Genomic DNA, 144179 nt, shown 5'->3' on the forward strand with positions numbered 1-144179 from the left:
AATTAAGCATGAAGCATTCAAATAGGAAACACACCTGGAATTCTGCATGCTTTAAATTGAAATATATTGTGTTAAAGAGGTACCAGATATATATCCATGAGATCAGTGCAGAAAAAAGACCTATAGATTTTTTTATAAGCAGTAAATAATCAAGAAAAATATCCTTCGTGTCTTTCATGTTTAATTTTTCTACTCTTTAAATATTACACTGTAGAGGATGAGAAAGGCAGTTCCGCGAACAACTCATTATGTCAGTCATCACTTAAAGTCTGATATGGGGCATAAACTCTGTTAGAACATGGAACAAAGTTAAATCATTTTCCAAGCTGCTGACAGCTAGCTTCACAACAGTGTAAGATATTTTCTTGACCTGAGATATTTTCTTGACTTGATGTAAGTCCTATGGAGTGACATTTTTATGCATCTTTAGAAGAAATTATGAGGCTATTATTTTATGTTTCTTTACTGCTACATTTTGCTATAGTATAAAGAACTTACCCATAAATGTCTCAAAATTATCTTCTATAAAAAGAAATGATTCATTGCAATAACCATAAAAGGTGTTACTTTATTTTTACATTATTTAAACATTTACACATATAATGCTCCCCGAAAAGGCATTAACTTCAACTGGTAAATTAAAACTAAAAACAGATGTCTAATAAAAGTTCCTACACTAAGCAGACTACTGATAAAAAAAAGCTAATAACCAAGTTAAATAAAATTTTAAGAAAAACTTCAATTGAATTATGAATTTGAATGACAGATACTTAATCATTCTCTTTATAATATATATGAAAATTCACAAAACTTACGTTAAGTGCGCAAGGTGGTGCAGGTGGAGGAGATGGAGGAGGAGGTGGAGGAGGAGGTGGAGGAGGAGGTGGAGGTGGGACAGTTGATGCCACATTCTGTAAAAGCAAAACAAACATACTTAGAAACTGTCAATACTTAGTACACATATTCCAAGTATTCCTTAAAATTTACAATCGGATGTCAAACATCTTGAAAAAGCAATATGAGAGTTTTTATGAAATACTGAAATCAAGTAAAAACTAATATAAATTATCAAACAGTTCCGTTTTGCCGGATGTGAATTTTCAAGCTTTCACAGACCTTTTTTTTTTTACAACTGCAGCTACATCTTGCTGGTGCTGTTTTCCATTCCACACAGGAGGTCAAAATGAAGTTGATATGTTTTTGGACTCGCAGTCATCAAGTTTCTGGGCCAAAGGTTTTGAAAAACTACCAAAACATTGGCATAAAATAATGGATTTAGGTGGTGGTTACTATCTGCACTAAAGACACCGCTGTCATGTTTTTTTAATGCAATTAAGAACGTTTTTTTGATGGAAAACTTTCTTTAAGATCAGGCACATTTCAACAATATAATTCCATGACAATACTATAAGAAATGAAATTCTGAAATACTGTACGAAACATATATTATATGACATTTGAAACATTTACTATATAACTGAGAAAATATAATTGCTATTGCAACACTGAAATAAGAGCAAGAAAACAATACTTAAAAGAACAGCAGCAATCATTTAACATAGTACCAGACATTTCCAAATATAAGCCGACCTGCATACAATCCAGACTTTGCAAAAATTCAGTCAAAATTGAAGACACATATGTGCAAATTTTAAATCTTTCAGATGCATTCCTTATTAAAAATAATATGATGTGAACACGACTCTCTTGTATGGAGTATTTATACACACTTTTAATGCATTTCAATTTATACTTAATTCCTCAAATTTGAGATATATTTTCATTCATTTAATTCAGTTCGCACTCCGTGACAAGAGAAAAATATGTAAAAACTCAAAATTCCTTCATTAAAAATTGAAAAATATGAAAAAACATAAATTTCATTTGTCTTACCCGAAATGGCATCCCTGTCCCACAAGCTCTCGTCATCGACCTCGTGACTGGGCAGTGCTGAAACAAAAATTTTTAATTAGAAATATAATCTTTGGAAATTCAAGCAAAAAGTTTCATTCATAAACAATAAAAAATTTGGCAGCATACAATAAATAAAACTGGACATAGTTTGTCAGCTCTTTGGTTACCCAGGTAACCAACCCTTTGAGAATTAAAATTGAGGCATTGAGAATTAAAATTAGACGGCAATTCATTCACAAGCTGGCAAAAGTTTTCACTATTTACTAATATTTTATTAACTTTTTTCTATTATTAGCAAGCAGATTATTATATCTTAACTAAGTAAGCTTTTGTTTGTGGGAAAGAAGCATAAAAACATAAAGGGGGGGGGAAACTTGATCAAAGCCACAGATTTCATAACCCTCCAATGTCACAGTATTTGCTTATAAAGGATAATTTTAAGTTTTAATGTTTTGGCAACAATGATATTTTTTCTTAGATTGTAAAAGATTGAGTTAACAAATGTGTCTGGCATCTAGAGAGATTGTTATGATTTTGATAAACAGTGTAAGGCTTGTTGTGATTAATCTCATAAAGTGTTCTCTTTATGTATTAGTATAATGTGTTTTTTTATGAGAAGTACATAATTCTTAGAAAATATAATCTACATGCCAACTTCACACCAACACGACAACAATAGAAAACGTAACTATTTTATGACAGTTATAGCATACATATAGAATTATAAATATCAGGTTTTTAAGAAAAGTTTCCCGCCATTGCAAATATCATCTGTGCCATCAGTTTGCATTGGCATATTTAATCATATTTTGTCGTACAATTTTTCGCATTTGAATGAAAGAGACTTGCTTTAGTATACTGTGTTGTGAAATACGTAAAAAAATATCGTTATCATTAAATACAAGGAGCCTAAAATGCTACCGGATTAGAACCATCATTTACGTTCAATTCTGTTGAAAAAACTTACTTGAGGCACTGGGCTCAAAGACTCCACCCTCTTCCTCTTCTTCCTGTTGCCCTATAAAAGTAACAAATATATTTAGACACAACTATAAGAATACTTAACGCACATATTACAAATATTTCTTACATTTATAATTACATATGAAAACCTTGAGATTACAGCATGTCATTTATGTTTATGCTGCTATATTAAGATTCTGTTTGAAAGTAAATGAAATTTCAAAATTTTATTAAATTTACTTTCTCAATTTTCGAAAAGCATTTTGATGTCATAATGGTAACTGCCTACAAATCATAAAATCACACATTTGTACTGCCATTTCAAAACTGAGTTTCTTTTACTAAGAGAATGGCATGCAAAATACATACCTGAATCACAAAACTAAATAAAACAAATGAATTCATAATTTTAAATAAATAATGTTAAACTATTAGAATCTATAAAAGCAACATTTTGAAAACTCCCACCACATAGAATTATGCAGTTTTTAATTACAGTTAAAAACATGATTCCATAATCTTCGAGATAAGTATGTTCAAGATATGATGGAAATTGTTAAGATTTAGTTTCGTATAGCCAACATTATTTTTCAAAATATGTTGTGAAATACAATATATGTAAACTTTTACAATGGAAATATAAACAGAATAAATATTGTGGAAAAATAATTACTTCTTAAGGATCTGCATACATTTGCAGAACCTTACTACATATTAACATACTGTAGAAATGCACTTATTTTGGATAAAATGAGATGCTGTATGGATTCTAAAGAAAAAAATTTAGCATCTAGCAGTTTAGACACACAAATTTGTAGAAATCCCCATTAATGATGCTTCAGGTTTCTAAACAACATGTACAGTTAAACTCTACTTTTGTGGTCACACAGAGAGATATTTATACAAAAAATGGAATAGTATTGAAGATTAATGCAGTTTTAGTGTCAAAAATTCAAATTCACATTGGTGTGTTTAATATATTTTGTCAAACAATTTTGGGCATTAAGAGTGTGTTGTGAAATATGTAAAAAAAAAAATATCGTTCTCATTAAATAAAAGGTGTCTAAAATGCTGCCAGATTAGAACCACCATTTACTTCCAATTCTGCTGCAAAAAATAACTTACTTGAGGCATTGGGACAGGAGACTCTGTCCTCTTCCGCTTCTTCCTATTGTCCTATAAAAGTAGGAAATATATTTAGAAACAACTAACAGAATAGTTACTGCACATATTATAAACATTTCTAACATTTGCAATCACATATCAAAACCTGGAGATATTTAATCATTCTTTTTTAAATATATATAAAGATACACAAAACTTACTTCAGGCAGGCAAGGAGGTGAAGGAGGGGATGCAGAAGTTGGGGATGCCACACACTGTAAAAGTAACAAATATATTTAGAAACTTTCAATAGTTAGTGCACATATTACAACTATTTCTCACATTTACAAATTATAAAAAATATGATGTGTACACCACATGACTTCCTTGTACGGAATCTTAAATTATACGCATTTTTTCTTACATTTCATTTAAACTTACTAGATTGAATTAAACTTACTTCGCCGACAGCGCATGAACCACAATAGAATAAATGCATTCTTTAAAATTCACTTTGTTTACCATAGCAACACTCTGGCGCTAGATTTACTTAACAGTATTATATTTCGTTCATAGTATAACTCAGAATGCACAAAATTTATATCATTTAAAGAATTATCTAATCGTTGCCACATGTTCTATTCAAATACTATAGTAAAGCTAGAATGACGTATAAAATAAATTAAGCAAACAAAACAAAAAAGAAACAGTTTTTCACAGACGATTGAGTATTTCTCATTCAATTAATTCAGTTCTCACTTCACGAGAAGGCAAAAATACATAAAAACTCAAAATATCTATATTAAAAATTACGAAGTAAATCTTAAAAACTTATTTCCTCGAAAAAATTATAGAAAGGATTAAGCATGATTTAATTCGCAATAATAAATGAAGGCGTTATCTTTGTTGTTGCGAAGCTAAGTTTCTCTAGATTGGCAACAAATCCACTAACCTGCTGTTTCAAATGTAAACAAGCAATGGCACTTAAACAATTTTAAAATTGTTGATAATTCTAAAAATATTGCATGCAGATTTACTCAAGGCATAAAAACTTTAACCGGAAGATAAGAACAACATAATTCAATCATTTTTAAAGCAAATAATGTATAATTTACAAACATATAAGAGTAAAGAAACTGAGATCACTGAGCCGGGTAACAGAGTGGATATATATATAAATATATTTATATACATTTGTTGCGGCTGATTGCAACCAAAATACGAGATGCACATCTACATGTTATAGCAGTCCTATATACAAAATTTCAACGTTCTGAGGCTACTCGTTTTTGAGTTATGCGAGATACATATGTACGTACAGAAGCAACGAAAAATTCTCTTCAGAATTCATTTTAAAGCAGTTTTATAATTTTTTTGAAGGAAAAGAGTGTTTTATTCTGTCCTTACATACAGATATCACGGAAATACATTGTTAAATTGCATTTGAAAGAGGTCAAAATGGGATATTTTCGTTGAAATATGTTGCCTGAAAATTTTCGTGATTACTTCCTTTTTACTTCGTACAGGGAAGTAAAAACCTTGAGATAACTGTATGACAGCCACGGGCAACTGGGTGCCTGCGAATCATTTAACATGTGCCACCTCTTTGCGATCACAATAAAAATGTTTTAGTTTTCAATAAAATTCTACATGAAAGTGTTCTTAATTTTAATGAAATAGGAATTGCACAGATACCAGCACAAAGCGAAATGTGACCGATCTCTTTTTCTATGTGCATATATCCAAATCCTTCTAAACTTTTCAAGTTGCAATGTCTAAAATCCTAAAGAAATATTACCCTTGCCAATTCTGTAACATTAAAAAGGCAGAAATATTTTGAAAAAAAAAAATCAGAGGGAAAAAGTATAAAATCAATTTTATAGAGAAAACTGGACTACATGGGTTCTAAAGCGGAAAGCATTTATTGTCTTGTTAATTTTTCAGATTCAAAATATTGCATAATAAGTTGCTATAATCAAAAGTATTGTCACTTTATATGATAGCAAAAAATACAAATGTTTCATTTTAATGTTATTTTTTAAATACAATTTCAATATATTAGCATTATTTCAATGAAATTCATCAATGATATATTTTAAAAAAATATCGTCGAAAAATTACCAAATTTCCGAATTAAAAGTTTTCTACAGAAAATAATCTTAAAATCGACAAAATGTTCATAAGTCGCCAAACTTGGAACCGTTCAATTAAGAATTCACATTCCCAAACATAAAAAGTTGTTTAGAGCTCTTCATTAGAAAAAATGAAATAATTTCAAAAAGCATGCGTTTCACTTCTTGCTTAGAAACTTGAGTATCCCACCGTTTATATTAGAAATAGGAACAAATTATAATCCATGAACCTATTCACCCATTCAAAAGATAACTATATATCTCAGTGAAAGGCCAAAATATTTATTCAAAGTACTATTTCACATTCAAAATGGCAGTCCTGAAAACCGACAAATTTCAGATGATTAAAATTAAAGACTTCTTGCCAAATTTGGTTGAAATTAAGAACTTTTAAGGACTCTTAAGGACCGTACAAACCCTGGAGAAACATTCGTGTGCACATATGCAAAATAATATATTTCCCTCCTAACTTTATTAAGAACGTTTTTTTAATGGAAAACTCCTTACAACCAGACACAATTCAGCAATTCCATGACAATACTAGAAGAAATGAAATTATGAAATATTGTACGAAATACAGATTATATGATATATGAAATAGTTACTAAGCAAAAATAAATGACAACAGAAAGTAGAATTGCTATTGCAACAGTGAAATGAGAGCAAGAAAACAATACATAAAGCAACAGCAGTAACCATTTAACAGACTACCAAACATTTCCAAATACACTGGTTTATCATAAATAAGGAAAAATTAAAAAAATCATGATTACTGAAAATGTTACATGTAGAATTTAATGAAACTTACTCACAATATACAATACATAGTAAGGTATCAAATAACATAAAAAGAAATTATCAGACAAATATGGTAGTATAGAAATTAGTACACATATAAAATGAACAAATCGAAGATGTCAGTTTGCTATGCCTTCAGTATGGAATATGATCGCCTCTAGAAGCAATACAGCGATGTGTGATGCTTTCAATTATGTGGTCTATCATTTCCATAGGAAGCGAGAGCCATTGCTCTTACAAAGCAGTTGCAAGCGCGACAAGAGTCTGAGGGGGCAGATTGAGAGCAGCTAGATGTCTCCCTAAAGCATCACATATGTGCTCGATAGGATTCAAGCCCGGGGATTGAGCTGGCCAATCCATGCGCATAATTGTTTCCTGTTGAAGATAATCATCTATGATGTGAGCCCTGTGTGGTCTTGCGTTGTCGTCCTGCAACAGGAAAGCATCACCTATTGCCTCAGAATATGGGCGCACATAATCATCAAGGTTTCATCTCTATAAATCTGAGCATTCACGGTTCCCCTTGTAAAGACATGGAAGTCTGTGTGTCCACCCAAAAAGATGCCATCCCAAACATAGACACTGCCCCTTCCGTATGCATCTCTTTCACTGACGTTTGACAGATAATGGGTTCTAGGTTCTCTCCATATCAAATAACGCCTACTATCCCTTTCCAGACTAAACCTGGACTCATCCGTAAAGAAAACCGCCCTCCATTGATCAAGCTTCCAGTGGACATGTTGTAGTGACCACTGAAAACGGTTCCTCCTATGGCAAGACGTGAGCGGCACGCAAATAGTTGTTCGCCTCGCATACAGACCACCTTCGTGAAGCCTTCTACGCACAGTTGACGTTGACGCCAACCTTCCGGTGTCTGCAGCAAGGGAGGATCTAAGAAGAGTCGGAGTAGCGGTTCTATTCCTGCTTGCACATAATGTCGAATATCGGTCATCGGCGCTCGTCGTAGCAGTTGGCCGTCCTTGGCTGAACCTCCTAGATGCCGAATCTGTGGTTTGAAATTGCCTCCAAAGTCTATGAACCACAGAAGGACTCACATTTAACCATCTGGCCACTTTTGTTTGACTTTGTCCTGCCTCTAGTCTCCCAATGGCTCTCCATCGCAGTTCTGCAGGCAGACGATGCCTGGAGGTCATTGTTACGAATTGGCTATCTCAGATTTCTGATGTCACTGTCACAGTGAAATATGTGGGCTTGCTCTCAAACATGGACTTTTATGCTCCTCGCAGATGAGGTATTCCGAAAGCAGCACCACTAATTTGCATATCGCAGTTTTACTCGGCAACACATTCAAATTTTACATGGTTTGGCTTATTTTTGCAAATTTTACACGGTTTGGCTTATTTTTGAGGGAGTTATCGCTATTTTTGTGATTTTTCCTTAATTTATGATAACCAGTGTATAAGCCAACCTGTAGATAGGCCAAGATTTTTTGTAAAAACACAATCAAAACTGAAGACACATATGTGCAAATTGCATCATAAATCAAGTTACATGACAAAAACAGCAAAATTCCTTCCCTGGCCTTTACCTGCACAACGTTTACCACAGATATACATACTTCCAGTTACAAAAATATTTTGACCCAAATATTCATGTTTTGGCCTTTTTAAATATAAAACATTATAACTTACAAAATATAACATTCTATACATTTTTCTGCCTTTTCTATTTAAGGAAAATCCCCATAAGAAATTCTGATGTGGACACCAAATGACTTTCTCATATAGCATATTACAGTATACACATTTTTTGCTACATATCATTTAAACTGAATTCCTTCAATTTGAGATATATTTCTCATTCAATTCAATTCTCACTTCGCGGCAACGCAAAAGTACATAAAAACTCGAAATGTTTCCATTAAAAATTGAAAAATATGAAGCAAATTAAATTACATAAAATTAAATTTAATTAAATTTGTCTTAAAATTAATGATGCCCTCGTCCCAGGGACCTAACTTTGTGCCCTGGTCACTGGGACCTCAACTGGGACCTCATCACTGCCCTGATGACTCGCTGTAACAAAGCTTTTAAATAAGAAATAAAATCTTTTATATAAGTTATCTGGAATGGAACTATCATGACTAAAACAATTATTTAATTCTAGTTCTGTTGTAAACAATATATATGAAGATGTACAAAACTTACTTGGGACGGGAATGATGGCAGTGGTGTAGCGAGCGGGGAGCAAGGGGGTGTAGCGAGCGGGGAGTATGCTGCCTCGGGCGCTCCTCACACAGGGATGCCAAATGATCCCCAAACAAAAACCTCATAACATCACTTTGTTCGGGGGGATGCCAAAAAGGCATTTTGCTTGCTTCTCCACCGAATGATGGACCCGGATATGAGGAGGTGGATGGTGTGGAGAAAATCCTGCTTTTCTTTTTGTTGCCCTATAAAAGTAACAAATGTATTTAGAAACAACTATTAGAATAGCTAGTGCACATATTACAAATATTTCTCACATTTACAATCACATATCAAAACCTTGAGATTACAGCATGTCATTTATATTTATGCTGCTATGTTGAGATTCTATTTGAAAGTAAATGAAATTTAAAAAATTTATTAAATTTAATTTCTCTCAAAGTTTAGAAAAGCATTTTGATGTCATAATGGTAACTGCCCATAAATCATAAAATCACACATTTGTATGGCCATTTCAAAAACTGAGTTTCTTTTACTAAAAGAATGGTATGCAAAACACATGTCTGGATCACAAAACTAAATAACAGAAATGAATTCAAAATTTTAAATAAATATCGGTAAACTATTACAATCTATAAAAGCAACATTTTGAAATCTCCCACCACATAGAATTCTGCAGTTTTTAATTGCAGTTAAAAACATGATTGCATAAACTTCGAGATAAGCATGTTCAAGGTATGATGGAAATTCTTAAGATTTAGTTTTGTATAGTCAACAATATTTTTCAAAATATGCTGTGTCCAATATATAGAAACATTTACAATGTAAAAAATATAAGCAGAATAAATATTGTGGAAAAATAATTACTTCTTAAGGATCTGCCTTACTACATATTAACATACTGTAGAAATGCACTTATTTTGGATAAAATGAGATGCTGTATGGATTCTAAAGAAAAAAATTTAGCATCTAGCAGTTTAGACTCAAATGCACAGATTTGTAGAAATCCCTATTAATGATGCTTCAGGTTTATAAACAACATTTACAGTTAAACTCTACTTTTGTGGTCACCCAGAGAGATATTTATATAAAAAATGGAATAGTATTGAAGATTAATGCAGTTTTAGTGTCAAAAATTCAAATTCACATTGGTGTGTTTAATATATTTTGTCAAACAATTTTTGGCATTAAGAGTGTGTTATGAAATATGTAAAAAAATATCGTTCTCATTAAATACAAGGTGTCTAAAATGCTACCATATTAGAACCATCATTTACTTCCAATTCTGCTGCAAAAAATAACTTACTTGAGGCATTGGGACAGGAGACTCTGCCCTCTTCCGCTTCTTCCTATTGCCCTATAAAAGTAACAAATATACTTAGAAACAACTAACAGAATAAATAGTGCACATATTAAAAACTTTTATTACATTTACAATCACATATCAAAATCTAGAGATTGCTGCATGCAAGTTTTATGAGTATATTGACCTGACGTAAAACTAACATAAAGTATGAATAAATTAGTAGTTGCTGGAAGTGAATTTTTCGAGTTCAAAAGTTTTGTGTGCATTTACGTTGAGCCATGCATGTCAAATTTTGTTATACTATACTATATTATGTAGAACTTAAGACCCCAAAATAATGAATTAAATAGAATTGACTAAAGATTTATTACTTTTGAAATTTATCTGCTAAAATTTCAGATTCCACACAAAAATGATACTCTATGTGTCATTTACATCAATGTTGTTATATTGGGATTCTATTCAAAAGTAAATTAAATTAATTTCAAAATTTTTAGCAAATATATTTTCTCTCAAATTCTAAACAAAGTATTTTGATACTTTTTTAATTCAATTTTGTGCTTAATCTTTCTCGTCTTCAGTTATTAAAGCTGTAGAGGATGAGAAAGTCAGTTCCACGGATGACTCATTATGTCCATAAAAGGAATGATTCCTTGCAAAACCATAAAAAGAGTTACTGTACTTTACAATATTTAAACATTAACCTAACAAAATAATACTTCCAATAAACAAGACTTAATTTCAGATGGGAAATTAAAACTAAGCACAGATGTCTACTAAAAGCTCGTACGCTAAGCTGACTACTAATAAAAAATCTCTACTGATAAGTTATATCAAATCTTAAGAACTTTAGTTATATTATCAATTAAAAACATTCAAAACCTTAATTGACAGATACTTAATCGTACTTCTTATAATATATATGAAGATGAACAAAACTTACCTTAGGTGGACAAGGTGGTGTACGTGGAGGTGGACAAGGTGGTTGGAAAACGGATGCCCCTCGCTGTAAAAGTAACAAACATATTGAGAAACTTTCAATAGTTAGTGCACATATTACAAACATTTCATACAATTACACTCAGATGGCAAAAATATTGAGAAAGCAGTACGCGATATTCACATACAAAGTAAAAGTATACAAATACAAGTAAAAACGAATATAAATTACAAAAACATTCTATGTTGCTGGATGTGAATTTTTGAGTTTTTTAAACAGCTTTGTGTGCATTTGTCCTGAGCAATGTCCATTGGATTTTGAAAGGAGAATGAGAAATGAAGTCTGATGAATGACACATTGCTTTTGATACTATTTTGTTGTTCTGTGTTTAAGCATTCAAATAGCATTACACATCTGGAATTCTGCATGCATTCTGCATTCGAAAAACGTGCTAAATAACATGCGGAATCAAATTAAGAACTATCAGACATGCATCTATGAGATCAGTGCAGCAATAATAAGTGTCAATAAGGTATTACAATAAAAGACCTACAAAGATCTTTTTATTAACACTAAGTAATCTGGAAAGATACCCTTCATGTCTTTCGTGAAGACTTCCTTTCTGTCTTTTGAGAAAGATACCCTTTAGATCATAATTGTTCTTTATTTCATAAATTACAGTTTCATATTTTTAATTTTATAATATCTGCATGCCATCTTACCAGATTTAAACTGATGATTTATAATCCGGAATGGCCGAAGTCCCGACGAGTCCGGATTAACAACTTTTGACTGTATTATTTCATCAATCAAATCAGCAAGCATTTTCAAAGCTTCTCTACGGCTCAACCATCGTACTTCAGAGCAATAAATGAGATCACTATGTGATGCATCTGTGTGTTCTAGGATTTCCTTAAATTGATTGTGGTTTAAAAAGCATATGAGGGAATAAAATTGATTACATCGCTCACTACTTTCATTAGGCGGTCAAATCCTAGTTCTTTCGCACATAGCTGTTCTTGGTGTATGATACAATGATACCCAAGCAAATGTTTTCCTCTATCATCCTCTCACAGTAGACTCCCCTAAGTTTATTCCCTAAGATTTCAGATTCCAAACAAAAATGGTACCCTATGTGTCATTTATGTGCATATTGTGCTTCTATTCAAAAGTAAACAAAATTTATTTCAAAATTTTTATTATTTTTTCAAAAATTTTAAAAAAGCATTTTCATGTCATAAGGATAACTAGCCATCGATCATAAAACCACACATCTGTATTGTCATTTCCCAAAACTGAGCTACTTTTTCTAAAAGAATGGCATGGAAAAAATGTTTCTAAATGACAAAAGAAAATAAAACAAGAGTAAAATTCAATATTTTACCTATATTTATTTAAACTCATAATTTTTAATAAATATCGGTAAAATATTAAAGTCCACAATAACACAAGAAATGAAATTATGAAATATAGAGTATTCGATGTATGAAATATTTACTAGATGAAAATACATGACAACAGAAAATAGAATTGTTATTATTGCAACACTGGAAAAAGTGCAAGAAAACAATACTTAAAGGAACAGCAGCAATCATTTAACAGAGTACCAAAATTTCCAAATATAAGCCAACCTGCACATAAGATTCTGTTGTAAAAATTCTATCAAAAAATCTAGCAAAACTTCTTCCCTGGTCTTTGCTTGCACAACTGCTTGTCTGTTTATCACAGATATAGATACTTCCACTTAAAAAAATGTTGTAAATAACCCAAATATTCCTCTTTTGTCATTTTTAAATGTAAAAGACTATATATTTAAAAATGTAAATTTTTTTTCACATATTTCTATTTAGGAAAATTATGCATTCCTTATAAAAAAAAGAAATAAGAGGAAATTTCTAGGCTATTATTTTATATTTTTTACTGCTACATTTTGCTAAACTATGCAACACTATAAAGAACTCATGCAACACTATAAAGAACACACCTCAAAATTACCTTCTATTAAAAAGAAATGATTCCTTGCAATAACCATAAAGAACGTTACATTGTTTAAACATTAACATAACAATATAATGCTTCCAATAAACGAGACTTATCTTCAGCTTGGAAATTATGACTAAGCACTGATGTCTACTAAAAGCTCTTACACTAAGCTGACTACTGATAAAAAAGCTAAGTCAAATCTTGAGGAAAACATTAGTTAAATTATGAATTAAAAACATCAATCAGATTCTGAATTTATGAATATTTAATTGTTCTTCTTATAATATATATATCTGACGATGCAGAAAACTTACTTCGGACCATAGAGCAGGAGGTAGAAGATTCAGAGGCCATGCTATAACCTGCAAAAGTAACAAATATATTTAGAAATTTTCAACAGTTATTGCACATATTAAAAATGTTTTTTACATTTACAATTGGATGTCAAAAATCTTGAGAAAGCAGTATGCCAACTTTTATGAGATACTGACATTAAGTAAAAACTAATATAAATTATGAAAAGTTCTGCATTGCTGGATGTGAATTTTTGAGTTTTTTTAAACAGCTTTGTGTGCATTTGTCCTGAGCTATGTCCATCGGACTTTGAAAGGAGAATGAAAACAGGAGTCTGATGAATGGGATGTACTTTTGATACAGTTTTTTTGTTCTATATTTCCTGACCTCACAATAGCTTCATTAAGCATTCAAACAGCATTACACATTTGGAATTCTGCGTGCTTAAAATCGAAAAACATTGTGCAGAATCAAATTAAAAGGCATCAGATATGTATCTATAAGATCAGTGCAGCAATAACAAATGTCAAATAAGATATTACAACAGAATACCTACAAACATCTTTTTATTAACACTAAATAATAAAAAAATACCCTTCATATCTTTCATGAAGTCTTTTGAGAAAGGCAGTTCCACATACGACTCATTGTGTCAGTCATTACAAATTAATAATTAAAGTATTCAGGTGTGGCATAGACTTCATTAGGATTGACTTATTTACACATCTTTAGGGCTAAGTTCTTAGACTACATAAACCACTGCATTGTGTTATACTATGCTACATTATGAAGAACTTATCCACACGAAAGACCTCAGAATTTTAATTAAATGGAACTGACAATGATACATTTGATTCTGAAATATATTCCCTAAAAGTTCAGATACATAAATAACTGATTTCTTCAAAAAGATGTAGTTTTACAGTTATGCTTATGTAAATACATAATACATTACAGTATTAGAACAGTACATATGTATTAATTTTTCTGTGTATCCTTGACGCCTCTCGTAAGTATACAAAGCACTTTTCTGTTTTCATTAACAAAATGCATTTTAGGTTAGTTTTGAGTAATATACTAAAATATTAAGCGTTAGTTAAACATTTACTGCTGTTTATTTTACATTTTACTGCACATAAAACGATTTTTCAAAGTTGGAATGACTGTTTTCTCTTTTGCTATTCCCGTTTTCAGCTTTTTTCGGATTATCCGTGGCGGCCGCGCCACCCAATTCCGCGGATAATCGGGAGTGTACTGTATATTGTACAGCATTATTACCATACCACTGAAAAGCACTATTTTCGATAAAACAAGACGTTCTATGGAGTCTATAAAACAAAGGTACCATGTAGTATTTTAGCCTCAAACTACCTGCAGCTAGGTAGAAATCCCCATTAAGGATGCTTCAGGTTTCTAAACAACATTTACAGTTACGACACTAGTTTTCTGTTCACCGAGAGAGAGATTTTTACAAAAATGAAATAGTGTTGAAGATTAATGTACTTGCCAGTACTAAAAATTTCAACTGTGCATACAACCAGCATATACAACTGTGCGTACAACCAGCATCTGACCACAAGTGCATGAGAATTGACATTAAAGCAAAATACGAGGGCCATCCAGGAAGTAGATTACGTTTCCGTCTGTGTCCGCTAGGGGCGGGGCTAGCGCGGCCATCTTGGGGTCACAGCGTTGCGCAGCTCAGTCTGCATCTAGCCGTGCTAGTGAGAGGTTCGTGCTGTGCTCCGTTCAGATACTGTGATGGTTTGAAATGTCTGCGTTAATTGAAAATCCCGCGAGCTGCAAGGTGCGCTCAGTAATAAGGTTTCTGACTGCAAAAAACTGTAAACTGATAGAAATCTATCGGCAGCTTCGTGAAGTGTATGGGGACAACATTATCACTGAAGGTGGAGTGCGTCAGTGGGTCATAAGATTTCAAAATGGCCGAACCAATGTTCACGACGAAGATCGAAGTGGGAGACCCAGCATAGTGACCGCCGAACTTCTCGAAAAAGTCGATGCTAAAGTCCGTGAAAATCGAAATTTCACAATAATGGAACTTTCTTTGAGTTTTCCACAAATTTCGCGAAGTTTGTTGCATGAAATCATCAGCGAAAAGCTTGGTTACCACAAGTTTTGTGCAAGATGGAAGGCAAGAAGAGGTAACGAAGTGGTTGAAGGCGCAGGCGGCCGAATTTTTCGACGAAGGAATTTCCAAGCTCGTACATCGCTACGATAAATGCCTTAATTTGTATGGTGACTATGTAGAAAAGTAGTATTTGAGTGTGGCTTTCATCTGTATATAATAAAATTTGTTTCCTATACTTTGTTTATTTTTTTATTCCAAAACGTAATCTACTTTCTGGATAGCCCTCGTATATGCTGCTAAAGCCTTAAAATCATGAGAAATGTAAGCTAAATTTTCTTTAAAATTTGAAAAGAGAAACTGCTTAGGTAAGATTATGGTATTTAAGAACTACTAATATTCCTGTTTTATAAAAATAGAAATTTTTTTTAGTTTAAGTCTTCATAGTAAAATGAATAATAAATCTACTAAGGATTTCCTAAATACAATACTTGTAAAAAGTACCAAGTTTTTCCTTGCTAAAAATACAGCTGCAGCAATTAAAATATACTTTGAATGTTTAAAATAAGTCAAAACTCATGAATTTTTTAGATATATATGCTTTAGAAAAATATTAATTGAAAAATTACCTCATCCTCCTCTTCTGGTTCTCTTTCCTGATGATAAGGTCCCTTTCCTTTAAATAAAAAAAAAAAAAAAAAAATCAATCTTTCCTGTATGTATGACGCGTGTTTAACAAAAATGCATATTCAACAAAAAATTAACATTAACATGGAATCTAACAAAGAAATAGATTCTTGGGAAAGGCACTTCATTTAAAAAATTAATTAATTAATTAAAACCAAAATTATAAACAATTCAAAACAGAAATTTATTTTAAATTGTCAATACTTTATCTGTATCATCAGCTTTTCTGTATGATTAACAAAATATGATCAACAAAAACGCATATTAAAATGCATTCAAGATGCCAGATAGAAAACAATACACTAAATATCGAGTTAAAAAAGAAGAAAATGACACTATATTAAACATTAAATTACCACATATGCCAAAAAAAATTACTATTAATTACCTGCATCCAGCAGGGCATCTGCTTCCCTCATCAGGAAATCATCGAAATCTTTTTTAAATCCAAGCACCTTTTTCAACACCTGAAAAGGATAAAATTCCAATTAGAATGCTGTATAAATTACTCTTACATTCAACTAAAAACTTCAGTAACTTTGAAAGCATTTTATTGCACTTCATATAATCTCTAACACAGATGCACAGCATTACTCAATGCAAATAGAGCTTATAGGTAAGAAAAATTGGAAACTCATACAGTACATATGCTGGCCAACAGAAAAAAAGGTTTCAAAATATATTTTATTTCAAACCAATTCAGTAAAGTGTTGTTTACTGAACTGCTTTGAAATGAAATTCATTACTCTGGATAATGAAAAAGCAGGCACTGAAAGCTGTTTAAAATGCAAACACAATGTTTACAATTAAGACACTTTTTTAATGTGATATGAAAGTCTCTTAAAAGGAATGTTTCTTTTAAACCTATATACATGTACCATTTATTGTATAGACAGCAGATTTTTCCATCCAATTCATATCACAGTCCCCAGTCAAAAGGATTTCACATTAAAACATCCTATGATGAGCCACAGCAAGATGGAAAGCCAGACATCAACAGATATTAGCATCCAACATTCCAGTGAGCTAAGAAACAGCCACCTAATTTGGTACCAAGAGATTTTGGTCAATGTTTTTCACAAGTTACTACTTCAAAGAATGACCTTATTTGCTAATAATGGTCCCACTGAAGAGGTGACAAAATGTCACGCAACTGCAAAAAAAGCTTGCTATTAAAGTGGCTGTTAAAAGAAGCTTACACAAATAATTTACAAATGTATTTTCAGGTGCCTTGAAGTAAAGTTTGAAGAAACTGAACTTAATCACATAAGGTGGTACTATGAGCGATGAATTGAGCTGAGTGCTCTGGGTAGAGCTGGAGCACAAACTGAGAGGTGAAATTTCTAACATTTCAAAATTTTGAAATTCATATAGCACATATATATACGAAAAAACTAAACTCTGGAACTGGATGAAATGCCCAACCAAGCTTTTTACTCCAAGTAATCCAGATTTGGTCAGAGACAGCTAAATCATGACTTCTGATCTGGACAAAATGCGACACTCAATACAATTTAGTACAGCTCGTTTAGCTGAAAATAACAGGTTTGTTTCAGCATATATGGATGTACTGACTTCTACATCATTCAGAATCTGTCTCCTGACGGCTCAAATGCACAGAGAAGAAATTCTTAAAATCTTGGTAATGCCTTGTACTGCTGCCACTGGCGATTCCATCTTTTTTATACATCAAAATGGCTAAGTTCATTAACTTGAACGCATGAGGAAATAAAAGCAGAGCTTATGGAATGGTGCTCAGAACTGAATTCACTGTTGATAGACTTTTAACTTTATCTATTGTACACTCAGTAGGGAAACCTGGGGAAAATCTCCCATAACCTCATCTATCATGTAACAAATTTAGTTTCCCACAGACTCAAGATATCTACAATCTTTATTAAAATTCTGACAAAATTCCTTAGTGTGTATCTCTTTTTTCTCTGAAAGACACGTATAATAATGAATTTTTTATAATAGTTGGGTTTCCTGTAAATTTATACTTTCTCACATTTTTATTAAGTTCCCACATTCATAAATATATTTAATAGTGTACCACATATTTATCAGCAGCTGTCTGTTTATTTAAATTACCTATCCCCTTATCAACTGAGCAGAGTACATACTCAATTTACAAAGTGTTTTCTTTATATTGACGCCAGTTTTATTAAATAAAGAAACATTGAACAAGAAAGATAAGAATTGAAAAGGTTCAGATTTTAACAACTGCTCAAAAGGGATCATTTTAAATTTATTACAGTTTATCAGTTGAGATTTTCACCAGACAGTGCCCAGGTGAAATAACAAAACATTTCATGGGAAATTAGATGAACATTCATTTAGACTAACATGAGAAATTTTATGCAGTTTTCAAAAGTGGAAAAAAAATAAGTTATATAATTCTATAAAAATATTTAACATTTTAATCCGATTCATTTATATGAAAATTCATTATTTAAATGTATTTTTATTTAAATCATTTACATCAAAAATTAAAGAAACAATATTCTTAATAATCGCATCAGCTGCTTTATAGTTTAGTTCATTAATTCATAACAATATAATAATGTGGCCTGTCCTGAGCTTTTAGAGTGGCAGTCAAGTGTTGAATCTTAAATACAATACAATGTCTCATTTTGATAATCTTTTAAAACAAAGCATATTAACAAAAAGAAAAGTTTTCCAAGGCAGCTGTCTCAAACTGGTGGCCTGCTGGCTAGCAGTTTCACATGGCTTGGGAATATATTCTCAGCAACGTAATAAACATTATTATGACAAGACTTTAAAGATGAAGTTCAAGGTTTCAATGATTCATAGTCCACTTTTACATTATTTTGCTTACCCTTCAAAACAAATATGGGAATCACTCAAAAATACTCATAAATGGAAGTAGACTTTTTCAAAGATTTCAAGCTACAGATCTGACTAAATTTTATTCATTCTTATCAAAAATATAAAATACCCTCAGTTGTGAATTATTGAAAATAAGAATAATAATTTTATTTGAGCGTACATTTACGTGTGAACATTTTTTCTGAGCTGTTGAAATTTAATAAGAAAAGAATGAGACTGACTGATGGTCATATATCAGGTGTTGCAGCTCAAATCAGTAGCCAAAAATAAAGAAATTCACTTATTGATGTATAGATATATGTTTTTCAGTATAGGCTGAAGCAAAGCTTAATAAATAAAAGAAAGAGGAATAAGTTGTCATTATTTCTACTCAAGTTTTGGCCACTTGGAAATATTTTCTAAGCTGTTTATTTTTACCATAAGTAAGTTAACCATTAATTCAACATCATTAGAATTGTTGAAAATCAAGCATTTAATTGGTATTATGTGCAGTTTAAGTGGCATCATTGTTTTGTTGTATTATTATGTTTTATGCATCTGGCATCACTATTATTTTCTTCATTCTAAAAGCTGTCATGTAAACAATACGACGTACGTAAGTTCTCTTTACTTTTTTTGTTAATAAAGTCCAAAAATTAGCCATTACTCTGTTTGTTAATTTTATAACAAGAATTATTTTGAATAAGCCGGTTTTATGCATCAGGCCCACATTCAACTTATATTTGAGACAACTCCTCTCAGATGATAATGCTCACAGAAAATAAAATGGATAATATCATAGAAAAGTTTATCATAATTATACACACCTTCATCAGGTACTCCATTTCTGCCTGAAGCTCTGAAAAAAAAAAATTAAGCTATTATCTGAAAGTTAAAGACAGACATGTACTGATTTCAAGTAAAAAAATAGGCTTGTTTTCTTACTGAAAAATATCTGTATACAAATATAGTGGCCATGGTTTTAAATATCAATGGCAAAAGTGACATAATTGGTTACATATAAAATTCGAAATTGCAGAAACAATTCTTAAAAAAGTTACAAGTTACTTGTTTACACACAAGTTAAACACTGTTTTAAAATGCTAAGGGTTTTTGTTTAAAGGAATGACATCTGCTGCTTTAGAGAATTAGTTATCAATATGATTTATATAAACGAAATTTATACAGTAATCCGAACGTCAATAATCCAGAATGATCTATAATCCGGACCTCAAAGCTACAAACTTTCTGCGCATGCGTAATACCTTTACGCATGCACATGATACGCTTATGTGTGCAAGTTTAATGCATAACGGACGGTATAAGCTATGCTAAAATTATCTAATTATCTATTTCAGTTAATGTTGCAGATTCTGTTGTTCCTTAATCTTCTAATTGGATCCGGCTTATTATTTTTTGCAGCCAAATAATAGCAGTCAAAATGTTGAATCTTAAATGCAATAAGTCATCTCATTTTGATTATCTTTGAAAAGGAAGTACAGTCAAAAGTCTTTAATCCGGATGCCCTTAATCCGGAATGATCTATAATTCGGACCTCAAAGCTATAAAGTTTCTGTGCATGCGTATCTGCATAATGCGTTAAAGCATGCGCATAATGCCTTTACGCTTGCACATAATACATTTACGCATGCGCGTTTAATGTATAATGGACGGTATAAGCTAAGCTAAAATTATCTAATTATCTATTTCAGTTAATGTTGCAGATAGCGTTGTTCCTTAATCTTCTAAATGGATCCGGCTTATTATTTTTTGCAGACTGTTATAGCAATTTTATAAAAGAAAGCATGAACTTTCGATTATGTCAAAAAGAGTTTCCGATTCTGGAGCCATAAAAGGATCTACAAAGCGAAAGCACGTTTCGATGTCCATCAAACAAAAAGTGGAATTGCTGCAAAAAATGGATAAAGGCATATCCTTTGTTTCTATAACCATTCCGAAATCTGTTTATCAATTTCACACTGCTCTGTGGGGGGGGGGGGGGCAATGAACTGGAAATTTATCTGTCAGCACTTTTCTTATCTTCAGGGCAGATGCTTTTATTTTATTCGGGTTATAATTCCTTACTAAATGTAGTATTTCATCTCGATGTATTCTGCCTTTCATATGATTTAAATCAAATTCCTTGTCATTATAAATATCACGAATACACATCAAACAGTTTCCTGGTTGCAATTTTCTGATTTCGACTATGCGTAATGTATGCTTTACGCATGCGCGCATTGAAAGAAATGCTTAATAAAGTAAATAAATAAATAATAAGCTTTTTTTTGCAAATTTTGATACCCTTTAGATCATAATTGCTCTTTATTTCATAAATTACGGTTTCATATTTTTAATTTTATAATTTCTGCATGCCACCTTAAGATAATAGATTTAGATTTAAACTGATAATAGATCATAGATTTAAACTGATGACCTGCACTGGTGTGCAAAAATTAAGGACGAGATGGTTTTTTTCAATATAACTTTGTACAAAAGCTTTCGAAATCAACACATTTAATACCGTAAGATCCCCAATACGTAAAGACATGAGTAATGTAAGCAACACTTACTAAAAGAGAAATCAGAGGGATAAAAAGAAGCTTTATTGAAAACGTAGCATGGAGCGCAATGCAACTGAAGGCCAAAACATCCCTGTGATGGGTGTCCAGCAAGAAACATCCGGTCTTTAATAGGGGATATGATCTCCCCTGACTGCTAGGCAGGTTTCACAGAGTCTGCCCATGCTGAGAATGAGGGTGTCAATGAGTTGTTGAGACATTGCTGCCCATTTGTCTTGCAGGCGCCAATCGAAGCTCTGGAATCATTACTGGTGGTAAGGTACGAGCTGCCAAGCGTCTGCCTAGAAAATCCCATACATGCTCGATGGGATTGAGATCCGGAGATCGTGCCGGCCAATCCATACGTTCAATATCCTATCTCTCTAAGTGCTGTTCGGCAGCTACTGTGCGATGACATGGTGCATTGTCGTCCATGAAAAGGAACTGCGGACCCATAGCTCCTCTAAAAAGATGCACATATGGAAGAAGAATCTCATTACAATAACGGGTCCCGTTGACTGAACCTGCGTTGAAGATGTGAAGGTCTGTATGACTACCAAGCATGATGCCTCCCCAAACGAGAACACCGCCACCTCCATACCTGTCCCTTTCAATGATGTTCGAGGGATGATTGCCGCTTCCCCGCTCTTTCCAGATGAGTATCCGATGAGAATCGCTACTCAGACTGAATCTGCTCTCATCTGTAAAGAGTACTCGTCCCCATTAATTGTCTCTCCAATTCCGGTGTTCCCGGCACCACAGAGAACGCCTTCTCCGATGGGCAGGCGTTAGAGGTACACACCGTACAGGGCGTCGTGCAAACAGACCACCACCGTGCAGTCTTCTGGCCACGGTAAAACGCGATATCGGTCGTCCAGTCGCCTGTGTCTAGCGATTTCTCCCACTGTCTGCCGCCTAATTCTTCTGGCCTGTAAGGCAATATACCGGTCATCTGCGGGTGTGGTTCCTCGTGGACGACTACTACTAAACCCCCGGATAGCTGTTCCTGTAGTTTGAAATTGTCTCCAAAGTCGTTAAACGATGCTGTGAGCAATTCTGAATCTGCAGCCACACTTGTCACACTGCGGCCTTCCTTCAACTTTCCAATGATTCGACGTCGGGTAAAAGCATCCAGATGTCGTCTAACAGATTGATTATTCGGCATTTCTCGCTGAGGCAGCAACTCGGTGTGATTTTAACTGCTATAGGGCATGCAATCTCTTTGCCAGAAATACTGATCTTACACCGACAACATGCTTTATACTACTCAGACACTCCCCCATTACGTCTACCTACATATCTGCGCATGTGCTACCGTACATCACCTTACTTAATCTCCTGATTGGTTTTTCTGTCCGCTCTGCCTCTTCGTTCAGCTGATATGCTAATTTTTCGACTTTGTCCTTAATTTTTGCACACCAGTGTAGAATTCGGAAAAACCCCTAATCTGGAATAGCCGAAGTCCCATGACACGATTTACCATTACACGATTAACAAAACCCAATTGGGAAATAATATACTAACCATCGAGTTAAAAAAGAATAAAGTGACAATAAATATATATAAAAGATTCAGTTCCAGCATAAGCCAAAAAAAAAAAATCTCTTAATTACCTCCATTTACTACTCTTTCGAGAAGTAACTGGCATGTCTTGCAGAGTTTGAGGATCTGAAAAAGAGAAAATTAGAATTGAAGTGCTGTATATTTTTTTTTTAAGATTTAAATAAAAACTTCAGTAACTTTGAAAGCATCGCATATATTTCATATATATTATTATACTATATATGTGCAATATATTGCACTTCATATAATCTCTTATACACATATTCTTTGCTTTCAAATAGTTGACACCAGTTTGCTTGTACAAAAACTTCACTTGTATTTGTGTTTGCTTACTAGAAGAAATATATATATATATATATATTAAAAAAAAAAGAGAGAGAGAGAGTTTTGCTTACACCAGGGCTTCTGCACAGTATCACATGATGCAAAAAAAAAAAAAAAAAGTTATATAATTCTATTATAGAATTTATTTAACATTTTAATTAAGTATTTAACATTTTAATCCAATTCATTTAAATGAAAATTCATTAATTAAATATATTTTTATTTAAATCATTTACATTAAAAAATTAAAGAAACAATATTCTTAATAATTGCATCAACTGCTTTATACTTTAGTCATTAAATCATAACAATAGAATAAATAATGTGGCCTGTCCTGAATTTTTAGTGGGACAGTAAGTGTTGAATCTTAAACACAATAAAACGTCTCATTTTGATAATCTCTTTTAAAACAAAGTATATTAACAGAAAGAAAGGTTTTCCAAGGCAGTTGTCTCAAACTGGTGGTCTGCCGGCTGCACATGTTCCCTTGAAGCAGTTTCACATGGCTCAGGAATATATTCTCAGCAATTTAATAAGCATTATTATGACAAGACTTTGAAGAGAAAGTTCCAAATTTTAATGATTCACAGTCCACTTTTACTTTACTTTCCTTATTAAAAATACACACGAGAACTGCCCAAAAAATTTCAGAAACAGAATTAATTCATTTAATATAATTCATGTAAATATATATATTTTATTTGTATAAATTTTTTCAAACATTTCAAGCTACAGATATGACTAAATTTTATTCATACTTATCCAAAAAAAAAAAAATCCTCAGTTGTGAATTTTTGCAATAAGGAAAATTACTTTGTTTGAGTGTAGATTTATAAGTGAACATTTTTTCCGCACAGCTGAAAATCAATACAAAAAGAATTAGATTGACTGATGGTTATTAGGCATTGCAGCTCAAATCTGTAGCCAGAAAAACTTTGAAATAAATTGAAAACTGTTTATTTTTAACTTAAGTAAGTAAGTTAGTCATTAATTCAACATGCTAGAATTATTTGCAACAAGACGCTTTTAAATCTTGCATTTGGCCAAATTCAATTTATGTTTGAGACTACTCCTCTTCAATAACAAACACTTACAGAAAATCAAATGGATAATGTCTTCGAAAAGTTGCATTATATTTATACAAACCTTCTGAAAGACATGCCTTCTAGTCTCTGCATCCTCTGTAAAAAAAAAAAGAAAAAAAAGAATCAAGGTATCTGAAATTTAAAGAAATATATGTACTGATTATGAGTAAAATAGTGCTTAAATTATCTCTATGCAAATATAGCGGAAATGGTTTTAAATATCAATGACAAGAGCAATTGGTGACATACAAAATTCAAAACTGCAGAAACAACAAACACTGAAAATGCTAAGGGTTTTTGTTTAAAGGTGCTGCTGCTTTAGAGAAATAGTTACAAATAGAATTTGTTAATTTATATAAAAGAGGAAATGAAAGTTTTTTGGAGACTAACTGAAGAATAAATTATTAATATTACTGTGACTTAAAAACCAATTACAAACATGTTACATTTTTGGGGGGGGCAGAGTCAGAGAAACAAAGATGGCCTCGTATTGTGAAAAGGCAGACAATAGTCATTCTCTATATTAGAATGTACACCATACAGTATGTAAAATTCCAACAAACAGAAACATAATTTAGATATAAAATTCTAACTTCTAAATCAGCAGTTCCCAATCTATGTACTTCCCAGTGACTCTTCAAGACTAACAATTTTTGCATGTACAAATACTGCAGGAACGCATAAGTGTAAACTTTTTGATTAAAATTTCTGAAATCTGCTTGAAGCTTCTCAAAACTCGCATAAATACAGTTTTGCTGCGTGTTTTACTGCTTCCTAGGGTCAAACTAATACTGTGTGTACTTGTGAATGGTATAAATTTAGTGTATTCACCACTATTTGTTAAAAAAATTATTTACTTTTCTTTTTTGTAGCTCACGGAGTACAGCACAAAGTCCGAAATCCGGATGTCCATTATCCGGAATGATCTAAAATCTGGTCTTCAAAGCCACAAACAATTTTTTTTTTTGTACGCTTTACACATGCGCATTTGATTTTTCCTTCCATAATAAAACATGTGAAGATTTTTCACTTAAAAATTTCAATTCTTAATATCACTTAGGCACTAAATAAAAATCTCGTTATGGAAAAACAATCGTGTAAGCATAAATTTGTGAGATTAATAATTTGGCTCCATAGCTGAGTATCTGCTTGGCATACATCTCAAACCGAAACATTCACCTATTTTATATCCCTGACGCTGGCCTGGCGAGTCATTATTTATTACATTTTGCTTTCATCACCACATGTTTATCAATACATGACAGCTTCAATAATAACTCATGCTGTGATGTCTAAACTTAGCAATTGAATATTAAGAGTATGGCAACCCTTTATGCTAACATTAGGCTCGGCGATGATTATAGATTTTTAAATGTTCTAAGAAATTTTGATGAGGAAAAATTCAACAAAAATTTCTTTTCATATGCTAAAAATAGATTTTGTTAATGAAACTCACAGGCCAAAAGATTACTATGTTGGCATCGGACAGCAAAATTTAAAGAAGACGAAATTTTTGGAATTCGGGGAAGCACCGAGTGGCAAAATTAAGGGATGAGAAGTATTTGTGATTTAGAAAAAGCACTGGGATCCAAAGTTTAGGCATGCTGGAAATTTAGAACTTGGGAAGATGCTTTGTAGCAGAATTTAGGACCCCAAGAGACTGCACCGGGCGGTATCGAGCGCCGGCCCTAGATAAAGCCTTAAGTATATGTGGGAGTTTATTTATTTAGGACTTGGATTAGTTTGAAGCATGTACAAGAAATAAACATAGGTATAGTAAATAACTAATAAAATTCAGGCTTAATTCAGTACGCAGTAGGAGGAAGACAAATTTAGCGAAACAACTTGGCTTTCATTGCCAATCTTGTAATACACAGCCAATAATGTATAACAGATGCTATTAAGCTAAACTAAAATTATCTTTACTGATTCCAAAGCATTTCAGTTAATGTAATAGACTGTGTTGCTCTCTAATCGTCTAAGTTGTTGCAGCTTATTATTTTTTGCAGACTGTTATTTAAATTTTAGAAAAATAAGCTTGAATTAGTTAAATTTTAGAAAAATAAGCTTGAATTAGTTAAATTTTAGAAAAATAAGCTTGAAATTTAGATTATGTCGAAAAGAGTTTCCACTTCTGGGGCTGCCTATGGATCTACAAAGCGAAACCATCTTTCGATGTCCATTAAACAAAACAAAAAGTGGAATTGCTGCAAAAAATGGATAAAGACATATCTGTCTCAAAATTATGTATGGCATTAGAAAGTCGACTGTATATGACATAAGAAAAAAGAAAAAGGAACTTTTTGAATTTTTTGTGGAAGCAACTTAAACAACTGACACCGAAAGAAACGTTTAATAAAGTAAAAAAATAAATATTAAGCTTTTTTTTTTGTAAATTTTGATACCCTTTAGATCATAATTGTTCTTTATTTCATAAATTACGATTTCATATTTTAATTGTATAATTTCTGCATGCCATCTTACCAGATTCAAATTGATGATCTAATATCTGGAAAAATCCTAAATCCGGAATCGCCGAAGTCTCGACAAGTCCAGAATTCAGACTTTGTAGTGTATAAAATCAGATGGCGTACAAGATAATAAGAATGTCTGGGAAGAACAACTCTTATATAGGAGAACATCTTTGTTAATATTAGTTTGGATAATTCCTTTTTAACACACTGTACACAATATAGAGTGGAAGCATTTGATGGAAATCAAGGCTTCTGTAAAGCAGTATCTAGTTTCGAAAGCGGAATTGAAGGCAAATTTCAAGTGAAAAGTATGAACATCAAATAGCCTCACAAATGTTTAATTGTTCATGCCAATAATAGTTTAATTGCTCATGCCATGGGATGAAGAAAGCCTGATACAATGTTCTGTTTTGTAACCATAAAGGACCTTCAAAGGACTTCTTGGAAAAAACAAACCTAAAAGTAGGGAGAGCCATTTTGAAAGGCCATCGTTCTCCAAGGAATAAAGCTTAGAGGAAAGCATGGACGTCAACCGTCTGGATATTTTGAATGTCCCATATAAAATAACAACTCAGCAAGACTATAGTGGAGATACTGAACATCATACATAAAAGGCCATCACTTTCATAATTTATAGTCAGCAAAACATACAGACATGATTCTCTGGGCATTCTCAAAACATAAAGACATGATTGGTAAATGGAACGGAAAACAGAAGATTTGGTAGGTAAGGAAGCTGTAGAATTTTTCTATTCAATTCTTCAACATAGTCATCATGTCCTGATTTCTCCTTCTAAAGCATGTCCAACAGCAATCTTATCTCTGGTGGTGTGCAAAGAACCTCTCTTACCATCTGTTTTGTATGTTCAGTGTTCATTGCTTAGATTAGTCATTCTAAACACTATGTACATATATACAATTTGGTGTTTAATAATTCTTTATTCATTGCTTAATAATTCTTTGCAAATTGGTGTTTAATAATCAACAGAAACCAAGCTGTTAATTTGAAATCCCCCAAACAGTTGATAGATGGCAAGATATCCAGAGATATTGTCCAAAATTAGTTTTACCAACTTTACATATAGTTAGCTATTTACCTAAAAATATGATTCTCTCTTTTAAGATGTTTTAAAACAGCTTTTGGATACAAATACTTGTGGTATTACACACTTAATAAAACTAGATGCCCAGTGCCTCACAAACTGGCTGCTCCAAAAGCAGATTTTGCTTATTTAGTATGAAAAGGAATTTGTAGTCCTTCTAAAAGCTGATGGAGTAGCCCTCTGCACATGGTAAAAAAATCGGATGGGTCTTTACGACCTCGCTGCAACTACTGTAAATGAAATTCAATCACCATTCCAGATAATTGCCCAATGAGGCATCAATATGATTTTACATCTACTTTAAACAATAATGCTATTTTTTTCTACATTATACCTCAAAAAAGTGTATCACCAAGTAGCAATGAATAAAGAGGACATACCAAAAATGGCAATAGTTACTCCTTGTGGATTATTTCAGTTTAACTACATAACATTTGCCTTACATAAGGCTACGCAAACTACACAAAAGATTACTAGACCAAATTTTGTCACATTTAAATTACTGTTTACTATATAGAGAAACAATATTTTGATTCCTTCATCATCTCTCAAAGAATATATCCGTTATATCAAAGAAGTTTTTATAAGGGGAAAAAAAAAAGTATAATTTGACTGTCAACCTTCCTAAATGCAGGATGCATAAAATTCTTAGGTTACATAATTGATGAAAGTACCTGTAGAATCATTCCTTTTGAAGTTATCCAAGATTTTCTGAAGACAAAAACTATTTTTGAACTCTGACATTTTTTGAAAATTCTTAATTTCTAAAAGAAGTTTTTAAATCATATGGTGAAGTTCAACTTCCTTTAAATGGTACACTGGGAAGTTGTAAGAAAAATGACAAAATATTCTTAGATTGGTCAAAAGACACTGAAACACTTTTGAGTCTTGTAAACAGCTTATGGCACAAGTTACAAATTCTGTCCACCCAGACCAAAAAAAAAAAAAAAAAATTATATACATGGGAGCCACTAGGATACTTTTCCAGAAAATTGAGTCATAATGAAAAGAAATATAATATATTGGACAGAGAGGTTTTTACAATATTTGACACTATTAAATCCTTCAGATATCTGTTTGAAGGAAAGCGCTTTACAGTGTTTACAGAACATAAGGCACTCACAAAAGTATAACAATTTTCCCCCTTGCCAAATTAATAACACTTAATTTCATAGGTCAATTCACTACTGATATGCATCACATGTGAATGGTGCAAAAAAATTGTCCAGTCTCTTTCTCACATCAAATGGTTACTGATGTCATTCCTGTCAACTATGAACCTATTTTGCAAGCACTGGTTCAATGCAAGCATCAATTTTGCAAGCATCCAACCAGTATTGAATGAATTTAAATTCAAATGTAAACTTTCTGCTAACTGACTGCAAAGAAGCCACAGAGTTTTAAAACATGAACAGAATCATGCTTTTTTTCACCTAAAGCTTTATCAATGAAACAGTTTGCTTAATTCTTCTTGGAACTAAGTTCTTATTCTATGTCTCTAGCACAAATACTTCTTTAGAAGAAGGATGATGTAATGTAAAATTCTATGAGTTCAAATCTAAGAAGGTTCAATGCATCTGAAGCAGCTTGATTTTACTGAAACTTTTATTACCATTACAAGATTAACTAAAGCCAATTGGAAAATAATGCACTAACCATCGAGTTAAAAAGAAGAAAATAACAATAAATATACACGAAAGATTCCAGCATATGCTAAAAAGATTTTTACTCTAAATTACCTGCTTCGATGAGGGCCTCTAATTGCTCCTCCCATTCGTCAATCATGTTCAATTTCAAGTGCAGTTCTTTGCACTGAAAAGAATAAAATCAAAATTAAAGTGTTGTATAAATTATGTTTACATTTAAATGAAAACTTCAGTAAATTTTATATAAGCCCTAAATACATACAAGGTGTGGCTATTAATTTTCAGGACTGCTCTAATAAAACCAGAACAAATGATGTGAAAAACGTAACCTTTTAATATGTTTCGAAGTAATCCCCATCTGCCGTAACACACTTTTGTGCTTGGCTGTATAAATTGTGGAAACAACTTTTAAAGTCCACTTTCGGAAGCCTCTTCAATGTTGACATCAGGTTCTTCTTGATGTCTTCAACATCCACAAACCGTGTTCTTTTGATCACAGCTTTGAATTTGGGAAACAAAAAGAAGTCTGTGGGGACCAAGTCAAAAGAATATGATCGAACAATTCCCAAACTCCAAACTGTGACGAAAGAAACATGCTTTGTGGAAATTGAAGACATCAAGAACAACGTGACGACGACATTGAAGAGGCTTCCGAAAGAGGACTTTAAAAGTTGTTTCCACAACTTATACAGCCGAGCACAGAAGTGTGTTACGGCAAATGGAAATTATTTCAAAACATATTAAAAGGTTACATTTTTTCACATCATCTGTTCTGGTGTTATTAAAGCAGTCCTGGAAATTAATAGCCACACCTTGTATATTCTTTGTTTTCTAAGCTTACACTACTCTACTGTTACAAGAGACCTGCACTTGTATTTGCGTTTGCTTACCGAAAGAAATACTAAAAAGGACCTATACTCTATATATGTAGGTATGCTCTATATTAAAAAAGGTATATTATATATAAAAGAGGGTATACGCTATAAAAAGGGGGTACATTCTATATAAAGGAATACCCTTTTTTATATAGAGTATAGCTATATATATACCAGGTTGTTCAATAAGTTCGCGGAACGGAAATGAAGAAACCAATTTTTATTTGTAAAAATGACTTTTTCAACGTAGTTTCCCTCAACTTCAATACACTTATTCTATCGGTCTTCTAATTTATGGATCCCTTGACTGTATTGGTTTTTCGGCAGCTCTGCAAAATATCCCTCCACGACAGCTATTATCTCTTCGTTTGAAGGAAATTGTTTTCTACGGAGATATTGTTTGAGGTGTGGAAAGAGCCAGAAGTCGGAGGGAGCTAAATCTGGTGAATAGGCTGGATGTTGCAACAATTCGTACTTCAATTCAGTTATTTTAGCAATGGTTTTTTGAACTGTGTGTGCAGGTACGTTATCTTGGTGGAAAATGATTTTCTTCTTTTGTAATCCTGGTCTTCTTTCATGAATTTTTTCGTCTAATTGATTCAAAAGGTTACAATAATAATCCAAATTAATTGTTTTGCCAGTTTGAAGGTAATCTATGAACAAAATTCCTTTCACATCCCAAAAAACTGATGCTAAGACCTTCTTGGCTGATTTTTGCACACAAACTCGCTTCGGCGCCGAAGAGCCGGATTCACACCACTCCTTAGCCTCCTGTTTTGATTCAGGATTACGATGGTAGATCCAGGTCTCATCCATTGTGATAAATTGATGGATAAAGTTGCTTTTATTCTTCTTAAAACACTCCAAATGTCGCAAAAGTCGCATCCAAATGTGTTTTTGCTCCATCATTAGAGAATGCGGCACCCATTTTGCACAGAGTTTTTTGAAATCCAAATTAACACTCAAAATATTGCTCACTGTGCCCAATGAAATGCCTAAAGCCTCTGTTAAATCTCTTTCAGTCAATCGACGGTCTTCCAATACCATATCTTGTATTTTTCCGATGATTTCCGGTGTTGATGCAGTTTTTGGATGTCTCTCTAACGAATCGCCTTCAAGGCTGGTACGACCACTTTTGAATAAATTAATCTATCTTTATTATTTTATGAGTTATTAAACATCAAAATGGGTCAACCGGGACTTTATAAACACCTTGTATATTACTCTGTAGGGGCTGTATATATATATATATATACTCTTACACAGGGGCTTCATGTACAGTTTTACACAATGCAAGTAGAGCCTATGGGCCACAAAAACTGGAAACTTATATACTGGAGGTGCTGGTCAACAGAAGAAAATTTTTCAAAATATATTTTATTTCAAACTAGTTCACTAAAACGTTGTTTACTGAACTGCTTTGAAATAAAATTCATTACTTGCATACTGGAAAGAGAGGCCTAGAAAGCATATTAAAATGCAAATTAACAATGAAGATACTTTTTTAATGACCTGAATGTCTAAAAGGAGTGTGTCTTTTAAATCTGTATCTGTGTCTTTTAAATCTTGTATCTTTATTGTAGTAACAGCAGATTTTTGCATCCACTTCAGATCAGAATCCTGAGTCAAAATGATTTTGTGTTAAAACAACATGTGATGAGCCACAGCAAGATGGAAAGTCAGTCGCCAACAGATCCTAGCATCCAACATTTCAGTGAGCTAAGAGGTAATTACCTAACCTGGTTCCAAGAGGTAGGAAGCATTTATAGGCATATTGGTCAATGTCTTTCACAAGTTTCCACTTCAAAGAATGACCCTCATTTTCTAAAAATAATGGTGCCTCTGAACAGAAGACAAAATGCCACCCAGCTGCAAAGCAAGCTTCCACTGGCTATTACAAGAAGCTTACACAAAGAATTTACAAAGGTCTTTCCATGTGTGGGCTAGTCGTATGCATTTCTGTCTTCAGAGCAGTTTAAAGCTTGAAGAAACTGCTCTTAAAAAGTATGATATTTGACTAACGCACAGCCAAGCTTTCTTCAACAAGAAATCCAGATTTGGCCCACAGACGTCTAATCAATGACTTCTGATCTGGACAGAATGCAACACTCGAGAAATTCTTGAAATATTGGTAATTTCTTGTACTGCTGCCACTGGCAATTCCTCCCTTTTTTACACATCAAAATGGCCAAGTTCATTCAAGTTCATACATGAGGAGGAAATAACAGACCATATGGAATGGTGCTCAGAACTGAATCCACTGGAACATGACGGGGATACATTGTTGATAGACTTTTAACTTTAGCTATTGCACATTCAGTAGGGAAACCTGGGGAAAATCTCCCATAACCTCATCTATCAAGTAACAAATTTAGTTTCCCACAGACTCAAGATATCTACAGTCTTTATTAAAATTCTCACAAAATTCTTTAATGCATCTCTGTTTTTTTCTCTGAAAGACATGTGTAAAAATGAATTTTTTATAATAAATGCGTTTCCAATAAATTTAGCCTTTCTTACATTTTTATTAAGTTGTCACATTCATAAATATATTTAATAGTATACCGCATATTTAATCAGCAGCTATCTGTTTATTTAAATTGCCTATCCCCTTATCAATTGAGCGGAGTACATACTCAATATAGAGAGCATTTTCTTTATATGGACTTTAGTTTTATTAAATAACTCTGAATGAGACAGGAAAGAAAAAAAGGTGGGTCAAATGAAAGGGTTCAGATTTTAATAACTACTCAAAAGAAATATTTTTTTATGTATTACAGTTTATAGGTTAATACTGTCGACAGACACAGTCCATGTGGAAATGCAAAACATTTCACATGAAATTAGATGAATATTCATTTAGACTGGCATGAGAAATACATACATGCCAACCTTTGACACTCAAAAATCAGGAATTTTTTTAAGAAATCAGGAGATTTTTCTCAATGTTAAAAAGACTTTTTAAATGACAAAAATATAGTTTTTAATAATGAATTAACTTTAAATAGTAACTAATTCTTAAATGCAAGCAACACAAAAATACCTTACGCATAAAAAAACATTTTTATTACTTGCATCGTTTAAGGGGGGGGAAGAGGGAATTTTAGTTTAAGAAAAAAACTTCCTAATTTTGTTCACTGCAATTGCCACGTAGGCCTGCTTTCGCTAAGAAAAGTTTTCCTAATGTGTTATCACTAATATTAGATCTAAATTTAGTTCTCATTTACGCAACAACACTGAAAATCCTCTCACACTCTGCACTACTATGGGGAACTGTCAAGATGGCCAACACAATTCTAGACAGTTGACTATATTTTAAAATTCCATCAGCACCTTTCAGTTTTCCAATTAAACTCCACTGGGTGTCAACCTACCTGATTTTATAACTTCATCCCAGTTTTCTAATTATAAACTGCTGTTATGCTGCTTTTGGAACTACTTCAATTTTTCCTTCCTTTTAGAACTCCTTAGAAGATAATAATAAATATCAACAATGCATTCATCCACATTTATTGGTAAAGAAGCTACCCCTTTTTCAGCTGCTAAATCTAAGAGGTGACAGGTGCACCTCATAATCTGCAAATCTGAATTTTCCTTTCTTAAGATGCCTGCAACACCAGTCTTTTAAGCCTACCAATACTGGTGCATTATCAAATTTTAATAATTAGCTGTGCTATATTAAAACTTGTCAAATGTCCTTCTAAAGTGGGGACAGAAAATAAACTGCACTCAATTTCTGAAGACTCCAGATTAAAAAAAGAAACAACAATTGGGTACAGTTTTGAATCAGTATTATTGCTTCCATCCGTAGAGAGGCAGAACGGAGTTGTTTTAATGCAATCAATAACTGAAGATTTATTTTTCAAGCCCATTTCTTTAACAATTGCACCTGTTTTGGTTCTTACACTTGAGTATTTCTTAGCGATTTCACTATCGTGAAACATTTTTCTAAATAAAGCTGCAGTGTGATCCTATGCATTCAGTGGCAAGTTGTGCTCAAGTAAAAAGGCAGAGAACAGACATTCTGCATTAATAACTTTTTGGTCCTCTGTTTTCGAAGAAAAATTTAATTTTCCGTTTTTTTTTTCAAAACAACTCATGTTGTCCTTTTGTTTTTGTGTACGCACATGTTTGAGAACATCCGCCCTTCCACCATGCTCGATACCCACTGGAGAACTGGAGAACGATGTTTCTGGATACGTATATTCTTTCACTCACAAAGCAGAAGTTATCTGATTCGCAAGGTTTTGTTTTTTAATAATTTAGAGAAAATTCAATTGCTTTCAGACGTCCAAAATCTCTTTTTTTTTTTTTTTTTTTTTTTTTGTTTATATAAGAAAGTATTAAGCCAAGTTCCATAAAAATCGTGAGAAATTTTAAGAATAAGAAAAAGTCGGGAGAAATATATTGTAAATCGGGTTGGCCGGAGAGCGGTTGAAAATCGGGAGTCTCCCGCCTAAATCGGGAGAGTTGGCAACTCTGGAAATATTATGCACTTTCTGACCACTTAAAAAGTGAAAAAATGTGTTATGTAATTCTATAAAAATATTTTTAATGTTTTAATATGATTGCTTTTAAAAAAATTATGACTTAAATCAATATTTAATTAAATCAATTATATTAAAAAATTAAAGAAATAATATTCTTATGAACAGCATCTATTGCTTTTATATAGTTTGTCAATTCATAACGATACAATAAATAATGTCGCCTGTCAAGTACTTTTAGTGGGATAGAAATAGCAGTCAATGTGTTGAATCTGAAGTACAATAAAATATCTCATTTGAGCATCTTTGAAAATAAAGTATATTAACAAAAACGAAAACTTTTCTAAGGCAGTCGTCTCAACATGGTGGCCTACAAGCTGCACGTGAATACCTAAAGTAGTTTCACATAGCTTGCAAATATATTCCCAGCAGTTTAATTAGCATTATTATCACAAGACTTTAATGAAGAGAAAGTTCAAGACTTTAATGATTCAAGAATCCAGTTTTTCACTATTGTACTTATTAAAAATAAGTATGAAAATTGTGTAAAAAAATTCACAAAAAGAAAAATCACTTTGTTTGAATGTACATTTAGATGTAAACATTTTTTCTATACAGTTGATAATTAATAAAAAAAGAATGAGATCGACTGATGATTCAGCAGGTATTACAGTTCAAATCTGTAGCCAGAAGTACTTGGAAATAATTTGTAAATCATTTATTTATAGCTTAAGTAAGTCACTGACTCATTTGGAAGATTCTTTCAAATCGTGCATTTGGCCAAATTCAGTTTATGTTTGAGACCACAGCTCTTAGATGACAACATCTAATGAAATAGATAAGAATGAAATAGATGTCTTGGAAAAGATTCATTATAATTATACAAACCTCTTGCAAGGAGAGCTGATGTGGTATGCTCTCTATAAAGAAAAAGAAAAGAAAAAAAAAAAAAAAAAAAGAATCAATATATTATCTGCAATTTTAAAAAGATATAGACTGATTTTGAGTTTAAAAAAAAAAGAATATTTTTCCAACAGAAAATATTTTTACATAAATATAGCAGCCACGGTGGTGGCCTATTGGTGATATATAAAATTCGAAATTGCAGAAAAAACAGTAAACACGTTTTGAACATATTAGGACACTAAATACAGTCAAAAGTCGTTAATTCGGACACCCATAATCCGGAATGATCTATAATCCAGACCTGAAAGCTACAAACTGTCTGCGCATGCGTCGCGTAAGACCTTTACAGCTGCGAATTTGCGTGTGCGCATGCGCAAAATACGTTTATGAATGCACGTTTAATATATAACGGATGGGATAAGCTAAGCTAAAATTATCTAATTATCTATTTCAGTTAATGTTGCAGATTGCGTTGTTCCTTAATCTTCAAATTGGATCCGGCATATTATTTTTTGCAGACTGTTAGAGCAATTTTATAAAAGTAAGCTTGAACTTTCGATTATTTCAAATAGAATTTCCGATATATATTTACTAATATGTAAAGGATATACAAAGCGAAAGTATCTTTCGGAGTCCATTAAACAAAAAGTGGAATTGCTGCAAAAAATGGATAAAGGCATATCCTTTGTTTATCTAAACTTTAACGTTTGTTTATCTAAATTTTGTTTATCTTTAACACCACAGAGCGCAATGAATTGGAAGTTGATCTGTCAACACTATCCTTATCTTAAGGGCAGAAGTGTTTATTTTATTTGGCTTACAATTGCTTACTAAATGTGGTATTTCCTCTCGATGTACTCCATCTTTGATATGGTTTAAATCAAACGAAGAAAGTGACAGAGGTTATTGAAAACGAAAAAATTTCGATTGACAAATTAGTGGTATTCTCGACACAGCAATTATAGGACTTGAACAACGGAGCTTTGTAACTGAACAAGAAATTATGTCTGTTTATGGAATTAAAGAGAATGTATTATCACATAAAAAAAGAAGCAACTTAAACAACTTACACTGAAAGAAATGTTTAATAAAATAAACAAATAAATATTAAGCTTTTTTTTGTGTAAATTTTGATACCCTTTAGATCATAATTGTTCTTTATTTCATAAATTACGGTTTCATATTTTTAATTTTATAATTTCTGCATGCCATTTTACCAGATTTAAACTGATGATCTATAATCCGGAAAAATCGATAATCCGGAATCACCGAAGTCCCGACAAGTCCGGATTAACGACTTTTGACTGTACATACAAAAGATTCAATTCTGGCATATGCCATTTTACTCTTAATTACCTCCTGTGAGGGCTCTTTCTAAAGTCCTCTGCACTTCACTGCAGGGATCCAGGAGCCTGCAGATGTCCTGAAAAGGATAAAATCAGGATTAGAGTCTGTATAAATAATGTTTACATTTAAATAAAAACTTCAGAAAGTTTGAAAGCAGTTTATTGCACTTCATATAATCGTTAACATAGATATCCTTTGCTTTATAATAGTTTACACCACTGCACTTTTACGAAAAAATTACACTTGTATTTATGTTTGCTTACCGAAAGAAATTCTAAAAAGAGTTTCTCTTATACCAGGGCTTCTGCACAGTATTAGACAATGCAAGTAGAGCCTACAGGCGACAAAAGCTGGAAACTTATACAGTACAGATGCTGGTCAACAGAAGAGAATATTTCAAAAAAAATTTTTATTCCACGCCAATTCACTCAAGTCTCATTTGCTGAACTGCTTTGAAATAAGATTCATTACTCTTAATAACGAAAAGACAGGCATAGACAACTGTTCAAAATGGAAATTGACAAAAAAGAATTTTTTAATGTGACATGAGTACACATGCACTATTTGTTGTAGGAAAAGCAGATTTTTGCATCTATCTGAATTCAGAATGCTCAGTCAAAATTATTTTGCATTAAAACATCGTATCACGAGCCGTCCCAAGATGGAAAGCCAGTCTTTAACAGCTCCTAGCAACCAACACTCAAATAAACTAAAAGGTAACTGCCGAATTTGGTTCCAAGAGATGCTGGTGAATGTCTTTCACAAATTATCATTTCAAAGAATAGCTTTATTTGCTAATAATGGTACCTCTGAACAGGTGTCAAAATGTCCCACAGCTGCAAAGAAAACTTCCAATGGATCCAAGCTTTGATTGGACAAATGCAAAGCCAAGCTTTCTTTCCCAAGGAATCCAGATTTGGCCCATCCAAGACAGCTAATCCATAACTTTTGATCTGGACAGAATGTCACACTCAATAAAATATAATGCAGCACAATCTAAAAAAGAACTCGTTTTGCTGAAAGTAACATGTTTATTTCAACGTATGTGGATGTACTGACTTCTACGTCATTCAGACTGGATTTCCTTATGGTTCAAATGTAAGATTAAGATTTTAAGACATGCAAGAATCAGATTTTAAGAAGAAATTTTTAAAAATCTTCATAATGCCTTGTATTGCTGCCACTGGTGATTCCACCGTTTGTGTACATCAAAATTTCCAGTTTGTGAACTTGAACAGTCAGGAAACCTGACAAAAATCTAACATAGCCTGACCCATCGAGTAATCAATTTAGTGTTTCACATAAGACATCTACAACCTTTATTAAAAGTGTGATAAAATTCCTTAATGTATGCCTCTTTTGTCTCCGCTAGATATGATATAAGGTGTATTATCTATAAAATCATCCTTTCTTACATTTTTACTTAGTTCTCACTCTCATAAATATACACTGCTGGCCACTGAAATTGCAGCACCAAGAAGGAAAGCAAATACAAAAAAGATAGTATACGTAAGTGGTATGGCATTGAGACAAAATCATTAAATCTGTAGACATTTTGAGGGTTTACAAGGTAAGTAGAAACAGCTGCCAGCCTTGGCAGCAAAAACGGTCCTTACCCGGTTAGGCATGGCATCAAACTGAGCCTGGGTGAGAGAAATGGCCAACTCATTAACATCAACCATATTAAGGGGGTTGGCGGCCCATTCTCTCAGCAACCCATGACCAAGTTTTCAATGGGTGACAGATCTGCAGACCAGGACAGCAATTGAATACCCTGTGTATCAAGGTAGGTCAGAACACTACATGTAACTTGAGATCTGGCATTATCTTATTGGAAGATGGTGTTTGTGACAGACATCAAAGATACTGCACAACTACTAGACATAAGATGTCAGAAATGTATTGATCTTTGTTCAAATTATCATCAATCCAAACTAGAGATGTGCATGTTGTGTACCTAATGGCTACCCAAACTATCACAACAGGTGCAGGGCCCCTATGTGGATATTGAATGCAAGCAGGTGACGTGTGGTTGCCTCGGAACCTCCACTTATGTTTATGGCTATCAGAATACTGCACGCAGAATCTAGACTCATCAGAAAAGATGACACTGTGCCACTCCTGTATCCAGCTTCATCATTCGTCACATCAGAGTTGCCATCTCTCTCTATGCTGCATTGTCAAGAGAAGCCAAAGTAATGGTTGCCATGCTGATAGTCCATGCTTCTGCAAACGTCAGCACACCATAGCAACAGATACTACGCATGCTACAAACATGCCCACTTCTTGACTAATGGTCCGTAATATGGTTGTATGGATTCACAGGGCTGACCTCACACTATGTCTGTCCTCTCGCGCACTAGTCATGGGAGGGCGCCAAGATCATGTATGCCGTTCAATATGAACCTCAACAACTCACTGATTCTTTATTCGCATGACAGTGGTTCGATGCCAACCAGGGTGACAGACAATACCACGGAACGATAATCCACACACTAGATAGGCAACGATCCTGCCTCTACCGAATTACGACACTTGCTGGTAAGCATTTCTTATTATTATTCGAGACATAAAATGATATTCTGAGCTAACTCCGATCTTAAAAAGCACTTTCCGAATGAGAAATACACAACTTTTCTTTTATGCAGTGCTTAAGATGTATTTCTCCCTCTGTATTGTCTAAATACGCTGAAATACTAATCATTCACATATCCCAACCTCTTCTTCCTTTCATATGATTTTGATGTTCGTCATATCATACCTTTCTGGCATTGCAATTTTAATGGCCAGCAGTGTATTTAATAGTGTGCAGTGTATTTATCAGCGACTGTCTGTTCATTTAAATTGACTGTCGTTTTATAAGTTGAGAAGAGTACAAACTCAATACACAGTGCATTTTCTTTATAGTACATTGGTTTTATTAAATAATGAAACATTGAACGAGACAGAAAAGAAAAATAATATTGAAAAGGATTAAATTTAACAGTTCCTCAAAAGGGATCTTCTTAAATTTAATACAGTTTATCAGTCGAGACTGTGAACAGACATAGCCCAGGTGGAATATCAAAACATTTTATAGGAAATTAGATGAATATTCATTGAGGCATATTATGTATTTTTAGTAGATTTAAAATGTGAAAAATACTTTATATAATTCTATAAAAGTATTTAATACTTTAATCTGGTTGATTTAAATAAAAATTCATGATTAAAATGAATATTTATTTCAATCAATTATACTAAAAAATTAAGAAATAATATTCTCACGACCTGCATCTATTGCTTTTACATAGTTAATTCATAACAATATAATAAATAATGTGTCGTGTCCAGAACTTTAAGTGTGATAGAAATAGCAGTCAAAATGTTGAATCTTAAATGCATAAATCATCTCATTTTGATTATCTTTGAAAAGGAAGTACAGTCAAAAGTCTTTAATCCGGATGCCCTTAATCCGGAATGATCTATAATTCGGACTTCCAAGCTATAAAGTTTCTGTGCATGCGTATCTTCATAATGCATTAAAGCATGCGCATAATGCCTTTACGCTTGCACATAATACGTTTACGCATGCGCGTTTAATATATAATGGAAGGTATAAGCTAAGCTAAAATTATCTAATTATCTATTTCAGTTAATGTTGCAGATAGCGTTGTTCCTTAATCTTCTAAATGGATCCGGCTTATTATTTTTTGCAGACTGTTAGAGCAATTTTATAAAAGTAAGCATGAACTTTCGATTATGTCAAAAAAGAATTTATGATATTCCCGATTCTGGAGCTGCCAAAGGATCTACAAAGCGAAAGCATGTTCCAATGTCCATCAAACAAAAAGTGGAATTGCTGCAAAAAATGGATAAAGGCATATCCTTTGTTTCTCTAACATTCCGAAATCTGTTTATCAATTTCACGCTGCTCTGCCAGGAAGGAGGGGGACATTGCGGCGCACAATGAACTGTAAGTTGATCTATCAACACTATCCTTATCTTCAGGGCACATTTTTATTTTATTTGGCTTATAATTCCTTACTAAATGTAGTATTTCATCTCGATGTACTCCGGCTTTGATATGATTTAAATCAAATTCCTCGTCATTATAAATATCACGAATACCCATCATATAGTTTTCTGGTTGCAATTTTCTAATTTTGACTATGCATAATGTAAGCTTTACGCATGCGTGCATTGAAAGAAATATTTAATAAAATAAACAAATAAATATTAAGCTTTTTTTTTTTTTTTTAAATTTTTATTTTGATACTCTTTAGATCATACTTGCTCTTTATTTCATAAATTACTGTTTCATGTTTTTAATTTTATAATTCCTGCATGCCACCTTACCAGATTTAAACTGATGATCTATAATTCGGAAAAACCGATAAGCCGGAATCGCCGAAGTCCCGCCGAGTCCGGATTAAAGACTGTATATTAACAAGAAAGAAAACCTTTTCTAAGGCAGTCATCTCAAACTGGTAGCCTGCAGGCTGCAAGTAACCCCCTGAAGCAATTTCGCATAGCTTAATAATAGCTTAATAATATATACCCATCAACTGAATTAGCATTATTATGACAAGACTTTGATTCAGAGTCCTGTTTTATATCATTTTGCTTATGATTCAAAACGAGTATAAGAACTGCCCAAAAAATTCACAAACAGAACTAATTTATTTAATATAATTCATATAAATATATATTTTTAATGCATATAAATTTTTCACACATTTCAAGCTATACATACATATGACTAAGTTTTATTCATACTTCTAAAAAAAATAAAATATCCTCATATGTGAATTTTTGCAATAAGAACAATCACTTTGAGTATATATTTAGATGTGAACATTTTTTCTGTGCAGTTGATAATAATTATGAAAAAAATGAGATTGACTGATGTTTATCAGGTGGGTGCAGCTGAAATCTGTAGTCAAAAATAAAGAAATTCACTCTTTGATGAACAAATATATGGATTTTTTTTTTACATACATCAAAGGAAAACTTAATAAGTATAAGAAAGAGAATAAGTTGTCTTTATTTGCTCTCACATTTTGTCCAGCTGGAAATATTTTTTAAAATGATTATTTTTAGCTGAAGTAAGTTAGTCATTAATTCAACTTAATTAGATGGTTTGGTTGGTTTATGTGACAATGGCAATTTGTGGAGGACTTTCTAAGGAAAACCGGTTTGTACACACATTACACCTGAGGAAAACCATGAAAATGCCCATGCAGCCAACCTGTATGTGGCTTTCGAACCTGCAACTGAACTACCAGTGTTCAGCGACTTGGCCATAGGTGTGCTGAACATATTTAGAATTATTTGGAATAAGCTTTTTTCAGATCGTGCATTAGGACCACATTCAATTTATGTTTGAGACCACTGCTCTTAGATGACAACATACACAGAAAACAAATTGATAATGCCTTAGATAAGTTTAATTATAATCATACAAACCTCATCTGTCGTCATTCTCTCCTGAATCCCTATAAAAGAAAAAAACTAATATATTATCTGAAATTAAAAAAAAAAAAAAAAAAAAAAAGGATATATGTACTGAGATATATACTTGAAGGCCATAGTTTTAAATATCAATGGAAAGAGCAATTCATGACATACAAAATTCAAAGTTTATATATCAGTAAACACTTTGATTATGCTAAGGGTTTTTGTTTAAAGGAATGACAACTGCTGCTTTAAAGATTAGTTATCAATATGATTTGTTAATTTCACAGTGGGCAGATAAATGAGAAAATGACAGTTATATTCTTGGAGACTAACTGAAGTAAATATTATTAATTCTTTACTTACACATTTACTTCCAAGTGACTCTTCAAGACTAACAATTCTAGCATGCACGAATGCTGCAGGAACGCACAAGTGTAAGCTTTTCGTAATTGGGTAAAAATTTACGGCATCGAGAATTTAGATGAATAAAGATTTTCCCCACTATATATTGTGCAAATAAAAGAGCATGGATAACAGAAGCAGTAATAAATGCCTGGTTTGAAAATCATTTCACACCCAATGCTCGGCAATATTTGAATTCACTTGGTTTACTGATGATGCAAAAATTGTCCTGATTGCAGACAACAGTTTATCTCATACTTTACTTAAAGTTTAGTAAAAGATAATGTATTGTTATGAAATGTCCAGGCATGGTTAGATAGCTTCCCCACAAGGCAGGTTTAGGGTTGCCACATTTGTCAAACAAATTGGTGATATGCCACAGACGGATGGAGAACCTTCTGGAATGAATTCTTACTGGTTTAGCCCAGAATGTTCTCCAACACAAGCCAAAAGCTGTATCAGCCCTGCTGGTACGCGGAGACTCAGTTCGTCCATGCAGAGTTTGCGTCTCATCTGGCGAACTGACAGTCAGTGAGCTCGCGAATGTCTTAAAGTCTAGTGCCGAGCTGGTCATCGATAGCTTCATGAGAGTCTAGTGCATTGTCAAGTTTCATCTTAGAATATGTTAAGCTCCGGGAACAACTGGACTGAGTCGGAAGCTGTACTCTAGTGTATCATCGAGTGCACTGCAAGTTGTTGCATTGAAAGTCTCAAGAGCATGTGAAGTTCCAAGAACGACTGAACCAAGTCAAGAGCTTTACTCTGGAGCTTTGCCCTGAAGCTGTCTCCACCATTATAGCCTGAAGGCTGTGTCACTGATTGTGCCAGAGTGTTTATTGTATTCTTCGACTGTAAATGTGCTATTGGAGCTGTCTTGAATAATAATACTGGCTAATAAATTGTGTTTAGATACTTCTTTAAGTGTCATCGTTATTCACTCCAAATCTTCAAACCCATATGTGAAGAGAAAAACATGTCAGAAGTGTGATTTGCAAGTGAATGCTAGTGACCCGCCTGCAGAGGAAAGCCATGGCGGAGGAAATGAAGACTTTGATGGACTTCTTAGCCGAGATAAGAGCTGAAAGCCAAGATCAAAGCCAGACAAGACAATCTGCAAGAGCAACTGCAATGGATAGTAGTGAAGCAAAAGGAGATTAGAAGCGACATCATGGAGTTTAGAAAGAAAATTGTAGTCACAAGATTTTGAAATGACAGAAGTGGCATCCAAAAAATCAAAGGATGAAGAAATGAAGGAAGCAGCTGGTGAAGTGTCCGAGAAAGTCCAAGAAAGTTAAAAGAAATAAGGGATGAAACATCTTACAAGACTGAAGAAACAGAACTAAAAGATGAAGAAAAGGAAAGACGATTCTCAACCTCAAGAGTCTGAAGTTGAACTGGAAGAAAGTGATAATACTGTTTGTAAAGATGATGAAATAAAAGAAGTAGCTTGTAAAGCTTCTGAAAGAGGTGAAAAAATAATTCATAAAAATAAAGTTTGGATTCCAAAGTGCCTGAAGTAGTGATAGAAGAAAATGAAAATATGACTGTCAAGATTGTAGAAACTGATAGTGAAGTTACAAAGTCGCAGTTAGCAAGTATTGAACCATCTGAAAGTTCATGCGATGCTGATATGGAAGAAGCTGATGTACAACTTATGCAGAGGGCTCTAGTATTGCAAGAAAATTCACCCACTTCGCAATCTATGTGTGTGCCTCATAATGCAGGTTGTGAAGACAAGGACTTGATTCCAAACCAGGATACTCTTGCTTGTAAAGGATCGAATTCTATTCATGACCCTGGAGCAAACATCGCAACTGGCATTCAGGAAATAGAGGTAGCATGTAGCATCTGCTAAAAGTATTGAGGTGAACTTGTAAGGATCTTAAGTTTTACTAACGTTTATTTTATTTTAAATCTTTACTATCACTTCTTATTTTCTACTTCCAGCCAGAATTATAAGCGTGAAGGTTTTTATGCAAAGTTTGTCTGGCGAACGCCAAGTATTTAAGTGTGGCCTTTTTGCCAAGCAAGAGAGAGAGGAAGCAGTGAGTTGAAGCAGGCCGCTTACCTTAGAAGTTACGCAGTTGCTATTTGCCTTCCAGGCCAGAGGTTTTAATCCTCTTGATAAATTAAACGTATTGTAGTGTTCACAGTCTCTGTGCTACATACGCTTCCTGTTATTATAAGGCCAATCTTCCACGTGTATTATTCTAAAGTTAAATTAGAGTTTAGTTTTATTTTGATATCTTTTACGTTAGACGTTAGAGTGGAGGGTCATTGTATTCCGAAGTGCGGAAGTTATTGTATATAGAGAAAAATAAAGGGTTTTGTATACCCTTCGTCTGTATCCTGTCTACTTACTACAATTAGTGAACATAGCTTTTGTAAGCTCTCTGTTCCTAGTCAGGTCCTTGTATGTTCCCGAAGAAGGTTAGAAGGAACATTGAACCTGATAGTGGCGCCCAACGTAGAAGAATAACCATGGCCGAGTTTCAAGAAGAACCTGTGCTGCCTGCAGAAACGGCTCAGAATCCAGAAATGCCAGCTGCCGCCCTGGAAGGATTTGGGTACATCGTCCAGACCATGCGCGCTTCGATGAAACCAGAAGCAACGTTTAATGGAAACTCACCGGTAACCAGTTTTTTGGAAAAATTGGATGACCACTTCATGCTCTACCCCGTGCACGAGTTTCAAAAAGTTACCTTAGCTACCAACGCTTTGAGGGGCCAAGCGCTTAACTGGTTCAAATGTATCGGCAGAAGTCTCTTGGGTCAAGCAGGAAGTCCCACCTATACTTATGAAAATTTCAAGACTGCCCTACTAAAAGCCTTCCCTGTTGTATGGGATCGTGCGAAATTAGAAACGGGACTTTTTAGCATATATCAACAAAGAATCGAAAACCTCTCGAGCTTTATTTTAAGAAAAATTCATATTTTCAAGCTCTTGTATGGAAACCGTCCGGATCCTGAAATAATTCAAGTGATTTTGCCGAGGTTACTACCCCAAGTGCAAGACTTTATTGAATTGAGAAATCCGACTACACTGGAAAAATTATTTGAGCTAGCAATCCAGTTTGAAAGTAGAAGAACGGCGGACGTCGAAAGAAGACGCCAATATCAACAGCGAAACCAATTTGGTACACCAAGACTACAGCAAACTCAAGCACATGGCTACGGAGAAAAAGCGAATCAGTGGGCAAGGAAACCCGAGCATTCAAAAACAGCCGGCGAACGTCGACAGTTCAATAGCAACCCAGGAAAAAAGTCTCAAGGCCAGGGGAAAAAGAAGGAAAGCACAGAAAGGAAAAATAATTTAAACTAAAACGGATTTCTGCTGAAGAGAGGGTGCGGAAATCCGAAGGCCACGAAAACCCCTCTTCCTACAAGTTAAATACAGTAATGGTGAAAAATTTGACTCTTCCGAAGATTGAAGTCTTGGTGAATAATATCCCGGCCACTGCACTCCTGGATACCGGCGCGCAGTGTTCCTGTGTGGCAGAAGTCTTTTTTAGAAAGTATTTTCGCAAATACCACATATATAATGCGGATAATACGACAGTATTAGCGGCGCAAGGAAAAGAATGTAAGTGCGTAGGTAAAGTACCTTTATATATCCGTATCAAGGACAAAGAAGTAAAGGTGATGTTTTTTATAGTAAAGAATCTGCAAGCACATTTGATTTTAGGAATAGATTTTCTTCCAGACGCACAAGCTACACTGGATTTTAATGAAGCGTCCCTTAAGCTGACAATGAAACCAGTGCGTATAGAAAAGGTTGAACCGCCAAGGTTAAATCTTGACCACCTGCCTAATGACGAGCAAGATAGAATCCGACAAGTGGTAAGTGAATTTGCTTCCTTATTTAGTGATATTCCAGGATTTACTCAGGTTACTAACCATAGTATTGACACCGGAGATGCATTGCCAGTTCGTCAAAAACCATACCGGTATGATAAGAATAAGGAAAAAATTATAGAATGGCATATTACCGATATGCTACGTAAAAAGATCATAACGCCCATCTCAAGTAGTTATGCTAGCCCGGTGGTTTTATGTAAAAAAAATAATGATTATCCTTTGGAGCATCCAAAAAGGTGGAGATTCGCTATTGATTACCGTAAATTAAATTCCATAACGAAATATCCGGTATATCCGTTACCGATCATAGAAGAAATTTTAAGGAACATAAAATCAACCAAATTTATGACGACTTTAGACTTAACGACTGGTTATTTTCAAATAGGGGTGAGGCCTGAGGACGTGCCTAAGACTGCTTTTATAACCAAGTCTGGCACTTATGCATTTTTGCGTATGCCGTTTGGCCTTTCAGGCGCCTCAGCAACATTTCAGCGATGCATGGACATTGTGTTAAGACCTGTTCTTGGAAAGTCCACATTTATCTATTTAGACGATATCATTATTACTAGTGATAATCTCGACCAACATGTACAGGATTTAAGACAGGTGTTTTCTTTATTAAATGAGGCCGGTCTAAAAGTTAATGTCGAAAAGTGCAAATTTGCAGCCCCTGAATTAAAATATTTAGGTTACAAAATATCGCAAAAAGGGATCGAGACAGATGAATCAAAAATAATCGCTGTACAAAAGTATCCGACTCCAAACACGGCAAAGAAGCTCTCTTCTTTTCTAGGACTTTGTTCATATTATAGGTCCTTTATAAAAGATTTTGCGGCTATCGCTGAGCCATTGTTAAAATTAAAAAGGAAAAAGGCAAGATTCTCATGGACGGCCGAAACCAATAGTGCTTTCGAAAAATTAAAACAAGCATTAACGCAAGCCCCTGTGTTGAAATTTCCTGAAAAGGATGAAAATTTAGAAATTTCAGCGGATGCTTCGGATTATGCGGTAGGAGAGGTACTTTCGCATAATCAGCAGCCCGTGGCATTTTTTAGCCGAACTTTAAATCAAACACAAAGAAACTATTCCGCGACCGAGAGAGAGGCACTTGCAGTTCTGTTAGCAGTGCAAAAGTTCCGAGTCTATTTTGGAAAGGCGCCGATAACAGTATATTCTGATCATGCGGCGGTAACTAGATTGTACTCAGGGAAAAAGTTATCCCCAAGGTTAATAAGATGGGCACTCAAGCTGCAAGAATATAATCTGGTAATCAAGCATACCCCCGGAAAGGAAAATATCGTAGCAGATGCCCTATCACAAATTAAATTAGACGAACAGGGTAATACAGTAAAAGTTGCAATGCTTACAGCGTGTACAATAAATTCCCGAGAAACTGTAATAACCGAACTGGGTAAGGATCCTGAGTTTGGAAGTATTTATGAGTATTTGAAGGATCCTGAAAATTTTAGCCACCAAGATATTATGGAGATAAGAAATAGGGCGGCCCATTACGAACTAATAGATGGTCTATTATTTTATACAAAAACTACGAATTCCAACAACGAATTTCGACCTGTTATCCCAGCTAGTCTTAGATTAAATATCCTGCATGAGCTCCATGCCAGCCCTTTAGCTTCTCATGCTGGTATTCGAAAAACTATCCAACGCGTACGCGAGGCAGTCTACTTTCCTGAACTGCAAAAGTTAACAAGGGCGTATGTCCAGTCCTGCCCAACATGTCAAGCCGTTAATTATATTAATTTCCGCCCGGCCGGGTTTCTAAATAGTATTAAATCCGAATTTCCAAATGAAATAATTGGTATCGATTTATTGGGCCCTTTCCCAAAAAGTCAGTTAAATAAAAGTTGCTATCTCCTTGTTATGGTTGATCATTTTAGTAAATGGACCGAAATTGTTCCCTTAAAACGAGCCTCCACGAAATTGGCTACCGATTCTATTTTAAATAAATATATTTTAAAATACGGGGCGCCCCTAAAAGTTATATTGGATAATGGTCCTCAATTTGTAAGTAATATATTTGAAGACGTGTGCCAAAAACTGGGCATACGTCATTTAAAAATGGTCCCGTATCGGCCGCAATCAAATATAGCGGAACGGGTCAACAGAAATATAGTGAAAATTATCCGTAGTTATGTTAAAAATTTTCATAAAAGCTGGGATAACTATGTCAATGAATTTGCTTTCGCCCTTAGGACCGCAAAACATGATACAACGGGAAAAACTCCTGCTGAGTTATTTCTAGGCAGAAAGATTATAACACCATTAGATAAATTATTTTATGTGCAACAAAGAGCCCCAGAATTTAAAATGGGTGATATAGAAAAACTAATAAAAGAAGCAAAAAAGAATACGGAAGTAGCACAAAGAAAACAGAAGTTATATTATGATCTGAAACGACGGGGAGTAACTTATAAAGTAGGGGATGAAGTTTTAAAAATTAAGCATTCACTTTCTTCAGCACCAGAAGATAAAACTGCCAAATTTTTTCCACGATTTGAAGGACCATATGTTATAGAAAAAATAACTCACGCTGTTGTAGTGTTAAAGGCCAGAAATGGTGAAACCTGTTCCGCAAATATTGATCAAATCAAGCCCTACTTCGATCGTAATAAAATGCAAATCTTTTCAGATCTTTTGCAGGATCCGGCACGGCAGACACCGCAGGTACAAGTTCCAGAGGTGGGAAAACGACAAGTACAAGGGCAAGCCAATGAGAGACAGAAGCAAGTGAAAAGAAAATTGCCCCGTGGAAAAATTGTAGGTAAAAAGAAAAGAAGCCGTTCCACCGTCCAGAAAACAGAGTTCACGAACACCCCCAGAATGAAGAAGGGAGAAGGACAACGTATGTGAAGAGGACCAGGAGAAATGACGGCAACTATAACCCGGCTTTAAAACGGAAGATCGACTCATCCGACAGAACTCTCCGCAGCAAAAGTCGCCGAACTGCGGAAGGGCCATCAGTGGCGGAGGAAAAAGTACAAGAAAAATTTGAACGGCCAACAACGAGGTCCAAGCAGGATCACGACAGAAGTTTCCCGGTTCCGCCAAGACCAGCTGCCTTCAAACGGCCAAGACCACAAGCAGAGGAGAAAAGGAAGGTGTTCAAGGGTGGCCGTACTGGTGAAAAACGGAAGCTTCCAGAGGAAAGCACTGAAGGGCGAGCCCGTACAAGAAGGAGGATAAACCAGGCTACTGTCTGCAGCACCTTTAAAGACTGGGCCCAGAAAAGGATGTCCGAATATTACAAAGATAAGTAAAATTTTATGTTACTTTGCAAACTTAAGTTAATCTTTCATTCTTACTGCAAGTGGCAGATTTCAAGAAGTTTTACATCATGCGAGGTCTACCTTTATCGCCAAAAGGGCGAGAAATGAGTTGTGACCGATTTTCTTATTATGTTTTTAAATTACTCGTGCGTAAAACTAAAGTTGATGTAGAATAGCGTTGTGTAAAGACTTAAATATTGTAAAAAGTTATTGTATAAATTTTATTTAAAACATTCTAGCAAGAAAGAAGTTTTAGTCTGAAAGACTTTTTGAAATGTAGTATTATTTCAATGTAGAAAGAATTGGCACTTGCTTTGAAAAGAATAGAAGTTAACAAGGTACTACTAATGTATGTTTTCAAATGTGTAAAATTAACGGCATGTTGATATGTTCTTATATACATGTGAACTGTTATTTTAAATGTTAAGAAATACCGTGATATGGTAAAAGTGAAAGTAATGTTAAAAATTTGTTATTCGTGTGACTGTAAAGATTAAATCATGGCGAATATGTGGTAAAGGTTGAATGATGTAGTTAGGCTCTCTGACGCTACACTTTAGAGTTAGCCACTTTTAGAATAGTACCTCAGGGTTTAGAGTTGAAATTAGGGTGTGTTAAGAGGTCTCGTTATGTTGAATTTTAACACGTTAGTGTTTTGATTGTAGGAGGAAGTGTGGCACACGTAGACAGAAAACACATTCGTGTTTGGTGTTCTTTTACAACACATGTCAGAGAGCACGGGGAGAGATAATTAAAATAGTCATGAATGAAATAAGAATGTTAAGAGCAGTATATTCTATATGTTATTTGCAATGTCATTGTGTAACATTTCATTAAACTAGTTTTCCTTCCAGATCTCTAGAAGGAACCAGAATTGAATAAAAGCTCCTGGTTAGATGCAGTACAGATGAAAAAAAAGATTGTTGTATATCCTGGGAGCTGCTATTGTAACAAATTTCTTTCTTTTAAATTTTCTAGTTTCTAGAGAAGTTATGGTTGTAAAAGGTTGGCCTCGCGTTAGATTCTAGAGCTAAAAGTTTTCAACAAGGTTGTTTTAGACCTCAGTTTCAAACTAATTAACTCTGGCGGGAAGTATGTAAGGATCTTAAGTTTTACTAACGTTTATTTTATTTTAAATCTTTACTATCACTTCTTATTTTCTACTTCCGGCCAGAATTATAAGCGTGAAGGTTTTTATGCAAAGTTTGTCTGGCGAACGCCAAGTATTTAAGTGTGGCCTTTTTGCCAAGCAAGAGAGAGAGGAAGCAGTGAGTTGAAGCAGGCCGCTTACCTTAGAAGTTACGCAGTTGCTATTTGCCTTCCAGGCCAGAGGTTTTAATCCTCTTGATAAATTAAACGTATTGTAGTGTTCACAGTCTCTGTGCTACATACGCTTCCTGTTATTATAAGGCCAATCTTCCACGTGTATTATTCTAAAGTTAAATTAGAGTTTAGTTTTATTTTGATATCTTTTACGTTAGACGTTAGAGTGGAGGGTCATTGTATTCCGAAGTGCGGAAGTTATTGTATATAGAGAAAAATAAAGGGTTTTGTATACCCTTCGTCTGTATCCTGTCTACTTACTACAATTAGTGAACATAGCTTTTGTAAGCTCTCTGTTCCTAGTCAGGTCCTTGTATGTTCCCGAAGAAGGTTAGAAGGAACATTGAACCTGATAAACTGTACACATGATGACGATAAAGTACAGAGTGATGAACAAACCGTTTCAGATCTTCCCGTGGATAAAAAGTCTGAAAGGACTGAATGTTCATACTGTGATATACAAAACAGGAATACATCTGAGAACTGCAGTGAAAACGTATTTGACCCAGGTATAACTTAATGAAAATACAGATTGAAATTCATCCCGAACTTTAATTTGTATAATTTAAAATTGTTATGTGTTTGTGTATATAACTTGTACATAGAGTAAATAATTGTTCCTTTAGTTATGCTATTTGTTTGTTTCATTATGTCTTGTTTGTATCGAATTTGGCTTCTGACAAAGGGTTGTACTGCCCAGGATATGCAATCCTTGAGAGGGGCAAAGTTACGAAATTACTTATTTAAATGTTTCTTGATAGTTTGATATTAAATTAAATTCCACTGCTACTTTGAAATACATTTTTTCATCATTTTGTTCAAAACAGGGTCTTTAAAATGCCGTGCATAGTTTGTGAAATGCACACTGCAACTCATCTAAACAACTAAACTAATTCAAACGCACTTCAAACAAGCAGTGAAAATGATGTATTCCATGATATGCTGATGACCTCGCGTATTCGTATCAGGGTTCGTACACATTTCTACATATGGAAATTAAGGACTTTTAAGGACCATTAATGAAAAAATTAAGGACCTATGAGCAAATGAGAACTGAATAAATTCAATTAGAAATATTATCTATGCCTGAATTTCACTTTTGTAATACCATTCTAAAAATAAAATAGATCCCTAAGTATGACACATTATTATTAAACATGAATTAATAACCATGGAAAGTTTGAAATTAATTAAAGTTTGAGAATAAAATAAACTTTATGCAATTTACAAGTAGCATTAAATATTTTACACTTATAATAGTTGGACATTTTGAAAGAAGATAAGTGACATTTATATTTTACTAACAGTTAGATTTATGTTGATATTTTTATGTCTCATTTTGTCACATAGTTGTTCAATCTAGAGGTTTAGTAAATAGCAGGTAGGTTTTATGTAAAGCATCATAGGTTCAAATGAGAAGTAAGATCATAATCAGCATGATTCATAACAAAAGACTGAATGTTGTCACCGCTGTTGCTTGTCTAGAGAGAGACCTGCTGATTAGAACAAACCTGAAAGGCCTGTTGTAGGCACAGTTAGCGAGTTTTGAAAGTGTTGTTGTTACAAAACATTTATGTCTTATAACAACAAAACTCAACAAAATATTTATGCGTCATTTTGATTTGAAGCCTTCCCAGACATTTTTTCAAATTTTTATCGATTTCCTCCTCCTTAAGCATCTTTTCTAACAATCAAAAATTTGTCTGAATACGCAAACCAATGCTCTGACTAGTTTCTGCATGCTTTATCTGCTAACTTGTCAACCTCCCCATAATATACTTATGAGGGTTTACTTGATCTGCTAAAAGTTAAAAAGTTCCAAACCCCCCGACAGACATGAAGCAAATTATTACTATGTCTGAAAGTAATGATAATATCAGACAAAGGTTTAAATAAGCCTCTTATTTAAAAAGAAATTAGAACATAAAGACATGTTCTGATGCTAACAAAATCAATTACAGCTCACAGTGACGTTATTAAACAAGAACAGTCAAATTTAAACTTTTAGTGGTCAAAGATTATACAATTTAATTTTAATTTAAGCTGGCTCAGTAACTCTATCATATGAGGAAATAAAAACAGGAATTTCTAGTGAAGGCTGAAATCATGAACAACTGGGTAATTTACATAATAACTGTACATATCTTTGAAGAAAAATTTTCTTCATGTATTTAGTTTTTTTCTTCAACAGGTTTCATTTTCATTTTAGAATTTTTGGATTTAATTAAAAATTTTTGCTATTCCAAAAACAAATTTTAAAAACGTGCATTTAGAACCTTTAGAAAAAGCAGCTAATTTTATTACTTTAGTAATATGAACATTCAGAAGAAATGAAAAAATTTTAAAAACGACATTTTTAATTAACTACACTGGTTATCATAAATTAAGGAAAAATCGAAAAAATCACGATTACTGAAAAAGTTAAATGTAGAATTTTATGAAACTTACCCACAATATGCAACACATAGTAAGGTATCAAATAACATAAAAAGAAATTACCAGACAATTATGGTAGTATAGAAATTAGCACATGTATAAAATGAACAAATCGAAGATGTCAGTTTGCTATAGTAATAGTACCTTCAATAAGGAATATTGTTGCCTCTAGAAGCAATACAGCACATTCAGCGATGTGTGATGCTTTCAATTATGCGGTCTATCAGTTCCATAGGAAGCGAGAGCCATTGCTCTTGCAAAGCAGTTGCAAGTGCGGCAAGGGTCTAAGGGGGCGGATTGAGAGCAGCTACATGTCTCCCTAAAGCAATCCAAACGTGCTCAATATGATTCAAGCCCGGGGATATATAAAATGAACAAATCGAAGATATCAGTTTGCTATACCTTCAATATGGAATATGATCGCCTCTAGAAGCAATACAGCGATGTGTGATGCTTTCAATTACGCAGTCTATCAGTTCCATAGGAAGCGAGAGCCACTGCTCTTGCAAAGCAGTTGCAAGCGCAACAAGGGTCTGAGGGGGCAGATTGAGAGCAGCTAGACGTCTCCCTAAAGCATCCTAAACGTGCTCAATATGATTCAAGTCCAGGGATCGAGCTGGCCACTCCATGCGCAAAATTGTTTCCTGTTGAATATAATCATATACGATGCAAGCCCCGTGTGGTCTTGCTTTGTCATCCTGTAACAGGAAAGCATCACCTATTGCCCCGGCATATGGGCGCACATAATCATCAAGGATGTCATCTCTATAAAAATGAGCATTTATGGTTCCCCTTGGAAAAACATGGATGTCTGTGCGTCCACCCAAAGAGATGCCACCCCAAACACAGACACTGCTTCTTCCGTATGCATCTCTTTTCACGGATGTTTGACGGATGATAATGGGTTCCAGGTTCTCTCCATATCAAATAATGCCTACTATCGCATTCTAGACTAAACCTGGACTCATCCGTAAAGAGAATAGTCCTCCATTGCTCAAACGTCCAGTGGACATTTTGTCATGCACACTGCAAACGGTCCCTGCTATGGCGTGACTTGAGTGGCACGCAAATGATTGTTCGCCTCTCATACAGACCACCTCCGTGAAGCCTTCTACGTACAGTTGACATTGACACCAACCTTCCAGTGGCTGCAGCAAGGGAGGATCTAAGACTTGGAGCAGAGGTTCTATTCCTGAGTGCACATAATGTCAAATAGCCATGGGGTGTTGTCTTTTAACATCCCTAATGAGATCGGACAGGAGTAGACTTGCAATTTTAGATAACCCCACAACAAATAATCACAAGGATTGAGATCTGGGGACTTGAGAGGCCAAGCATGACCAAAAAAAGCAGCTCAAGGCATTACCAAGTGACTTAATATTCGAATTTAATAAAGAACTAGGAGATGAGTATTCTATTAATGATCTAATTGGCGTTTTGCACAAACAGTTAATGGCTAAAGAAAAAAACAGAAATGCACTTTCGTAACTCCCCAATACCACACCCAGATACATTTACTAATTCCAGGCTGGCTGCCGCACAATTAAAAAACAAAAAGTCCCGTCTCATGACAGCTTCCGAGTTATGGTTTATTCGGAGGAATTATGCACACAGAAAAGCACCAAAAGCATCGCATTAAACTTACAAATATAGATGGAAGCTTTAATTGTGAATTATTTTAGACGAAAAAAATGTGCTTCTGTTCTTCTGTAAGTTGAATGATTTGCACTGCTTAAACCAATTAAAAGATCTTGTTATTTTAATAAGTGATATGGTTATAAACTATAAATCTTGTCTATGCGAAAATAATTTGGATGAAATCCATTTACTCATTGGAGTTGACTGTGCGGGAGAATTATTAACGAGCAGAGCTTAAATTGAGCCAGAGCCCACCAGAGCCTGACTCCAGTACTTCTCAGTTTTTGAGATAAATCATTATTTTAGCCGGAATCTTGAAAATGGAAGGGCTGTGGCACTTCTTTTCTGCAAGTGAACCGCAATTTCAACAGAAAAATTTTATTTTAATAATAATTATGCCTTAAAAAACTATTCTAACTTCTGAATGGAAGCCTGTTTTCCCCTTGGACACAGCTTGAGACTTTTAAGGAAACAAAAGCACCCACCAACATGTCAAAAGCTAATTCTCCAGTTAGTGCGATGATTTATGAGAGCGAGAAAACTTTTCATTCCTGAAAATGCTGAAAGTATTTGGACCTTCAGCAGACTTGTCTACTGGTCTGATTCCATGGACGCACTGTACTGGATCCAAAGAGAAGGCCCTTGGCAACCGTTTATATCTAATCATGTAAATGAAATTAGAACTCTATTAGAATCCAATAAATGGAAGTTTGTTCCTGGAACTCAAAATTCTGCTGACATATCATCAAGAGGTTGCTTAGTAAAAGCCTAAAATACTAAAGTTGCTACTAAAGCAAAATGGCACGAAGGACCTCCCCGGCTTAGATATTCTAAAGATAAATGGCCATATTATGATCTGTCACCTGACGAATATATGGTAAATGCAGAAAAGAAGAAAACTGCAGTGTCTCACATGAATCAGAGTAATGGAAATTATTATAACCATATACCCTCCTATGAGAAAATAAATAGAATTACTAGCTGAATATATAGGTTTTATAGGAATTCTAAGACACCTAACAAAATTTCAGGAGAACTATCTACTGAAGAGCTTAAAGAAGCTGAAATTACAATTTTGAAAAAAGTTCAAGAAGACTGTTTCTATAGTGAGAAAACTCAGCCATCTAAAATCATTGTCGACATTTACAAACGCTGAAGGAATTTTGAGAATTAAAACAAAACTCCTTTTGAGAGACGACGATGAAAATTTCAGAGTCCCGATTGTTCTACCATCTGATCATCATGTAGTCAAGTGTCTGATTCTGTCTAAACATCAAGAACTTGGTCATCGTGGAGTACAGTCACTAATAGTAGCTTTGAGGGAAAATTATTGGATACGGAAAAGCAGACGAAGTATAAAAGCAACAATCATTGTTTGTCAAATATTTAGAGTCAAATCCCTTGATATTTCAGCAGGGATGCTTCCTGAAGATCGTGTAAAAAATGCATGCATTTTCGAAATTATTGGAGTGGACGTAACATGTCCATTACTACTGAAAGAAAGAAAGTATGGATCCTAATTTTAACCTGCGCACTTTATAGAGCAGTACATTTAGAACTTCTGACTTCTCTGTCAACAGACAATTTCTTATTGGCACTTAGAAGATTCATAGCTCGTCGTGGTCGCCCTTTAGTGATATACTCAGACAAAGCAACTAACTTTACAGGAGCTGAAAATTTATTGAAAAATGACGATCTGAAAAGATTAAAAATATCTATTTATCTTGCTACCTGGAAATTCATTCCTCCAGCAGCCCCATGGTAGGGTGGCTTTTGAAAGAGGTTGATGGGTTCTTCTCCAGCAAATTCTGAAAAAAGTTTTAAGACGAGCATCTCTAAAGAAAACGATCTGAAAAGATTAAAAATATCTATTTATCTTGCTACCTGGAAATTCATTCCTCCAGCAGCCCCATGGTAGGGTGGCTTTTGAAAGAGGTTGATGGGTTCTTCTCCAGCAAATTCTGAAAATAGTTTTAGGACGAGCATCTCTAAAGAAAATGAAATGGAAACCATTCTCTGTAACTGTGAAAACTAACGAAATGCTAGACCTCTAATCTATATAGTGAAGATCCAGAGGACTTACATCCATTAACACCTGATCTATTTTTTGGAAGAGAATCGCCTAAGTAATACAACTGATTTTGATCAAATAAAAACTACTATCGAAGAGTTGAAAAACAGATTGGTTTACAGAAAAAATCTGATGCCTGATCTTTGAGTCAGTTTTCGAAATGAATATATGGGACAATTGCACCAAAGGACAATAGCTCGAAACTGAGTTTATGTCCCTAACATAGGAGATATTGTATTAATATGGACTGATAACCTCAAAAGTTTAGGGAGGGCGTTTAGGGAGAATATTATCGATTTACACCAGCAAAGATGAAGTAAGCTACAACTGCCAAAATTAAAATTAAAGCAGGACTTGTGACTACACCCATCAAAAGACTGTCTTTAGAACTGGATGGTCGCCAATGTGGAGAATGTTATGTTAGAAGGAGAGCCTTCTGTGAACCAAAGGAATCCCAATTACCATCTTGTAACAACTAGACGTGTTGTTCAACTTCCCTCACGTTATGGACAAAAAGGTGTTAAGTCCCAGATCAATGTTCCCAAAACTCAAAAGGTGGAGTGTTAAAAGCAGGGCCTTTAAAATGTTGTTCATAGTTATCGTTTGTGAGAAGCACACTGCAACTCAACTCTTCTCTAACTAAAATGCACTTCAAACGAGTGGTGAGAATGACGTATCCCATGACATGCTAACGATGTATTCTTGAGAGACAAAATTTTAATTGTAATTTTTAATGTTGTTTTAAATATATTCTAGCGTCCGTCTACGTGTGGACTCTTAATTTAGTTATGCTGTTTTTTATTTGAATGCTGATTCATCAACATCGAAGGAGATACAGTCACCCCAGTGGAAAAAAAAAATTTGCAGAATTTTGATATTCCTAATGAAATAAAAACCTTTAAAAAAGATAAAAAATTACTAAGTTAATTTTTTAACAATTTAATGTAATCATTTGGCTAATGCTATTGAAAAAACCACGGACAAGTACGATCATATGCATCTGCAATAAAATGAGAGTTTAGCAAGTATTTTTATGAAAATAAATTTTTAGATACATATTTTCACATACATTTAAAATGCAGCTGTAGCTGCAGGATCAATAATAGTTATGAATACTATTTACAAAATATAAAATCCACTTGATGTTTAAAGATAATTAATAGTTTCAGATAACTCAAACTTTCATGATGACAGTGCATAGCATGAGTGTTTCACACCAAACAAGACTGAGTACTCTTTTATCAGATTCTCAAAACAGAAATATGCTAACCTGCTTGTTGCATGTCTTCTATGGAAGACACGCATTCTTCCTCCAACACCTCTTCTTCAGATGTGTCCTCTTCCCACGTGTCTTCCTCCTGTGCGTCTTCTTCCTGCATGTGTTCCTCCCGTGCTGTAATTACAAATTTCTTGATATAAAAGCAATTTTTTTTAACTGTGTACACTAGTAATAATGTTTTATTTCCTCAAAATATTTCTCAGACTACAAAAATCTAATAGAAAAATTAGCCCAGCATAATTTTCCACGATTTTCAAACTAAAAGCCAAGGCTCAATAAAATTTTAAAGCTAGTCCATGAAAGGAAAGTTAAGGTGAAAGGAAGCAGATAGGCAAATATGCATTGGCCACACACCAGCATCATTAAGATCCTATTAATTACGAAAAATTATTGATAAAATTCATAATTCTTTCTTGATATAAAGCTATATCGTGTAGTAAGAAAGAAATCATAAAATAAGAGGAAAAATATACGAAAATTATTTAATATATTTTACAAACCAATTATATTATTTTTAAATATATAAATCTTTATACAATAATTGCAATATACAATGGAAGACTTAAGTCAAGCTAATAATTTACATTAGTAAACAAGAAACAAGCTGAATACTTTAGAATGAAATTTGAAAGAATGAAGAATTTTAGATTAAATATTTTTAAAAATTGCATCAGCTGATTAGACCACAGCCATCACATTTTAAGTGATATCGAACTTTATGTGCGGTAAGAATCTGTGCTTCTTGAAACATGTTTATAAAATTAAAAATAACAGCAGCACAAAAAATAATAAAAGCATAAATCTAATAACAATCTTTTTTAAAAAACTTTTGCTTCTGATTATCTTAGCTATATTTACATGCAGTTGTTTGTATTATGATTATGTTGTATGCTGTATATTATGTAAAATGTAAGGAGTTCAATGAAGATCTTTCTTCTAGAAAGGGTTGAGGCAAGAAATGGGTTGGCATTACTTGCTACAAGCCCAAGGGCAAAAGCACTCGTGCCCATGACCAACTTTATACTTTGCCAATTTCAACATTTCTATAACCCACAAACCTATCACCTTCGCTTTTCAACAGCATTTAGACAAAGCCTCTCCCAGACAAGCAAGACAATAGAGTTATATTGCTCAATTTTCAACAAATATTTGCTTTGTCAATGCAGAAGGAAGTGTTGTTGCAGATGCTCTTTCCAGAATTAATACCGTCTCCAACTGATTATGCAACTAGTGCAGAATTTTAAGATGATGAAGAGTTAAAAATTTTAAGAAACAACCGGAGGCTAAGAATGGTTCAGATTCCCATTCAGGCACTGACAAATTGATTTTCTGCGATGTCTCTGCAAACAGTAACCGCCCATACATCCCCTCAAACTTTCGCAGACAAATATTTTCCTCTATTCCTACCCTTTCTCATACAGGGATTAGAAGCACAAGAATATTAATCATGAAAAGATTCATGTGGGCAAATTTCAATAAGGATTGTCAGTTGTTGTGAAATACATCATTCAAACATTAAACACAAATATCTTCATTTTGATGTACGAGACACAGATGGCGCTGGCTGTCATTGAAGTAGAAAGAAAAAAAGGGTTTTTCCCTTTCGACCTTCGTGACGTGAACTGATTAAGATGTGTAATAACTTTCGGGGCGAGAAAAATTTCCCGACAGTTGTTAAAAAATGTATATATTTTGTAGTGTAGAGAGAATATAATTAGATAAATCAACTTCTTAGAGTTTTTATTCAGATTCAACATCACACTACCCAGGTAAGGGAGCAAGTTTTGTCTTTAGTTTTTCTGGATTGCTCGGTATCTTTGATGAGTGAAGGAAGTATTTTTATTTTAATGATATTTAATGATAAGACTATGTTTTAGTAATAACAGTCAGTTATAGTGTAAGGAATGCATGGAATGCCAATGATCTAAGGTTCAAAGACATACAAAGTTGGCTGTTATGGACTTCAACATTCCACCTGAATGTTTTCAACACGTTCACATTGGTTTTGTTGGATCCTTACCTTCATGTCAAGGTTTCAGACATTTACTAACGATGATTGATAGTTTTTCAAGACGGGTTGAAGCTCTTCCTATGGCAGATCAATTAGCGGAAACAATTGCAAAGGGGATGATCTCAACCTGGATTTCTTGTTTTGGAATACCACAGCATATTACTTCTCATCAAGGATGTCAGTTTGGAAGTCAACTCTTCTCATCTTTGAGCAAATACTTCAGTTTTCAAAAATCCAAAACAGCTGCATACCATCCACAATCGTATGGATTAATTGGGTGACAACTCAAGATGGACCAACTCAAGATCATATGGACTAATTGGGCTTGAAAATCTCATTTACAACAAAGAACAATCTTGAGTAGACACTTTACCCTTGGTTCTTCTGGGATTATGCTCTGCACTGAAAGAAGATACAGGATACTCTTCAGCAGAGCTTCTTTATTCAAGTGCCCTCTGTTTACTTGGAGAATTCGTCACCATGATGCCTAATGTCACACACTCAGAGTTAGTGCAAAGTATTATTCATAACATGAAACTGTACAAAGTATAATCTGTAACATGAAATCTTCTCCAAAGACTACCCATGGATATTCAAGTGTATTCATTTCAAAATGCATTTTGAATTGCTACATGTTCGTCTACAATAACGCGGTCACTAAATCCAGTTTATCTTTGGCCTTATGTTGTCAAACACCGAGCAGTGGTGTAGCGAGCATAACTGGCACCCGGGGTAAATACCTTTTTGTCTACCCCCCAAAAAATACAGTTAAAACATAGATAATAACAAAACATTTCAGAATGAAATAGTAAGGAGTATTTGAAGTGCTACACTTTGGTTTGGAAAAACATTTTCTTCATAGATCTGTAGTGGAGTTTTAGGTTCAGTTTCTTTTCTATTACGGAATAACATCTTGCAGACATTCGCTGTTCTAAAGAATTATGGAACATTGCGAGTTCGGTATTAAACAACCATGTAATCGACAACCTTTTTAACAAAAGGAAATAGAAGATATTATAAAGGAAAATTATAACGTTTGCAAAGTTGGGAATATGCAAATTTAGTCTGTAACGTCGGAAACTATGCATTTTAGATAAGGAGCGACCTGTAGCATTCCTTTTTAGTAGGAGACTAAAAACAACCGGCACGTATTGAATGCTTTGTCCCAGTGAATATACGATCTCTCAGCAAGATGACTTAGTTGAATCGGTAACCAGGAAGACCATGAGCTGTTTCCAGAATAGTCAAATGCAATCCATTGTAGCGGAAGCTTTACGAGTTTCCCAAAATGTCATTTCCAGATTATGGAATCGGTTTTTGGAAACGGGATATGTTTGAGAAATTCGGGACAAGGTCGTGTTATTGTTTTAAAATAAAAAAACATGAGTTATATGTGCATTTCATTTTAAAAAAAGAAAAATATATCTCTTAGAGAGAAATAAAGTGGTCAGAAAGAATGTTTTGTATGTGGAAATATTTGGTTGAAGCACTGCAAACATTTTATTACACATTTTATCAGACAAATCAAGAAAATAAGTAATTAATTATATTGCAATAATTATTAATTTTAAATATATTTTCCAGAAATCGATCGAAATAAAAACTGAAATTTTCTGTAAAATAAAAACTGAAATAAAACTAAATAAAAACTGAAAATCTTGTTTGGAGACTATTTGGCGCCCCGCTGTGAGCAGCGCCCAGGGTGTCATACACCCCTTTGCCTCCCTTCGCTATGCCACTGACACCGAGCACCAAAGTATTTTGGCATTGAAATTAAAGGAACCGTTAAAAGAATTTCAGTTGATATGTTGAAAACCATGTTTTACCATAAAAGACAATGATGAGCAGCCTCTTGAAACCCACAGGGAGATGGATTATCCAGATCCGCTCACACATTGCAAACCTCCGTGTCAATCACAACCATACCACAAGCAGTGGAAGGACGTTCAGGTTTTCCCCCCATTTAAAGAATTATGTCTCCTAATCATTTTCACTGGGAAAGGAATGTGTAGTGTCCTATATGTTTCCTCTTCTTATCTTAAATGTCTGTACATTTTAATTTTCATAAGATGGCAACATAGGATTGTTGCCCAGCAACAACTGGTAGATTATGCGATATGATTTGATGGAAAAATAAACGACTTGCGTTCTTTTTCTGAAGTCATCGAATTTTATTCATTTAAAAAAGTTTATTACAGGTAATCTATCTTTGCAATGAAGTCCTAAAATGAGAAGGCTAAAATCGACACATGATACCTGTTCCATACTTGTAACTTTATCGTTTGGCTGAACGAGCACTTTCCTGCTGCACTTTTGTTATTGTGCATTTATTATGTTAATAATCCATTAGATGTAAAATCTGGCAATTGGAAACAATAATAAATTTAGTCTGTGGTAATTGGTAACTGATATATTCCACTACATGATGAATGCTTCCTCACAATATGTGCTCACTGTAATAACTGCTTCTATTCTCACTAAGAATAAATAATTAAAGGGTAGAGTTAATAAACGCATCTTATTTCTTACTATGCTAAACTACACATGCTATCTATGTATCTGTGTAGTGAGTGCCTTAAGCCACATTAGGCTCCAGAACTGCAGAAAACCAGGTCCAAGGTTTCACTGAATATAATGAACACTGCAGTGTGTGATCCACTGCTGAGCTAAAATTTCTCTGGGATATCACCTGTACCCTTCAACGAGATAATCCAACACCAGTGGCCTTACCATGCAAGAATTATAGCATTCGCCGACAATGTGGCATTTGTGATCAATGGAACAAGAGACTCCCTACAGGATAACTGCAACAAAATGCTTTCCATCTTCAGTACTCTCTGTAAACAGATCCAATTTCAAATCTCTCAAACTCTCAAGCTCTAATAATTCCTAAACCTGGCCACAATAAAACAAGAACCCCAATTATCAAAACTGACATCCACAAAATCAAATGTGTTTGCACCATAAAATATCTGGGACTCACCACTGACCACAAGTTCACATGGATTCCACACCTTTGAGAAAAGCGTACCACCACTGCAAAAACTGGAAAATCTCTCAAACCCATGGAAGGATACCAGTGGGGGCTCAACCATCATATAATGAAGCTACTCCTTAAAAACATAATTAACAAGACAGTCAACTACATGGCAGCCATATGGGCAGACTCCATGACTTCAAGAAAACAAAAATTATTAAATTCCATCTAACGCCCTATTAAATATTACAAGAGCTTTTCAAACAACATCCACAAACACACTCCAAGTCCTGGCGGAAGTGACACCACTCACAATAGAAGCAGAAATAGAAGCCACCACAACTACCATATTACAATTGAAAAAACCAGCAACCCTCCAAGACAAGGTATTCTGTCCTGATCAATATGAATACAAGCCAAAGAAATATCAAACTCACCCAGCCAAGACTCTCAAAAACTTAAGATGTAATCTGATTCAGCCACCTTCAAGACACCAATCTCGTTGCCTCACAGATGGCTGCAGCACCACCATAAGAACAAGAAATAGACCCTACTTTGAATTTCAAAGCCACCTAAGAGCTGACAATAGTGTATATCAGGCAGAACTCAATTCAGTATCAACTATCTCCTACAAGAACAAACCAATAATATCCACATAGTGACAGACAGTCGATCATCAATATATGCGATTAAAAATTCATGCACCACCTCAGGAGTTGCAGAAGAAATACAAGATACCATCACCTCCAGAAACAAAATCTTTATCATCACCTGGACAAGAGCGCACAGCAATTGTGAAGGCAATGAGAGAGCCGATTTCCTCGCCAAAGCAAGCCACAATGGAACAGCTTGGAGATGAAATAAACATGCCATGGCCACAATCGGCCCTAAAATAGAAATTAAAACAGCATGCTTAACAGAATGGAAACTATAATGGTCACAAGGAATAACAGGCAGATGCACGCACAGCCTTCTACCACAGATAGACGAGAATGGCACCATATCCAATTTTTACCTGTCACAGTATTATCTCCGGCCACAGCCCCTTCCCCACATATTTTAGCAAAAGAAATCCCTCTACATCAGATGTGTCTGTATGTGGGGAGAGGGGTGATCCAAATCATTACCTTCTATAATGCCCACTAACATCAATTCATCATGTACAACACCCCAGTCAATCAGGAGTAGAATTCCAAAGGTTCAATTAAACATCGATATTCCTATAATAACATTAAAGAACTAATTGACAAGCTACGTCAACATGATCTAGAGCTGCGCCAGCCCCTAAAAAAAAAAAAAAAAAAAAAAAAGGAACATCAAACAAGATGCACAACATTACTCAATGTGGCTCAATGCCCCAGTTTCTCAAGTTTCCACGGATCCATTGCTTCACAAACGATGCAAAGCAATGGATAATATCAAAAATCAGTAATCCACTGCTTCATGTGACATAGTACTCAGAATCCCACTGATACCATGTTCCACCAATTCAAAGAATAGTGTCCCGGCCAATGTTTCAGTGATTATCATGATTATGAACTCAAAGTATTACTAATGGTGACTAACTGCTCAGCACCACTCAGTGATTCGGTGTTTGAGTGATTAAGTGAATACAAACTCAGTTTCATCAGAGGTGACATTCATCAATGCATTATTTCCACAGCACTTCTCCATATAAGGAGTGCCTTCAATAACAATAAAAGCACAAAAATAGCATACCCATCACCAGAGACAGTGAACTATTTACTACTAATATGAACTCAATATCACCTAAATACAAATTACCATAAATATTATATTAACACAGTGCAACAATTACGAAATCATGAATAATTTTTTATACTTGTGAGCTGCTAAGTGCACTCAATATAATCCAAAACTGTGAGCTGCTAAGTGCACTCAATATAATCCAAAACTGTGAGCTGCTAAGTGCACTCAATATAATCCAAAACCGTGAGCTGCTAAGTGCACTCAATATAATCCAAAAGCCAATGTAAAAACACTGCAATACCACTACAACCACTAACCAACGTAAATATGACTTAAATCCACTATAATCAATCAATAATGTATGCAATCCAGCTCCAATGTAAAACTTCAAGTACAGCAATGTTACCATCTATTCAATGTATTCATAGATGTAAAAATATACTAAAAATGTAGCCTTTTTATAAGATCTTAAATAAATGCCTGAAAAGGGCACTTGTGTTCCCCGCAGTGGGAACGGTTCTCTAGAAAGGTTAGTGCACGGGAGGTCTATACCATTTTTGTCAATGGCGATGTCATGGTGCCTCCCCCCATACTTGTTCCTGTCCTACTGAGCTAAAATGATGAAATCCCCAAAGCAAAAACCACAATACTATCAAAGTGTTTGCGGAGATGCACGTATTCTTGTGAGGTTAGTGTGTTAACCTTTTGACAGTCATCCAATGAGTTACCTACATTCTAGTTATGCATCGTAGTAGGCAAAAACTTGCAACACAAATTTGCGACTGACAGATATGCATGCTGAGGAAGAAATAATTGCTTAATCTTACAGCTATGGAAGGTTTAATAAATAGGCTTATTTTAAATCTTAATTTAATTGCGCTTATATGGTCAAAGGACACAATACGTCATCTCAATCTTCTTCCGTTTTTTACAGTTCTATGAATTGGCATGTAAAGTAATGTACAACTGGACACATAAAAACGAAGTGCATAGTTTCAGAATTATCACCATTACATGATTTTAACATAATTGAAAGGACTCTTACAAAATGATACAATTTGAATATTTTTGTTGATTACCTGGTTCTTTCATTAATTTTGCATTCTGAAAGTAGGTTATTGTATTTAAATGCTGTAAACCTTTAACTGTTTAACATACCTATTTTATTTATTCCTTTTTTACAAACAATACACTCAAAAATTAATATACATTGCTTTTGAAGATATCATTTACAATTTTTATTTTTGTCTTTTTAATTATCATATCACAAATATGCTAACCTGCTTCCTGTGCACGTTCCTCTTCCTCTTGCTCCCTGCGCTCTTCCTCCTCTCGCTCCCTGGCGAGCTGTCGGAGCTTTGTCATGATATTGCTCCCTATAAATGAAAATTTATTCATCACCATTAACAACAAAAATTTTAACTAAATGTGCCATGAATATATAGTTGTAATTAAAACAAGATAATTACAAACTTCTTAATGTAAAAGCAGCAGTTATTTTGGGGGGAGGCGTTAGCCCAGAAGGGCCATTAATTTCATTTTGGCATTTTGTGTTGAAAACTGTTGAAAAAATGTTGGTTTACTTTTCAAACTGCTGTCACCAAATATTAAAGACTTGTACTATATTAAAAAAATTATGAAGAATCTGCATAAATGTATGCATGTTTCTTGCATTGTGATGAAACAACAGTAATTAGAGCTATCAAATTTCGAATAACGGACGTTTCCATCTGTATATGGGCATCTGGAAGGCCAAATTTGGAATTTTTTTTATTATCCATTTCATATTTTGTAAATTGTACATGCTTAAAATGTAGGTAAATTGTTAATGCTATTTAGCCCAAAAAGGGTTATTAGTCTCGAAATGAGATTTTGTGGTGATTCACTATAAATGACATATCGCGCTTCATATTGTTGCTACCAAATATTTTCACCCTGTCTCATTATTAAATATTGAAGAGTCTATATGTATGTATGCATATTCCTTGCATTGCCAAAAATATCGACGGTATTTACAGCCATCAAATTTTGAATAACCTAGTCCTCCACCCAAACGTGTACACCTGGAAGTCAGAATTTAGAATTTATTCAACTGTTTTTATTTCACATTTTATAAACGTTTAATGAATTTTTAATTAACTATGTCAACAATTTGAATACGAACAGTGGAAACGCTGTTCAAATTAAAGCATTTTTATTTTTATCTGCAGACTGTTGTCATTCAAAAAGTGGAGGATGTTTATCTTTCAATTTTAACTTCGAAACTGGGTTCTACGAAAGTAATGTGTTGCTTCTGCCTCAAATAGAAAACTTTTATCTTCCACTTGCTAGCATATTGCCATTCAGTTAAGTCTAAAATACTTTCAAATTTGATCTAGACATTTATTGCATAATAAAAAAGCAATTTAAAAGCAATAAACACAGTTATGAATACATTTTTCTACTTTTTAATGATACTGATTTATAAAAACATGCATTAAAATCATGAGATGTCTAATTAGAAATATTCATTAGAAGAGAAGTAGAATTTTTATTATCCATTTCATATTTTGTAAAATGTTAACAAATTTTTAATTAAAAAAACTCAAGGATTTCAAAGCAAGCAATGGCAGTATAGAAAAAAAATTATCTCCAGCATGTGAGACTGCATATCGGTAATTCTAAAGGATCTGCTCATTTTAAAATTATTTTGGGATATTGCTGTTGAACTCAATTTTATGGTTTAAGTGCAAAGAACATGATATTTAATAATTGAAGGTAACCCACAAAATATTTAAAAAAATGCCTCTTTGGGCATAATGTAAAATCTGAGTGTACACTAATAATAATGCTTTATTCACCCAAAATATTTCTCGAAAATAAGCCCCAGCATTATTTTACACGATTCTCAAACTAAAAGCCAAGGCTTGATGAAATTTTAAAGGCAGTCAATGAAAGGAAAGTCAGAGCTGGCTCCGGTGCTTCTTAGTTTTGGGAATAAATCCTAATTCTAGCCAGAGCACACTGGAGCTTTAAATAAGAAGGCTTTGGCACTTATTTAATGTAACAGAACAGCAATTTCAGTAGAAATTTGATCTTGAAAATTTTATTTTCAGAAATAAAATTATATTAAAAATTGATTCTAACTTCTGAATGCATAATTCTCTTTCCTTGGGAAATGAGCCCTTGTATGGAGGTGAAGATTTTTAAGGAAAGAGAAGCCCCCACCTACATGTTAAGGGGTTATTCTCCAGAAAGTACAATTAACTTATGAGAGCAGGTAAATTTTTCGTTCCTACGCTAGTGTCTTCCTGCGGAAAATAGCACATGCAGACTTTTGGAATGATGTAATCAAAGACGGGAAATGAAAATTGTCACTTGTTACTTTTTTTTTTTCAACTAACCTTCGGATTCGGTGAAAGTTTGTTCTCCTGTCATATTCTGCTTGACAGCTAGAATTATATTCAGAGGAAATCATAGTCAGAAAATGTTGGACACTTCTTTTTTTTCATCCGTTAAAATTTTCTCTATATTCTGCTGCTGGTTATAACATTCTCTATACTTTCATTCGTGACGCTTTAACTTTTTTAACAATTTTTATTGGTGTGCTGGAAGAAGAATGGTCTTTATTTCTATTAACCCTTGCAGTAGTACATTATATTCAGAGCTTAAATTAAACTGGAAACCAGTACAGCTAATTCTTATTTTTTGTGCAAAATTGTAATTCCAGCTGAAGCTCCCAAATAAGTCAAGGTCTCATACTTTATTTTAATATTTAATTATTCACCATTTATTTAATAACTTATTATGTTTATGTCTTTATATTTTATTAAATTTTAATATTAATTTTTAATTACTCTAATCATTAATTATTCAATTTTGATAATTAATTATTAATTACTTTCTACCCATTTTACTTATTTATTTCATTTTGTTTTTTTCCTGACAGTCTTCCATAGGGCTCAGGTACTTCTAATTTTAGAAATTAAGCCTTGAGGAAAGTTAAAGGTCAAAGGAAGCCGATATTCAAATATGCATTGGCAACGCACCAGCATAATTAAGGTCCTATTAAATAAAGAAAATTATTGATAAAATTCCTGTTTCTTGATATAAAGCTATATTGTTTAGCAAGAAAGAAATCATAAAATAAGAGGAAAAATATACAAACATTATTTAACACTAGAACGGCAGTAGGGGTCATTTTGACCACTGAACATTTTTTACCGTTGATTACATTTGCTTTATTGGAAGAAATCATTTGGAATTTTTTTACTTTTCCTAAATATATAACAAATATTTGTAAAACAAATTTCAGCATTCTAGGTTTGTTAGTTTTTGAAATAATGGCATGTATTCCTAGAATGGCGGACGGGAGTCATTTTGTCCCCTTTACTTTTATCCCTCTTTCTGCTGGAGGCATTGTCAAATAAGCCATGAAAAACATTCATATTATATTCAGAGCTTAAATTAAACTGGAAACCAGTACAGCTAATTCTTATTTTTTGTTCAAAATTGTAATTCCAGCTGAAGCTCCCAAATAAGTCAAGGTCTCATACTTTATTTTAATATTTAATTATTCACCATTTATTTAATAACTTATTATGTTTTTCACATAATAACTTATTATGTGAAAAACATTCTGATAAGGAATTTTCAATTGCATTCATACTATCTCCCAGAGGGATAAACCCTGGGTGGTCTCACTACTTTGTAATGTCTACATAAGTTGTTGTTCCTTTGTTTGCAATTATCTATTTATTAAGAAAATACTGCAAAGAAAGTAGATGCAGTCTTTTTCATGCTTACTTTTTTTTCAGAAATAGTTTATTTTATAGATGTATTTTACTTACTGCAGATGATAACAGTTAGGACAGATGTTTTCTTGGTAATCCCAAATCAGTATTTCAGTACATATGAATTCCGTCAAGTTCATTATCACCTTTCCCCTTTCCTTTACGCTGTGAGAATCATATGCTAAAATACATACATTCCCTATCATTTTCTGATAATCTGATATTTTTCTACTTTTTCAACTTTTACAAAATATTTCTAATAAGTAGAAAAGAGGTCTTATGGACCTCTTTACAGAATTGACAACTGGCAACGCACCAGCATAATTAAGGTCCTATTAAATACCGAAAATTATTGATAAAATTCCTAACTGTTTCTTGATATAAAGCTATATTGTTTAGTAAGAAAGAAATCATAAAATAAGAGGAAAAATATACAAACATTATTTAACACTAGAACGGCGGTAGGGGTCATTTTGACCACTGAACATCGTCTGTCTTACGACAACCCCCTCGTTTATTTCAAATGCATGGAAACTTAGTTCATACTTTTGGTAGCAGTAAAACTCACTACATCGTCCATGGTATTAGGTCCAGGAGGTCAGCCTTTGTGGGAATTGAGAGAATTTACTGCATAAAATGCAAATAAAAAAATTGGCGTTTCAATCTTTATTACTTTTGTGCAAGGTGTAACAGTATGGCTCACAAATATGTTGAGGAAGTCTTTGATTTAACCTAGGCATGAGATGATGAGGAGGAACAAGTGAACACTGTATGCATGGTTCATATATGGTTTCAGAAGGTTCAGGTATGTTCTATCACGAGAGAACTCTCCAACAATGCCATATGCCTGAAACCGGTCAAGGACGAAGATTAGCTAGTGGCAGTAACCATATCTCAGCCTACAGCCTGTAACTCATCCCTGCCCATAGACATAACAGTGTGAAGGAATGGTTTGTTTCATGCAATTTGTAAAAGCCAAGACACGAGAGGAAATGAATGCACCATTCTCCTGAAGAACTCAGCGGAGCACGCAAACGAATCTATCATATCTGCTTTGGAGTGGCAGTTCTCCATGGCCATACCTGTGAAAGGCTTTCAATACCAAAGAGGTCTGAGGCTAAAGAGTTAATGGAACTGTTCATGTCACTTTCCATCACAAAAGCTCCGAGTCGATATTATACTCCACGTTTCAACACTGATCAGAACACCCAAAGATGGGAGGTGGCCATCTCGCAGGGTGGAGGTTGCCAGATCATGAGAAGCCACATTTTAGAGCACTTCAGATTTCTGCAGTGAGTGGTGGCAAAAATGGACTTTTTATCATGGGCCACATTAATGGAGTTCTTTCCAAAATGGTGATCGATACAGGAGCAAATGTTACCCTCATTCAGAAAGATTTATCTCAACAGTTTAAAGATGAACTCATTTGGACACCATTCTGTATTTTTGGATACATCCTGATCCTCATTTAGAAGCTTTCCTATATGTGGCATCTGGTGATAAAATACACATAGATGGGAAGTTAAATGTAAACATCATGTTTGGAAATGCTGCCTACTATCACATAGTATATGTGGCGATCATTATACTCGAACTGGACTTTCTAAGGAAATGCAATTTTTCCTTTCTCTTTAAAAATAACAAACTGCATTCAGCCTTTGAGGACATAACTATCCACCATCAGAAGAAATCCTTCTGCTTAATTCGGCCACAAGACAAATTACAACATCAGCATTGGCTAATTGAGACCCATGGAGTGACAATGAAGTCAGGAAAATCCACCTAGAAAATGGCAAAATTAAACCCGACTTAAATGCAGTCTTCAAACACAAAACCTACCTGAAAGAAAAGTGTGATCTACAGTCCGAGAACAAAACAATATTCAGCACTCTGAGACTCATTCCATATTCAAAACAGTGTCTTGTACCAGAAATACAAAGTTGGATTAGTCATTTCAAGCCCCTAGACAGCCACCTAAGAAGTAAGTTCATGTTCATCATATTTCTGGATATCCAGAAGAAATCTTCTGAATAGTATTATTGCACCGATGCATTAGCTTTCTTCTATCCAGAAGATCCTAGCTATTAGTCCACGAGACTACCAGCTATTCCACATCTCAGATGCTCTTTGGTCATGACCTTCATCTGCCTTGCAATGTCTTGTTTGGTCACCACCTCAGGATGTGCCTTCAATCACCCGAGGAGTACATCCAAGATCTTGAGGCACAGCTTGAAGTGATGCACAATTTTGAGCACTAGTCAAGAGCAAGTCAACTTGGTGACGAAGAAGATGAAGATCGATGCGACACCAGAGCTACAGGACATCAATTCAACAAAAGAGACATGGTGTGGTTGTGGAATCTGATTCAATGGAAAGGACTCGGTCCTAAACTAGTCACCTTGGGATGGTCCTTACACAGTCCTAAACAGGCTGAGCGACGTCATGGTTCAGATCTGTAAGGTCATCGATCTCTGAGCCTAAAGTCGTTCATTGCGACAGGTTAGCGCCTTGCTATAGCCGTAGTACATGGTGTATATAATGTAAATAGTACAAGACCGTGGTTCCTTTTTTTGTTTCAAAATTTGAAAATTTTTACCCTCATTTATTGATTTAGTATTTGATTTGTTTTATATTACTTATTGCATTTATTGTTGATGTTGTCTGTTACTGCACTGTAATCTGTATTATTGCACCGATGCTTTAGTTATAAGCATGGCTTCCTGTTCAGGGATTGTACTGCCTAGGGCATGCAGTCCTTGGCAAGGGAGCAGTGTTACAAATTTTGTACTTAGATAGCTAATGTCAACCCCTTCACGCCAGGTAGCGCAAACGCGCGCTTATCGCGTAGGCCGGCAGTGTCTTACGCGAGCGCCTGTCCAGGGTCGGGGGCTTTTTTGCTATTAAGCCTAAATCCATGAAATTTCCGAAGTATCAATGCATTGTTTAATAATGCTCTATAGAGTATTTAAACGGCTTATGCTTTATAGATATTTTTATATATACTTTAAATACCTTATTTCTTGTTTAAATGCATATTTTACACATTTTATTTTCATTACTCACCATTTTATGACTTTTAACATTATACATCTGAAAACTAAATATATTTACTTAAAATTCTCTTTTCGTATGAAAAATTTAAAAACAGAGATGTACACACAATCCTACATTACATTCCTTGCACTCATAATAACTCATTTGCCGTTTTGAAGGATTTTTTTGGGAATGTGAACAAACGAAGCATCGTCGTCTCATTTTCAGTCTCTTCCGAACAAAGTTTTGGAAAATGTCTTTCAGTTAATCTGAGCGGATTTAATAATTGTGGGTTTCTTTATAATACTCATCAAAATTGTTGGAGCAAAGAAAACAAACATTTCTTCCACTGTAACAGGTAAATACTTCGAAGAAGGTGCTCCAGATTCATCCTCAGGATATTTGCTCCTCTGATACAGATTAGTCTCTTCAGTAATTAATTTCATTATTGTATCATCAAAATATTACCTAAAGAAATCAATTTCTTTTTCAACCGAATTATCCACTTTAATTCCAGGAACAGCTTTAAATGGTAATTCTGATAAATTTTCTATTGTGGATGACCATGGAGAAGTACTTGCTTTCGACGTACTCGGCATATAGATGTCCGAAATGTCCTCATCATCATTAGATTCACCAGATTCTTTACGATCAGAATATATCACAGTATCACTATCACTACTATCAGAATCTGTTTCAAAATCAATATCTGAAATAATTTGCATCATTTCTGCTATTTCATGCTCTGTTAAACATTTTTGATGCTTCGACATTGCAACGGTAAAAACAGAAAAGAATTCACGTCTAACAAGATCTAATTACTTTCTAAAAACTGAACTGCAAACCAAAATACCCAACGCTTTAGCAAAAATAAAACTTCTCTACTTACAATAAACAACTACCATGTGCGAGTTTAAAGAGACGTCATAAAGTATGCCATTCGGAAACATTTATTTCCCCGTTTGTTTATATAATCAAAAACACGTGTATGCGAGTCATGCTTCTCTCATTTCGAGTAGAAGGTCTAATGTACATGTATCTGAAACCATATGGACATACAGTGCCATCTTGTGGCAGAAATTATAATTTTTAAAACGTTCCAGGACACTGGCACAAATATGTGACAGTTGGGACTGAACGGGAAAACGCTCTGGCACGCCCATAGAGCTGTAATGTACTAGAGAGAGAAATGGCAACCCTGAAGGGAAACAGGAATGAGAACCACGTGACATTTGGAACATTTCCCAAATCGTATTTCCCGCGAATCTTCCTTACCATTACAGTTCTATGGAAAATTGGTGAGAAGCAAGTGTTTTGCGTGTAAGCGCATTGTTTCAGACTTCAAAAATGATACTTTCGTGCTCCGCATATGGATGTAATTCCAGATATATGAAAGATGGAAGAGTAACATTTCACAAATGAGCTTTTTCTAATGTTTTAAAACCTAATTTTATAAAATGTAGAGGTTTTTTTATCCACTCTACTTGCCTTTTTCTAATAAAAAATAGATTTTCTAATTTTATATAATATATGCATACTTGAAATAACATTTAAATAAAAGTATCTTAATATATATGTATGTTTCTAATAACTGTTTTCTGAAAAAAATGTTAAAATTTTAGTAATACAATATAATTTTAATTAGTCTAGTATTCTGCTTTGGCGACATTTTTTATACGCCAACAGACTGCTTTGAATGCGTTTGTTTATATATTCTTTGTATGCGTTTGCTCATGCGGACATGTGCGAAGTAGTAATGTATGTATTTAATACTTGGTAATGTTGATGTAACACTGTGTAAGAACTGCATAAAATTATGTTTTTTTTGGGGGGGGACATGAATGACTTTATTTTATCCCCTTTTCTTGCATCCAAATATAACAAATTTGTTTACCTTCAAACACGTATTTTCTTTCTTATATCATGTTTCTGGCATTTATTCAAATATTAAGAATTTGTTAAGTATTAAGAAAATAGCAATTATATAGCAGTTAAATTTCAAAACTTTAATAGTTTTAAGTTTCTTTTTAAAAATAATGAACATTATTTAAATTTTACCTTCTAAAATTATTTAAAATAAGTACGACTACATTGTGCAACGTGCATAATATATATATATTTGCTAGTAAAAGGAAGTCTTAATTTACCACCTTTTTGTAATAAATTTACCACCTTTTTGTAATAATTTACCACCTTTTTGTAATAAATATTTGTTTTTGTTTCACCAAATATAATATATATATTTGCCATATATATATTTGCTAGTAAAAGGAAGTCTTAATTTACCACCTTTTTGTTTCATAATTTAATTATTTACCACTCTCTCTCTTCCTTTTAACTTATATCTGCTATATTGACATTCATTTTTAGTTCATTTTATTTAATATCTTTCTCACTTTGATTTGTCTACTCTGTAGTTCTCTGCAATACACTGTATTAACATTAAATTTCCTTTTCGTATTAATATTAAATTTCCTTTTTGTACTATTTTCTGTTTTCACTCATTCTTCTTATGTTATCTATTTTTTTATTTTTTATTCTGTCCTAAGTACTAAAAAGCCTTCATTTTTATTTATTTATTTTACTTATTTATTTTTTAGTTTGCTATTAGTTTATTATTTATTATTTAGTTTATTATTTAGTTATTAGTTTATTATTTAGTTTGTTCTCTCCAGTTTTTTTTATTTTATTTTAAATTTTGTAGACGCCGATGGACATATTGCAAAATATTATTCTACAGCATGAAAATTATTTAAATTTTAAAAATTAAAATTTAAAATAAAGTTAAATTTTAAAATAAAGTGTCCAATTTTAGGGAAATTATTAATTTTGGCTGGTGTTTATCGATTTAACCTCTTCTGCAAATTCAACGGCAGCTTCTGCGAAATGACGTCTTTCCAAGTTCGCATTTCGAACTGGGAGAAAAGAGAGGAAAAAATCGCCAGCCATGGCGATAGTACGCCAAAGTCTGGATTCAGTTCCATTTCATGCCCAAACTCCTGCAGCTCATTCCTGTGCCACTTTTTCACCCGGTTTTGAATGGCGATGCTCCGTCTAGTATATAACAGGTCTATGGGCACGCCAGCGTGTCAGCCGGGAAGTGTGTGTGTTCGTTGCTGGCACATAGACGTGACAGTCGGCGCGAAGGGGTTAATAGAATTATAATTGTTTTATTTTCCTATGCAATGCAGCACGTGATAAATGAAACATGTGAGAAAGATATTGCCAGAAAAGTAAAAATACAGGACCATGTGCATTCAACATTGAGTAAACGTTTATCTCGGTAATGTATGTTTAATTTGAATAAATGTAATTGACTACAGTTAAAAGTCATTAATCCGGGCTTGTCGGGACTTCGGCGATTCCGGATTATAGATCATCAGTTTAAATCTGGTAAAATGGCATGCAGAAATTATAAAATTAAAAATATGAAGCCGTAATTTACGAAATAAAGAACAATTATGATCTAAAGGGTATCAAAATTTACAAAAAAAAAAGCTTAATATTTATTTGTTTACTTTATTAAGCATTTCTTTCAATGTAAGTTGCCGCTGTTCAAGTCCTATAATTGCTGTGTCGAGAATACAGACTAATTTCTCAATCGAAATTTTTTCGTTTTCAATAACCTCTGTCACTTTCTATAAGGAGGCATTTGATTTAAATCATATCAAAGACGAAGTACATGGAGATGTAATACTACATTGAGTAAGCAATTATAAGCCAAATAAAATAAAAACATCTGCCCTTAAGATAAGGATAGTGCTGACAAATCAACTTCCAATTCATTGCAGGCAGTGCAGCGTTAAAGATAAACAAAGTTTAGATAAACAAACGTTAAAGTTTAGATAAACAAAGGATTATGCCTTTATCCATTTTTTGCAGCAATTCCACTTTTTGTTTAATGGACTCCGAAAGATACTTTTGCTTTGTATATCCTTTACATATTAGTAAATATATATCGGAAATTCTATTTAACATAATCGAAAGTTCAAGCTTACTTTTATAAAATTGCTCTAACAGTCTGCAAAAAATAATAATCCGGATCCAATTCCAAGATTAAGGAACAACGCAATCTGCAACATTAACTGAAATAGATAATTAGATAATTTTAGCTTAGCTTATCCCGTCCGTTATACATTAAACGCGCATTCGTAAACGTATTTTGCGCACGCGCACACGCAAATTTGCAGCGGTAAAGGTCTTACGCGCATGCTTCAACGCGACGCATGCCCAGAAAGTTTGTAGCTTTGAAGTTCGGATTATGGGTGTCCGAATTAACAACTTTTGACTGTACTATGCTAGCTTCAACTGTAATTCCTCTTGGTGGTTTCTAGAAATCTCAAGAAGCAAAGAAATTACTCAAAACTTCTCGTAACCAACTAAAATGCTAAAAAATGCCAGAGACAGAACATCTCAGTTCAACTGTTTAGTTAGCTGTTCAGCATGAGATTGGATTAGGTTTCTTTCTGCATTGCATTGTATTGTAACATTTTTAATAGTTAAGTACATACAGTCAAAACTCATTAATTCGGACATCCATAATCCAGACCTCAAAGCTACAAACTTTCTGTGCATGTGTCGTGTTGACTCATGCGCGTAAGACCTTTACAGCTGCGAATATACGTGTGCGCAGGCCCAAAATAAGTTTATGCGTGCGTGTTTAATGTATAACGGATGGTATAAGCTAAGCTAAAATTATCTAATTCAGTTAGTGTTGCAGATTGCGTTGTTCCTTAATCTTCGAATTGGATCCGGCTTATTATTTTTTTCAGACTGTTAGAGCAATTTTATAAAAGTAAGCTTGAAAGTATATTTCGAAATCCATTAAACAAAAAGTGGAATTGCTGCAAAGAATGGATAAAGGCATATCCTTTGTTTATCTAACCATTCCGAAATCTGTTTATCAATTTCACAAAGCTCTGCCGCAGGGGGACGCCACAGCACGCAATGAATTGGAAGTTGATCTGCCAGCACTATCCTTATCTTCAGGGCAGATGTTTTTATTTTATTTGGCTTTTAATTCCTTACTAAATGTAGTATTTCATCTTGATGTACTCCGTCTTTGATATGATTTAAATCAAATTCCTCATCATTACAATTCGCTTTCGATAGCGAAGAAAGTAAAGTAAACAAATAAATATTAAGCTTTTTTTTGTAAAATTTGATACCCTTTAGATTATAACTGTTCTTTATTTCATAAATTATGGTTTCATATTTTTAATTTTATAATTTCTGCATGCCATCTTACCAGATTTAAACTGATGATTTATAATCCGGAAAAATCGATAATCCGGAATCGCCGAAATCCTGACGAGTCCGGATTAACGACTTTTGACTGTATAACCAAGGATGTGGAGTCATGGAGTCGGAATCGGAGTCGGGCAGGTTTTGGGGTAAAAGGAGTCGGAACTGTTGTCACTAGAATCAGGTCTACTACGACTCCAGTTTTCGTTGGACAGTTTGAATTTGAAATAAAATTAAAATGAACTGAAAAAAATTAATGACAAGCTGAGTTATTTTTATTTATGCACTGTATACATTAATAAATGGTTATTTTCTATTTTATTGACCTATTAATAAATAAATATAAGGGAGGAGGATGGATGTGATATTTGCTCTTAATGATTAAACTGGTCCATTTAATTACAAATCTCACTGCTAAATTTAGGTAAGCAGCAATAGGAGCAACAACTCCTAAAATTGATGCCATTCTTAGGGAGTGAAAAGGCAAAAAAGTCATCTATGAACTTTCATTAAGAATGAAATCATTTTTAGAACAATTGGAGAATTCGAATCAGGACAGTCAAACTGCAAAAGTAGCAATTGAGGCTCTATCATTCTTTTCCATTGATAAATTAGATTTTGAGAAATATTTTTGGATAATACTTAAAAGGCTAAGCAAAGCGAATGAAAATAAAAATTTAAAAAAAAAAAAAAAAACCAAGAGCCTTTAGATAGAAAAATGAAAAAATACAAACAAGATTTCTACATGGCCTTTGAAGAAATAGAGAAATATAAAAATCTATCCTGAAAAGTTAAAAGAAGTAGGCCTAACAGTAATAGCTCTTCCTCCTACTCAAGTTAGTCTGGAAAGTTCTCAGCTCTGAAGTTTATCAAATCTGATCTATGGCCCTCCAACAAAGAAAATCTTGCCGAAGTTGTACATTTTCTTAGAAATAACTAATGCCAGTTTTTCCATTTCATAATAAATGTTAATTAATATATATGATTTGCTATGCCATCAATTTTTTTTTTTTTCCTGTAGAATCTATTACTTCTATTACATTAAAAAAATAAGCTGTAACCCATGTTATATGTTTACATATATATATATGAGGGAATGAGAGTCATTAAAATTCCAGGAGTCAGAGTCAGTCATTTTCCCTACCGACTCCACAGCCCTGAGTATAACGACTGATTATACTGCGTGATACTGTGAACACTTGTACGAATATCTCTGAGGAAAATTTGAGCAATCTATTACATTTCTTTTGATAAGAATAAATTTTATTAACCTTTTATCGGACTTATTCATTCAATTTATTATGGTTTGGTTTGGTTTTGGTTTATTTAATTATGACAAAGCACACTAAGGCTATCTGCCTAAGGAAAGGGATGCCTTCATAGAGGACTTTCTAAGGGAAACTGGCTCGTATACACGTTACACATGGGAAAAAACCACAAAAACACCCATGCAGCCAGCCCGTTCGCGGGATTCGAACCTCAGACCGAACTACCAGTATTCAGTGACTTTAACGCTCGGCCGCTGGTGGACTCTCCATTTATTACATAGTTTGCACACATTTCTGCACACAGAAATTAAGTACTTTTAAGGACCATTAATGAAAAAAATTAAGGACCCATGAGCAAATGCAAACTGAATAAATTCAATTAAAAATATTATTGATGCCTGCATTTCACATTTGTAATAACATCCTAAAAATAAGTAGATCCCTAAGTAGTGTGCATTATTACTACACATGAATTAACATAATTATTAATAAGTTTGAAAATAAAATAAACTTTAAACAGCTGATCAAGTAGCAGTAAATATTTTACACTTATTGGACATATTTGAAAGAAGTGACATTTACGTTTACTAACAGTAAGCTTTATACTGATTCAGAAGTCAAACAACAAGTGACATTACGTTTACTAACAGTAAGCTTTATGTTGATTTTTTTTTAATGTCTCATTATGTCACACACTTGGTCAGTCTAGAGGTTTAGTAAATAGCACGTAGATTTTATGTCAAATGGCATAGGTTAAAATGAGAAGTAAGATAATAATCAGCATGATTCATAACAAAAGACTGAATGTTGTCACCACTGCTACTTGTTTAGAGAAAGACCTGCTGATTAGAACAAACCTGAAAGGCCTGATGTAGGCATGGTTAGCAAGTGTTGAAAGTTAGTCAGGCTCTGTTTAATGCAGTTAGTGTCATAGGTTCGTGTAGAGTTCCAGGGATTATAACCCAGTTAATATACTTAAAGGTTCCAATAAGCCATTAAAGCACCAGAGGTGATAAGTTATTTTGTATTATTTTAATTTCACTAGATGCAAAGAATAAGTTTTACTCAAATTTTTACATTTTTGTATTTTACCTTGTGACCACAGTGGGTATTAATGAAAAGCAATAACTCGCTTAATAGTATCAGAAGTAAAACATTCAAATATTATGTTCTCCATAAAGTAAGAAATTCATTGCAAGCTTTCTGTAAAATGCATCCATTACGTGTTGATACCATGGAGACATTTCAAAATTTGTCACATATTTCTCAAATCTTCTAGAATTGTGGGTCTATAAATCTTGCTTTCTTCTAAACCTTCCAAGCTGCAATGTCTAAAATCCTAAAGAAAAATTACTCCTACGAATTCTATAACAACAAAGATCCAGAAATATTTTGAGAAAAAAATCAGAGGGGGAAAATGTAAAATTAATTTCAGAGAAAACTGATGCATATGAGACAATGTGTAGAGATAATTTTTAAGGGTAAGTAGTTAGTTATAAATGATTAAATTAGGTAGTTTGATATCCTTAGTCATTATGGATTTACATGACTACTATTAAATTTTATTTTTGAACAAAATCTATTAAAAAAGCCCTACTAAAATCAAAATTTAATAAAATTTCATAGTTTAAAATACATGTAATTTATGGCATTGATTCTTAAATGATATTAGTATTATTACACATTAAAAGTTACAAAACATTTATGTTTGTAACTTTATGTTTTGTAACAAAAACACTCAACAAAATATTTTAAATATTTTGTTGAGTTTAAATATTTTGTTTTAAATATTTTGAATAAATAATTTATTCGTCGTTTTAATTTAAAGCCTTCCCAAATATTTTGGCTAGATTATATCGATTTCCTTCGCTTTAAGCATCTTTTCTAACAATTAGAGATTTGTCTTAATATGCAAACCACTGCCCTTGCTAGTTTCTGCATGCTTTACCTCCTAACTTGTCAACCTCTCCATAATGTACCTACGAGGGTTTACTTTATTTGCTAAAAGTTAAATAGTCCAAAACCTCCGGCAGACGTGAAGCATATTATCACTATGTCTGAAAGTAACTACAATATCAGACAATGGTTTAAATAAGAGGCTTATTTAAAAAGAACTTAAAACATAAAGGCACGTTCTGATGCTAACAAAATCAAGTACAGCTCATGGTGACATAATTAAACAAGAACAGTCGAATTCAAACTAATAATGTGGAGTAGTGGTCAAAGACTATACAATTTAATTTAATCTGGCTCAGTAACTCTATCATATAGGGAAACAGAAACGGGAAAATATAGTAAAAGCTGAGACCATAAACAATTGGGTAATTTACATAATATTTACATAATAATAATAACTGCACATATCTTTGAAGAATAATTTTCTTTATGTATACCGTTTCTTTCTTCAACATGTTTCCTTTTCATTTTAGAATTTTTGGATTTAATTAAGGATTTCTGTTATTCTAAAAAACACTAAATGCATTTAGAATGTATAGAAAAAGTGGCTAATTTTATTTCTTTAGTAATATGAACATTAAGAAGAAATATGAAATATATACGGTAAAGGCCGATTACAGAGCCGATGTGGCAGAATTTTTAGAATTTAGTGGCACACCAAACAACAAAATCTAGACATAGCAGAACTTTTAGAATTTCAAGGAGGCATTGGAAGCAGAATTTAGAAAGACACTAGGCAGCAGAATTTAGGATCCACAGAGATTGCATCAGGTGGGAAAATGCCTAATGCCAGCTATATGTATGATGCATTAGGACATATTAGATGAATCTTTTAAATTGTAAGTTTTCAATTTCTTTGTTAATAAAAAAATCCCTTTTTGTAATGCCTGCCCATGTGCTAAGATTAGAAGCATTTTTAATATTTTCCATGCTTGAGTCTAGTGAAAAGTAGAGAAAATAAAGGGATGATAAACATGTTAAAAGAGTCTAGTATCAGAAGTAAAACATTCAAATATATGTTTTCATTGTTCTTCCAGATGTTCTGCATAAAGTAAGAAATTCATTGCAAACTTTCTGTAAAATGCATCCATTACGTGTTGATACCATGGAGACATTTCAAATTTTGTCACATATTTCTCGAATCTTCTAGAATTGTGGGTCTATAAATCTTGCTTTCTTCTAAACCTTCCAAGCTGCAATGTCTAAAATCCTAAAGAAAAATTACTCCTACGAATTCTATAACAACAAAGATCCAGAAATATTTTGAGAAAAAAATCAGAGGGGGAAATGTAAAATTAATTTCAGAGAAAACTGATGCATATGAGACAATAACATGGGAAAACTCTTACCATAAAAAAATTAAAAAGAAAAAATTTTTAATTAATTACATAGCTATTTTGCTTTTGCTAAGAAATGTTTTGTAAATTGTGCTTTATAACATTATACCTTGTTTATTTTTTCAGATTCAAGATATTGTATAAGTGGCCAAAATGGAATTTATAATACGGCAGCGAAAAATAAAAATGCTTTACTTTAATGTTATTTCTTTAAAATAATTACAATACATTACCATTATTTTAATGATATTTATCAATGTTACAATGTTCTAAAAAAATAGTCGAAAATTTCTCAGATCTCGGGAACTAAAAATGTTCTATGGAAACTGATCTCAAAATCCCCAAAATGTTGATAAGTCGCCAAATTTAGAACCGTTTAATAAAAGAATTCACATCCCCAAAAGTGAAAAGTTGTTTAAAAGCTCTTTAGTAAACGAATTTCGAAATGCTTGTTTCATTTCTTGCTTAGAAACTCGAGTATCCTATCATTTATATTAGAAATAGAAACAAATTATAACCCATGAACCCATTCAAAAGATAATCATATATGTCGATGAATTGCCAAAAATATTCCTCCAAAATGCTAATTCACACTCAAAATGGCAGTCGTAAAACCAGACATAAATTTCAGATGATTAAAATGAAGGACCTTCTGCCGAGTTTGGCCAAAATTAAGGACTTTTAAGGAACAAAAATCAATTCCAAAAAATCTAAGGACTTTTAAGGACTCTTAAGGACTGTATGAACTCTGTATTATTATGAACCTGTATGCAAGCAACAATATGTAGAAAAAATTATACAATAAAGTATTAATTTTACCTGGGAAATGCCTCGAGAGGGAGCATATCTGCGCCACAGGGTATTCCGAGGGGTCTAGGGTGCGAATCACCCTCCCTCGGATCCTCGCTTCCGGCTGCTGAAATGTGGTCAGTGTGCATATTGGTGCACGGGGCAGTGTGCAAAGTCGTTTTGAGGACCTAAGTAACAGAATATAGGTTATTATTTGTTTAAACAGAAGAATTTATAAAGAATACTGCTCAGCAATTATGAAAACTACAATATAAATTATAACATTATTATATACTATTTTCTTACATAAATATTCAATGGATCAAGAAAAAGAGTTATTAGCATCAATAATTTGAAAAACTTTAGAAATTAGAGATGAGTTTATCAGCCCAAATGGACCAATAGTCTTGAAATTTTGTGTTGCTTCACCTTAACGTGTTGTGCATGCTCATTCGGAAAAATATAAGATATTTATGTTTTAAAGTTAATCTCTGTTACTGATGAATAAGTTAAGATATTTAATAGCAACAGATGCAGTTCTTAATTTTTTTTTACTTTTGAATCTGATTCAGTTAAATAAAAATTCATGATATAAAAAATTAAAAACATTTCATTCACACAGAATAATTTATAATATATATTTTTTCACTTTTCAGATATACCTAATGTTCCCATATTAGTTTAAATGTATATTCATCTAGCTACCAGCACAGACTTATTCACCTAGCAATGCTTCCGATGCCGAAGATTCGGCGACACTCAAGGAACAACCCAGAATGCTGCCTAAAATACGGGGAAAATCACTTGAAAATGTACCATAACTAAAGAAGACCAACCTTCACATTTTTGCGTTGGCTACATCAAAGGCATTTGACTATGTTATGTTATGAATATGTTAAGATAGACAATTCCAGTTTTCTCTTGTTTACGAAAGCCTTTGTGAATGAATTCAACTACATGGAGTAACTGGTGTACCGTGGTGTTGTTGAGACCGAAAGCCAAACTTCCAGAATAATCGCATTTTGATCACAGCTGAATTCATTCAGGCATTTACGAGGGTTTTAAAAAAAAAGTTGTAATTGAGCTAGCCTGTAATAGAGAAGTACATTTAAATTTTGTCCTGGTTTAGGAATGGGGACAACTGTTGCAATTTTCCAACAATCAGGAAAGTAGCTTTTCCTAAGAATAAGAAAAATAATCTAAACTATAAACATTATGGAAAAGTTTATGATCATGCAATTCAAAATAGAATCTATGCCTGGGCCTTTTTGCACTTCAGTTTTTCAATAAATTCTAGAACCAACATGGGATCAGTAGGCCTTACGTCAGGCGCATGAATTTGAGTTAAAAATTTTTCAACACCTGCATGTATGTTTCCCTGTATAATCAGACAACTACACTAGGTGTTGTTACTTGATGCGAACTGTATAGTAAGGCTGTCAGCTAAGCTTCAGATTTGTCACTGTCTGTAAATGCCATCTGTGCATTATTGACCATTTCAAGGCATGGATGGGTCGATATTGTTTGCATAATTGGGTGGCAGTGCGCCTAACCGATCTGCATTCAATTGCTAGGCACTCAATGTTTCTACTCTGCCTTTTTATGCATTTGGGTTTCAGTTCTTATCTGTTTCTGTATTCTGAAAAATTGGACATGGATACTGGGATCACATGACATTTGCCAAAGTTTTCACAAGAAATCCCACCACTTCCTTGAGTACAGACTCCAAATTTTGTATGCACCTGTCAAACCAGAGCCTAAGACTTGTACCACTTTAATTTCATGCTGAAAATATATATTACAGAGAGCAGCCAGATGAAGAACTGCAGTGGACCCTCTGACACAGTAGTAAATCAGGAAGGTAGGAGCTATGATCTGTACATGGTTACTCTAACACCTGATCTATGATCTGTACATGGTTACTCTGACACCTGATCTATGATCTCATGGTTACTCTGACATCATAAATTCAAACTTCCTGTTCCTATTCAGACAAAGCCATGCAGTAAGACACAAATTTAGATCACCAGCAAAGAATATGTGATTTGAAACATTTAACAGTTTGTCAAAATCACTAACAAGAAAAATAGCCCTTCCACGTGCAGCTGATTGTGGAGGCAAGCAAGCAAAAACAGCTATTAGTGAGTGGAAAAGAAATTTGAATGCAAATTTTGATTACTGTCGCTTCCAAAACATTGAAATCGGCTGTTTGAGAAGATCAAACATTTCACATAGATATAGGTGCCCCCATTTGTATTTCTGCCATATGATAACCTGTAAGTCGAGTACATAACCATAATTCCCAATTTTGAGAATTACCTTGCCATCGGGCAAGGTCAATTCTTGAACCAAAAGCCCGTCAAGATCATGGTCTGATCATGCTAGTTAGAATGCTTTAAGATCTATAAGCTATCCACGAATCCTGAAACTTGTACAGTCCTGTAAGATAAAACCACCAAAAATGCAAATCATTTCTAGAAGGATGATTAAACAAAGTCCAAACATCTCACATGAAAAAGCAAACAACTGCAATGATGTTATCACCTGGTTCCAAGTACTTGCATTTCAAAGCAGTTATTATAAGAGTTCGATATTGCTCGTACCCAAGTAGCACATGACGTTGCAAACTGGTCCAAGTGGTTGCAAAATGGTCGTGGTAACTTTTACGAAGTCTTTACAATGTTGCGAAGACATATAATATTTGCCGTTGGATCTTGGCAATTTGTCGACGTTGCTGAAACATTATAATATGACCTCGTTAGCATTTTTTTCATAGTTCATCAGCATAACTTTTAGAATGAAAAAAGACTAAAATCTGCCCTATCAAGAACCTGAAGTCCGCATAAGATTTATTTTGCAATGTTTCATTACTTTATTTCATCTAAATATATTAATCTAAGGTAGATTCATCCAGTGAAATATAAATTTAATATAAATACTTTTGATTTATTAAATTTAATTAGTACTAAAATATGTGCTAAATAATTGTTTAAAATTTTGTTAAAATAACTAAAAACTAATAAATATTATAGCAAAATATTTAAAAATGGAAATAATCTATAAAGTTATTAAGTTTGTAGGGTTTATATTTATTTTAACTAACATTTATTTCAAGTTTAAACTATCTTTCCTGTCAAGCCTTCACTTTCCCCTAGAATTGCCAATGCTAGAGTATGTAAATTGTAGTAGAGCACACAGTATATTCAAATTTTAGCAGAAGTAAGTTGAGTTTAAATAGAAGAAAAACGAGATTGTAGGTGTGCTTCTTGAATCGCGAACGTGAAGGTCGCTAGGTAGAAATTTAAGAACCGCGCATTTCGGCCTGTGTGCCTATCTCGGCAGTTTTTGCTGAATCTTCAACTGCTTAACACTTTACCGACCGGCCGTCGATTAATCGATGTTTTGTTCTCAGCACATACCGACCAGCCACTGATTAATCGATGTTTGCTCCCCAGCGCTTACCGACCAGTCGTCGATTAATCGACTTTTGATCCCCAGCGCTTACCGACTGGTCGTCGATTAATCGACTTTTGATCTTTCTGTTAGATTTGGTTAGGTTAGATTGACAAGTAGCAAGCATTTCACATTCTTTATTCAGATAATCGGTGCTTTTTTGTAAGCTTTAGCCCTTACAAATGAATGGAAAGGATAGTCTCGGCGAGTTTTCTCTCGATGACCTGTCAGATTGTCTTGACTGCCATTCAGTAAGTAGTACTGATGACGAAAGTGATAGCAGTAGTATAGCCATTCAAAAGCTACGTCCTGTACCATTAATATACAGTGATTCAGAAGATGAGGACATGAATAATAATGTTGAAGACAACAATGATACATGGTCAATGAACGACAAGAGTACAATTTTGGAACTTTTCGAAGGCAGCTCTGGCGTAAAAATTGTGCCAAGTTCCTTCGAAAGCGTAATGTATATTGTGAATTTATTCATTGGAAGTGACCTGATTCAGCACTTCGTGAGGGGGTCTAATAGATATCATTATCAAATTGTGGAAAAATATAGAATTGCATCAAAAACGAAAAAAATGGAAAGACGTCACAGTGACTGAAATGAAGAAATGTTTGGGCCTGATCATTCTCATGGGACAAGTAAAGAAGGACATTCTCTACAATTATTGGTCTACAGACCCATCTATTGAAACGCCATTCTTCTCGAAGGTTATGAGCAGGAACAGATTTTTACAAATAATGCAAAGCTGGCATTTTTGTAATAATAACGATATTGCTCCCAATTCGCATAGGCTGTTGAAGGTCCAGCCTGTCATTGACTATTTCAAGGAAAACCTAACAACGTATATAAACCAGATCAACAATTGTCTCTAGATGAACGTTTAATTCCGTGGAGAGGTAGACTGTCAATCAAAACATATAATCCGGCAAAAATTACAAAATATGGAATACTGGTTAGAGTGCTGTCTGAAGCTCGTACAGGATACGTATCCAACTTTTGTGTGTATGCTGCTGATGGAAAAAAATTAGAATAGACAGTATTATCGGTCATTGGACCGTATAAGAACGTGTGGCACCATATATATCAAGATAATTATTATAATAGTGTCAACATAGCTAAAATTTTTTTTAAAAATAAATTGCAAGTGTGCGGGATGATTCGAAAGAACAGAGGTCTTCCTCAAATACTTCAAACGGTCAAGCTTTCAACAGACTAACATCAATTTCTTAGAAATGGTCATATTTTATTACAAGTATGGAATAATGGCAAAAGGAATGTAAACATGATATCGACAATACATTTTGCACAAATGGCGGAATCTAGAAACAGAAGCAGGAGATCAGATTGCCCCATACAGAAGCCTATTTCAATAATAGATTATAATAAATATATGAAGGGCGTAGATCACGCAAATCAATATCTGTCCTATTACTCCATTTTTAGGAAAACAAAAAAATGGACGAAACGTGTCGTAATGTTCTTCATCAATTGTGCACTTTTTAACTCCTTTAAAGTAGATACAACTCTGAACGGACAGAAGATTACATATAAAAATTTTCTGCACAAAACGGCACTTTCATTGATAGAAGACTGTGAAACTGAAGAACAAGGTAAGGATCTACCTAATTTCGAACCCACAAGAACCACATCCCCATTTGATGATCCCAAAAGACTGGCAAATTTCGGAAAGCATAAACTAGTAAATATAGTGACCAGCGGTCAATGTAAACAACCCCTACGACAATGCAGAGTTTGTGCAAGTAAAAAAAAACTAAGCAGAACAGGTTTCACTTGTAAATACTGCAACGTCCCACTACACAAAGGTAACTGTTTCGAGCGCTATAATAGTTTAAAAAAATATTAAACCACTTCTTTTGTCAACAAATATTGTTATATGGATTATGGTATATTTTACGTAAATAATAAACTGAAAACGAATGTAATAGATAAAATAAATATTGTTTAACACTAATATGATTAAAGTAAAAGATTTTATTCAATTTTGTTACCCTACAATAACACGAAGCATACAATTTTACCAGAGTTTAAGAAAAGCACATATATTCCCGCACGTCAGTCTAGGCCGAAACCGAGCCGGTGTCTCAGACGGTCTGCGGCTGAGCGGGAGGTGAAAGGGCATAGTATGTTCCAACCGCTACCGGTCGGTAAAGTGTTAATTAATAAGCTCATTGAATCTCAGTGGTATTTTAGAACGCGGTTAGGTTAGTTTAAGATCTCAGAGTCTCGTGGATAGTGATCTTGCTATTTTATTCATCCAGTCATTATTGTTCAGTTTTATGTTCTGTTTCAGTTAACCGCCGGGTTGGAGTAGTTTGTGAGCGTCAAGTGGACGCAGCTGTTATTTTTAAAGTTGAATAAAAAGGGCTTTAAACCCTTCTTACGTGTCTGTGTAAATTTACACTTAGTAGCAGTCACTACCACAGGTGCTGACAAGTTGGCGCCACACGACACTACAAGTTCGTGCCCATTTTTTGGTAAATTTTTAAATAATATAAAAGAAACACAATATAACCTTTTAATCAATCATATATTTTCCTCCATTATCTACAATGTCTCGCCATCTTACAGGCAGCTTTTTTATGCCATTACTGTAGAAAGACTCCGGTTCTGATGCATAAAAACTTTAAAGTTCATAGTGTACATCCCGTTTAGAATTTTTTTTTTTTTCCAAGTAAAAATTTTGTAAGGCACAAAATAAGTGAAAATCACTTGAGGCAATATTTGGGGAGTAAGCAGGATGTGGCAAAAGCTTGTCCAAATTAAGGGGGCGATAAATGAAGCCATTGTGAGAGCCCGTGTTTGAGAAGGAGACGAGGAAAATTCGAGTTTGAATCATTTTTGGACTCACTTTTTTGACTAAGACTTGGACTTCGAACTTGGGATGAGCAGTAGAAAGGAGAAAAAGTAGTTCGTCATCGAGCAGTGCTTCCGGCGGGGAGCGGCATTTATGCTCCCCGTCCGCGGGTTTTCGCAAAAATGTGAGGGGAAAAAGAACTGTTGAGCGAATAACTAAAATTAATAGAGACTTTGGTCTATATCTGTGTCCGCAAAGGTCAGGATGATGTCCTCTGAACTTCGACTTGAAAACAGAAGGAATTGTCACCTTAGACAAATGAAAACCTGAGTTAGCCGTTCTCTAAAATACCTAGCTTAACTGTCTATGTTTTCCTTGGTGGAGCTGAGAGTCTAGGCACACAGCTGTGTGGTCCCAGCTGTTCTCTTGCTTCCAGTGGGAATAATTTCTTCTATGGAAACCAGTAGCAGGCGTGAGAATGGACGGTGTAGCTGATGAAATTTATTGTCGTGCCGTTCGAGTCTCTGTGGTGTGGATTTGCCAGGTGTTGTAAGGATAGAGTTAAAGTTCTCCTTCACTTCAAGATGTCTACTTAAAGATAAGTTTTTCTTGTGTTTTCATTTATTCCTATGATCTTAAGAAAATTCCAGAAACTTTCTGTTGAATTTAAAAATGAATCTATAAATTAATTCTAAATGGCTAAAAATTGTCACCCTTTTTCCCTGTCTTTCTTAAAGGGACAAAAATGAAAATCTTAATAAGTTAATTATGGTATAAAAATATCATTTGTTTGTGAAATCCTCCTTAGTATAGATGTTGAATGTTGAATTCCAGAAGTCCAAAGGGGCTTTGTCCCTGAAGGACTATTGTTTTCGTTTTGCGATTTTGCGTCGGACTCATAAACGTCGGTTCACTTTTCAAACTGTTGCCACAAAATGTTAGAGTCCTGCATTATATTTGAAGAAATTAAATAATGAAAAATCTGCATAAATGATTGTCTATTTCTCGCTGTCCTCTGTCCTTATGTACAAAATGTCATGCAGAAACATCATTCAATTGCCTTCGATAGCGGTCAAAATAGATATTTTCGTGGAAATTATGATACCCAGAACTTTTCACAATTACAATACTTCTTTTACTTACGCTTTAGAAATATTTTACAAGCACCCAATGAACTTGCATGTACTGAAAAATATTCTACACTTCTTCATAATCCAATTCAATTGCTACTAAATATGAGAACTTTGCTCTCATTGAAATGCTTTTGAACAGAAAATGAGAAAGGGTAATTTGTTAAAGGGGGCTTCTTTTCTTCTTACAAACAATATGGTTAAATCATTCATAAGGATATTTAAAGATATTGTACTAGAAAAATGTAAAGCTTTTAACAATGTGTTCTTTAGTTTCATTTGCATGCTTAGTTATGGAAAGTATTACATGAAAATAATGCTAGAATTTACAAACCATCAAATCACGAAACCTCCTTGTATGGCTTCTAAATTAAAAGCAAATGCTAAGTACTTAGATGTCTACCACACTGATCAAAACATGTACTATGAGTCAGCTTCTGAAAATGAAAAGACATTTTATACTGATTCAGAAGTCAAACAACAAAAATCAGCGTTAATTCACAAAATTTTCACAGGACTAGTTTCGATGGTTTTACCGAACCATCATCTTCAGCTGCAAAACCGCAAATGAACAAGATAGGAAATAATGTTTAGATAAGATAAGAAAGCCTGGACAAGAATAAGCAAGTGGCGCCATCTGTTGGCGAAACCAGAACTAAAACATAATTTCTCTAAAAGCCGAAGGCAAATTTGGATTGGAATTAGGATCGTTAACTAGAACAGAAAGATTTTTATGAATGTGAAATGCCTCTAGAAAATCCAGTTCTCCAATGGAAGATGTTTTTTGAATAATTTTGGCAGCAGAAAAATTGAAAGTGTGATTTTCGGACCAACAATGTTGAGCAACAGAAGACTTCTGTGTTTCCATTTTTCTAACATATGCCTCATGTTCTTTGACGCGAAATTTTAAGGCTCTCTTAGTTTGGCCAATGTAAATTAAACCGCACTGGCAAGGAATCCTATAAATACCCCAGGAATTCATATCCGGAATGGGGTCCTTGAGTATAGAAGTTGGAATTTTATTGATGGGAGAGTAAACAACCCGAAAGTTAAATTTCTGCAAAATATGTGCAACTTTATAGCTAATTGATGGAAAGAAGGGAATGACAACAGAATTTTTATAATCTCCTAAAATAAGAGTGTGGCTTTTAGTGTGTTGAGATGAGAATTTTTTAACTGCTTGATTAATAATGTTGGGTGAAAAGCCCCTGTCAATAGCTATTGCTTTTAAATAATTTAGTTCTTCATCAAGGGCTAGTTTGGAGGAGCAAACTTGAAGAGCACGGAAAACATAGGAATAAAATGAAGCTAACTTTTGTTTAGTCGGATGACATGATTTAAAGTGTGGTGGAAGGCAAATCGATGAAGGTTTACGGTAAACTGTAGTACTGAAGTTGGATGTGTTACGTGTGACCAGAATGTCGAGAAACGGAAGAGAATTGCAAGTCTCAAGTTCAAAAGTGAACTGAATAGCAGGATCAATAGAATTCATTGTTGAAAGAACTCTATTTAAATCATCTTTATTACCTTCAAACAGGGTAAAAGTATCGTCTACGTAGCGGAACCATGCCGGGAAGTTTAAAGTTTCAAACAATTTTGATTCATAATAATGCATGTAGATATCAGCCAGGATGGGACTGAGGGGGCTTCCCATGGCTAATCCCTCAGTTTGCTTGTAATATTTATTTTGGAAAACAAAATGTGTTTGTTTCAAACAGAGTTGAGTGAGAGAAATTAGCTCATCAATTTCGATGCAAGAGAAATGAAATTCGCGAAGTCTGGTTTCTAGACATCTTAATGCACCCTCCACTGGGACATTGGTGAATAATGATTTTACATCAAAAGAAACCATGAGTAAATTACGAGGAGAAATGTTTTTAACCTTTTTTACAAACTCTATTGAATTTTTTATGGTGTAAATGTTATTGTCTAATAGAGTGGAAAATCTAGAAACTAAATATTTAGCTAATGGATACGAGGCAGTACCTAAATTTGATACAATAGGGCGGAAAGGAATACCACTTTTATGAATTTTGGGAAGAGCATATAATCTGGCACAATTCGCAACAGATGGGATAAGCGAATGTTTTAAGTTGCTTGAAATGATTTGCGAAGATTTGATCGCAGTTTTTATTTTGGATAAGTCCGAAGGTGAAGGATCTTTAGGGATCGGATTATATGGTTATTGAAGGATCTTTAGGGATCGGATTATATACATTTTATACTGTTTTGTAAGGCATGGAAATGTGCGCTTGTGCTACTGGAACTCGAGGAAAATTCTGCAAACATCTCTGGGCTGCACATATGGAACTGAATGTAAATTTCACAAATCTGCCGAAGCTGCTTCCCAAAGATTTCAAAGAAATTGTATAATATGGCAATGGGGTATACATAACCCGAATTTTTCAAAAGCATGATAAATACACCAATTCCTGAATCAGATGATACCTCATTTGCCAAAAATGTTCATGTGCAAAACAGTCAATTAGATGCATTTAAAATTACAGGTACATGATAGATGTACATAGATGTAGTACAAGATAATGAATGCATCAAAGCATGTTCAAGATTTATCTATAGCAGAGAAAAACCATTCTGCATTTTCTTCAGAAATTAAAAAATTGAATGCAAACTTCTCTAAACTTGTTAAAGTTGCAAATGAAAATTATTCAGAAGGTATCTTAAATGCCGTTTCTAAAATTAATGTACATCTTGATAAAATATCAACACCAAAGCAAGTTCTATCTTTGTACTCCAATAAACTAAATCTTAAAAAAACTGGTAACATTAAAGTGCAATCAATGGCAGAGTCCAGAAGAAAAATTAGAGCAGGAGCAAAGAAAATACAGTCTGGTAAACCAAGCAATGAAGAACTTAAATGAATGAATCTCAAAAAAATGAAAACATGCTTTTGGACAAAATATTTTAGCTAATCAAACCAAACACCAAATCTCATGGGATGTTTTACGAAATGTTTTTTATAGAAAACTAAAAACTTTGATTTTATTATACTTAATCTATTTTAAAATAGAAAATTTACGAATAGAAATAATATTTAAAACATTCTTTGATATTTCAGGTCAATATGCAGTAACATTTTGTTTAAAAATATTATACTACTTTCTCAATATGGTGAATTTGTTATCAGCACTTCTCTAGCTTACTGGAAAAAAAAAAAAAAAAAAAAAATACGACTTTAATTTAAATAAGCTGATTATATGTGTTATTTTGAATGGAACAGTACCATTTTCTCAACATTTCCTAGCTATCCAGTTATAAGATATTTCTCCTGCTTTCTTAGCATGGGCGCGTATTCCAAAGGTCCGTGGTTCGATTCCCGGCGAAGGCGTTGCTCATTTTCCATCTTTCCTGCTATCAAAAAATACCTAACGTCTCTACACAGTCATTTTGACAAAAAAAATCCTAGTTTCCTAGTTTCCGGTGCCCACGGGATTTGGCTACTTTTGGCGACTTTAGGATGAGCAGTAAAAACGGGACATATACGATGAGCAGTAAATGGGTCATTCAAATAATATAGTTATATATAGTATATATTATGTTATATACACACATAGTATATAGTGTATAAGTATATAGACGTTCTTTGGATCATTTTTGGTGTTGGCGATAATTTTCAAAATCGCGCCACGGCTGCACCGTATACTAGGATTTTACCAAAAAAAGTCATTTTCAAGAAAAGCTCTAAATATGCTGGTCTACTAATTAGTCGTAAAAGACAGAAGTTTGAAGAAATAGATCGGTCTCTATTTAGTTTAATAATCAACATATATGAGCTATGGGCATAATATATTATACCTTAATTCACTTGACACTAATTTTTCACATTGGACAGCTGATGTATATCCATTTTCACATTAAGTCGCACTTTCCCGTTTTGAAAATACTCTGTTGCATGTTGTTTGGTTAAAAAGATAAGTCTGAAATTATTTTTTTCAAATGCAATTGAAAAAAAGATAACTTATATTGTTTTTTTACAAAATTTAAACCACTTCAGAATTAATCAGGTTTACATGAATACAAAGAAACACTGAAAACTGGGAGTGGCGAACAAATTTTTGCGGATCGCTATATTCGAAAAAATTTTATTTGACAACAAAAAATGTACGGCATTTCAAAATAATTTTGGATGTTTAATGAAATGAAAATGGGAATGATGGCCAAACATCTAATTAAATTTCTTCTTTTTAGTTGTAATAAAAATCTGAGTAAATATCAAGAAGAGTTTATTAGATACTGGGGGGGGGGAGTCCAGAATCATTCACTGCTTGTTTTGAAGAGCTGCACATACTCGGTGTCCATGTACACATCGACCTATTTGCACTTAAAAAAAAATCCCAGAATTGCACAAAAGTGGCATTGCCCACTCCTTTGGCTTTATCGATGTACACATCGACCTATTTTCCAGTGGCGTAGCTAGGGTGGGGATAGGGGGGACATCTGTACCATGGCCAACTCCTGTAGTTGGCCATGTCTGTACCCGGGCGCAGCATTCAGGGGCGCCAAATTGATGTTACGAAATTTTAGAATGAAATCTTTTCCATTCTTGGCACAGAGAAAGGGGCGCAAAATTGTCACTTGTCCCCGGGCGCCGAAAACCCTAGCTACGCCTCTGCTATTTTCACTTAAAAAGTCAAAGAAAATTGACAAAAATTCAATTCTTCTTACTCTGGTAAAAAGCGCCAAACAAATAAGTGGGGGATTCTGCACTTTACCCAAATACAGTAACGATTTAAACGGTACGAAACAGCAACGATTTTATTTAAATTCGAAAAGGAGGGATAGAATTCGGAAATATGTAACCGGTAACGATGAAAAAACAAATAAAATGAAATAACTAAATACACCAACATAAATACGTAAATAGATAATAATTCCCTTACCTTGAGGAGCTCCTAAGTGCGCTCATTTTCAATCCAAAATTTATTAAATATACTCAAAAATTTAAAATACTTATAAATGAATAAAATTAAATATAATATAAAGCAAAAGGTTAAATACAAGATATAAAGTTAAATAAATATAAAATGTTCAATATATAGAGTTAAATAAGTAAAATATAAATGTTAGATATATAATATATACAGTTAAATAAGTTAGTAAAAAGTAGTTAAAGTTAGTTAAATAATCAGGTTATATATATAATAAAAAATTAGGAATATATGATAAGTAATAAGTTATAAAGTAATAAGTTATAAAGTAATAAGTAAAGTAACAGATAATAAAGTTAATCAGTAATTGCGCCCTAGTCGATCTCAGTGTTCGAACTAGAAATGAGCGGGAATTCTTTCTGCGTTTCCGAAATCGCTCGGAATCACTCAGAATGTCCAATCACATAGTATTGCGCACTTTGTAGCCAATTAGAAAAATTGGTTAAAAATATCTGTAAAATTTCATTGGATAAAGTAGTATCGCTTATTAAGCAGCAAATTCGAACCGAAGGCAGGTGGTTTTTTTCCCTAAAAATAAACACTTCGTTTTAGAAGTGTGAACATTGTGACAGATGTTTTTAGAGATTGACACGAGTTTCACTTTATAGTTTTAGACAAAGGAAATAATTTGATTAGCTGGGAAGGGGGAAAGTTTTACTGTAGCAAACATATAATAAATGGCCGGGAAAAAACGTTCTATTCCCACCTGACAAGAAACTTTCATTTAAAATTAAGAAATCTTAGTAATATCGAACTCGGAATGTATAATTATGATTTTAAAGATATTTACAGCAAAAGAGCGTATGGCCATTTTAAACCAAAGTTTTATTACTGAAACTTAGTATATTTTTTGCTTACTTTATTCTCTTATACTGTTTTTGGACTTCTATGTCTTGAGTTTTCCTTCCACTGTTTTATATCATTTATGGTCTAGTTAAAATCCTAGTATATGGTACAGCCTTGGCACGATTTTGTAAACTGTCGCCAAAATGACTCGTTTACTGCTCATAACTATTGCGTTTACTGTTTCATCGTAATGTCGCCAAATCCTGTGTGTACTGTAAACTAGAATTAAAACATGTTCTTTCTCTCTCTCTCTCTCTATATATATATACACATATGTAAATTATATCTAGTTATGTTGTGCACAATTTTAGGAATTTTTAACTTGTTATAGAAGTGTTAAGGCAACAGTGCCTAGGCACCCTGTTGTGTCCAAACAGCGTTCCACCGAGATACGCTAAGACGCTCTTAAATGTGATCACATTTGTCCAACCGGGATAGTGGTTAGTGACTCTGAGTGCCGTACCGAAAGACCCGGGTTCGAATTCCGGAGAAGGCATGGATGTTTGTAAATGTATAGTGTCTGTGCGGCATGGAGGTCACTTTAAATACGCGGCGAGCCGAAAGGCCTCTCGAAAGATTGTAAGTAGAGGAAGAGGAGTGGGAAACCCCGGATACGTCCCGAGGGGTGCTCTCCTTCGAAACTGGGGGCGGAACTGAGCCGTACTGTCGCCTGTATGGTGCTCAAAGCTCTTATACCTGTATGGTGCACCCTGTATGGTGCTCAGATTGCGCCAACGACAGGCGCAATCTGGCATCCCTTGACACGATGAATTTCCTGGATTTGTTTTGATGTTGCTGTCAGACAAATGAAATCAGTCACATCAACAATGTTTGTCCATGGCTATTTTGGTAACATTAACCGAATGATAACACTGAACACTAGGAAAAATATTGCCCTTCAAAACAGAAATCAGAACTATATAAACAGGTACTTACGTAAAATTTTAAATAGGAAAAGACTGTCCGCATTTATGAAGGGTTCATACGTTTCTGGAAATTATTTGGTCGATGCAGAGTGCCAAATCTTAATATTCGGACGGTATCCCTCGCTGAATATATATATATGTAAAAATATAACGTAAAAACTGTGACCTTACTAGATGGTTTCAAGAGGGCTTTTAGTCTCGAAACAGGATTTTGCGTTGTTTCACTTTTCATTCGAGTCAGTTGTCATTCGGAAAAACGACTGTTATTTAATAACAGTCGTTTTTCCGTTATTAATTAATTCTGTTCTGTTAGTTATTATTTCTGTTATTAATGTAAAGTATTTAAAAGCATATAAAATATTTTCTTCCTGCTCTAAGCATGTGTGTTCGTGGTGTAGCTGGAAGCATGCTCGACGCGTATTCGGAAGGTCCGGATTTCGAATCCCGTCGAGGGCACTGCCCATTTTTCCCGTTCCTGGCATCGATGTAACTTAATGATAATATATGCAATAGATGCATCAATAGATTTTTAGCCCAAAGGTGCGTTCGCACAGAAGGGCTATTAATTTTGCTTTGGCATTTTCCGTCGATTCACTATAACCGGCGAATCACTTTTGAAATTGTTGCCACCAAATATTATCGATCTCTATTGTACTGAAGGAAATTTAATAATGAAGAACTGCATAAATGTATGTATGTTTCTTGCATTGTGAGAAAACAACGGTACTTAGAACTATCAAATTTCGAACAACGTTCGTCTCCACCCGAATATGGCGTCTGGAAGACCATATTTGGAATTCGTTTCATTATCTATTTCATATTTTGTAAAGCAGTTATGAGTTTTTCATTAAGAAACTCGACGATTGCAAAGCGAGAAACGGCAACACTGTACAGAGGAAGAAAAAAAAAATATCTCCAGCACGCGAGATTGTGTATCGAAAATTCTAAAGATACGCTTGTTCTTTTAAATATTTTGCGATATAGCTCTCGGACTGAATTTTATGGTTTAACTGCGAAGAAGTTGATATTTAATAAATTAAGGTAACACACAAAACGTTAAAAAAACGCCCCTTTGAACGTAATATAAAATCCAGATTTTTTTAAATTTTTTATTTATGAATCGGATTGATTAAAAAATTGCTTTTAATTAATGATATGTCTAATAAAAAACATTCAATATTTTTACAGAATTACATTAAATATATTTTCAAATATATAAAATATGTTATGTTAGTCTAAAGGCATATTCATCTAATATCTTCTAAATTCTGTCTGTATTCCACTTGACCCATTTCTACCAATAAACTCTACTGATTAAAATTTAAAAGAACCCTTTTAAAAAAAAAAATGCATTCCGTAATACTTTGATCATGTCAACCGATGTATTTTTCATGCTTCTGCATACAAACTGGAGGGACTTCGGCAATTCGATAACAGTATCAAAACGATAACGTTAAGCGACATCTACTCTACTTTACTATATACAAAATCGAATGGGCTGGCAACAGGATAGTTTGCGTGATGTTGTTTTCCCCAAAGGTTGGACTTCTATTTCAACCCCAATTTTAACGAAGAACAGCCCGTGGGGTGGTCCGAGGTTCTTCCGCAACTGACGTTGAGGTTGTTACTCAAAAATTCGTTTTACAAAGTAGGAAACAAATAATGAAACAAATTCGAAATTCAAAATTCAGGCGTCCAGGTACTCATGTTCGGGTGGAGCATTACATCAAAACTGGATGGCTCTCTAGGTACCGTCGTTTTTCCACAATGTGAGAAACATACATACATTCATACAGATTCTTCATAATTTAATTTCTATAAATATAATACAGGAGTATTTGGTGGCAACAATTTAAAAAGTGATTCGCCGTTCATAGTAAAACGTTTTGAAACTAAGCCTTTCTCGCACCGCACATTTGGGTTACAAAAAGTAGGTTACGTTAACTGAATACACACAGCACAGTAGGGATATCAGCCTCAGGGATCGGACTCGTGGATCGGATACGTGGAGGACTTTCTCAGGAAACTAGCTCATATTCATGTTGCAGATAAGTGAGAAACTACCAGAAGTAGTAATGTAGCTAACTAGTTCAAGTAATTTGCAACTTTATTCGAACTACCGGTATTGAGCGGGCACTGGTGGGGTGTGGGAAAGACTAAGAAAAAGATTGAATTTAAAAAAAAAAAAAAAATGTCCTTTTTTATTTCTTATTTTCGCATTACGGGCCAATATTTCCTCCATTTAATTCAACTAATTTAATTTAACCAATTAACATTCATTTAATTTTACCAAGGTTAAATAGTTCCCCCCCCCCCAAAAAAAAATTGAAACTTTTTAGAACGTCTCATTTCTACTTCATTACTTGTTTACTGTAACAGCTAACTCAAAGATATGTAATTCTTAATTTAGAAAAATTTAACCTTAGCCGAAACTTAGTCTTTCTGTAGAAAATTGTTTGGCGCGTTTTGTCTTGCCTCTGTCTTTCTGTATGACACTGACTTTCTTTGGCCCAAAAAGGGCTCTTAGTCAGGGAAAAACAATTTTTCGTTGTTTCACTTTTCGTTCGAGTCTGTTGCTTTTCGGAAAAACGTAAGATATTATTCTTTCATTTATCCGTTATTAATTAACAAGCTAAGCTTTTTAAAAGAAATAGATGCAGTTCTTAAGACTATTCTTTTATTTACATTTAAATATGTCTGATTTAAGTAAAAATGGATTTAATTCATCATATGTCTAATTATATAGAATTGTATTTCATATTTTTTTACATTTTAAATACACAAAAGATGCAGAACGTTCCCGTGTTAGTCTAAATGCATATTCATGTAACATTTTTTGAAATGTTCCAATATTCCACATGGGATATCTCTGCTCGTAATCTCTACTTAAAACAAAAGCCCTTCTAGATGATTGTTAAAATTGTCCCTTTCAGATTTTTCATTATTATTATTTAATATTCGCGACATAAACAATAAAAAAAAATTATAAACTGAAGCACATTTTGACACTAAATCCAAGTAATCGTAAATTCTAATAAAAACTACCTTAAGCCGACTGAAGTTTTAAAAAAAATTTTTAAAAAAAAAAGCTCAAGGGAGCTTTAGCCTAGAAGGGCTGTCAGTCTCGAAAAGGCATTTTGCGCCGGTTCACTATAAAAGACGTGTCACTTTTTAAATTGTTGCCACCAAATACTACCGCCCTGTATTATATTTAAAGAAATTAAATAATGAAGAATCTGCATGAATGTATGCATGTTTCTCGCATTGTGAAAAAAAAAACGGTACCTAGAGACAAAATTTGAACAACATAATTCTTCACCCGAACATGGGCACCAGGAAGCAAGGAATAAGAATTTATTTTATCGTCTATTCCATATTTTGTAAAAATTTAAGGAATTTTTGATTAAGAAACTCAACGATTTCAAAGCGAGTAGTGGCAACATTGTAGGGAGTAAAACATTTTTATCGCCAGCTTGCGAGACTTTCTATCGGGAATTCTTAAGATATGCCGTTTTTAAACATTTTTAACCCAAAGCGGCGTTAGACGAAATGCTCTTGAAATGTGTGTTTGTAAATGAAAAACAGTCCAATATGCGAGTAATATAAAATCTGGAAGCTCTCGGATTTAAAAAGAAAAATTGCTTGCATTGGTTAAAATCCGAAGTGAAATTGGCTCGTATACATGTTTAGACACGGAGAAAACACTCATGCAGTCATGCCTGTCGCCGGGACTGGAACCCCGGTCCGAACTACCAGTATTTAGCGACTTTACCGCTCGGCAGCTGGTGAACTTCCTACGTTAACATTTTACTGCTATGAATCGAATTGGCGTAATTGTTATTGCGTAATTTTACTCTGATAAAAAGATCAGTTAAGTTCGTGGAATCTAAAAAGTGAATAATAAAAAAGATGCAAGACTCATCCTTTTTGTGGTCAGTTATACTTTATACTGATTTGTACTTCCTTAATTATATCCCTTTCTTATTTCACATAATTATAAAAATGAGGTCAAGTCGTTATAAAATTATAATAAATTTGCATCATCTGTCTCCACGGAAAACTTGTTACTTTTATTCGATTATTGAGGACCATTAAGGAAAATATTCTCTCGACGTTTGCATTGTGGGCTGATACAGTAAATACGCGTAAAAAATTTTTAATACAATGTTCGTATTTGCATATCTTTATTAGATCCGATCAATATGCTTTGTATGTGCAAGAAACTTTAGCCATTTTCAAAGTAGCCACCACAGTTCTAAATGGTACTTTTTTTTTTTTTCCTCTAATTAGTCTTAGAATATGGCAACCCTTAGCTACTATGAAAACACTCGAAACGAAAAAGCAGATGTAACGAAATTCATGACTCATAATATTCACTTCACTTGGGAGCGTTTTAAAAAACCAGCTGCAAAGTTCATGAACAGTATGCATGTTTCAGCTTTGGCGCCTAGCGAAAGAAGCTAAGTCAGCAGAATTTTATTCGTATTTTCTGCTATTATATGAGACTTGTGCGACCGTTAGAGACTCCCTGGCTGGGAAATTCAACTTTGCTCTCGCTTTTGCTTTTCATCTCAAAAAAGAACTCAAACAAATCTGTAACGAAATGAATTTTTTTTTTTTTTTTTTTTTTTTTTTTTTTGGTTGGCTAGGCATAGATTAGGCTCTTTGCACATTTCTTAGAAGATTTTCAATGTATTTACAGAAATATTTTACCAAAAATTTTTGCGTTTTAAATGTTTCATTTAACAACGCTTATTCTTCACTATCTTTCTACACCGTAATTTCCAAGACAATAAAATAAAGTCTTTTTTTAATATCGAAAGAGGTATTTTATCCCATTCTTCTTGTAGAACTTGTAATGTTGTAGGTCGATGTTTAGACAACTCGCATTGGCATTCTAACAGTCGAGCAAAATAATATACATCAGGAGATTTAGTAGAGATATGAGTGAAGAGTATGGCCTTGATCCCGTTTCTTGTTCCATTTTTTCCAGAAAATTAACAATGAATTAAAAAAAGCAACCATGTATCTGCTTGCTTTGTCTTGATGCAGTTCTACTTATTGATGGCATTGTGGGTGAAGAGAATGTATTTCATACTATTTGAAAACTGGATGTAAAATTTTGTTCCTGATAATATGTGGAGTTCACAGTTTTCTCTACTCTATTTAATTCTTATTTCCCGTTATATGGTTATATGAAAAGCGTAAATCCCTTTGAAAAACTCTCTTCATCCTTTGAACAAGATTCTAAGATTTTTTTTTTTTTTTTTTTTCTTTTCCTCTTTGGTGATAATAAATGGATCTGTTTCTATTGAAGTCCTTTAAATATATCCAAGATTCATCTATTGTGACAGCATTTTTCCATTTTTCCCCCCGATAAATGTTTGTATTTGGCGGTATGTCCTGGAGAAAGACGGTGCACATTACTTTGTAGAGACATTAGGTATATTTGGAAGCAGGTAAGATGAAAAATTTGAAACGCCTTCGCCGGGAATCGAACCACGGACCTCTGGAATAAGCGCCCCGCGTTCAGACCACCACACCACGAAGAAAACCACGAAGGCATGCCAAGAAGGCGGGAGAAATATTTTATATACTCCCCCGGTTTTTAGGGGACCCAATAGCCAAATCCTGGGTGTGGAGATTGATCATCTACCACCCTTTTAATTCGGGCATCACTGTAGAGACATTAGGTATTTTTGGAAGCAGGAGAAATGAAAAATTAGCAACGCCTTCGCCAGGAATCGAACCGAGAACCTCTGGAATACGCGCCCAGCTTGCAGACCACCACACGATGAAGGCATGCCATGAAGGCGGGAGAAATACCGTATAACGTTTTTTCGCGCGTTTAAGATTCAAATTAGCATTAATCACTTTGTTTACAGTTGATAATGAGGATTCTTATGATTTTGCACTGACCTTTGACTTGGCCGATTTTCTTTTAACATTAAAGATCTTACGTTTGATAAAATTCGAAACATTCCGTTTTTTCCTTGGATGTGTCTTTTGCACAATGTTTCTTCTTGAAGCCAAACTTTGACTTCCCACCCTCTTTTATTGCCAATATTATCTAGCGTTGTTTTAGATACCGAAAAATCAAGGCTTTCGCAGCACCTTTTAATAACTATATAAGAATAAGTTTCTTTGGAAAGAGTTCAAACATAGCCTTACGCCCAATGCTTCTTCAAAAGCGCCATTTTGCATGAAAACAATGTTTTTAAGTAGCGCACGATAATTTACACTTTTAAAAATATAGCTGCAGTTATTCCCGCCCCCTCCTCAAGCAGGTGATTTTTGTTATAGCAAAATCGTCTAAAAAATGCGTGAAATAATTAATATTCGAAAAATTCCTATGATTCGGAATCCAACCTCACATTTAAAATTCAACAAAAATTTGATTTATTAATTAAATAAGTTGGTCCGATAAATGCGTGATCCGAAACAGACACAAAATAAATTACACGAATACTGAACAGACACACACACAAATAAATAATCTAAAGGGGTTAAGATTTAAAGATCATCTAAAAGGGCTCTTTTAAAGTTCAGTATGATTTACCAGTAGAGATTATCAATAGAGATGGCCTAGATGGAATAGCAAAACATTTTATAGGATATTAGATGAATACGCATTTAGACTAAAATGGGAATGTTATAACTTCGGTATATTTAAAGAGACAAAATATGTAATGTATTCTAAATATTAAATTAAATAGCGTTTAATTAGATGTCTCCTGAATTTAACTAATTTTTATTTAAATTAAGCAGATTAAATATTAAAAAAAATTACATTAAGAGCTGCACTGATTGCTTTTAAATAGTTTAGTTACTTGCAGACCAATTAAATATGAAAGAATCATAAGTTTTTCCAAATGCCAATAGACTCGAATGAAAAGTGAAACAACGCATTAATATGAATCAACGCAAATTATATTTCGAGACAAATAGCCCTTTTGGATTAATAAAAAGAAAGGGGGAAAGAGGAAAGGAATATAAGTTTAATAAATATGTAAAAAGGAAAAAAAAATTTCTAAACTCTATTTACGGAATAATATTGAATACTACTAATTAACACAAATTATTTACACTGCTCCTTAATCATCGCTCTTTAATTTGTTAGTTTTTGTTCCCCAATTTCGTTTTTCCTTCGGTATATTTCCGTGAGGCCGAGCGGTAAAGTCGCTGAACACTGGTAGTTCGCTCCGAGGTTCAAATCACGCGAACGGGCTGGCTGCATGGGTGTTTCCGTGGTTTTTCCCATGTTTAACATGTATAAGATCTAGTTTTGCCTTAGCAAGTGCTCCACTAAGGCATCCCTCCCCTTAGGCAGTGAGATCGCTTCTATTTACGATTAATTAATTGAACAAATGATTAGAATTACGCAAACCAGGTAAACGTTGTCTACCTAAAGGGTTAGGTTACAAACATTAGGTTTTTGATATGGGCGTGGGCAACCTGCCTATGGGGAGATGCCTACGTGAAAGACTTTCTAAGGTAAATGGGACAGGTCACCACAAAATTAGCCAACTCCCTCATATGTAAACATATACGCATGGGTTACAGCTAATTTTTTTAATATAAAAGAAGTAACAGATGCTGCAGGGAAAAAATTGATGGCATAGCAAATTGTGTACCGCCTTTTTAAGACTACCAACTGATTGCTCATTTTGTGGAAATATCTACTATCCGCTAAGACCTAGCTGAGTTGGCCCGGAGATCAGTGGCATTTATTTAAAATTTTAAGAAATTACAAAAATTTAAATACAGAGTCATTAACTTATTTAAAACAAAATGTAAATTAAAAATCTGAGAATATATCAACACTGTCAGTGCTAGAAACAAAACTGGTTAACAAAAGAAATATTACAAGCTTATCTGAAATTATTTTCGTAGAAACTGTTCAAAGTCAGTCTACAATAATTGTTCAATTACAAAGTCGCTGATAGTATAAGTTATTAAAAGTTCACTAAGGTTCACTGAAAGTTCTGTAAAAGGTGATTGAAAATTCACTGAATGTTCACCACTGAAAGTTCATTTCACTAAAGATAAAAGTTACTGAAAGTAGATTCACTTACAACAAATACAACAAATTCGAAATTCAAAATTTTGTCTTCTAAGTGCATCTGTTCGGTTGGAAGACTACGTTATTCAAAACTGGATTGCTCTAGGTACCGTTGCTTTTTCACAATGCGAGAAACAGTCATGCAGATTCTTCATTATTTACTTTCTTTAAATATAATAAATAGTGATAATATTTGGTGGCAACAGTTTGAAAAGTGAAACGACGTCAAATACCGTTTTGAGACATAGCCCTTTGGGTATAACGCCCCTTTCGCCTAAGCAAAAATCTGATGTGTACATCACATGACTTCCTTGTACGGAATATTAAATTATACGCATTTTTTTTTTTTTTTTTTCCATTTCATTTAAACTTATTGGATTGAATTAAATCTACTTCGCCGACAGCGTATAAACCACAATAGAATAAATGCACTTTTTAAAATTCACGATATTTGTTTAGCATAGCGACACTCTGGCGCTAAGTTCACGTAATATTTCGTTCATATTATAACTCAGAATACACAAAATTTATATCATTTGAAGAATTATCTAATCGTTGCCACATGTTCTGTTAAAATACTATAATAAAGCTAGAACGATGTATAAAAGAAATTAAGGAAACAAAGCAAAAAAGAAACAGTTTTTCACAGACGATTTAATATTTCTCTTTCAATTAATTCAGTTCTCACTTCGCGACAAGGCAAAAATACATAAAAACTCAAAATATCTGTATTAAAAATTACGAAGTAAATCTTAAACACTTATTTCATCGAAAAATTTCCAGAAAGGATTAAGCATGATTTAATTCGCAATAATAAATGAATGCGTTATCTTTGTTGTTTCGAAGCTTAGTCTCTCTAGATTGGCAAGAAATCTATTATTCTGCTGATTCAAATGTAAACAAATATGTCCGCCATGTTATTTAAAACTTAACCGCACTTAAATAGCTTTTAAATTGCTGATATAATTGTACAAATATTCATAAAAACCTTAACCGGAAGATAAGAACAACATAATTCAATCATTTTTAAAGCAAAAAATGTACAATTTACAAACATATAAGAGTAAAGAAACTGAGATCATTGAGCCGAGTAACAGAGTGGATATATATATAAATATATTTATATACGTTTGATGCGGCCGATTGCAACCAAAATACGAGGTGCACATCTACATGTTATAGCAGTCCTATATACGAAATTTCAACGTTCTGAGGCTACTCGTTTTTGAGTTATGCGAGATACGTACGTACATACGGTTCGTACAGACGCCACGAAAAATTCTCTTCAGAATTCATTTTAAAGCAGTTTTATAATTTTTTTGAAGGAAAAAGAGTCTTTTATTCTGTCCTTACGTAAAGATGACACACAAAAACATCGTTAAATTGCATTCGATAGCGGTCAAAGTGGATATTTTCGTTGAAATATGCCGCCTGAAACTTTTCGCGATTACAATACTTCCTTTTTATTTCGTACAAGGAAGTAAAAAAGGAACGGAAAATAGATTGTTGCTATAAATTAAGAAGTTCGCCGAGTGAATTAATCTTGGCCCGAACTGAAAAAAAAAAGCCAAGGTGGATTTTTTTTAAATTTCTCCATAAATATTTCCCCAAAAATTAGAAAATTTAAGATCTAGTCATAATTTGAGTCGTAGAATCGAAATATGGAGAAAAAAATTGGTATGCTTTTTCAGAAAAAGTCCGATTTTGTGTCAAAATACCTACGTTAGAACAATGCTATATATAAATCTAATATACATCCTAAGTCGCGCTTTCGAGACATGCAAAACGCAAGCTGAATTTCGTCAATCGGCCCAGCAGAACGGGGTATAATGACCTGTCCCCCCTTTTTTTGTGCAGTGTAAAAACGTATGCATGTCTGTGTATACACGAACACATACAGCACATACATAAGTCCACACATACATACATATACACATATAAACACATACATACATACGTCCACACATACATATACACATATAAACACATACATACATATGTCCACATATACATATACATATATAAACACATACATACATACGTCCACACATACATATACACATATACGTCCACACATACATATACACATATACGTCCACACATACTACATGGTGATGCACATACGTCGAAGCATATATACATTTCTGAAGCCAGCCCCGATAAAAGAAGAGTACCGTTAATATTCGATATTTTACACTTTTGTCAGTATTTTTAATTAATATTCCTGTACATCTGAAAACAAAAAAAAAGAAAAAATTTCTCAGAATTTAAAATTTGAACTTACCTTGAAGATTTAGGCTCAAAACGCATGATCTATCACTCTTCTCAAGAAAACTATAGTCAGGGATGGAATCAGCGGAAAACGAGTGATGCACCTCCCTTTACGTCAGAAGCAGCGAATCTGCTGTAAAAACTAACCACGCTGGGAAGCACAAAGCTTGGACTGGCTTGGACCAACACCTCCTAGAACTAACTAACTAGTTCTAGGTTCTAGGAGTTAGTTCTAGGTGGTGTTGCTTGGACCCACATAGCAATACGACCCAACCCCGGAAGTGAATAATTTATGAGGTGGGGTGAATTTCCCTTTCGGTCAAGAAGTCTTAAATGGAGCAATTTTAACTAATCCTGCAGGTTAAGAAATTTGTCTGAATATTACTACACTTCAGTGTGGTACTGAAGATAATTCTCGTCAAATTCATTTAATATCATCCATAACAGATGCATTTTTGAGAGGTGCCGAATTAATTGAATTTTTAGCCCAAAGGGCGTTAATTTTGTTTTGCCATTTTGCGTCGAAAACTTTAAAAGTCCGTTTTACTTTTCAAATTCTTGCCAAATATTATGACCCTGTGTTAAATTTAAAGAAGTTAAATAATGAAGAATCTGCATAAATGTATATGTCTTTCTCGCATTGTTATAAAACAACGGTATCTAGAGCCATACAATTTTGAATGACGTCATCCTACTACGAATATGGGCATCTGAAAGGCCTAAACTTGGAATTTGTTTTATTATGGATTTCATATTTTCTAACATTTTAACGAATTTTTGATTAATAAACTCAACGACTTCAAAGTAAGGGTAACAATGTACGGGGAAGGAAAAAAAAAATCTAAAAGGCTTCAGATTTTAAATTATGTCCAAAGGGGCCTTTTTTAACATTTTATCTATTACCTTTATTTATTCAATATCACGTTCTTTGCATTTAAACCATAAAATTCAGCACAAGAGCAATATCGCAAAATAATTTTAAATTGAGCCTATCTTTAGAATTTCCGATACACAGTCTCACGTGCTGGAGATAAAAATGTTTTTTTCTGTAGAACGTTGCCATGGCTCGCTTTGAAACCCTTGAGTTTGTTAATCAAAAATTCGTTAAAATTTTGCAAAATATGAAATCGGTAATAAAACAAATTTAAAATTTGGGCTACCACATGCCCATATTCGTAGGAGGATTACATCATTCAAAATCCGATGGTTCTATGTACTGTTCTTTTATCACAACGCGAGAAATATACATACATTTATGCAGAATTTTCATTATTTAATTTATTCAAATATAATGCAGGACTTTAACATTTAGTGGCAACAGTTTGAAAAGTGAAACGGACATTTATAGTGAACTAACGCAAAATCGCAAAACGCAAACAATAGTCCTTCAGGGAATAAATTGGCCCCTATAGATTAATTGTCTCCAGCGCGCGAGACTGTGTATCGCAAATCTAAAGACAGGCTCATTTTAAAAAATTATTTTGCGATATTGCCGTTGAATTGAATTTTATCGTTTGAGTGCGAAGAACATGATATTTAATAAATAAATGTAACACACAAAACGTTAAAAAAGGCCGTTTGCCCGCAATGTAAAGTCTGAGATCTTTTAGGTTTTTTATTACAGTTTCTCTTTCTTACGGAATAAAAAAGGGCTTGCAAAAAATTCTTACACAGTATTTTATTATTAATACTCTAACATGTTTTACTTCATCAAAAGCAGTTATGCCTCATACACTGACGTGAGAATAAAGCCTCTGAATATACACAACTTGTTACGAAATTGTATTTCTAGAACTTTTTTTGTTTTCCACACCAGCCTGATAAAGGAAATGGCAATTTGTTATCATTATATTCCTAAAATATTTTCTAAAGTTATTAGTTCTTGAGATTGAATAACTCGAAGTGCGGTTATTTTAAAGAACTAAACAATTACATTCTGCTTGACATCATACTTTTTAACGAAGCTTACCTTAGAAAACTATTTGAAAATTTATAGCATCAATAATATTTTAACTTTTTAAATTAAATTTATTGTTTTTAGATACGCTAAATATAAATGATTTCGTAAAAGGAAAACAGCATTTTCAAGTACTGCTTCAAGTACTGATTATTTTCAAGTACTGTTTCAAGTACTGATTATTACTCCTGATTTGATTTCTAGGAATCAGGCAAACAAAAATATTTTTGGAAAAAAAATTTTTTTTAATTAAAAATCTAAAAGCCTTTATATTTTACATTACGCCCTAAGTTTTTTTTTTTTTTTTTTTTTTTTTTTATTAAAGTTTTGTTTGTCACCGTTATTTATTAAATATCATGTTCTTCGCACTCAAACCATAAAATTCGTTTCAACAGCAATATAGCAAAATAATTTTAAAATGAGCATATCTTTAGAATTTCCCATACACAGTCTCGCGCGCTGGAGATAAAAATGCTTCCCCCCTCCGTATAGTGTTGCCATTGCTCGCTTTGAAATCGTTCAGTTATTAATCAAAAATTCGTTAAAGTTTTACAAAATATGAAATCGATAATAAAATGAATTCTAAATCCCAAATTAGGGCTTCTAGATGCCCATATTCGGTGGAGGATTACGTTATTCAAAATTGGATGGCTCTAGGTACCGTTGTTTTAAGACAGTGCAAGAAACATACATACATTTATGTAAATTCTTCATTATATAATTTATTTAAATGTAACACAGGGCGATAACATTTTGTGCCAATAACTTGAAAAGTCAAACGGACATTTAAAGTTTTCGACGTGAAATGCCAAACGAAGTTAATAGCCCTTCTGGGCTAATGCCCTGTGGCCTCAAATAAAAACAAATCTGAAAAGTTTTCAGATTTTATATTACGCCCAGAGGGACGTTTCTTAACGTTTTTGGCATTACCTTTATTACCTCTTTATTAAATATCATGTTCTTCTTACTTAAACCATAAAAATCAATTCAGTATAGCAGTATCACAAAATGTTTAAAAGAGCAATTCTTTGGAATTTCTGATAGACAATCTCGTTGCGCTGGAGATAATTTTTTTTTTTTTTTCGGTAATAGTTTTCAGTTATATGATTACAGTTTAACTTTCTATCATTAATCATTAGAGATCGACCGAGTTCTTCTTTTAAAAAATTAACTTTTCTTAAATGCGAATTTAATGAAAAAACATCTGAATTAAAAAGAGGAATTAACGATTTTCAAGAAGTAAAGCTACGAATTTTAAGGGATATTACAGCCACAAACACTTGTATGAATATAATAAACATGAACTTAATGCAAATTTTTACCGAAAATTTCGCTGAATAAAATCTGTTTAAAGTTAATAATTTCATGTTAAATAGACCAGCCTGTTGAAATTCATCGAATTTCTGAACCTAATTTACATAAAAGGAAAGATTTATTTGCAGAAGTAAGATAATAAAAATAATATCTACATGTAGTTTAGAACAGTGTTTCTCAACTGGATTTACTCCAAGGACCGGAAGAACATTTCGGTACGTTCTCGCGGACAGGTAAGTTTAATAGTTCGACCCATTGGCACAATTTTTGGACAGATAGCTGGATATTTCGCGGACAGCAAATATTTCTTGCGGACCAGCGTTTGAGAAACACTGGTTTAGAACGCATTTTGTGTCTTGTGCGAATTAACATACAATGTCAAATTTTCTTTTTTCCTTTTGTAGTATGAAGTTTACGTAGACGTCTAGATTACAGGCCTAGAGGTTCTAGATTACTGAGTGCGTAATCTAGAGGTTCAGGTTCGAATCCCGGCGACGGCAGTGCGTAGCTAGGATGGGGCAAGGAAGGACAACTGCCACCGGACGCAGCAACCAGGGGGCGACAAATTGATATTACCAAATTTTAGAATGAAATATTTTCCATTCTTGCACATAGAAAGAAGCGCAAAATCTTCAGATGTCCCCGAGCGCTCAAAACCCTAGCTACGTCTCCGGGAGAGGGCACAGCTTATTTTTCATATGTATCCTTCTTCAAAAATCCTAACAACTCTACAGAGCGTTACGCAGCGAATATACCTAAAAATTTAAAAATGTAATCTGAAATTACAGGTGCCCGTTATGCATTTGGCTCCACGTTGGGCGCCAATGTTATGTAGCCGTTCCTCAATAGACGCTAATGCCGGCTAGCTTTAAAAGGATTTATTAACAGAGCACACAGGAACGGTTACAAACAAAAGAAATATACATAAAAATGAAACATATACCAAATGGAACATCAAACATTTGAATAACATAACATAGTAAACTATCATCATGGCGGCTGGAGGTCGACTGACGTTTTTTCATATCGCCACGAGATCGCGTTTAAATAAAATAGTTCGGTTACAGTTCATGAGTTCATGGCGTTGAATAAAATAGTTCAATTACACTTAAATAGTTCTGTTAAAATTTTGAGTTATTTCAAAGTAAAAAATTTACTATCTCCTCGAACTGCGCTGTTTAAATTCCACCCTGCGCTGGTGTTTCACTGCATAGCCGTGGCTCTTCGGTACAGCGGCGCAGAGGCGAATCAGGTTTACATTGCGTCTATGGAAGCTTCCATTCTTCTCCTTAGAGATTCTTTGGTTTTAGGGGACCCAATAGCCAAATCCTGGGTGAGCAGAATCATCATCTAATACCCTTTTAGTTCGGGCGCCACTGTAGAGACATTAAGTAGTTTTGGAAAAGCCGGAGAAATGAAAAATTTGCAACCGCCTTCGCCGGGAATCGAACCACGGACCTCTGAAATACCGGCCCAGCGTGCAGAACCGCTACACCACGAAGGCATGCTAGGAAGGCGGGAGAAATACCTTATATACTCCCCCTTTTAAAGGGCAAATGGGGCTTTTAGGGGACCCAATCGCCAAATCCTGGGTGAGGAGAATCATCATCCAACACCCTTTTAGTTCGGGCGCCACTGTAGAGACATTAGGTTAATTGGAAAAGCCAGAGAGATGAAAAATGAGCAATCGCTTTCGCCGGGAATCGAACCACGGACCTCTGGAATACCGGCCCAGCGTGCAGAACCACTACACCACGAAGGCACGCTAGGAAGGCAGGAGAAATACCTTATAAACCTAACATTTTCATTTGAAGTTCAATATGGGGTTTTTCTCCATACCTAACACCATTCGATTTCTATCACTCCCAAAAATGCTGAATTCATTTTCACCTACATATATCATAGGGTTTTACTTATATAGAAGCTTATGTCAACTCAATGGTTATTCAATGCTTAACTCGTAAGACAATAACAAACTTGTAAGAAAACGGACACTGCGTTAAGCTTTTAAGCACTTAACGCAGTGTCCTATCCCAGATCCTATTATATTGACAATAAGTTACCGCTCCAGCTTGAATTTAAATGACAGAATATTTTTTAATGTTAAAATAACTTTTTTATTGAACTGTTGAAATTAACAGGAGGCACTGCTTGGGCTACAGATAAAACTCTACCACTTACGGTACTTAAAATAACATAGAACTGAGCGTTTAAATTCAAGTAACGAAGGCTGATACTACCATGGAGGTAGGAAGTACCTCCATGGATACTACACACAAAATAATTTACTTGAATAAATAACGGCGCGCTTTCAAAAGTCGGCTACCAAAATGTCTAAAGCCGGAATAAATTCTGGCAGAGCTGGCAATAATACGTAACTGTAAGCGAGCTCTAATTCTGAAACATTCAAACCATCGACTTAAATAATCATTAACTAAGTTTCATTTTGATGAAGATTAATAGTAAAATTTCAAATCGTAACTGGTTAATTTTAACATAAAATCCTACAATCTGAGTGAATACGAAGAACCTTGAAGGTTTTTAAAACAAATCTTAACGAAGTGCAAATTTGCTTTTCAATTCGCTTCAACGAGAAATGGTTTATTTCAAACTATTTGGGTCATGAAAATTATTTTTTCTTAAAATATGCCCAAATGTTTCTAAATTAGCAGATTTTCTAAATATTCGTTCAGGTTAACTGCTATCGTTTTAAAAGATTACTAATATTATTTTTAATGATTCCATCTCCCATGGGGCTAGTGAAATGCCTTGGACGCTTTGTTCGCAATTTGTTTTTAAACAAATTTTTTCTGCGGTATTTCGAAATAATATTCTGAATAGTAGATTTCATGCGTGCTACTACACTTATTATTCTCTTTAATTTTCCATGATTCTAAAAGCAAGTTGTAAATTTTCTCTCGTCAAAAAAATATCTCAGAATTTTTTCGACCCATTTTAACAAAGAAAAACGAGAACCTTATATTTTCAAAAGCTTAAAATTCTTCCAGCTGTTTTACAAGAAAAACCTATCAGAATTGGTTCTTTATCATATCTATTACCGCATTGTTCCAAGATATTTTTAACTTTAATTTTTCAAACGATAAGATAATTAAAATAACAAAATATTTAAATATACAAAATAACTAATTCCTTTATTAGTTTTATTTAATTTCATCCATCGTAAAAGATATAGTACAGTATTACCTACAAAAAACATTTTTTAAAAAATAGTAGTTGAATTTTTAATTACTAAATGTCCTGTGCCCACTACCTTTCTCTTTTTTTACTTAAAACGGCTATTGGTCTCGAAAAGAGATTTTGCGTCGTTTCTATTTGTTTCAAGTCTGTTCCCGTTCGCAAACGTGACATTGTTATTTCAGATTTAATCTAGTATCTGTTATTTCATGAACAAACTAAACTGTTTAAGACAAATGTTACTTCCCTCCCTTTTTAACTCGACTGATTTAAAAAAATAAGCATTTCGTTTACGATATATCTAATTAAAAACATTCAGTATTTTTATAGAATTGCTTTACACATCTTATAACTTTTTTAATGTAGAGAAGATACATATCATTCCCATGTTAGTCTAAATGCATATCCATCTAATTTCTTATCAAATGTTTTGTATTTCTGTCTGGGACATCTCGATCGATAATTATTACTACTAAAAAATATTAAACTGTAAAATAGTCCATTTGCGCAATCATTAAAATCTGAACCTTTTGAATTTTTTTTTTTAACTTCCTCTATTCAAACGCGCTTATTCCTAGAGATAAACACAATTTTAGGCCAAAGGGGTTAGCCAAGAAAGGCTGTTAATTTTGTTTTGTTATTTTGCGTTGATTCACTATAAATGGCGAATCACTTTTTAAATTGTTGCCACCAAATATTACAGCCCTGTATTATATTTAAAGAAATTAAATAGTGAAGAATCTGTATGCTTGTTTCTCGCATTGAGATAAAACAACGGTACGTAGAGCCATCCAATTTTGAATAACGCACGTCTCCATCCGAATATAGGCAACTGGAGGCCCAAATTGTGAATATGGAATTTGCTTTATTATCTATGAGAGTTTTTGATTAGGAAACTCAACGATTTCAAAGAGAGCAATGGCAACAAAAAAAAAAAAAAAAAAAAAACCTCCTGCGCGTGAGATTGTGTTGTGGAAATTCTAAAGATATGCTCTTTTAAATATTTTGCGATACTGCTGTTAAATTCAATTTTATGGTTTAAGTGCGAAGAACAGGATATTTAATAAATAAGGGTAATACAAAACTTTAAAAACTCCCTTTGGGCGTAATATAAAATCTGAAAGCTTTCAGTTAAATAATGAAGAATCTACATAAATGTGTGCACGTTTCTCGCATTGTGATAAAACAACGGTACCTAGAACCATTCAATTTTGAATGACGTAATCCTCCAGTGAATACTGGCATCTGGAAGCCCTAATTTGTAATTTTTTATATTATCTATTTCATATTGTGTCAGACATTAAAGAATTTTTGATTAACGAACTCAACGATTTCTAAGCGAGCAATGACAACACTGTAGAAGAAAAAAAAAGGACATTTTTATCTCCAGCGCGCGAGACTGTGTATCGGAAATTCTAAAGATATGCTGATTTTAAAATTATTTTGCGATATCGCTGTTGAAATGAATTTTATGGTTTAAGTGGGAAGAACACGATATTTAATAAATAAAAGTAACACTCAAAACGTTAAAAAAACGCCCCTTTGGACGTAATTTAAAATCTGAAAAATTTCAGATTTTTTTTTTTTTTTTTTTTTAAACCCGATGCCTGGATATAATTAACTTGTTACGTTACTTAAAAGTTTCATCTGCATGGGTAATCCAAAAGGCGACGAAACCATGGAGGTAGGAAAGGGAGGAGGGGCCAACCCGCGCTAAAAGTGAAGCACTGCTTTGAAGCTTGGGTCACCAGCTGGGGTGTTCTTTGTTTACATTCAGAAGCTCGCTTGACAAGATTCTGATAGTATTTCGACACACGACAGTTCCATAGAAATCGAAAAAGGGACACTTTCGCATGAAAGAAACATTCATAGTGTGATGGATAATAGCAATTTGTATAGTTTAGTGACATTTACGCAAAAATCACATCTTGGTTATTTTCCGATAACTAACAACAGCCATTTTGATTATGAATTTGTTTTATAAAATTATAAGCTGTTGCACTACAAAAATATATATTTTAAGAAAAATGTTATGCTTAAAGAATGAAAAATACCTTACGGTACATTTAAAATTGTATACGTCTTTCGATACCCTTGATAGAGTATTCGCTACTTTTATTTTATTTTCCAAACGTCAAAATGTTTTAAATAAAACAAATTTTTTTCACATCCATATATTATTGTAACATGTACCTTTTAAAATTTTTTAGAGGAAAGGCTTTACTGCTGCTCATTTTAAACCCATCGTTTTAATTTTATATATCTGAAAAATAATCACTTTGGGCTTACACGTTTTATAAATATAAAATTATGTATGTTAAAATATTTGTAATTAGGCACATAGGTCAGATTAAGTTTTTATTAAATAGAGTAACGCATGCAAGGGCTATCTGCCTAAAGAGAGAGATGCAATCGTGGAGGAATTTTGAAGAAAAACTGACCTTTGAGTGGGTATTAAAAATAATACTTATAATTTTCATTCAAATTATATTCATATATATTTTTTATGTAAAACTTTCGGGTGTATGCTAACTTAGTGTAAATTACTTTACACGAAAAATATAGTGAATGCACAGAAATTAAAGATTTCCACATGCCGGAAATGAAAAATAGGAAATACGTATGGGTATTTATGCATGTGCTTGCAAAAAGCTTTGACAAAATACTTAAATATTCATTAAATTATTTATAAATGTATTTGAAATGAATTTATTCACTTATAAACAACTGTGAAAGTAATGCGAAGAAATCTAATTATTAAATGTATCTAATTTATAATGATTATAAATGTTATCTAAGTATATAATAACCTTAATATTGACTTGTAAACATAAATTGAAATCCTGTTGACAAATACGTTATAAAACTATTTAAGCAAGAATTGTTCGTATTGGAATGCAATCTGTTAAAAGGTTTTGTAAAGCAAATGCTATGAGATGCGCACTTAAGAACGTAATAAAGAGTTTTGGAATATGTATTGTTGAAACGAAGGGTTAAAAAAAAAATCTGATAAGTATAATTAAAAGAATTATTCCCTTTACATTTTATAACTCAGTTACAAGTTTTAAATAATACTTAAAAAATAAAAATAAAAAAAAAAAATAAATAAATAAATAAAAAACTTATTTTATTCCCTTTCAGAAATGTTCAGAGAAAGTCAAGTACTATTTAATACCTATTTAATTCTCTAATTTAAAATGAACCGAATAGAGGATTAATTATAAATTGACTTACATTTTTCGATTTAAAAGATGCCTCAGAAGCCCAAAAATCATGTCATATTTAAGAAAGTATTTTAGGAAGAAGCTCTATAAATAGAAAAGAAATAATGCATAATTTTAATATTAATAATACAATAAACTTTGATCTTAATTTTTGTACCTTAACCGAATAAAATCGAATTACTTTAATTTTTTTTTAATGTAATTAACGAAAACTTGTGAAAATATTTCATTCAAATTAAACCATTCTGAGAAAACTGTCCTGTGAAATGTATAGCATTTAATTCCGTTCAGAATGAAATGTTGTTTAAAAATATGTTGTTTTCACATACTTAGGACTCTGAAGTGTTGTAGAAAAAGAAAATATATACATTTATATGTATATTTACGACGTAATTACAAAATATTTACATCCTTACTTCCTACCTCCATGGACGAAACGCAGGGTTGAGAAGAATGGGGGGAAGCAGCTTCAAAAGCAATGAGGGAAGAAAATGAAGGAAGGTAAAATCAGCAGTTACTTCCTGCATTAAAGGTCAACAGATACATTTCGAAGGTTTTTTTTTTTTTTTCCCCCAAGTATTCCAGTATCATAAAACGAACTACTCGCAAAACAAAAATGGGCGGGAAGAGTGAATCATCGGAAAAGGGAGTGAAAGATTTGTTTATATTTGGTGAAAAATTGTCCACGGCAGCAACTTTGTTTAAAATGAGAGGAGTGAAAACACAAAGGTCAGATTCCACTCCAAACATTCAGAATAATCAATTCGGCTTTCGTCAAGGACATTCAACAACTAATTCTCAAGTTTAGTAGAAAAAATTGCAGCTTTTAATTATAAATTCTGTTTCGTTGCTTGCTTCCTGGACTTCGAGAAAGGCGTTTGACAAAATTTGGCTTACTGGTTTACTCTACAAAATCATCCAATTTAAAAGCGACATTAATAAAGCATTTCTGCATAAATGAATGTCCCAATATTCCGCTTTTCGTTCCCATCATTGTAATAAATTGTGTTTTCATTCGTCCAAAGGGGCAATTTGCCCAGAAGGATTATTAATATCGTTTTGGCATTTTGCGTTGGCTCACTATTCAAATTGTTGCCACCAAATATTAGAGCCCTGTGTTATTTACTTCTATTTATTTATTTTTTCCAAATGACAGATTGTGAACAATTACAAATGTAACCCAGTCCATTAATCTATACAAGGCCGGATATGGTGGTCTCTTTATTATGGAGGCACCTAATAGGTGGGCCACCATCGCCTTTCCTATGAAGGGACGGACAGTTACAACCACGCCTTCTCCGGGATTCGAACACAGGCCCTTCGGCATCGCAGTCAGCTTCCCTGAGCACTATACCGAGTGGGCGGCGAGCCCTGTGTTATATTTGAAGAAATTAAATAATGAAGAATCTGCATGAATGTTATGTATGTTTTTCGCATTGTGATAAACATCGGTACCTAGAGTCATCAAGCTTTGAATATTGAACATTTCCACCCGAATATGGACATTTGGAAGGCCAAATTTGGAACTTGTTTTATTATCGATGTTATATTTTGTAAAACTTTTAACAAATTTTTGATTAACAAACTCCGACTGTACGAAAAAATCATTTTTATCTCCACAGCCGAGACTGTGTATTGGAAATTCTAAAGCTATGCTCACTTTAAAATTATTGTGCAATATTGCTGTTGATAGTGGTGTGGTGGCGTATTTAATTACACATGGGGAAAACCACGAAAACACCCATGCAGCCAGCCCGTTCGCGGGATTCGAACCTCGGACCGAACTACCAGTGTTCAGCGACTTTACCGCTCAGCCGCTGGTGGGCCATATTGCTGTTGAACTGAATTTTATGGTTTAAGTGCGAAGAACATGATATTTAATAAATAAAGGTAAGATACAAAACGTTAAAAAAGCGCCCCTTTGGGCTTAATGTAAAATATGAAAGCTTTCAGATTTTTTTTTAAATTTATATTTATTTTATTTTTTTTTCCTTACAATTATTATTTGAAAATTTTACTACTAATTAGTAGTTTTCTTTCAAATAATAAACAAAAGCAAAAGATCAGATTTTCACTTTGAAGGTAGGCCGTTAAAAATATGAAACAGAAATTTTGCAATCGACTTTTTTACAACTTGCTAGAAAGAAACCTTGCTTATGGATGATACTCATAGGATAAAAAATAACACTCACTATAAAAGTTAAATGATACTTCCCAGATAAAATGAATTTTAAACCATCAATTTACGCTGTATTGAGCAACACACTTCTTTCATAGCACATATAAGTAAAAGATATTTTTTGCCGTTATAACACAGAAGAGAGAGAGACTTCGCGATTTTTTAACTTTTTTCCAATTTGATTCTTTATAGCGAAAGCGTATAAACCGTATCCTAAATGATCTAGTTTTCGAAAGATTTCTGTTAATTCCCAACAAATCTAGTGAATTGTTAATTAAACGTAATCGCCTTGAATGAGAAGGAATTAATACATTGCAGTCGAACATTTCAAAGAATTATTTTCAACTGCTAATTAACCACTTAATTAAAGGTTAACTAGGCAAATGGTTTATTTCTAGTTAACGGCATCTTGTGCACAATTGGCAAGGAAGTCTTTAGGCTTTTTTTAACGCAGTATTTTTATCTGGTTTTTACAAAATTTCGTATTAAAATGCTGCGCAATTAGCTTTCTCTCACACAAAATTTCCCTTTTCCATTTCCCTTTGTTCTCTCTAAGCTTGATCTTTCGACCTGCAGGCAGAGGCCCACTAGCGGCCAAGCGATAAAAGTCGCTGAACACTGGCAGTTCGAGCGAGGTTCGAATCCTGCGAACGGGCGAGGTTTGAATTCGCTCGCTGCATGGGCGTTCTCGTGGTTTTCCCCATGTGTAAACGTGTATACGAGCCAGTTTCCCTTCAAAAGTCCTCCACGAAGGCACCCCTTCCCTTAGGCAGATAGCCCTAGTGTGCTTTACCGTAATCTCAATACATTAATCAAAGTCAACACCCTGCGAGCAGAAAGACTTCTCTGTGTCTTAGGTTGAAGCATAAACAGAAAACTTGCTACTTAATGTGTCGTCCAGCGCCACCAGCGGCCGAGCGGTAAAAGCCGCTGAACACTGGTAGTTCGTTCCGGGGTTCGAGTCCCGGCGAACGGGCTAGCTGCATGAGCGTTTTCGTGGTTTTCCTCATGTGCAACGTGGATACGAGCCAGTTTCCCTTAAAAAGACCTCCACGGGGCATCCCTCCCTTTTCGTGTAGTGACTAAGGGCGGAGCACGTAATAAGTAAAAACAATATGTCGTGCGACTTTTTTAATGTTTAAACATAAACGATTAAATAATTATAATTTCCGTCTAATCACTTAATTAAGTAAATTACTAATCGAACGTAATCAACTTTTAGCTAACAGATTACAGTTTAATATTTCAAAGACCTTAGCGGGGACAAAGAGCTCTTTACGTTCAAACGTAAACAAAAAGTTTGCTCGTTACAAGAACCTTTAAAAACGTAATTTAGTTATTAATTCTACGAAATTGAAAGGAACTAGATCGGAAGAAAACGCAGCCGACTTTTGTTTTATTCAGGGAGAATTATCAATTATTTTTATCGCTTATGAAACTTGAGATATATAATATCAATTAATCGATGTTAATATAACTGATAGTGAGCTCCTAAATATTATAGATATGGATTATATCAAGAACTTCGCTCCTATAGTGAATGAAACACACACGATTCTGTACTGTTATATTTAGTTGTCAAACTCTATATTTACAAACAATTTGTTGTAAGCACAGCATTAAAAAGTCTGAAGTGCACATGACTTGGTTTATTTGATTCCGCGCAAGGAAATCATGTGGACTTCCTTGAGCGGAATATTAAATTATACGCATATTTTATTCTGCATATCATTGAAACTTATTTCCTCGAATCTCATTAGAGATAGATTTCTCATTCAATTAATTCAGTTCTCACTTCGCGACAAGACAAAAATACATAAAACCACAAAATATCTTTATTAAAAACTGAAAAATATAGAGAAACTTAAAACACCAAATACAATTAAAACAATTTTTACAATTAAAAATTATTGTTTCTACGCAAAAACAAGCAGTTAAGCCAGCGAGCAAGAAGGCAGATTTTTCGGTGCACAAAACTGAGTTTACTTTGGATCCCACACAGGAAAAAGACACTAAAGGTGCAGAAACTGAATTCACTATTTTGCAAGTTTCAAATGTAAACAAATATGGCAGCTATAGGAAAAAAATTAGGCGTAGCCGCACTTAAAAAAACTTTTAAATTTCTAGTAATTCTACAACTATTGCATGCAGATTAACTACAGGCATAAGAACTTTAACTGGAAGATAAGAACAACATAATTCATTCATTTTTAAAGCAAAACATGCAAAATTTACCAACGTATAAAAATAATTAAAAAAAAAAAAAAAAACTGAGCTCACGCAGCCGAGTAACAAAGTGGGTATATCTGCATATTTATTTACTTTTGGTGCAACCAAAAAGGTAGGTGCACAACTACATGTTATATCATATGTAAAATTTCAACGTTTTTGAGTCTACTCGTTTTTGATTTATGCGACCTACATACATACCACATACATACGCGCGTACGTACGTTCGGTCCAGACGTCACAAAAAAGAAAATCTGTCCTGAATCCTTTTTGTAACCCGTTTTGGGAAAAAGAGTCCTTTATTCTGTTCTCACCTACAGATGTCAGGCAAAAACATCGTTAATTGTATCCGATAGTAGTCAATATGGGTATTTGCATTGAAATAGGATACCCAAAAATTTTCACGATTGCAACACTTCTTACCAAAATGTAACTTACTTCGTTCGATTTACCTACAACTTACTTCGTACGTAGTTTCGATTGCAACTTAATTCGTTACAAAGAAGTAAAAAACAGAGATAACGAATTTAAGAGAGGTAAATTAAATACTGCTGGCGATTGAGACAATAGTTAGTTCATTTGCTTCTTCTTTGTAACGCAAACGTGAAATTTATTTGAAAGTAAATTGTCAACAAATTTTCGAAGAGGGCATTTTAAAAACTCTTGCCAAATTCAACGGAAAAATTGCATGTGAAAGAAACGATAAGCATGAAACAAACAAAATAAAATGTATGTATGGAAAAGAGGTAGCGCCATCTTCTCTTCTCTACGTATAATTAAAGAAAGTCAAGGTGTGTGTGTGTGATTATGGCAAAGCCTCGAGGGCTATCTGCCTAAGGGGAGGGATGTCTTCGTGGAGGACTTACTAAGGGAAACTGGCTCGTATACACGTTACACACGGGGAAAACCACGAAAACGCCCGTGCAGCCAGCCCGTTCGCGGGATTCGAACCTCGGACCGAACTACCAGTGTTCGGCGACTTTACCGCTCAGCCGCTGGTGGGCTGTATAATTAAAGAAAGAGTCTGTCTGTCTGTGTGTGTGTCTTTCGTTCGCGTTGCGCGTAAGCTAATAGACCCACTGCTACGAAATTTGGCACATAGGTGCATCTAGACAAGAAACCAGTGCACCTCGAAGCGATTTTTTTCGAAATTCGGATTCGAATTTTTTTATTTTATGTTTTGTGACGAAATCGCGTCATTTTGAGACATAATAGGCTATAGCAAAGCGAGATTTTACTCTACACACTCCATTTCCACATCGTCATGAAACGTAGGCTATTTTACGAACTTAAAATAAATTTCGTGTTTCAATAAATCCATTTAATACGAATTTATTTAACAAAGTGAGCTTAACACCTTTTCAACGGGATTTTTTCTAAAAAAGTTTATGTTTGAAAATGTACAGTTTATTTTTCTTTGATTTTTGGACACGTTAAACTTTCATCCTTGCGACTGCTTTTACAAAAAGAATTTTGGAAAAATGATAATATTTTGTATTTAAAAAATTTTTTTTAAATGAAGCTTCCGAGTACACTTCTCACATCTTTAAAATTGTGATTTTGGCATCAATTTTCTTTCTTATTGTTGTTGATAGATTTTTGATGAAATCGCATCATTTTGAATAGTTTCATTCTTTTAGAAATATGGGTTTCAACAATTTTTCATAGTATTTCTATGTCAGTGTTTTTAAGAGATTGGCATATTTCATTGTCATTTTTTATATATACGTATAATACATTTTTATTGATGTTTTTTATAAAGTTGTTCTGCAGAGTAAAATTGTGCGCGGAATGTTTATTTTTAGTCCAAAGGGATTTGAATCCCGAAGGACTATTAGTTTCGTTTTGGCATTTTGCGTCGGACTCATAAATGTCGGTTCACTTTTCAAACTGTTGCCACAAAATGTTAGAGTCCTGCATTATATTTGAAGAAATTAAATAATGAAAAATCTGCATAAATGTATGTATATTTCTCGTATTGTGATAAAACAACGGTACATAGAGTCATCGAATTTTGAATAACGTAATCCTCCAACGAATATGAGCTTGTGGAAGACCAAATTTGAAATTTGAAATTTATTTTATGATCGATTTCCTATTTTTTAAAACTTTGACGAATTTTTTGATTAACAAACTCAAGGATTTCAAAGCGAGCAATAGCAACGTTGTGCAGAAAAAACATTTTTATCTCCAGCGCGTGAGTCTCTGTATCGGAAATTCTAAAGATATGCTCGTTTTAAAACTATTTTGCGATATTGCTGTTGCACTGGATCTTATGGTTTAAGTGCGAGGAACATGATATTTAATAAAGAAAGGTAACACACAAAATGTTAAAAAACGCCTTTTTGGACGTAATTTAAAATCTGAAACATTTCAGATTTTGTTTTTATAAACTTTTTTTTTTTTTTTTTTTTTTTTTTTATTTTGAGTTTCTTTCATGTTATTTTTTGCTTATTTCACTGTTTGTAAGATATTGTCTATTATAAAACTAATTCACGAAACTCGATAGATTGCCAGTTGCGACAATAATAAGGAAGAAATCCCTTCTCTTAGGTAGATAGCTCTCGAGTGCTTTGCATTGATTTTAAATGATAATAATGCAGTTCTACAACTAAACCTTAAACTTCTTATGAACTTCGAATATGTGAGTGTTGCAAGAATAGGGATATTCTATTTATTGTAAAAGCAATTACTTCCAACTTTTTACAGCTGACTACATAATGTAGCTGCTTTAGAAACTAGTAACCAGAAAGTTTGTGTTGCCACAAATATTTTTGTTATTTAATCCTCTTTGTGACAAAAATTTTCGTCATGTTTCCACCTTGCGTGCATGATATTTTAAAAATAGCTAATGGTATATACTTGAAATTTAATGGAATTCTTTATATGAGCGCTATTTTCTAACTGAACCAAAAATGTGATGAATATTTTAGTATTAAAAAATTTATGCTCGAAAACATTGCAGATGTTTTTAAATAAAATTCATTTTATAAACTGAACTCCAAATAAAATAAAAATTTAACATGAAATTCTTAGAATTTTAGGTTCAGAGTAGTTTCCAAATGCTATAAAAGCTATATATTAAATATGGAATTAAATGATGCAACAGACTGTTTTAAACTGTGCGCGCAAGGTGGAAACTTGACGAAACATTTTGTCACAAAGCGGATTAAAGAAGAAAAATATTTGTGGCAACACAAACTTTCTGATTAGTATTTCAGAAAGCAGCTATATTATGTAGTCAGCTGTAAAAAGTTGGAAGTAATTGCTTTTAAAATAAATAAGTTATTTAAATTCTAGCAACAGTCACCTATTCGAAGATCTTATGGGTTTTAAGGTGTATGAGTCCTCTTAAAGCACAGCATGGATAGCGAACTCCCTTTTCCTGCCTAAAATAAAGTTGAGCCTGTCGCACACAGTACCGCACATTTGCCTATATTAGGCAGAACGAGTGAATACTTAGTTGGGCATTGCGGTGGAGTTATAAAAGCTTAAAACAGTACTTTACAATACATATTTATTCTGATGCTCTCTCGACCCTACAAAGCTTGGCAAATCCGGAAACAAGCAATAGACTTCTTTTGCATATAAAAAACATTTATAACAAAATAAGAGAGAAAAATGGTACATATTTTCATTTGGGTCAAGGCTCATATTGGTGTTACCGGGAATGAGAGGGCGGATATGTAAAAAAGAGGCAGCCCTGGGAGAGGGTGATATTTATGACGCTATTAATGATTCCAGAAGAATTACCTTGAGAAAAATAAAAGCAAGTATAATTGAGAAATGGGCTCGGGAATGGAATGGTTCAAATAAAAATAAGGGTTACTTGAGGATTTTGACCATAAAAAAGAAAAATGGATTTATTTAATAATATAGATACTATTCAAGTTATCACGGATCATGGTAGATTCCCGGCCTATTTAAAACGTTTTAATCTCCAGGGCAATGATCAATGCTTGGCTTGTGGGAAGTACGGAAATGTAGCTCATTTTGTGGAAGAATGTAAACTGACCGAGAGTGTGAGGACGAGATTTGGAAAAATAAATGAACAGAATGTAATTGAAAAAAGAAAATTCTTGAATAGCTAGGCAACAGAAATTATGAGGATTGTGAATGAAAACAAGACTATCATAGGAATAGGACATTAAATATTTTAATATTTTAATCTTTTTTGTTTGTTTGTCTGCGTCGGGTGTGCTGCGTTAACCACGAGGCCGATTATTGTCGGCCAGGAGGGTTGCAGCATACTCGTAAACTAAATTAAACTTAGTTGGGGAGACTGTAGAGTAATGCCTAATGAATGTAGAAGCTTTAAAACTGAAAAGCAAGTTTATTTAGTATGAAGCAAAGACAAAGTCCTGAGAAGATTCAAATAACATTCTTATTTAACGCTCGAAAGCAACAGAAAGCACCACTTGTGCTACATATGAACCTCCGCTACTTGCGGTATTTAACGTAACATTAAATTGAAAATTACATAATGCAGTCTGAGACTACACGCTTAAGATAGCTCAGGTAATGAACGGCGCGTATTTTAAAAGTCGGCTACCACGATGGCTAAAGCCGCAATCAAATTTTGGCAGAGCTGGCGGCAGTACGTAACTGCAACGCGGAGGCTCCCAGAAGCTTTTCAAACCTTCGGCTTCAATATAAAACAATTCCTTTTTATTCTGACGAGGAATGCGGAAAAATTTAAATCATAACAATTGGTTGCTTAACGTAAAATCCTACACCTTTAGAGTTTATTTTCCTCAGCAAGAAATTTGAAAAATTAGAAATCTCCTCGTCGGGATTCCAATTGCGGATCTTCCGGTTGCTAGCCGGATGTACTACCATGAAGCCACGAACACAGAGAATGAAATGATTTCTTACATTTTCGCCAACTTTATAGGCAAACCGGGGAGAGCCCGAGACCCAGTTGACCAAATGGTGAGGCGTTATCATCCATCTAGGGTCGGTGAAACCGATGATGTTAGAAGTTAATGAGGCATCTGGCAACATATTTTAGAGCTGACAGGGCCAAAAAATCTAGGTCCACCAGATTTGAGTTCGGATGCCATGGACAGATATTAGACCCTTTTAAGATCAGGAAACATTAGATATAAGCAATGTCCTTGTCAGGATTCAAACGAAGAATTTTCCACACTGTACTCACACCATAAATGCACACAACGGGGAAGGACGCGAGATGCGATAAATCTTTATATTCTCATTTCCTTAAACAAGAATGGAAAAAGCCAGAAACCTATTCGACCAAATAACAAATAATACTCCACCACACCGCACGTCACAGAAGAGGCATTAGATCATCCATACTCAATCTACAGACCACATACAGCCCAGCGAACACACGTGTATGGGCCGAAACGATATTTATGTACAGTTTTCGAAGCTTTCCACATACCGCTACTGTAGAATTTTATATTTCTTAAACGCATGTTTAAAACTCTAGCTTTGCATATCTAATGGCAAGAATTTTGTGACGCTGCTATTATAATACTAACAGCTATTACAATACAAATAGCTACTATTGCAATACTAACAGCTATTACAATACTAATAGCTACTATTACAATACTGACAGCTGCTGAATGTACGAAAAGTACATGAAAGACCCGAACTGTTTTATTAGTGTAATTACGTTTTCGATTATAGTAAACGTCGTTTCATGTGATCGCGGGTAATATCATCATTCGGATACTGTCATCCCAACCGCCTCTTCGTTTGTATACGAAAATAAGAAAAATGCATTGCTTACTGGGATCAATGGTTCGGTTAGTACGATCAAATATTACAGAATTATTTTTTCAAACTGAAGTGAAGTTGTCAAATACGATTAAAATAGATTACAAAAATTTCCACGCGACAGACAAATGTCCCCAAATAAGGAATTAGATGACCTAACAGCTTGGTTTGGATTTTAATAAACCATTTAAAATTAAGCAAAAGAAGCAACCTTAGTTTGACATTGATTTTTGTGAGCTTTCAGACTGAAGTCTCTTTTCTTCAGGAGCAGAAAAAAAACTTTTAGAAGAATTTTCCTCCCTTTTCCTTCTTCCTTGGGGGGAACCATGAAAACATCTAATAAAAGGTTGCTTTTTTTCGTTTTTCATTTCTTTTAAGCCCAAAGCGGCGATTTGCACAGAAGGGCTATTGATTTCGTTTGGCATTTTGCCTTGATTCACTTTTTAAACTGTTGCCACCGAATATTAGAGCCCTTTATTATATTTAAAGAAATTAAATAATGAAGAAACTGCGTAAATGTATGTATTTTTCTCGCACTGTGATAAAACAACGGTACCTAGAGCCATCCAGTTCTGAATAACGTACGTCTCCACCCGAATACTGGCATCTGGAAGCCCGAATTTGTTTTATTATTTATTTCATATTTTGTAAAGCATTTATGAGTTTTTGATTAAGAAACTCAACGATTTCAAAGAGAGTAATGGCAACATTGTAAGGAAAAATTTTTATCTCCAGCGCGTGAGACTGTGTATCGGAAATTCTAAAGATATGCTGTTTTTAAATATTTTGTGATATTGCTATTGAATTGAATTTTATGTGCTTTTAAGTATGAAGAACGTGTTATTGAAATAAGTAAAGGTAACACACAAAACGTTAAAAAAACGCCTGAGCATAATATAAAATCTGTTTAATTTCAGTTAAATAAAAAAGCTTTCAGATTTTTTTTTAACTGAAATAACTAACCCAAGATATGTTTCTTAAATTTAGAAAAATCTGACAACAGTCGAAATGAACTGATGACGAAAGTATAATTTCTAGCTAGGAGTCTTAAGAAAAGATACGCCGCCTAATTTTGCGCCGCAACGAAAAAGATCCAACACGAGTTGTTTCAGAGAGCAGCTGCAAAAAACGTTATTCATTTTTGCTTTCAGGTTTGGCGGAGGAGATATAGACAATACAAATTACTAGTATTTGGAGACGAAATTAGATCTGGAGTCATCGAAAATACCGACTTCCAACTCTATTCCCTGTCGTTCATGGCGTAGGAATGATGGCGCATCTAGTATCATTCTGTTTGATGCGTGTTCAGCTAATGAAAAAAAAACTAATAAATAAAGGTTTAACCTTTGCCCATACCATTCATGTGGGAAAGTTATTCGAAAACAGAATGAAAGAGGTTCATTACAGTAGAGGATGCTTGGTTTGTGATCACGTTTGTCCACCACCATTTTGATAACATTAAAGGAATGAGAAAAAATGCTTTTCAAAACAGCCACGGAAATTTATCTTAAATATAACTAGAAACATTTCGATAAGCAAAAAGTCTTTAGTCTGAAAATGTTAGGCTAAAGTTCGTTATGAACTGTTTATATTCATGATGTTTATGGATGTTACCGTCACTGACATCCATAAGTTTTAGCATTTTTCGTTGATTCACTACAGCCCACCAGCGGCCGAGCGGTAAAGTCGCTGAACACTGGTAGTTCGGTCCGAGGTTCGAATCCCGCGAACGGGCTGGCTGCATGGGCGTTTTCGTGGTTTTCCCCATGTGTAACGTGTATACGAGCCAGTTTCTCTTAGAAAACCCTCCACGAAGGCATCCCTCCTTTTAGGCAGATAGCCCTCGAGGCTTTGCCTTAATCACACACACATACGTTGATTCACTACAAGCGTTGTTTCACTTTTCAAATTCTTGCCACCAAATATTATCGTTCTGTATTATATTTAAAGAAATTAAACAGTGAAGAATCTGCATAAATGTATGTATGTTTCTCGCATTGTGATAAAACAATGGTACCTGAAGCCATCCAATTTTGAAGAACGTAATCCTCCTGCGAATATGGGCATCTGGAAGCTCAAATTTGGAGTTTGTTTTATTATCGATTTCATATTTTGTAAAACTTTAACAAACTCAAGGGCTTAAAAAGTGGCCAGTGGCAACGTTGTACACACACACACACACACACACAAAAAAAAAAAAAAAAAAAAAAAAAAAAACTTTTATCTCCAGCGCGCCAGGCCGTGTATAGGAAATTCTTAAGATAAGCTCATTTTATAATTATTTTGCGATATTGCTCTTGAACTGAATTTTATGTTTTGAGTGCGAAGAACACGATATTTAACAAATAAAGGTAACACACAAAACATTTAAAAAAGACCTCTTTGGACATAATTTAAAATATGAAACCTTTCAGAATCCCTCCCCCTATTAAAATCCGGCCTAGCGTTAAATTCTAACAACTCATCTTTATTAAGCCCACTTTAGATCCACTATTTGGATACATGTCTTTGTCATTTAGCAATTTCTGTATTTTATATTTATTTCATGATTTTAACTTTTATTTGGTTACTTGTTTAATTCGGTTTAAAAAATCGATGTTTTGATCCCATTAACAGAATTGTTGATCACAATAAGCGATGTAGTTTTTTATTGTGTGTTACCTGTTTTCGTATAAAAATGGAAAGGACGTCGACAATTCGATAACAATATCCGAATAAGATTAACCGCAATCACGTAAAGCGGCGACTACTGTATTTTTGTTCCGGAGGAAACAGTATAATAATTATTATGCAAAAATTCTTGCATGTCTAGTTTTTATCACCTCAAATGTGTCACAAACTCTGTAAAATACGACAAGTTACAGAAATAAATAAGTGACAAATTAATTAAAAAAGAAGTAAAAGTCTGAAAGCTTTGAGATTTTACATTACGCCCAAAGGGGGGGGGTTAACTTTTTGTGTATTACCTTTAGTTATTAAATTTCATGTTCTCCACTCTAAAACCATAAAATTCAATTCAACAGCAATATCGCAAAATATTTAAAAGAGCATTAAAATTTCCGATACACAGTCTCCCGCGCTGGAGATACCCCCCCCCCACGTACAGTGTTGCCATGGCTTGGTTTGAAATTGTTGAGTTTCTCAATCAAAAACTCATACTTTACAAAATATGAAATAGGTAATAAAACAAATTCAAAATTCGGGCTTCCAGATGCCCATATTCGAGTGGAGACGTTCGTTATTCAGAATTGGATGGCTCTATGTACCGTTGTTTCATCATAATGGGAGAAACATATATACATTGATGCAGATTCTTCATTAATTAATTTCTTTAAATATGATACTAATGTTTGGTGGCAGCAATTTAAAAAGTGACTACCCGTTTATAGTGAATCAACGCAATATACCAAAACGTAATTAATACCCCTTCTGGGCTAACGCCCTTTGGAATAAAAAGAAAAGAAGAGGAATCGGAATGTTCTTAATCTCACTAGCAACCTACGGTATAATACTATTAATTAATGTAATTGTTTATAAAATCTTTCGTAAAGCTATGTTACCCTACAAACATACAACAATATTAAAAAAATCAAAGTTCTGTAAAACTATTTCTTTCAGCCCATTTCTGTGAATTTTTCTCTCTTTGAGGCTGGTTAGTAAAATAACAGTCTAAAAGTCTTAGCAGATCAAAGCACACCACGTAAGAGTTATCTGCCTAAACGGAGCGATGCCTTAGTGGCACATTTTCTGAAGAAATCTGGCTCATGAGAAAACTATGAAAACATTATACAACCCATTCGCCAGGAATTCAACTCTGGTCGAATTACCAGATTTAAAAGATCTCATCCACTCGAGAAATTTTATGAACAGATTGGCACTTTGTAAGGTAAGATCAGTAACTGAAAAATCAGCATTACATTTCTTAATATTTACCTTGGCTTTGAATCTAACAAATTCTGGCAAGTGACTTGTGGACTATGAACCACTTGGAGGAAATCATGGCTAGACTGTGCTGCAGGCAGACTGCAAGCTTGGCCATTAGTTTTTTTTTTTTTTTTTTTAATTCTTTTTATGGCACTTTATGTGAAGGCAAATCATGGCCTTGGAAGTTAATAAGGATCCTAGAAAGAAGTGGAACAGACTCAGAAGCACCAACAGGAACGAAATAAAATATTCATTTTGTTGTTACTAATGCCAACTTGTCTCACCTATAGTCAGTCTAAGCCAACGAAATTCCTCGTGGTTATGAGGGCAAGTTTTACGTTTGTCGTTGGCAACAGCCATGAGCACCTTACAGGTGATAGCGCGATTTAGCTCAGTTTCGCCCCCAATTTTGATGAAGAGCACCCTGGGGGGGACAGGTCCGAGGGTCTCCCACCCCTCTTTCCCTACCACAACCTTTCGAGAGAACTTTCGGCTCGCCGGATATTTCGAGTGCCCCCATGCCGCACGGACACTATACATTTACAAACATTCACGAGTACTCCGGGATTTGAGCCCGGGCCCTGCGGCACGGCAGTCAGCGACGCTAACCATTATACCGGTGGGGCGACAATTGATATTAATACTTTGTTGAGCCAATTGCGTTCATTAGTAAATTTACAAACATTATAGAAATTTATCAGCAACAAATCACGTAAGATAAATTTTGAGTGCAACATTCTAGCGATCTAATGACTGATCAATAGGTTTTGTTGATTTACTTCTCATTTTGTTATCCAACTCAAGAAGGTTGTTTTTCCCCATGTGCAACATGGATACGAGCCAGTTTCCCTTAGAAAGTCGTCCACGAAGGCATCTTAGGCAGATAGCCTTCGTGTGCTTTTCCATAATTAAACAAATCCCATTTGCAGTGAAAACCATCATTCAAATAGGAAGAATTTTTAAAGCTTGAACAAAATTTCTATCATATTTGTCTGTGATTATTTCATATATAAAACCTATTGTTGCGTGCGTACGGGTACGTTATGAAATGAATGCACAAGTCCGATGAAAAATGAACAAAAATTTATTATTATCACAACAAAAATGCTTAAATTTTCTCAAATTATCATGCAGTATTACAATATCTCACAGTAGTTATCTTTTAACTACTCAAATGTCCAATAGAACTTAATTCCAAAACAGCTAAAGAAAGCTAATCCGCGAATTCGCTACAGTCAACAAGAGCAGTTTTCTAAACAACAAGCTAAGTAATTACCACGAACTGAGAGGTTTTCCTCCTTTTATAAGATTTTTAAATCGCGTGCGAGAATTTTCTGGTACTTTCTCGAAATCAAAAAGACATTTATTTATTTAATGTTAAATGCACGTGTTCTTGTATTTTCAATTTTTCCGGCTTAGCTTTCTTTTAATATTCGTCACGCGCTGCACTGCGCGGGAAATAAAACCATTTAATTTATAATTGAACTAACATTAGCTTTTTAAATACCAAATTCGTAAGACTGCCCCCTTCCCAAGGACTGCACGTCCCGGGCAGTACAATCCCTGGACAGGAAGCTAAACTTACAACTGTGGCATAAATGCATTAATAAGCATTACATTACAATACTAAACAACATGAACAATAAATACAATAAATAAAACAAATCAAATGCTATCAAATACAAATCAAATACTAAATACAAATCAAATCAAAAACACATCTAAAAACAAAAAGGACCATGGTCTTATACTATTTACAATTATTTACATTACGTACTATGGCCATAGTAATGAGCTAACCTGTCGTAATGAACTACTTTAGGTTTAGAGTTCGAAGACTTACGAATCCGAACCACGACGTCATTCAGCCTGTTTAGGACCGTGTACGGACAGTACCTCCTATATACGAAGCCAAGCCTCTAGGGTTGCTTGAACGGTCTGACGTCATCTAAGTCGTCATTCCTACCATCTTCCTCGCGGCAAAGAATGAAAGAATATACTTCGGTGTCGTAGCGTAGTGAACTGACTGTTGTTTGAAAGTGTAGTGTGCTCTAATAGAACATTTTTCATTTAAATTTATTTATTTTTTATTATGCCACATAAATGCTGTGTTGCAACATGCAAAGGAAATTATAAGAATGGCCCGAAGGTGGCTGTATTTAGTTTTCCTACGGAAGAACAACTGAGAAAACAATGGATTTGGAACTGCAAACGAAAAGATGGATTCAAGCCTACGAAACATTCAAAGGTAAGCATGCATTTCATTTTTAAATTAGAAAATTCCTGAAAGATTAATGTCATTGAAAGAAACATGACTTGAAAATGCGAAAACAAAAAATTCTCAATGCAAGGGAAATAATTTACTAAAGTTCCATTGTATTCAACCATAGAAAATAAAACGAAGTTTTAATTACTTTCTATACAAGCATAGTTATATATTTATTTACTAGGCAGAAATTTCTCTTATCCCATTATGAATGAGTATTATTAATGAATTCTTTCAGTAATTTATATTTTCGGCGTCGGGATCTTTATAACACGCACATTGATTTGGGATTGATTAATCTTTCAGGAATTTATGTTATACAGAGCTTATACTGAATTTTAAAGTGATTATAAAATGGACCCTTTTCTCAATAACTAGTCAATAGAAAATCCACCAACCTTATAAAGTTCATATTATAACTTTAAGTAGATAAATATAAAATGCTTCAAGTCGTAATTTTAAAGCCGTTAATTTAAAGTTGTTTTAGATATAAGTATTTAACTGTTTGGGTATACTATTTCTTTTGATTTAGATAAGTCTCGTTTCACCTATTTTATTTTTATTTTTTTTCTTTTTAAAACTGAATGTATGCAATGCCCCTTTATTATATGCTAGGAGCATTTGAGAATGCATTTTGCTCGTAACTCATGTGAACAGGAAATTAATGCTAATTATGCAATGTTCTAAACTTTATTAATTCTAAAATCCTTAAAAAAATTATGAAATATATGTAAAAGAAAACAATCGTATAAATGGACTAGTTTTGACAGTAATTATTTTAATTTCTGGAATAAGTTACAAGGTGTTTAAATTAAACTGTCTTGTTCAAATAATATTGCCTAAGATTGTAAGCTTACTAGTTTTCACTACATGTTAGCATAAATCCTAATTAGCCTATTAAATTGTTTCATGCACACACACATCTATAAAAGTACGAGTTTCTTATGCCAATAACACCTACCTTGTTACAGTGGTTCACTTGCTACTGGCAGTAAGTTCTTGTGGGCTTGAAATTTACATTAATTTCTTATCTAAAAACACTTATATAAGGGGTTTTGTTTATTTATACTTGTTGCAGTGGAATATGAAAATGTTTCATTGTATTAATAAGTTATATAACTTTTAAAATTTTTGAAAAAAGTTAAGAAAATTATATGGAAAATAAGCAATCTAGTGAGCCTTCCACAGTAATATAATGTCAAACACGATTGATGAATGTGAATATTTCACTCCAAAATTACATAAGAATAGCCTAAAATATTTAATTACTGCAAATAAACTGTTAAATATACAAATTCTTGTTTTTTTTCTTTGTGTATCATATTTTAGCACTTATACATGTTTTCAATAATTCAAGAAAAATGAATTTTTTTAATGACTAATGATGTTTTATGCTCTTAAATATAAACATTCATAGGCACACAAGTAAATTTGTACTTCTGGTTGTGAAATATCATTTGTAAAAATCATTTATCATTATATTTAGTCATATATCATTTGTAAAAATGTTTAGAAAAAGAGCCAGTAACTTTATATTTGAATGGTACGAATGAATGTGGTTAATCTTATTCTTATCCATCAACTGATGGTTAATCTTATTCTTTTTATAATTGTATTATCACCATTTTGAATGTAATTCCATAACCAAGTGTTGTTTTCAAATAACTGAAGAAAGAAATATTTAGGATGTAGCAATTATATATACATGAGCAATTGTATGTTACCTGAGGATGTATCAATTAAATATTACTTATGTTATATGCATTTGACATATGACAACAAACATGTGCTAATTATTTGCACTTTTCAAAACTTTTTGACAGCATCCATGGCTCTTTTTAGCCCAAAAGAGTTAATAGTTTTGTTTTAAGATTTTGCATTATTCACTTTAAATGGCTATATCTCTTCAAATTGTTACCATCCAAACATTATCGCCCTGTATTATTTTTAAAGAAATTAAATGATGAACGTTTTCCACAATGGTAACCCTTCCCTTAAGCAGATAGCTCTTGAGTGCTTTGCCATGATTAAATAAAAATACATTAAAACCCTTATTAGACTGTGCATGTATTTAAAGGATGGCGAATGCTTAAGATTTTATAATTGTTTAACCTATTGATGCATGTTTATTTATTTGTTCTTTTTCATATTAAAAGGTGTGTGAACTTCACTTCAAGCAAGAGGATGTTCTGAGGCAAACTGAATTCTTTGATGAGAAAACTGGAAATAAGATCATTATACCATTGTCATATCCTCGTTTAAAGAATGGTGTAATTCCAAGTCTGTTTCCTGATGGTCCGAGTCATCTTAGTTCCAGTGTTTCATCAAGGGAATCACCAGAGCATAAAAGACTCAAAAGAGAACAAGATGCACTCGAAAATCCTTAGCCTGTAGCTTAGCTGAAAAGGAAGAGTATGAACGAAAACAAATGTTTTATAATTTAGATGAACTAAAAATTTGTTTTAATACTGTGAATTTACCAGATAACTGGATAGTTATACACAGGCCTATACATACTATGATTCTTAATATTTCTAATGACAATCATCCAAGAATTCTAAAATCATTATTTATTGATTGTAATTTGAATATATCTGTAGCAATTAGAAATATACCTATTAAATCACTGAAGCAATATGTAATCCCATCAAAAATTAACAACCTTAAAGATCTTTTAAGTATTTTAGAGAAATTAGACCTATTTGCCTCAAATGATTCATCTGAAGACAGTATTCAAAATTATTTACAAATTGTAAATGAATTAATGACAATTTTAAAAGTAAAAATTCCACATAAAAACAATGAAATAAATTTTTTCGTTGAGCAACTATCAAACTTGAATTCAGAAAAACAACAATATAGGTATTCTGCAGACTTTCCAATATTTTCCACTTTACTTCACACAATTTAACCACATGCATATAATTTTATTCGAAATTCAGAAAATATTATTATGCCTCATCCACGGACCATTCAGAAAATTTTTTCAGATTTTAATATATATCCAATAAATGAACAATACAACCAAAAGTTCCTAAGCTACATAAAATTTAAATTTCAAGAACTATCAGAAAAAGATCTGCTTGTTATTTTAATGATTGATGAAATTCATCTAAATCAAGCATTTGATTATAAAGGTGGTAATTTGTGTGGAATGGCATATAATTGCAAAAATGCTGCGTCTAGTGCATATGTTTTCATGATTCGCAGCCTATTATCTGTTTATAAGGATGTTGGACATATTTTGCCGGTGAAAACACTTAGTGCGGATAATTTGTATATTTATATTAAAAAAATTGTTGTGGGATAGAAAATATTGGGTTTAAAATTATTGCTATTGTCACTGACAATAATTCGATTAATAAAAAGGCTATGTCTCTGTTTTCCGAACCACCTAAAGTTAGTATTGTTTATCAAAACCCTGTTGACAAATCTAGGCCAATGTTTTTTATTATTGATACAGTGCATATTTTAAAATGCATTAGAAATAACTGGATAAATCAAAAAAATAATAATCAGAGTATGTTTTTCCCAAGTTTTGATGATGCTTCACATATTGAAACTGCATCTTTTTCTTGTATTAAAAAATTACATGAATCTGAAACTGGTAAGTTATTAAAGTATGCTTATGGTCTGACAATAAAAGCTCTATACCCAACTAACTTAGAAAAACAAAGTGTAAAGCTTGCATTGCAGATTTTTAATGATAATGTTGTTGAAGCATTATCTGGAAACTTTATTAAAATAATAAACACATGGTGGTCAATTGTAAATGTGAAATCTATTTTTAAAGGGGTTCATAAAAATAATGTATTTGAAACACCTTTCACTGTGGCAGAAAATGATGAAAAATATGTTTTTATGAATAACTTTTTGAATTGGCTAGATAGTTGGAAAAATTTGAATTTAACCTCTGGTTGCCTAACCAAAGAAACTCACTTTGCAGTATACCATACAACGTATGCTTTAATTGAGATATCAAGGTATTGTATAAATGAGTTGGGTTTTAAATACCTTTTACTTGGAAAAATACAAACAGATATGTTAGAGGCTAGATTTGGTAAGTACAGGCAACTGGCTGGAGCTCACCATAATATTTCTATCAGACAGGTTTATGAAATAGAGGGTAAATTAAGACTTCAGAGTACATTACCAACCCTAATAAATTCTTCAAAATTTGGAAATATTCCTCTTCATGTATCTGATTTTAAAGACACTGAAGAACAAACTTTTGATGACATGATGTACAAACATTCATAGATGAAATAACAGTTGAAGATAGTGATATACACAACATAAAATTGGATGTACCTATTTTGACTTATATAGCTGGATATTGCTGTTATAGTATGCTAAAAAAGTTAAAATGTGATGTATGTAAATCCAATATTACTATTGATAAGGAGTTAGCTTTAGAAAACGATGAAAATATTCATTCATGGATTAAGGTTTTTGATAGAGGTCTTATGTATCCTCATCCTGATATTTTACATGCTGTTACATACAATTTTATTGTTGTTAAGAAACTTATTTCAGATGAATATGAGCAAAAATTTTTATTTTCGGCAAATCCACGAGTTACAGTGTGTAAAATTACTCTAAATTTACTTCATGAAAAATTTTTTTTAGAGTTGAATGACTGTCCTAAACTTCATGACCCTCAAATTATTTTGAAAAACATCATACAAGCATCAACGAATATTTTTCTAAATAATTACTGCAAAAAGTTGAATGATAATCTTTTAAGTAACAATTTAAATAAGCAACGGAAATTGAAAACATTAAAAAAATAATTTATGCATACAGCAGAAATGACATATACTATGTTTATAAGTTAGTAAACTTTATAAAATAAGATAGTGACACTAATCTATTGTTTCTTATTATCTTCAGACTTAACTTGTAATTCATTTTATTTAAATGAATATTTTTTGCAGAATGTAGATAGTATGTTAAATAAAAAAATAGTGCTTTTTCTATTTGTGTTGTGAAATCTTTACCAACTCTTTCAAAATGCATGCACACACACACACAAAAAAAAAGCATTTGTAATAGTTAACTAATTATGACAGTAAAGTGCTAAAGTTGTTAAGTCTCTTATATAATATCATTTTGTGCAAAATAGGTGTATTTATTGTAAACTAGAGAAATATTGATTTTTGAAGATAAAATACTTTGCCAATTAATATTACTATTGTTTAGATTTTGAAATCAGTATCTTGCAATTTTTAATGTTATTTTAATTGAAGCAGACATGTTTATTACATTAATTTTACACTGTAAGAAGAAAATAAATACAATTTGGTTTTACCTACAATTCCATATGAGTCATTTTTATAGATATTCATGCATTTTTATGGAGGAAATTCACTGTATTCTTATACAATATTTTCATTGTAATACATGCTAAATTCTGTCAAAACTAAAATTAAATACTTTGGAATTAAAATTTCTAATGATGTGGTTGTACATATACAGGGGAAAACTTATCAAAAATAAATTGAGTAAAAAAATATTTTTAATCCTTCTCAGCTGTAAGGCTTCATGCAGTTATACTAAACTATTTTGATATTAAAAAGACTTAACTGTAATAAAAAATAAGTAGCATCAAGTTACATAAATAAATAGTCATCCCACCCTTTTTCCCACTGTAGTATGCAATGCCATTTCCTATTACTTCCAGTTATAAATTTACTAGTACAAAAAATTCAGGCCAAAAAAAATAAATAAAATCCTTTTTATATGTTTTGCATCCTAATTGTGTTGCTTTCCTTTAATAAAAATCTGAATTATTTTGAAAATTTTAAATCTTACTTTACATCTTAACAATCAGGCTATATTTATTTTCATTTCTAATAGGAAAATACATAAAACTTGTTATTCTTTCAATTCTAAGAATTGAGGACATTTGATCTATTTAGATGTTTTAAAAGTTCCTACTGATTACCCTGATAAAAATTCCAGTAAGTACATATATAAACTTCATATTTATCATTTGCTAAAAAATTCTCAAATAAGTTACAATGAAATGCTTTCAGGAACAAAAATTTACAAGTTACAAAAAAAATTATATGCACATAATTAGACAAAAGGGATGTTACAAATAAGAATAAGAAACAATAAGAATGAAACATAAGAATTTTGAATTCCTAGCAAGTGTCAAGTTTGTTGAATTTTTACAATTTTTCTTTTTTTTTATTATTGGGTGTGGTGTGGTGTATTTAATTATGGCAAAGCACACTAGGGCTATCTGCCTAAGGGGAGGGATGCCTTTCGTGGAGGACTTTCTAAGGGAAACTGGCTCGTATACACGTTACACATGGGGAAAACCACGAAAACGCCCATGCAGCCAGCCCGTTCGCGGGATTCGAACCTCGGACCGAACTACCAGTGTTCAGCGACTTTACCGCTCGGCCGCTGGTGGGCTTTTATTATTGGGGAAGATGCAGTTATGTATTCTCAAATAATGATCTAATTTAAAATGCCTAAATATATGAAATGTTTTGCTACCGTATTTTAAAACTACCAATGAATAAATATTGATAGATGCTAAAAAATAGTATTTTTCAAATCATTCTCCAGGTTTCTCATCTGTTAAGAAATTCAGTCCCACACTGAAGTGAAAAAAAAGCGGAAAATGACTAAACAATTATGTGTAAATTTGTATTTACGAGAAACAGAAAGTGCCGTTAAAAATTGATTAAAATTAATTTAAGGATTTTTAGTGTTAATCAACTGTAAACTTGCTTAATTATGCGTTATCCTCTTTGTTAAGGAAGAAAATATTTAATAAAATATATATTCTTCAGAAAGCAAACCAGCATCAGCCAGATATTCAGTATATATTTATTACTACTAATCTGAAGTATGTTGAATTAATTTCTTTACTATACTGTTATTATTTTAAGCGTAAAAATATATAAGGAAAGTAAGGTTAGGTATTTGAAATTAGAAAATGCAGTCGATGAAATCAAATCGGAATATATATATTTGCACGCACACACACACACACACACACACACATATATATATATATATATATATATTTAAAACCAAACGATATAGTAAGCCTTATGCAAGGAAATAAAAACTACTTTTCATTTTCTCTCCTCTTAAAGGAATAACAGCGATAAGTGGTTTCATGTGGCAACCATGCTTTCTGTACATAAGGACGACTTTAGTGACGTAGTGTGCGGCGTGCCGTGGCTTCGTTTGTAGGAGGTACTGGTACGAACCATCAAGAGGTGACTGTAATTTCGGACAGAGTCCCTTCCGTCGAGTCGGATTCCACAACCACACCTTGTCTCCTTCGTGGAATTGATGTTCAGTAGCTCTTGTGTCGTATCGGGTCTTCATCTTCTCCGTCGCCAAGTTGACTCGCTCTTGTGCAAAGTTGTGCATCACTTCACTCTCTCTTGCTTGGCAAAAAGCCACAACTTAAGTACTTGGCGTTAGCAAGACAAATTTGCATAAATAAGTTAACGATTTTAATTCTGGCCGGAAGTAGAAAATTAGAAGTGATAGTAAAGATTTAAAATAAAATAAACGTTAGTACAACTTAGGATCCTTACAACCATACCTCTAAATTTACTGCTTTATGTTTTGAAAAAAGTGAGATATGAAACCGCAATTGAAGCTATTCCCTCTAGATGCATATCCACCAAATCTCCTGATGTGTCTCCTATGGATTAATGTGCATTTGTACTTTTAAAACAAGCTCTTTATACGTGGCATCCCCAAACATTGGACGGACTGTGGAACATTGTGAACGAGAAGTGGCATAAAATCAACCTTGATGTTTTCAGGAAAAGGCTTTTCTCTTACAAATCAAGATGTAATATGACGGTCCAAGAAAAGTGCTCTCAGACGGAATATATTAGAAAATGAAATTATAACGTTTGTTTATACATATAATTCTTTGCAAAATCCTTAAAAGGATACCTGAAAACCCCCTGCACTCAGTCATTTGCGATAGTTACGTTAAATTTTAAACTTCAGACTAAACGTTTCAGGATTATTCATAGAGTTTCCTTTATTCTCATTTTTATTAATAATGCCTCATAAATATTTATTCATATATATGAAAGTATATGAAAGGTTCATTTTCTAATTTATAAAATACGCTGTTTTTAAATATTTTTAACCCAGAGGGACATTAGCCCGAATTGTGTCCAACGTTTATGTCTGCAAATGAAAAAATGATGCCTTTGGGCGCAATACAAAGTCTGAAAGCTTTCAGTTTAATATTTGTTTTGGGTGTATCTGTGGGGTGTAAATTCTTTAACTTCCAGTATATATCCAATCGAGACATTTTTATAAAAGTTATTTAAATTAATTTCTTCCAAATTTCATGTCATGATTGATTTGTTTGAGTAAAAGTTAGGTTATTTGAAAAGGGCAAAGAAAAGGATGGTTACCTGCCTGGCGCGAGGGATGGCTTAGCGGAGAACGTTCTATGGGAAATCTTCTCATATACATCGAGATAAGGAAAACTGCAGAATCCAACCATGCAGCCAGCACGTCGGCGGGGAATCAAACAGGGTAAAACTCTTAGCATTCTTAAACAGAGGGCATATTGCTATGGGACACATATTGAAAATACTTCGTTTGAAAAGAAAGCAGTATATTCTCATTTATTATTACTAGTAAGTTTTGACATGAAGGCCACAGAGAGAAAAAAATGTAAAATACAAAATAACATCCTTATTCGTGTTTTAATGATAATCTGGAGGTTTTTTATACGAAATGCCGACAAATCACATAGGAAAAACGAAAAGGAAGTAGCAGACAACAAGGGAAAATATGCCTAAGAAAAATTTCAATAATAGCTACAGCTTAACTTAATTCAATGAGAAGTTATATTTAAAATAGAGCATATTGGTAAATCATAACTGAATATGGTGTGTAAACTAGTAAATTAATTTAAGAGCACAAGAAAAACAAATTTAGCAACGGCATTTAACTGCAAATAATATTTTAATTTCAGGTTACCATATAATTTAATTTAAATTTTGCAGTTCTGAAATGTAGCTCTAGAAAAGAATTTTAAAATGATTTTCTGTTTCCATTTCAGCTGTAGCGCAATCGATTGGACAGAAAACATCTTTCCTCCCTCTTATCGAAAAAGGCAATTTCTTCCGTCCAAATCCAATGCTCAGTCAATAAGGACGTCACTTAGTCAGTCATTGGTCAGTCAATGTTCAATTTTTATTCAGTCACTAGTCAGGCAAAGAGATCTTCACTTTCTCAGTCGATTTTCAGTGAATGTCCAATTTTT

The 144179-nt window shown here is 33.6% G+C and overlaps 2 protein-coding genes across 3 annotated transcripts; one reads left to right on the forward strand and one right to left on the reverse strand.

Annotated features, from left to right (window-relative positions):
• Positions 1-831: 831 nt before the first annotated feature.
• On the reverse strand, positions 832-67377 carry LOC118202395 (uncharacterized). Its single transcript, XM_085821300.1, has 20 exons — positions 67286-67377; positions 59299-59421; positions 43024-43052; positions 37585-37651; positions 36211-36242; positions 30054-30126; positions 24799-24833; positions 23379-23433; positions 20032-20063; positions 16764-16842; positions 16318-16364; positions 13623-13670; positions 11329-11391; positions 10386-10436; positions 9080-9324; positions 4203-4256; positions 4003-4053; positions 2882-2932; positions 1894-1950; positions 832-911 (listed from the first exon to the last, which is right to left on the reverse strand). The coding sequence occupies exons 1-18, from the start codon at positions 67368-67370 to the stop codon at positions 2896-2898; spliced, it is 1206 nt and encodes a 401-aa protein (XP_085677426.1). The 5' UTR covers positions 67371-67377; the 3' UTR covers positions 832-911; positions 1894-1950; positions 2882-2895.
• Positions 67378-134548: 67171 nt separating this feature from the next.
• LOC146996622 (THAP domain-containing protein 2-like) lies at positions 134549-140146 on the forward strand. Of its 2 annotated transcripts, none has more exons than XM_085821302.1 (2): positions 134549-134884; positions 137059-140146. In XM_085821302.1, the coding sequence occupies exons 1-2, from the start codon at positions 134729-134731 to the stop codon at positions 137287-137289; spliced, it is 387 nt and encodes a 128-aa protein (XP_085677428.1). In that variant the 5' UTR covers positions 134549-134728; the 3' UTR covers positions 137290-140146. The 2 variants fall into 2 exon arrangements, with proteins under 2 accessions (XP_085677428.1, XP_085677427.1); XM_085821301.1 differs by having other exon boundaries at positions 134557-134884; positions 137059-139909.
• The last annotated feature ends 4033 nt before the right edge of the window (positions 140147-144179 follow it).

This window comes from Stegodyphus dumicola, chromosome 7, assembly GCF_044657685.1.
Source record: "Stegodyphus dumicola isolate Sdum_Otavi_A_Nest chromosome 7, ASM4465768v1".
In the NCBI taxonomy this organism is placed as follows: Eukaryota; Metazoa; Arthropoda; class Arachnida; order Araneae; family Eresidae; genus Stegodyphus; species Stegodyphus dumicola.

Excerpts from the sequence above, each read along its gene's own strand:
- LOC118202395 (XM_085821300.1), bottom strand. The coding sequence starts at position 67,370 with ATGACAAAGCTCCGACAGCTCGCCAGGGAGCGAGAGGAGGAAGAGCGC. Across the intron at positions 23,434-24,798 it reads GAAGGCATGTCTTTCAGAAG|ATCCTCAAACTCTGCAAGAC; the intron begins GTTTGTATAAAT and ends TCTCTTTTTCAG. Across the intron at positions 13,671-16,317 it reads AACCAGAAGAGGAGGATGAG|GTTATAGCATGGCCTCTGAA; the intron begins GTAATTTTTCAA and ends TTACTTTTGCAG.
- LOC146996622 (XM_085821301.1), top strand. The coding sequence starts at position 138,275 with ATGTCTCTGTTTTCCGAACCACCTAAAGTTAGTATTGTTTATCAAAAC.